The following is a 144179-nucleotide window of genomic DNA, read 5'->3' as shown; positions in this document are numbered from 1 at the left end:
TCACTCCTGGACACACTGACCCCCAGATTACTACCAAACAAACCCTCATACCTTTTTTCGTCCTAGATCTTCCTCTCCTAAAACGATTCATTATGAATCAACAAAAAGTTAGGTGGCAGAAATTTTTATAATACATTTGTCTATTACAATATTATTTTTATTCGTAACGAGTCATTTAAGACCGGTCAGTGGCTGAGTTGGCATCGCGTCTGGTTCCCATCCCGGCTTTGTGAATTCAATTCCTCGGCTGGCTAAGTCCTCCATCATGACACAAGCAACATTTTCCGCTTACTGTGATAGTAGTGGGATATATTTAAAGATTGTCAGGTTATTCGTCACCTGGGTATGTTTGCCCCACTGTTGTACAAATCGCTAGCCAAATAGCCAAGAGAGTGTGCAGAAAACTATCTTTAGAGCACAGCCGTGAAGTATGTGTGCTCTTATTGATCTACCGGTATTACAATGAAAGATGATCTGAAGAACCAGCATCATTGATCTCTTCGGTACCTTCTCGTTTCGTATCTACGACTGGTTCTTGAGTTCAACAGCTCGGCTGTGGAAAGATTTGCCGGCCTCTGTGTTTCCTCCCTCCTACAACATGGGTCTCTTCCAGTGCCTTGTTCAATCCTTCCTCTCATCCAAAAGACCCTTCACACAGTATCCCCAAAGATGTCATAAACCATGAGAGAAAACATTTTTCCTCGGGGCCTCCTATGTGATGTTAATGTTAAAAACAAGTCTGAGCGGAGCGCATCATAGTAATAAAATATGAATCATTATAGTATAGGTACCAACGTATTAAGTAAACATAATAAACTGTTAATTACACCTATTTATCAAATATTTTTTTCTTGCGCACGCCGTAATTTGAACCCGCGACCTCCGAATTCGTAGCCAAGGATCGTAATCTCAATCTCAACGGTGAAACAATGAACAACTATTTTGTAGTTATTTAAAATATTGCATTATTCACGTAACATGGCGATACTGAAAGTACCTATCTACCATTCTTGAACTTGCCGCAAATATACCATATAGGTACGAACGAATTATTTAAAACTAATAAGTATTGTGAAATTATAGAAATTTATCAAATAAAATTTACTTGCGCACGCCCTAATTTGAACCTGCGACCTCCTAATTCGTAGTCAAGGATCGTAATCTCAATCTCAACGGCGAAAAATTTAACAACTATTTTGTAGTTATTTAAAATATTGCATTTTTTACGTAACATGGCGATACTGAAAGTACCTATCTACCATTCTTGAACTTGCCGCAAATATACCATATAGGTACGAACGAATTATTTAAAACTAATAAGTATTGTGAAATTATAGAAATTTATCAAATAAAATTTACTTGCGCACGCCCTAATTTGAACCTGCGACCTCCTAATTCGTAGTCAAGGATCGTAATCTCAATCTCAACGGCGAAAAATTTAACAACTATTTTGTAGTTATTTAAAATATTGCATTTTTTACGTAACATGGCGATACTGAAAGTACCTATCTACCATTCTTGAACTTGCCGCAAATATACCATATAGGTACGAACGAATTATTTCGTATAATTTATCAAATAAAATTTACTTGCGCACGCCCTAATTTGAACCTGCGACCTCCTAATTCGTAGTCAAGGATCGTAATCTCAATCTCAACGGCGAAAAATTTAACTACTATTTTGTGGTTATTTAAAATATTGCTTTTTTACGTAACATGGCGATACTGAAAGTACCTATCTACCATTCTTGAACTTGCCGCAAATATACCATATAGGTACGAACGAATTATTTCGTATAATTTACTTATCAAATAAAATTTACTTGCGCACGCCCTAATTTGAACCTGCGACCTCCTAATTCGTAGTCAAGGATCGTAATCTCAATCTCAACGGCGAAAAATTTAATAACTATTTTGTAGTTCTTTAAAATATTGCATTATTCACGTAACATGGCGATAATGAAAGTACCTATCTACCATTCTTGAACTTGCCGCAAATATACCATATAGGTAGGAACGAATTATTTAAAACAAATAAGTATTGTGAAATTATAGAAATTTATCAAATAAAATTTACTTGCGCACGCCCTAATTTGAACCCGCGACCTCCTAATTCGTAGTCAAGGATCGTAATCTCAATCTCAACCGCGAAAAATTTAACAACTATTTTGTAGTTCTTTAAAATATTGCATTATTCACGTAACATGGCGACACTGAAAGTACCTATCTACCATTCTTGAACTTGCCGCAAATATACCATATAGGTACGAACGAATTATTTCGTATAATTTATCAAATAAAATTTACTTGCGCACGCCCTAATTTGAACCCGCGACCTCCTAATTCGTAGTCAAGGATCGTAATCTCAATCTCAACCGCGAAAAATTTAACAACTATTTTGTAGTTCTTTAAAATATTGCATTATTCACGTAACATGGCGATACTGAAAGTACCTATCTACCATTCTTGAACTTGCCGCAAATATACCATATAGGTACGAACGAATTATTTAAAACTAATAAGTATTGTGAAATTATAGAAATTTGTCAAATAAAATTTACTTGCGCACGCCCTAATTTGAACCTGCGACCTCCTAATTCGTAGTCAAGGATCGTAATCTCAATCTCAACGGCGAAAAATTTAACAACTATTTTGTAGTTATTTAAAATATTGCATTTTTTACGTAACATGGCGATACTGAAAGTACCTATCTACCATTCTTGAACTTGCCGCAAATATACCATATAGGTACGAACGATTTTAAAAATGCGACATTCTCCGACAAAAGCAAGCGAAAAAGAATACAAACATAAATTAGGTAAATAGGTACCGAGCCTTTGCTAATTCGAAAATTCTCAATAGAAAATTTCAAAAATCTGAGAACGATACGATAGTGGCATCTATGGATATTTTAGTAATGTATGGCTCAAAGCATGCCTTCTGCATAATTTTAAAATTGGCTTCAATCTATGCGTTGCGTATATAATGCAAAGTGTTAGTTTGGGGACAGATACTTTGGGCCTGTCCCCAAACTATACAAATGTCCCCGAAGTATGGGCGCGCTCGAAAAACTGTCCTCATTCTATGCTTCCCACATATATATATATATATATATATATATATATATATATATATATATATATATATATATATATATATATATATGATGTTGGTCTTATGTATATTACAAAAATAGGCGGTGTGTACATATACATTTCCTTATTCTCTTTCCAAGCTCTGTAATGTGGCTGTTCCACTTCAGGTTTTGATCAATGATCACCCCGAGATATTTAACTTCATAAGTAGAGTTGGTTACAGTACAAATAGGATCGTGTTGTTTAGAGTTTACATTTTGACATTTTTCGCCGTGGATTATAATACTAACTTTCGAACATGTAGAACAGATGAACGCAGAAAGGAGTGTAGGGAGAACATATGGCCGAAATGAATGGAAGAAGAAGTCGGAAACGCCTGAGAAAAACACGGTACGATAAAATGAAAGTCGACGGTTACGGGCGGAACATCTGCTCACAGTCGATGTTGGATTCATGAGAACGGCTCCTTTTTGCCTCGACTCGTACGTGGAACGAGCTACCGGCATATGATTTTCTCTTCAAGATCTGCCTTGATAAATCCCTCCCTACATTCATAAATCGCCCTTGTCTTACAAACGGGTGGCGATATAGTCCCCCATTCTTTATCTTTATCTGCCCACCCGTGATGGTTACTAACTTTGTTAGATTCGGTATGAATTCATTGTTTTGTTTGTGAATTTACCTATACCTTATATTTAATATACCTTATCGTCATTGGCTCGAGGAATGAGATAACCCGCTAAAAGGTCATTTAAAAATAACATCCAAGTCACAAACCACATAGTGATGATATATTGAAATATTAGGTTTGCGCCACAGACATAGGAATTAATAGACGAGAAGATAATGGCGAGGGGTAAAATCAACTGTTGAAGAACGAAGGGAGTGAAGCTGACTGTGATTCGTCAATAAATCAATCCGACAGTAAATAGGCATCTCGCATTATAATTAGTTCTTAAAAGTAAAATCTGCTTTTGGATGAATAGACATTTTTACATGGGAGCGCAAATTACTCGCCACGTTATGAACTAATTTGCGAAGTCCAAATTCGGCAAAGTAAGGCAGCTTCTATTTTCAGAGTCGTAGTTAGTTTCAGAGTATTTAGTTAAGACACTTTTACAAATGTTTCATAATTTACTTACCCCAGTAAACAACGATGAGCACACTTGAGAATCGCTACATTGTGATGTGATAGTACATGTTTCTAAAACTGATCCATATAATACGGTGTGAATAAGCTTAAAATAAAGTAAAATAATGCTTACTTATGGAATGTAATATGACAATTGGGTTTATTCTCTTTTTCACATCTATTTTTACAAGTTTTCATATGACAAGTCAACATTTTGCCGTGTTATTTCGTAAAATGAACCGATGATGCCTCGACCATAGTTCGCACAAGAATGATGACGTCACGTTTTCAAATTTCACTTGAGGCCATACGCGAGCCCAGCCGGCTCCAATGGAACCGGTATGGGGAGTGGGGATAATACGCTTTTAATCACTTAGGGCAGGTCTACTAATATTCATATGTCTATGGTTTGCGCTTATTATAGCTACCTTAGAGGGTGGGGATTAACAGGAATGGTATTCCTTATAGTATAATAGTAAATAAAACTAAATGCCTTAATGTTGCCAATAACCAAATAATTGTAAATTCAATCTACCATTTCTTTGAACCCCAAAGGAATAATTGTACCAGTCTGAAGATGGCTATAATAAGGTTAAGCCGGTAACGGTCACGGTAATCAATATAAATATTGAAATACACATATTGTCCAAAATATTACAAGGCCGTATTTAGTATGTGTTCTTTTTATGGATTTCCTCCTTGTCAGAAAAGTAATGAAAACATTGATTTAATGTAGCTTATTCTGGTGTAATTGAAGGTGTACTACATGCAGATAATGATCTACCTCTTGTTTTGAAAGTCAAGTGTACATAATTTCATCAATCTCGAAATAAAACTGTTGATTATCTACAATCTAATGAATCTACACTAGGCAAAGCGATTAGGGAAAGTTTGCAAAATGACGTGTGTCAAAACGTAACTTCTCTTTTGAAATTATGAATGTACATTACATCTTGAAAGTTCTATTTTTGAAATTACCATTCTAAATTTAAAAACATTAGACAATCATTTCAAACAGCGCAATACAAACAGTGCTTGAGACGTGTTACTTTGCAGGCTGTTGTAGTAATGAGATCCCTGAGGCGTATGTGTGCTAAACGAAGAAAGTAGTGTAAGGAGAAATGAGATCCCTGAGGCGTATGTGTGCTAAACGAAGAAAGTAGTGTAAGGAGAAATGAGATCCCTGAGGCGTATGTGTGCTAAACGAAGAAAGTAGTGTAAGGAGAAATGAGATCCCTGAGGCGTATGTGTGCTAAACGAAGAAAGTAGTGTAAGGAGAAATGAGATCCCTGAGACGTATGTGTGCTAAACGAAGAAAGAAGTGTAAGGAGAAATGAGATCCCTGAGGCGTATGTGTGCTAAACGAAGAAAGTAGTGTAAGGAGAAATGAGATCCCTGAGGCATATGTGTGCTACACGAAGATAGAAGTGTAAGGCGAAATGAGATCCCTGAGGCGTATGTGCATTCTTCCATATCATACTATTGAATTCTCCGTTATAAATGGGGTGAGGTGGTTTTCCGAAATCTCATGCAGATGCAATGTATATTTGCGGCAGATTTCAGAGTGGAAGATACTTTCAGTATCGCCCTGGTGCAAGACCACCATTCAGAAATGAAACGTTGCTTAAAATGGCTTTAGCCGTGTTTGTTGACCAGATTTGAATAGCCAGGTACTTGCCCACCTTCATCTTCCCCTCCCACTACCTTCAGAACGCCATAGTATCATAGTTGCTGACGGTTGGGAGCAGTTTGGTGACCTTCCTCCTGTTTTAAACGTTAAGTGTGCAAAATTTCATCAATTTCAGAATAAAACTGCAGATTTGTATAAATAACAAAGCCACGACGACAATATATTTACACATACCGCACAAGAGAAGAATTGCTCATGTTTTACCGGACCCAGTGGAACTATTGCATCCCTAATGGAGGTATGCTGTGCGAATGAAGAAGGGATAAAGGAGGTGAAAGATCTGGTCTTAGAACACAACTAAATCTACATATAATTATTTGAAGCAACGTCATTCTCCAGGGCGATACTGAGAGTACCTAGTACCTAGTACCAAGAGCGTGGTTAGGTACCGATGATAGCACGATGGCAAGTTCACCTTGAGGGCAGTTGCGCGCGCACTCGCCACGTTTGTCATTGACACATTATTTCCTAACTAATGGGCGCTTTACACGATGTTTTTTCAAATATGATTCCCGCATGGAAATTATCAACATGGAAATCTTATTAAAATACAATTTCCAATACCAACTGCTCACAACCGTTTGGAGCCGGTGAGACAATAGTATCCGCATTGGTTATGTTGTGAGGCCGAAGGTAGTGGCGAGTGAAAGAAGATGGGGAAGAGGGAGGTTGGATAGTACCTGGCTGTTCAGATTTGGTCACCAAACACGACTGAAGCCGTTTCAAGCAACGTTTCAATTCTGATTTCCACTCTGGAACGTGCCGCAAGTAACTATGTATTACTTTAAATGAATAAATTGTGAGATGCCGTCAACAAGTCATAAATCTATTTTAAATACGTCTACGAATGAATGAAAATCTTGCAAGTGGATTTTAACCCACTTCCCGACAACCGATCGAGCTGGATCTCGCCAGATAGACTCGTTGTCGATGACAATGCATTTTATTAACTTTGGACACCCGCGGAAATATACGCTTTACTTTGAATTTGAATGAAATAACAGCAGTTAATATTCGAAATAAATGTCGGTCATACCCAATCGGTATTTGGCTCAGTTGTTAGCGCGGTTGACTCCAGTCCCTGTGGAGGAAATTTCAATATTGTTGGATATTTTTTAATTCATCCTATTAATAAAAATACATGTATAATAAGTAAATAAAAAACGCGGAACCAATAATTGATAATATATTAATGTCATCAATAAATCCCTCCCACTGCGGCGCAAGGCGATTGGTCGAGAGAGTCCGGCTGGAGTGGCCACGCAGCAGGTGTTACTGCTAAGTCACCAAAAGTAGCGAAACACTCGGGGTGACCTATGGCAGGAGTGTTGGTAATCGGGAAGTACCTGGCTATTCAGATGTAGTCACCAAATGGTGGTGGTGTATATCTTGTTGAATCATTCTCTCTTTGCGTTAGGGAATCGATAGTATAAAATCAGTCTGTTTGTGCGCTTAGTTCTTCTCAACTACGAAACGGATTTGAAAACGAAGGGGTTTTCACTATCATTTAGAGAATTTCTTCCGGAAGGTTAACACATTCATAGAAAGTAGTGAAGAGTGTTCGACCAACGCCGGGTACACATCAGCTAGTCGTAAGTAAATTAGTGTTGTTTCAATATAAGTGTTGTATTTTTGTTTTGATAAAGTAATAGGAATATATTGAGTTTTTAAGCGCCCTTGAAATGATTTTCTTGCGAAAACGGCGCTATACAAATAATCCAATAATTATTATTATTACTAATAGCATCTGATTTTTCACCAGAGAGATTCTGAAAGTATCTTACTTACCAAAGAGCCTACTATCTTATGACTTATGTAATGCGTGACTGCATGTAAATAAAATAATTATATTTACGAGCCTTTCTTTCTGTGGATATAAAACAAATGTATCAAACTAACTAACCATCACGATGTTTCCCGCGGGGGTAGGCAGAGAACACATAGTCTCATAACACAATGAGGATTCAACACACATTTAAAAAGTCATTAACAGCGATAACCTAAGTAACCTAAGATATTTAATTTATTAACTGACACTATAAAGCAATGTAAATCTATGAATAAGGTTAAATATATGGTGAAAAATTGGCTATCGGAAAAAAAAAATTTACTTTAATATGTATGAAAAATTGTATGAAAAAATTGTTGATTCTGTTGATATAAGATGTAAATTATAACTTATAAAAATGTATATGAGACTAAACTTTAAGCACCTGTTGACAAGCCAATTCAATTGGCTTAGCAGGACTTGTTTGTTGATATGTACCTATTAACTATTTATTCAATAATAAAAATAAAATAAATAAAAAACCTAATTTTTGTTTGATCACTTGTCACGACTTTTACACTTTTTAAAGGTGAGTTGAATTGTCATTGTGTTGAGTTATCCTCGAGTATTTTGTTCACTTGATCGTACCATGTTGTCTTTCTCTGGCGTTCCCGACTTCTACCATTCGCATTAGCGTCATTTATTCTCCTTACAATCCTTTCTCGTTCATCCGCTCTACCTCCTTGTTCCACCGGTATTTCAATGGAAGATGCTTCGAAGAATAGCGTCATTGATCCCTTCGGCACCGTTGCATAGTCAGGAAACACTCCAGTAATATTTGCCACATGTGAGACCGGGTCGTTTTTACGACTTGTTCTCGAGTTCAACAGCTCGACTGTGTAACGATTTGACGGTCTTTTGTGTTTCCTCTCCACACGGGATCCCCAAAGATGTCATAGTTTTGTGTGTGAAGTGAATGCAGTATTTTATCTAGTGACTGCACGTTTCTACATTGTCAAGGGATTCGTGTCAGGGTCACCTTTATTTGATATTGAAATGCGATTGTGTATATTTATTATATCACTTTTGTTATAGTCTTTAATTAATCCGAGACGCATCACATTTCGACAGTTGTAGACTTCAAGAGGTTTATTCTCTGCCGGTGAAAAACCTTTATAAAATAGTTTCCCGGCTTAAATAGACTATGTTGCTGGAAGTTATCCTTGTGAGATAGAAATATAGCGTCAAGGACTTTTCTGTCAAAATCCATTGCGTAGTTTAGAAGAACTAAGTGCACAAACATACAGACGCGCATAGCGATTTTATTTAATAATATTTAGAGTCATATAATATTAACTAAGTTTAAAACAAAATTATGTAAAACTACAACAACATGAACTCTCTCGTGATAATATTATTAGTTCAAAAAAAATTATTTTTAATTTAGAATATTTTAACGACATTTATCATAAGAGCGTACGTTTCTGTGTGGTTTGATATAAAACTACACGAGTCGTGCAAAGACAGAGCAAGGCATGTTTTTAATATATCCAACAATACAACAATACCAAGTGTCACAGTGAACACATACTTTTTTTGCTCCACAAAATTTCACAGTAAACATTAATCTAAGGACTCTATGTAGTGATTTTTATTACAAAAACTCAACTAAAATCTAAACTTAAACTGTGAAATAATAGTTGCAGCTGCCTAACTGGTAACTCTTTATTTATAACTTAATATCTCAACTGTCACCAGAGCGCATTAGACACACACAAACAAACGCCATACAGAAGGAAGTACTACTGACATACACATTCAGGGTATCGAAGTGTGCAAGTGAATAGCCCATCTAACTTGTCACAGACAACTCAAGTGCAGGGTTGTCACCGCTATTTTATATAAAATAAAATTAAAATAATTTTATAAAATCCAACTTGCAAGATGAGTGCCACAGATGCTCTTTCTTATATCAATAAAGCGAAAGAAGAAATTAGTGCTCTATACAGTAACATAACGGATCCCGCTTTAAAACTAACTAAAGATCAGATGACCAAACTACTCAATAAACTGTCCAACCTCTCTGGCACTATGTTGGATGTAGGTGTAAAAGTTGGAATTCTCGAGGGACAGGTCAAGTCGTACGAGCACATGGTCTCTTCAAAATTGATAGATTCAAACTCATCACAAGAATCCACAAACTCATCAACTGTATCAATGTGTGAAGCTGCCGATGAGCTCGAAGAGAGGAAAAAACGGTAAAAAAACATAAATATTTTTAACTTCCCTGAAAGCTCAGCCAGTTCCCATATAGAAAAAAATACTGATGATACAACGAGAATCTTAACCACACTAACAACTCTTAACTCATCCATCACCCGAGCCAACATAACAACTTTTCGTCTGGGAATCACAAAACCTGACAAACCTCGACCTCTTAAAGTCATCCTTGACAGTTCCATCCAAGCCATAGACATACTGAAGAAAAAGAACAACATAACCGAATACCCCGGTATTAAAATTTATTCAGACCAAACCCCAGCTCAAAGAAACTATCTCACCAAGCTACGTTTAACACTAGAACAAAGAACCAAAGATGGTGAGATTGGACTCACAATAAAATACAAAAATAATAAACCTGTTATTGTAAATAGTAACCCAAAAAACTAAAACCTATCATGGCTTACTATCAGAATATCAGAGGCTGCCGCACAAAACTTAATGAGCTAAGATCATCGATTCCAATCCATCCCTTTCATATATATTTCCTGACTGAAACATGGTTGGATCCGTCCTTTAACACAGAAGAACTAGGCTTCACTTCACACAACACCTACCGCTTAGGTAGAAGTACCGCCACCAGCACCAAATCAAGAGGAGGAGGTGTATTAATATCAGTCACCAAATCTATAACTTCATCCAGGCTAAAATGCAAACACAAAAATATAGAACAAATTTTCCTACTACTCCAGACAAACCTAGGAAAAATCATTCTTGGATGTGTTTATATTCCTCCCGGATCAATTACACAAATTTACGTAAACCACATTGAAGATGTAGAGGCCCTCAAGCTCAAATATCCGGAAGCTAGAATGCTGCTAATCGGCGACTACAATACTCCCAATATAGACTGGATTACCCATAGTGATAACTCAACAACTCATTTTAATACATCTGCTAATGCTCGTGAAATTATAAATATGTCAAATTTCCTAGGTCTTAAACAAATTAATAACGTATACAACTCTAATCACCACTTACTAGATCTTGCATTTAGTAGCGATCCTTCAGTAAAATTATGTAAATCCATAGACCCCCTTCTTCCCGAAGATTCCCACCATCCTCCCTTAAACATCACCATTACTAACAACTTCCTAAACATTTACTCTAATAGTTTTCCTAAATATTCATACAATTTTGCAAGGGCAGATTATCCACTGATAACAAAATACTTAGAAAGTACAGACTGGTCCTTTTTAGACAAAAACACAAATGTTAACCAAAATCTTGAATCTTTTTACTCCATCATCAACACGGCTATTGAAAAATATGTTCCCTTAATTCAATTCAAACCATCAAAGTTCCCCAAATGGTTTAATAATGACTTAAAACACTTAATAATTAACAAAAAAATCTGGCACAAAAATTTCAAAGAGAGCAACTCTATCTCAGACTACAAAATATTTCATAAATATAGAACTGACTGTAAAAAGCTCTCCAAAAAATTATATCAAACATACATACTCAACACAGAAAAGTCTACTCCTTCAAATACCAATAACTTTTTTACACATGTAAACTCACTAAGAAAAAACAAACCTAGCCTACCAACATACATGTATTTCGAAGGGAAAAGTAGTAGTGATACTAATGACATCGTTAATTTGTTTGCCGACTTCTTCAAAAATGTTTACGATAATGATATCCCAAATGTTCAACTTCCACCCTTTCATCCAAAGGAATCGGTCCACATTCCCGCTTTACATATAAATGTTCCTGATGTTATACGCAAAATAAAAACACTCGACTTAAAGAAAAAAGCGGGTCCTGACAAACTTAGTCCTGCCTTTCTAATTAACTGTGCATCAATAATAGCCAATCCATTATGTCATATATTTAACCAATCATTAAATTCTGGCTGCTTCCCCGACCTATGGAAAAATTGCTATCTAACACCTGTATTTAAAAAAAGGCGATATTCATGATGTCACTAATTACCGACCCATCTGCATGCTCTCAACTATCCCCAAACTGTTTGAAAAACTTATCCTCGATAAAATCTCCATACATATTAACAACATCATTGTAACTAATCAACATGGATTTATGCCAGGCAGATCCACACTAACAAATCTCTCCTTATATGAAAATTTTATAGCATGTTCACTCGAAAACAAAACCCAAGTCGACTCAATATATACAGACTTTGTAAAAGCGTTTGACAAAGTTAACCATAAAATTCTTCTCAATAAACTTAGTCAAATCGGAATTGAGGGTAAACTATTGGAATGGATAAAAAGCTACTTAACAAATAGAAATCTACAAGTAAAAAATAATTCTAACCTTTCACACAAATTCATAGCTACTAACGGTGTACCCCAAGGGTCACATTTAGGCCCAATACTGTTTCTCCTTTTCATAAACGATATTGTTACTGTATTTGATAAAAATGTTGAAGTGCTACTTTTTGCCGATGACCTTAAACTATTTAAAATTATAAAAACAATAAATGACTGTATTCAAATTCAATTAAATTTAAATAAACTTCAAGATTGGTGCAAAACTAACAAACTTTATCTCAATATTAGTAAATGCCACATTATAAGATTTTTCAGAACAACACAACCCCTTAACTATCAATACAAAATTAATAATGTTTCTCTCGCCTCTGTAAGTGAAATTAACGATCTCGGCATTATTTTCGATTCAAAATTTAACTTTCTTTCACATGTAGAAACAGTCACCAACAAAGGATTAAAAATGCTCGGCTTCATTCTCCGAAATGGCAGAGATTTTAAAAATATTTCAACACTAAAAATCTTATATTCCTCACTTGTTCGAAGTCAAATCGAATATAATTCTCCTATTTGGTGTCCTTACTTTAAAATCCACACCGACTCTATTGAAAAAATTCAGCATAAATTCCTAAGATACATTAACTATAAACTCGGTCTACCTATAGAATCAATAAATTACAATCACTTGATGAAAGAATTAAACTTACTTAAACTCTCAGATAGAAGACTTATTTCCGATTTGACTTTTATTTTTAAAATTGTCAATGGTATTATAGACAGCCCTGATATATTAAGCCTAATTACCTTCCATATACCCACTAGAACCACTCGATCCAAAATTCTTTTTAATTTCAATAACAATATCAGGACTGAGTCATTTAGAAACTCGCTTATACCTAGATTGCATGCAGTTGGCAATGCTTTCTCAGAAGTAGTAGATGTGTTCAACTGCACGGAATATAGTTATAAGAAGGCTATAATAACATACCTCTGTCGTAATTATCAATGTTATTAGGCATAATACCATTCTATTCATAAGTTATCACAGAACCTAAACTATGCACTTACATCAGATATCAGACAGAAGAGTGTTATCTAATAATTTTATATACTTAATCAAAACTATAATTTTTCCCAAAATTGTTATGAGATGTCTTACTGACAGCCCTGATTCAATAGAGCTAACTCTTAGTTCTCAGCAAATTCAACCAAATTCAATATTGAAGGTAACAATAACCTCAATACTAAACTACTGTACGGATTGAAAATAAAAATGCTATTGTACCTATGTATACCAGATGTTATTCTTGTTCAATTTTCAACATAATTTCTCAGTAATTATTCTGTTTAACATAATACTGTTTCACTCCTGTGAACCACTGTAAACATAAATCATGTATATTGTAAAAGCCTTTTACGGCATCTAAATAAATAAATAAATTAATTAATAAATAATAAACTATTATCGCTATCGTCTGGACGAATTCAAAATAATAATTAATTCTGTGAAAAAGAAGAATTCTTACTTCACTCATCCTGAAAATGTACTCCTGACAATGATAACCGATGAATTGCCTACCACTAAGAACCAGTGGCGGCTCGTGACTTTTGGGTGTACTAGAGTGCTAATATTACAAAAAATAACATTATTGATTTTGTTGTAACTGAAAACGATTTTTTATTTGTTAATTTTTTCATTTTTCTAAAATCTTCATTTTTTGTATGGATTGTCAGGAAATCCGTGCGGTTCACGGCCAAACTGGAATTTCCTGAAAATCTTCATTTTTTTTATGGATTTTCAGGAAATCCGTGTGGTGCACGGCCAAACTGGAATTTCCTGAAAATCCTCATTTTTTGTATGGATTTTCAGGAAATCCGTGCGACGCACGGCCAAACTGGAATTTCCTGAAAATCTTCATTTTTTTATGGATTTTCAGGAAATCCGTGTGGTGCACGGCCAAACTGGAATTTCCTGAAAATCCTCATTTTTTGTATGGATTTTCAGGAAATCCGTGCGACGCACGGCCAAACTGGAATTTCCTGAATATCTTAATTTTTTTTATGGATTTTCAGGAAATCCGTGTGGTGCACGGCCAAACTGGAATTTCCTGAAAATCCTCATTTTTTGTATGGATTTTCAGGAAATCCGTACGACGCACGGCCAAACTGGAATTTCCTGAAAATCTTCATTAAAAAAAACTAATAATTATTATATTTCTACTTCCGATTTTATGTCCGGGTTAAATCTTCCCCATAGGAAAAACTAAACCCTTCCACTCACTTTTCCACAGATGATCATTTAGTCAATCAACACTATGCAAGTGCATTATATAAGCAAAATAAATACAAAACAATACAAGAACAAACACGTCAACTCACCAGAGATCGAATGGGAAAATAATTCACCCACTCCAGATATTTTCATATCAGTGGGTTCGGCTCGGTAAAACTCCTAACTGGACCTAAATATAAATATTTAAAAAATCTTTCGTTATCCTACGTGTATTCAATATGACCGACTTTTGCATCTTTATATATAAATTTTTTGATAGATCTAATACGCCTAAATTTTTAATGAGAGAGCTATGTATAATGCCAGTAGCCGAAATAACAAATGGTAATATTTTTATAGTCTGAGAATGCCAAATTGTTTTTATTTCATTTCCTAAATCTGTGAAATTAAAATTTAATAAATTTCTTATTTTTTCATTAGCAGATTTTTGATTTATTATTTATTAGTATTATTATTACTTATCATTTTCAGCTACAGCAACATCAGTAATGTCGAATTTTTCAAACTTAGCACTCTATCACACTGAAAAGTCACGAACCGCCACTGCGAAAAACTTGTTCCGGAGAGATGTACTCCTGACAATGGTAACCGATGAATCGCCTACTACAAGAACTTGTCCCGGAGAGATGTACTCCTGACAATGATAACCGATGAATTGCCTACTACAAGAACTTGTCCCGGAGAGATGTACTCCTGACAATGGTAACCGATGAATCGCCTACTACAAGAACTTGTCCCGGAGAGATGTACTCCTGATAATGATAACCGATGAATCGCCTACTGCAAGAACTCGTCCCGGAGAGATGTACTCCTGACAATGATAACCGATGAATCGCCTACTACAAGAACTTGTCCCGGAGAGATGTACTCCTGACAATGATAACCGATGAATCGCCTACTACAATAACTTGTCCCGGAGAGATGTACTCCTGATAATGATAACCGATGAATCGCCTACTGCAAGAACTCGTCCCGGAGAGATGTACTCCTGACAATGATAACCGATGAATCGCCTACTACAAGAACTTGTCCCGGAGAGATGTACTCCTGACAATGATAACCGATGAATCGCCTACTACAAGAACTTGTCCCGGAGAGATGTACTCCTGATAATGATAACCGATGAATCGCCTACTACAAGAACTCGTCCCGGAGAGATGTACTCCTGACAATGATAACCGATGAATCGCCTACTATAAGAACTTGTCCCGGAGAGATGTACTCCTGACAATGATAACCGATGAATCGCCTGCTACAAAAACTTGTCCCGGAGAGAGCATTTAAAAGTGATGTCATTGAATTTTGATGCAAAAACCTACATTGACATGATATCTTGGCACAAACACATATCCTCCCATTTTGAAAGATGTAAGGAAAGAAGAACTAAAGGAATGCCTAACATCAGAAGTCAGTTCCCTTTTCATCACATTTGATTGAGGTTTCACATAATCAATAAGTGAAGATTGTTACTGAAGCATCTTACAATAGCAAGTTTTGTTTTCACGGCCATCAGGTGCCACGTTGCAATTGTTTGCTTTATCAACTTATAACAGATCGAAATAATCAAAACAGATATCTTCAATAATTGCAAAATCACTTCGTGGCGTCATTTTTTTATTTAAATAAAATAAATAACTTTGTTAATAAGGACTGACATGTTTCAAAACCAAAGTTTTGTTCGTCAGGATAAACGTATAAATTATACGTTCTTATATGTTTATCCTGACGAAGAAACCATTGGCTTTGAAACATGTCGATCTTTAGTGTTTAAAGAGTGGTGTTAACAAAGTTATTTTCTAAAAACTATCACGTGCATGTCCCACTAAAGTTATAAGATACTAGATGACTGGTACAAATACATAGAAAAGGATATATAAATATAAAGGTACATCTGGAGAGTTTGAATTACGTATTGCACGTGCTGCTGTAGAAATAATAAGGAAATATATTGGATTCGTACGATCGACTTTGCCCTACCAGAACTAGGAAATCGATCTTTTCGTGGGGTTTATTTTAATTATTTCTGATTAACGTTTTACAAAAATATCATTTTTTCTCGAGGGATCCCTCGGGACGTTACTATTTCATCGTATAAAGAAATAAAATCTGTTGCTTACCGATAGAAAAACGTTTTATAAAATTTTCAATCAGTTTTACGGTAAATATTTTAATGGTAAGGTCCTGTTTTTAATAATATTAAATATAAATAATTTGCATCCATAGGGATCCCTCTTGAAACATTTGAGATTTTAGTAATGCGTTCATCAGAAAGAATCAAAATGTGAGCGTCGAGCAAACCCCCGTTATTTATTAGAGTCTTATGTCGCCTAAAGTTATTTTTTTAAATCTATTTTGAATAATTTGTAAGTTATTTTGTTCTCCGTCATTACACAAGAAACGAGTCGTGGAGCAGTAGTTACAATGTGGAGCAATAATGGAGAAGTATAATAATTGTAGTCGATCTGGAATTAATTTGACGAATTCTTTCCAAAAAAGAAATCTTCTTCCCAATTACCTATTGTGTGTTCTCAGTTTGCTTGTTAAGAGGAAGCTACAAGCCAAAAGTATGTATATTCTTGGTATACCATATGTTGTGGGTAATAGGTATTAAATCGCTTGACAAACATGGTCTAGAAACGTTCGATTTCAAGCACAAAACTAGTTTTTATGTAATTTGTGAATAATTTCATAAGAAAGCAAAAAAGTTAATCAAGCGAGACTGTCACAAATAATCTAAGCTATAATTCTGTATTTTTGAAAAGTTGTTTCCTTTACGCGTTCGTACATTTCTATGGAAAAAAATATTTATTTTAGTAGTTTACATTTATATTTTTATTGAGTATTTTTTATTTATTTGTATTCTACTCAAGCGAAACGATAGGAAAACTTTCAATTTATCTAAAGCATATTTTTTGGTATTCATAATGTACACCAATTCGTTATAAAGATTAATCAAAATAGTGATTTAGCATTAAGCTTCTGTGACAATATCATGTTAACATCTCCTCCGGCATCTAGCTCAGAATAATACTTAAATATATTGCATTTTTATATTTACCTCTTCAGTCGTATGTTCCGCCTTCTCGCCAATTCGTGTCGCTTGGGTGGGGACTAGGGAGGTGAATTTAATTAAGAACATCTAATAATTATAAGTCTCGATTTTAATAGGGTTTGTCAAGTGTTAATACTAAATCTAAATTATACTTAGATCTACTTACATCTATAACTTAACTAGTTGTCATATGGTTCGGATCACTTCTTCACTATTCGCATTGTCATTTTTCACTGTAGCTACACTGTTATCACTGAGTTGGTTCTTGTTCGATGGCCTTAGTAAGGCCGAAGCCCTAGGTGGCAGCTTCTGCAGTTCTGCAGCTCAGGCCCTCCCGGCCGCGTCTGGTCACCGCACTTTCTTCGCCTCCCGCCCAACATTACGTCGCCGGGCGGAGGATAACACTTGAAAATCACTTTCTCTAACTCCTGTAACTTCTTCATCCGCCGCCCAGCATCACGCCGCTGGGCGGGGAACGCGTACTGCACCACCACTCCTGTCTCGGTCTCCTCTCTCTCCCGCCTCGATCTTGACTCCTTCTTTCTTGAGCTCGTAGGACCTGTCGCCCTACCCCGCACTTCTCACTTCTTTCTTTACAACCCCCGTCTGTCAACACTTTCTTCGTCTTTGGGCGCACACTGCGGGACATACTTAGTTTAACGTTCAAATTTATTTGTGACGAAATTTGATTCGTCACACTTCGCCTTAAAAGTTATTTCGCATTTGGAAACGAATATAATTCCGTTATCTAAGTATTTCATGTCAGTAACATTTTCAATGATGTCACCACCAATTTTGAATTGCTCTCATCGTATGACTTCTTATGTCCAATTATCATTAAATGATTTTAATGCGTTTCCAGTTCATTATTTATAATATTTTTTAATTCTACAATAATAAATATTATTGTCTCATCGGCAAATAGACTTACCATTTTGCATGTGATATCGATGATATTTTTAAATGACCTTTCAATTGGGTTATCTGTCACTCTCGAGCGGACTCGAGCTGCTGATAATAATGTGTTTATGAAATCAATAGAATCAATACCATTTAATGTTTTAACTTTTAAAAGTTTTGGGGTGTATTTCACTATCAAGGGCAGGCTGTAATGATCTGCCCTTTCTACTTCAAACTACTTTTCCTTCTCTTCTTTCTACGATAATTTTTCTTTGAAGTCCCATAGGTAGCTTTTCCATAAGGCTTTGCATATGTGTTCGCAGGGATGGAAAATTCCTCCCCTGCCGTCTCTACAAGCCTTTGCTCCTCTCTTTATTACACACCCCTTCAAGTGTGTACATCCTAGTTTGTCCACGTGACGTACGACCTTGAACGTACTCATTTCACGTGACGGTTCAGTATAAAAAGGCTTCACCGAACGTTGTGTTGGTTTTTTTTGTTTCTCGGTTTAGAAACCTAGTTATCTATGTATGTGTGGTATCCCTTGGTTCTTTTGAGATAGAGTGAGTTGAATCCATTATCGCTGTGTTTTAAATCCATTTCATAAACCTTATTTTTCTGAAGTCGCCTGCTCTTCAAACTAGTTACGTGATTCTACCTGTCATAGGGTTATGTGAGTATAATAAAGTGTTAGATTTTATATAGGTGATATACATACAATAAATTTATGGTGTTAGTTGTCGGCGCCATCCATGTATATATTTTGGGAGGGGAAGGAGAGGAAAGGAAATGAATTTTTTTCAAGTTAAGATTGGCTCCTCCTCTTTACCAAACAAAACCGATGGATGATAATTTGAGCAAGGCGATCGATATCTGCGTGTCTGGATATCACAACCGGCCGGGTCTCCCCTTGTTCCAAATCGGCAACCGTCACGCCAGAATAAAGAAAACCAGGTCTCATCACCAATTTCAGAATTGCCCCAACCTCAAACACCTCCAGGATAATCTACTTTACTGAGTGTAGAAGGGGAAAACCATGACATCCCTTGTCACGAATCTAGTCGCGAAAATGTGACACGTAAGGTCCTAAGTTACGTGCCACCTCTAGAAAACGTTGTAACTCCCTCGTCGTCGGGGATTTACATCCCTTTCTAGGTCAATAACATAGATAACACACGACGATCTTGTCGACATTTAGCCTGCTTTTAGCGATAGGTTGTGTGCCTACCCATTCAGCCAATTATCATGTGAGATATATGTAAGGTCTAATCGAAATGCCAAATTTAGGATGAGGACTGTCTGTATCTTAATATTTGGTTCCAGTATTTATTTTATGAGGTTACTAGCATCCTCGTGTATTAGGTATGGATAACTTCTACTGAATACCTATCCTCTCGGGTAAGGTATAAACGGATAATTGGTTTGATTTTTGCATTTAATTTAAAGAGGCTGCCTACCTCTCGAAAGGTACCTGTTGAGAAAAGTTGTTCGGTTGGTAGTTTTATTTCGGAGATTACCATCTCCCTCTTTTGACTCTAGATTTGTTTTTGTGCATCCCAATTCGTAACTTAGAAAGTCAAACAATAGATGAAAAGTATTAAATTAGAAATTCAAATAACAGAAGAAAAGTTTTCATTTTGTTCCGTCTGGTTGCATCCGATCGCTTTCAATTCGGGCGGTCATACGCTAGCAAAACTTCCCCTTTGACTGACTGTACCTGCGTCTTGTCCTATATATGAAAAGGTCATTGGCCCGTCTCCCACTCACAGCTGATTTACAATTCGTCTAGCACATTCCTTTTAATGAGAACATTATTTGGGTTGCAGGCGTTGCAAACTCGGTTCTTGTACTTTGGTTGTACCCGTCTTTTAAAAGGGTCCTCTGGAATTTAATAAATAATATAAAATAACTCACCCCGTTAGTCACCTCCAAATCCTAGTGTGAAACTTACCTGGTTACACACTACATAGCTAAATCAGTTTAATTTTCGGTCCCCTCCATATCGGCTTCTTTCCTCCCTTTAGCGAAATGGTCTCCTTTTGGTCCCCTCCCTACGCTTATAAAAGGGTAATTAAATAATTCTGTAAATACAATTGTACCTCCCTAATCTCTGTTGGGATTCGAACCCGAGTTTATAATTTGTTTGATCCTCTGGTTTTCGGTCTCCGTGGATAGATCTCGCCAAATCAATTCCTCCCTAAACCGATTAAAACTTACTGCCTTTATATACGTTCACTTTGTTTTAAAACGCAATCATTATTATTATTATTTTCATGTTTTTAAGTCAAGTAATTTAGTTTGAACTACACATTTACGAAATCACGTTTAATTTAACACATTTTATATTATAATCGCGATCGCCCAACCCTTAGCGCCCCTGGGGTGATTTTTCACAAAACGGCGCTCTACAAATTATCCAATTATTATTATTGTCATTATTATTAATTGTATTCTCACTGAGTCGAACCACTTTCACTTCACACAAACACCGGTTCAATAATCTTTCACTTTAATTCAAAAACCAACAAAGCTTTCTAACACCATCTGAATTCACTAATTCACTGTAATCTCACACCACACTTCTGATTTGTATTCATTTCTCGGAGCTGTCAACGTATCCGCGTTCAAGAACTGACTGCCAGTATTTTATCCCTTTCTATGGGAATGTGTTTACTTAAGGCCTATAATCTATCCCATGTTGCTAGTCTAGACAAAAAATTTTTAGAGCACGTTCGTTTATTATTTATCGTTTATTTATGTGGATATTCAAAACATCACAAGGCCCTGAGCCTAACGACGCCGGCGCTAGTAAAAACCTCAGGGGCGCTGGGTTAGGTGCTCGGTAGTATCAACGCCTTGGTTCCTTGCCTCCTTGGCGCCTTGACAAGTCGGAATCGCGCCTGCCCAGGACCGGCTCTGTCACTATCGAAGCGTTGTTCGTAAATCCCCTTAAGGCGAAGCTTAATGCTAAATGCTTTTGATTAATCTTTATAACGAATTGGTGTACATTACGAATATAAAAAAATATGCTATGGATAAATTGAAGATTTTTCTATCGTTTCGCTTGAGTAGAATAGAAATTAAAAATAAATTACTCAATAAAAAAAAATGTAAGCTACAAAAAAAACACATTTTCAATAGAAATGTATGAACGCATAAAGGAATCAACTTTAAAAAATACAGTTTTATAGCTAAGATTATCTGTGACCGTTTCACTTTATTTACTTTTTTGCTTTCTTATAAAATTATTTATAAAATAAATAAAAACCATTTTTTTACTTAATCGAACGTTTCTATACCCCGTTTGTCAAACGATTTTAATGCCTATTACCTAGAATATAAAGTACACCAAGAGTATACACATTTTTGGCTTGAAGCTTCCTCTTAAAGTGGATATAACATTTTGTAACAAAACGCTTTGTTTTCTTGTGTATCGGGTTATACAGGGTGTGCGGGGGTAAAGTGCACTATCTTCGGTATGTGATTCTAGTGTAACTGGTTACACAGGGTGTACGGGGGTAAAGTGCACTATCTTCGGTATGTGATTCTAGTGTAACTGGTTATACAGGGTGTACGGGGGTAAAGTGCACTATCTTCGGTATGTGATTCTAGTGTTACTGGTTATACAGGGTGTACGGGGGTAAAGTGCACTATCTTCGGTATGTGATTCTAGTGTAACTGGTTATACAGGGTGTACGGGGGTAAAGTGCACTATCTTCGGTATGTGATTCTAGTGTTACTGGTTATACAGGGTGTACGGGGGTAAAGTGCACTATCTTCGGTATGTGATTCTAGTGTAACTGGTTACACAGGGTGTACGGGGGTAAAGTGCACTATCTTCGGTATGTGATTCTAGTGTAACTGGTTATACAGGGTGTACGGGGGTAAAGTGCACTATCTTCGGTATGTGATTCTAGTGTAACTGGTTATACAGGGTGTACGGGGGTAAAGTGCACTATCTTCGCGATGTGATTCCAGTGTAACGTGTTATACAGGGTGTACGGGGGTAAAGTGCACTAGCCTCGGGAGGTGATTTTAGTGTAACTGCTTATACAGGATGTACCAAATCTAAAGGATGTACCTTGTGTAATTATAAAGGTGTACCAATAATGTGCACCAGCTTTGGGAGGTGATTCTAGTGTAACTGGTTATACAGGGTGTACGGGGGCAAAATGTACTGGCTTCGGGAGGCGATTCTAGCTAAAAGTATAAAAATAAAAGATAACTAACTTTTTTCGAAATTCCAACGTTTTAAGGTAGTTTTCCAGTGAATATGATGACTTTTTTAATGCAAAAATAATAATTCTTCTACGGAAAAGAACAATGGAATCTCTACAAAAGTTATTTATCATTTTTACTTCTACTACTTGTAGAATAACCTCACGAATTTGGTGCACTTTACACCCGGACACCCTGTAGAATTTAGCTGCTTCAATTTAAAATCCATTTGAGACATAAAATACAGTTCGCACAGATGATGGCACAAAACTGATTCGAGTTGAACTGAGTATGATTAAAATGAATAAATTCCATGTGTTATTCAAAGAGCGCAATACATATAATGTATTTATATACACCACCACAAGTTGTTGGCTACGTTTGGTGACTTAGCCTGGTGCCCGGGTTCATGGGGTGAGGATTGTCTAGGTCTTGTCATCGGATGCTTCTGCCCTTCTGGAGAGACTGGTTGAGGGATACCTTTTTGCAGCAGGACTCTCTCGACCCATCGCCCATCGCCTAGCACCGCAGTGGGAGAGAAGGATACCTTTTTCCTTCCCAGATCTTCCACTCCTTCCTTTCGTTAAAATGACCCTCCACACAGCATCCCCAAATATGACATAGGCCCTTAGGAAAAATATTTTTCTCTAGGAATATGTTTAGTGTATTTCCATGATTTGAGAATCTGATTAGAGGTTTATTTGCTATTTTTACATTTATTTTTATTATCAATCATTTTTGCACCTAATTTCAAACTAGGGGGACCCTGCGTTTATAGCCCCTGATTTTTAGATTGGCAGTACCTACCTATCGAACCCCAAATCCATCAAATTTCCAAAACGTTTTGTCAGAATAATGTATTACGCGTACATTAATATTTACGAAAATTAAATTAAATACCACTATTTTTCAAAATCGTGAATGAAAATAATCGCATATTATTGTCATTAAGTTGAATGTAAAGTTTATTTTGTAAAAAAGTGCGTTAAAAACGGTAGTTGCAATTAAAAGTTTACCTATTTTAGTATACTCCGTTCAGACAGGACGATTTTAGTTGATCAACTCTCTGTTGAACGACACTTGATAGCTAATCGACAAGTGTGAAAACCCTTTCAACAGAGTTGATCAACTCTCTGTTGATGACACTTGATAGCTAATCGACAAGTGTAAACACCCTTTCAACAGAGTTGATCAACTCTCTTTTGAATGACACTTGATAGCTAATCGACAAGTGTGAACACCCTTTCAACAGAGTTGATCAACTCTTTGTTGAATGACACTTGATAGCTAATCGACAAGTGTGAACACCCTTTCAACAGAGTTGATCAACTCTCTGTTCAACGACACTTGATAGCTAATCGACAAGTGTGAACACCCTTTCAACAGAGTTGATCAACTCTCTGTTGAATGACACTTGATAGCTAATCGACAAGTGTGAACACCTTTCAACAGAGTTTTTAGTCGAGCGACGACAGTTGAAAGCCCGTCTACTTTTGTTGTTCAAGTATGAGTCATCCTTCGATTTTCTCGTGAACATGGGTTTCAAGTCTCTTGCGATTTTTAGTTCTCTGCAGTCGGACGTTAGGACCTAGTACCTACATACAACGATGGCATCTATTTCAATGAAAACATGAAGTGGTCGGATGAAATGATGTTTAGATTTGTTGATCTATACCAAAGCCATTCCTGACTTTGGAATCAGAAGCAAGAAGTTCACAAAAATACGAATGCCCGTGACACTGCAATTTATAATATTATTTTTGAAATGTTACTGTAACTTAGTAGTTATTATAATTGAAAAGCACGTCTCTAAATGTTTAAAAAATTATGATTTTTTTACCTTCATTACATATTTTAGGTCATCAACTATTGCAACAAACACTTCTTTTATAAACAATGATATCGTATGTTTTTGAACTCTGTACATATAAGCCAGACTTGAACAAGAATCCCCCGTTGCCAGGTATCAGCGTAATTTGTAACTTAGTTTATGCCAGAACTGCCGCGCGCAAACCTGAGTCCTGTTTTTGGATTATTTCTTGAATTTTAGACAACAGTACCTACATCAAATTGTTCTTCCAAAATTGGCAAATGATTGCGATAGCCTTCGGTATCTTCTAACGCTATTTTTCTCAATATAGTGTTAGAAATGTTAGAAGCATCCAATTCGTTTCTCCTATAATCCATTTTCTTGCCACGTTTACGACGTTTTTTACGCTTATTCATATTCTCAAGTACGTTCCGTAAAATGTCCGAAATTATAGAGACGCACGCAGCGATAACTTCTCTTGACGCCATCTCGATTAATACTATTGGTTTGAGTTAAACTGAAACCTCTGAACGATATCTTGTTCAATTTTTGTCGTTCAATAAAAGTCGTTCAACTAAAACCGCCTACACTATTGCCCTGTCTGAACGGGCAATAGTGTAGGCGGCTGGAAGAAGTAAATACGGGCGCCGTGACGTCACAAGCCAAAACCGCGCAAAACAAAGCACTTCGCTCGTTATTTGAAATGTGAATATTCAATACTTTGTTGACAGACTATTCCTGCAGTCAACTTTTTTTATTTTTTATTTAATATTTGTATGTTTTTTACAATAAATATACAATTATACATATTATACAGTGTTATCAAGGTAAATAATAATAGCTTTTCCTCACCATAAAGAGACGAGGCTCTTGTGTTTGGTGAGTGAATCCTAGCTCAATTATATGGAATCATGTAAGTAAGTAAATAATATATTTGCAAAACCAAAGCGATAAGTAAGAAATAGGCAAGATTTATCAATAATACAGTTTCAAGATTTGAAGGAAATAATAATAAGAGTAAGATATGGACTTTTATAGTAGTTTTAGGTAATTTTTTAATTTTATTTAAAATTCCTGAATATCTTCAATATTTTTTAGATATAATGGAAGGATGTTAAAATATGTTATACCTAGATAGAGATAGGTATTTTGTGTGTGCTTTGTATTAAGTTTTGGGATTTTGATAGTTTTTTGATATCTTGCTGATGAATTGAATTGTAAGTTATTTAACTGTATTTCTTTATAAATTTGTAGAATTGAATATTTTTTTATATATATTGTCTATTGTGGGTACATTGAATATTGAAAAGAGAATCTCAGTAGAAAATTTGGATGGTTTTTTCAATATTACTTTAATTATCAATCTTTGAACTATTTTAAGTGGATTTAATATATTGTTATAAGTTCCTCCCCAGCCAATAATACCATATTGTAATATAGATTGTACAATTGTATAGTACACTCTTTTTAGGTTTTCTTGTCTAAGAATATTTCTAAGTCTTATAAATATATAAATACATTTTCTAATTCTTTAGACAAGTTCACAAATTTGTTTTTTCCATTTAAAATTTTGATCTATATACAGGGTGTATCGGCACGTACCCGACAAACTTTAACCAGCTATTCCTTAGCATATTTGGAGTAAAAAATCTTATGTGCACTTTGCTGTCCGGTAACGTTTTTTTTTAATAAAAAATTTACTATTCATATTTTCACCACATGTCACCACTGTTTTATCCTTTGTCAAAGTTTGAATACCCATCTGGCAAATATTTTATTCGAATTCCGTTGAATAATGCACGTGTGTACGTATATTGGCGCACGTTTACAATCACAACGAAATGGCACGGCAACATTCGTCTCATTTTTAACTATTATTATTTAGTGTGTGCGAAAGAGCGAAGACGCTTTTCGACATACTTGCTTATAACAGCTGTTATACACGAAAAGCAATGCCAATGACAGTGATGTAGTGTGGAAATTTTATTTTTTTTTGTTTTTAATTGAAAAAAAAATGCTACCGGACAGCAAAGTGCCCATAACATTTTTTACTCCAAATGTGCTAAGGAATAGCTGGTTAAAGTTTGTCGGGTTAGTGCCGATACACCCTGTATATACCAAGATATTTAATTTCAGAAGTTAGACTAAGTATAGAACATTCTTGATTGCAATTAGTTCTGTTACATTTAAGTTGATGTAGGTATTATAATTTTTAATTCTGGTATTGATTTAAATTTGTTGATAGAGAATGGGATACATTTTGTTTTTTCAGTATTTAATGAGAGGAGGTTTTTATCGAACCAATTTTTCAGTATATTAATATCAGTATTTGCTAAGTAATTAATATTATTCCAATCAGTACCTTCAATTATTATGACAGTGTCATCAGCATAAGATATTATTTTTCCATTTAATCTTTGATTGAATATGTCTATATTTTTGTTTGTAAATTCCAGTGACTAATTTTTTTCTTTAATTTGTTGGTAAAAATAAATAAATTTACTATTGTACCCTATTATTATTCAAACGTGATGGCGGTTCAGACGGTTCGATTTTAGTTGAACAACTTTTATTGAACGACAAAAATTGAACAAGATTTCCTTCAGACATTTCAATTTAACTCGAACCGATATTGATAATCAAGTTGGCGTCAACTGAAATTGTCTGACATTTTGCACAACGAACTTGAGAACATGTCACTGAAAAAGCACAAAAACGTCATATTTCGGTTAGAAAATGGATTCTAGGAAGAATTGAATTAGGTGACTCTAATAATATTTAGAGAGAAATAGCATTACAATATTAGAAGATTAAAATATACAAAGTTGCCGAATTCATAATACACATTTATTTATATGTAACATTGTTTGATTTCAACTTAATTACTACTGGAAACAACTATTAGATAGAAGATAGGGGAGATAGAAATAGTGCACAAATGGGTTATTAGGTTCATTGTTGGGGTTATTCAAAGAATTTAAGCATATTTCTAACCTTCAAAATTAACTTAAAAACTTTAGTGCATCTTTACTATCTCCCCGAAACGAATAGTTGTTTCTTGTAGTAGGTAATAAATTTGAAACCAAGGTTATTTTTTTTTTAATTTTGCTGCGGATTTCGACAACTTTACCCTCGTCAAAATTTTTATTAAAAAATATATTAGAAATAACATTGAGATATCTGACACGCACAAGAGTCCCAACTGCTCCAAAAAGTCTGAAGCCAGTGAGACTATGGCATCCCTGATTGGGTATGTTGTGAGGCTGAAGGTAGGGGGGAGGTGAAGGAGAAGGATAAGAGGAAGGGGAAGAAGTACCTGGTTATTCAGATCTGGTCACCAAACACGGCCAAAGCCATTTCATGCAACGTTTCAATTCTAAATGGTGGACTTACACCAGGGCGATACTGAGAGCAGAGGCGGTTCCTTGGTACGTGCATTTGTGCATTGCACTGCTTGTCTTCAATCTCCACATAACAAATTACAACGACATCTGTGCCCCAGTGATCGATGTAAGAAATTCGTAATTCCCGTCAGGTCATTATTTGAGCTATCTTCTAGTAAAAAAATCCCGCGCAAAGCAAGCGGTCGTGCATACCCTGATATGCACAGAACCAACTTTTACCATACTACTAAAACAGCATCGGGCGGTATCGAGACAGCCCGAAGTAGCCGAAACGGTGACATGAGCGAGACAGATTACACTCTTAACGTCAAATTACGTGTTAGAGCAGTGCAGATACATAACCAATCCGTGCATTATCGAAGTGCTTTGACGGCGAGTGAATTTTGCATCACTTTGATCATGCGTAATCCAATGCGTTTGGAATGGATTCGCTTAGAAATACTAATGTTTAATGTTAACGCAACAACATAAACACATTGGAACTCGTTCGCGGTGAAATCAAACGGTTTCGCTATATTTTCAACGATGAATTGAGTGTCCTTTATTTTCAAGATCCTTTATTTTCAAGATAATTTTGTATTATTTAATCAGTTATTTTACAAATATAACTTAGAAGATAGAATGAATTGCAGTAGGTGTTCCCATTCATTAATTTGCTCAACCTAAATTACAGACTAGGTACATTTTAAAAGTGAAATGCACTGCTGGTAATTACAGTCACGGGCCGCGTCTGACTGAGAGTATCTTCAACTCTGGAAATACTATAACTAATCATTATTACTTTTGGTACATGGTTCTTATTGTTGTTAATTCATTATTCATTAATATAATATGTATTGTTTTTGATCCCAAAGACATGTACCGCTTTGGAAGAGGGCAATAAACCTGTAGATTATGTCATTCTACCAAAGATAGACAATTTTCTCGTGACGGACGATAAAACAACTTAATTTATTTAAAATTTCATCGATTGACGATTTGATGCCTTTTTCCGAAACAACTGGCCCTAAGAATATCAGATCAATGTGCCTTAAGAGGAAACCCGGGCGCTGAGAAATTTGAACAATAGGTATTTTAAAAATCACTTGCTATTTCACTCTGCTCAGCGAGCGCGCTATCGATGTGTAGGTACCTACCCAACTAAGAGTGTGTGTGTGCATGTTACGCTCGCCCTCCCGCCCCGCATCTCCCGTCTTCCGTCCTTCGTCATGTAGGTATATCTGGTGTTTGTGGTTATCTTTCGGACTTATTTCTCCTTTTGTCTCGGCATATAATGTTTTTGTTTACTGGGCACTTACTGGGTCTTACTAAAATCTCTAAATAGTATCGAACAAAGTATCAGCGTCTGTCTGTTTGTGTGCTTAGTTTTTGTTTTCTTCTAAACTACGAAATGGATTTTGATAGGATTTTCACTATCATTTAAAGATTTTCTTCCGAAAGGTTTACACACGTAATTTATAAATATGTATTATATTTATAAAAAGTAGAGGAAAGTCATTGTGTAATCAAGTGATTTAAAATATATTTTCGGGCGCTTAAATTGCTAACGCTGGCTAAACCTTGTGAGATACATCAAAATAATGTACTACTAATTAATTGTATTGCTCTTACATTATTACGCTAATTTTAATAGGATATTATTGCTGTGTCTTTTTTGTACACGGAAAAAAAATAGCACCACCAAATTTAGCCAGCCACTCCAGTAATTGCATTTTTAAGAAATGATTGTACTTAATTTTCGTCAATTTTTTTTCAGAATCCAATATTTGACTCCGATATGTCAAAGAAAGATCAACTGTATGTAATATTTAGTTCTGCGTACCGTTAGAATAACATTTAAGTTATTCAAAATTATTCACTGTCAATTTAAATTAACATCTGAAACTCAATTATTATGTAATTAGTCGCAGAACAGGGGTACACTGATATTCGGGCTGATATTATTATTATAATGTACAAAATTGTTCACTGTATTTTTATTATCTGTTTTCTTAAAGAATTATAATATATAAAATACAAACTTAGCGCCCAAGTTACACGCTACTTTTTATAAAAGCATTAAAATCATTATCAACATTTCGACTAATAAGAATTAACAAAAAAAAAGTGGTATTTCTTATTAATACTTTAAAAAAACATCAATGATGCCAAATGGTCGAACGCCGAGAGCGATGTCGCGCCAAATCATCAAAATTGGCCACTGTGAGCCGTCGGGAAAGGGTGGGTCCAATTTTAGTCTAATAACAATAACAGGAAGTCAAGGGGATAACAAAACTATCAGTATGTGTATTAGTGTTGCTCCACTTGGGAATTGTGTATGACGTTCGTCTAACATTTCATACTCTCATTGAAAAGATCTGCAAATCAGCCACAACACAACAGAGTTGGCTTTTGTCATTCACAATTCAAAGAAGTTGACCAAAGTTGCAGTCAGGTCGGCCCCGAACCAAACGGCACCTCAAGGGCGCCGTGTATCCTCGATTGTGGGATCTTATGGGTTGCTGAAGGGTCAAGGCAATTTAGTCTCCCACCAGGGCGATACTGACAGCATCTCATTCTAATGTCGTCATTAAATTGATATTATTGTTTATATTTTTTAATGTTATCACCCAAAGTGCTACGCTTTAAAATTGGTAATAAACATATTTTTTTAAATTTGTTGTTATCTTTCGGCTACAAATGTGAAGAGGAAAATATTAATAATATTTGAAAAACTAAATGATGTCATCAAAACAAATGGTAAATACGCCTTGATAACAAACATATTGCATATGTACCTATCTATACACGGGAATGATATATTCCTTCAGTTTAAATGACGCACCCAGACTTGCCCGCTCCCTCCAAAGAAAAATAAAGTTTATTTTATATACTCGTACACAGAATTTTTCCCAAGAAGATGTGCAGCATTTAATGGTTTTTAATTAACAACTAATTACTATAACTGGTCAACTGTCTTCTACTTGCTCAAGCACTGTGCAGTTGCATTATGGGAGTTATTGTGTCATTTATGAGCAATCCTTATACATATACATAGCCTTAGCGGGAAATTCAACAGTCAACTCACTTAGAATCCAACTAACCATCAGGCAGAGAGGGTGGACAACACCAACTGTCTTACATCAAACACTCTGTTTGCCTCATTCACATTCATACAACCTCTCTTACACACTCTTCCGTTATTCCAACATGTTCTTAATGTCAAACCTACAAGAGTCTCAACTGCTCCCAACGCCGGGATTTCAACTTGTTAGTCGAGAGCCTAACCCAACTACCCAACTCTAGTATTGATTCACTTGGTCGTGTCCCTACTCCTTTCTCTCTCTCCACAAGTCCAAAGTATCTAAGCGTCCCTTTCTTTATCTTACTCAGCACGTTTCAGTCCTGCATTCTTTTCAATCTCCAAATGAGTGAGCCGGTCAAAGGTGATTGTTCCATTTGTGCAGCGTTCGGTCTAATTTGATCCTTCCTCTACCAGTTCCTCTGTCAGCCTCACTGCACCTGATCAGAGTTGGTATCAGCACTCCATAATGCACTGCTAGTCTGACTTCATAGGATGGCTTCATAGGTCAATGTTATTATCAGACTTTCCGTCTATCGTCAACAATATGTATGTTATTACAGTATATACATTTAAACTAAATTAATTATCTTTCAAAGCTTCACCCGTCATTAATATTTCATACATGTTTTGAAATAAACTATAGGTGATATTTATTTTAAAACTAGTTGTACTCCACAAAGCGTTGCTGTGACTCAGTCGGTCTGTGTAGATAGAGAAACAATAATAAGACCGTAGCAATAATATTTAGGTGCTTTCGTTGCGTTTATGAACTTTGCTGCCCAGAATCGTTTAAGAACGTTTTTAAATACCTATTTAGTAATACCCAGATTACACATCTGCCCTGATGATGGACACTGTAATACTCTCCGAAACGTTGGCTAAAGATGGAGACCAACATACATCACTGTAAGTATTTTATAAGTCTAAAATGGATTTAAAATGGAAGCAGCTTGGCAAGAAAAATGAATACATAAAACGTTACAAACAGATGTTAACCAAAAGTTTTGTTACAAAAATTTTAAATATTTAATAAATATATAGGTAAACCTATATTTATACCTATACATTATAGTGACAGAGCTGGTCCTGGGCAGGCGCGATAGGAGCAATCCGCTCCAGGCGCCGACTTGTCAAGTTGATAATACCTAGCACCTAACACAGTGCCCTTGAGGTTCTTACTAGCGCTAGGCGCCGTTTGACTCAGTTTTCTCTTATTTGAGAGTGAAATACACTCTAAAATTACTAAAATTTCGATTGATTTCATAATATTGTGTACAAGTAGTTTTCGTTTTGCAAATATATTATCTCCAGCAGCTCGAGAATGAAAGATAACCCATTGAAAGGTCATTTAAAAATATCATCGATATCACATGCAAAATGCTAAGTATGACATCTGGAGACAGTGAGACTATGGCTTCCCCGATTGGTGTATATTGTGAGGCTGCAGGTAGTGGGGAAGTGGCTGACGATTCAGATCTAGTCAGTGAATGTTTGTCTTACATCAGGGCGATACTGGGATATCTTCCAGTCTGGAACGTGCCACAAATATACCTAATATATACCGTGACCTTTGGCTTACTTGTGGAGAGCTTCACCCCTCCACCACAGAGACACTAATATTAATTGGAGATAATTACATTAAACAATGTTTAAAATAACTTCCCGATAATTGGACATAAGAAGTCAGGCAGTGAGAACAACGTCTATTGGCCCGGGGAGTTGTGTTGAGGACAATCATATCTGACTACCCCCGTGGGGATATTGATAGCGTGATGGTTATTGGTTAGTCAGACAATTCAGGCAGATTAGCGACTGGTGGGGAAGTAACTAGCTATTCAACTAAGGTCACCAAACACGGCCAAAGCCATTTCAAGCAACGGTCCAATTCTGAATGGTGATCTTATACCAGAGCGATACTGTGAGTATCTTCCACTCTGGAACAGTATATACTATATATATATATATATATTTTTAAATGAGTAATTTATTTATGAAATCACACAAATTTACTTGGGCACGCCGGGACTTAAACCCGCGACGTCCAGTTTGCTAGTCGATAGCCTTTCCCCTCGACCACGGAGAAACAATTACGGACATGTTCTAGATAATGTACTTTTAATTTATTGTTGGGGTATTATGCCGTGTTTCCAGGGCCTGCCCTGTACAGGCACAATACAGTACACAGTACGGCTCGTGTTGCATGTTGCGACGTGTTTCTTTAGCCAATTCTTTGTTTCTTTAGTCAGGGCAGCTCCGTAATATGTGGCCAACACGATAATACGTCCGCAATTCTATACTTTACATTGTTGACAGATGTATATAAGCAGCCGTACTTGGCGAAACTTCAATTCATCAAAAACAAAGGTCGTATAAAAACGGTGAACATTATGAATACCATCAGATAATATGCTTTAGATAAATTGAAGTTTTTCCTATCGTTTCGCTTTAGTTGAATACAAATAAAAAAAATAATTGCTGAATAAAAAATATAAATGTAAACTACTAAAAAATTTTTTTTTTCAATAGAAATGTATGAACGCGTAATGGAAAAAAAATACAGTTTTATAGCTAAGATTATCTGCAACAGTTTCGCTTGATTAACTTTTTGCTTTCTTATAAAATTATTGACAAAATAAAGAAATGCGAGTTTTGTGAATTCTTGAAATCGAGCGTTTCCAGACAAGCGATTGTGTCAAGCGATTTTAATGCCTACAACCTACAATATGAGGTATACCAAGAATATACACACTTTTGGCTTTTAGCTTCATCTTAAGGCGAAGCTTAATGTTAAATCACTATTTTGATTAATCTTTATGACGAATTGGTGTACATTATGAATACCGAAAAATATGCTTTAGATAAATTGAAGGTTTTCCTATCGTTTCGCTTCATTAGAATACAAATCAAAAAAAATAATTACTGAACAAAAAATATAAATGTAAGCTACTAAAAAAATATTTTTTCAATAGAAATGTATGAACTCGTAATGAAAAAATAAAATTTTTATAGCTAAGATTAACTGCGACGTTTCGCTTGATTAACTTTTTGCTTTCTTATAAAATTATTGACAAAATAAATAAAATCCAGTTATGTGCTTGAAATCGAACGTTTCTAGACTCCATTTGTCAATCGATTTGAATGCCTATTACCTGCAATATAAGGTATACCAAGAATATACACATTTTTGGCTTGTAGCTTCCTCTTAATAATCTGTTGCGTGACCCTAAAAGTTAAAGTGCTGATTATAAACTAATAAAAATGGTAGCCGAGATTTTAACATCGCATTGTGTCTTCAAATCAGAACTGAATCGGTGCTTTTTGTTTAAATTCATTGTCGTGAAAAAATCATAATGCGTTATTTTCTAGAGATTGTGTTCACGTTATTAATGTTGGATTGTGTCATGGGACTACAGAAAGGTAATAATTCTATCTATTAACTCTTTTGTGCATCCCATCTGCGTTTGCAGATATTATATTAAAACTTATTTCAACTTGTCGATTACATTTTTCAAATTATAGATCAACTTTAAAAATACAATTAGGTACCATAAAATTATACATCAACTTTAAGAAATACTTTTAGGTAACATAACATTTAAAAAAATATATTTTTGAATAACTCCTAAGCATGTTATTTTAATTTTAATCAGAGATTTTCAATCTTTTAGATTTATTTTTTAAAACATTCAACAAGTCTTTTTATATTCGGGAACATTTTTGTCATATATTTTTTAATATATATTTTTTTAAATTTGGAATCCTGAGCTTCTTAATGTTTTTAAACTTTTCTAAAATTATGTAATAGTCGAAATTTTTTTTTAATTCATATTTTGTATTATAAAATGTAATAAAGAGAAAATTTTATATAAAACAATTAAAATCTTGTTGTTACATAATTACAAGTAAACATTAAATACCGAAAGAATGAAATATTATATAATATTTAATATTATATAATATTTATATAATTTTTAATATTATTTAATATTTAAATAATATTTAATATCATAAGAATTAAATATTACATAATATTTAATATTATAAGAATAAAATATTATATAAAACAATTAAAACCTTTTTGTTACATAATTACAAGTAAACATAAAATACCGAAAGAATTAAATATTATATAATATTTAATTCTTATAATATTATATAATATTTAATATTATGATAATTAAATATTATATAAAACAATTCAAATCTTTTTGTTACATAATTACAAGTAAACATAAAATACCGAAAGAATTAAATATTGAACTGCACAGGTCACGGGTTTTCAAACTTTTTAAAATATGATACTTAAAATTATTTATTATCTGAAATTAACTTTTAATAATCACATGACAATATTATAGAACCGAAATAGTTATTATTATAGAATAAATATTAAAGAACCAAAATCATTTTTGGAAAATAATATATATTTTTTGAACTCAAATTATTTTGGAACACGTCGATAATTTAAATTTTGATTACATGATAATAAAAAAGAAAATATGAGCCACCCACTAAAAGTTCTCAAACTTTTCAGAAAGGCGTATCCAATCTACATATATTATAAAATTATAAATGATTTATTTTTCTAATTATTAAATTATTTGACAAAATATTAAAATTTTCTCTCTTAGAAATATTTGAAACCCTCTAACCCAAGTTTTGTATCCCCTGAAGTGAGGTCTCACAAAAGTGGCGCTATATAAATTAGCCAAGAATAAATAAAAATACATATTTTATGTTATTTTTTTATTTAATGTATTTATAAAAAAAGTCTCCGAAAAATTAATTATTTTATTAAATATTTAATTTTTTCTCTGGCCTGTGTTCTGTAATATTTTTGTTATTTTGTACATCAAAGCATATATTTGGCAAAAAGAAAATTTTTTGTAAAAAAAATATTTCTTCCAGTAATGTTGGGCAACCGTTGGCCCATGTTTTAATGTATCTTTTCTTTTGTTAGTCTATATTTTCACGTGTTTTAAATTATATTTTCTCAAATAATAAATTTCTATAAAGTTTATAATTTTATGAACACGAAAAATTTCAATGTTTGAGAGCCCCTGAAATCTGTTTTATAATATTTTCAAATTCAGGAAATAGAAGATTAATATTGGGTAAGTCCTTAAACCTTTTATAATATTTTCAAGTCTAGAGATAGAAAAAGATAATATTTTTGCTTGAACATTTTGGGCAGAAATAGTCATACACAATATGTGTACTAAGTATTTTCGCATTATCCTGGAAAATACCCATTGAAACGTGTATAGTAATATATTCCTTGTGCGCATAAAGCAGAAAGGATATAACTATGTATCTTTTCGTAATACGTTTCTTGTATTTGGCTTTTGATATGCCACGACTTTCTTCTCTCTTGGTGTATTAAGGTTATTACACGTCATGGTCTGGTCTATTTCAGCACATCGCTCGAATCACTACCAATGGGAATGTATGTCTGATAGCGTGTCTGTATGTGTCACCTGTTATTGTGCTATGTTACAGGTGATTCTTGCACCGTGGAGAGTACCGGGCGGCCAGGCATATGCAGGCATATATCTCAGTGCCGCGTCGTCATTGATGCCTTCCAAGAAGGAATACCTCTTCAGGTGAAACCACTACTTGATTCTGTTATAGATCATCGTAACCAATCTGTACATCCACTGTACTATACATACATATCACAGATATTAAATGAGATATCTTTCATATTGCCTGCTATCAAACCCTTCTGAATTTTTTATGTTATGTGAAGTATATACATATATTTTTTTTAGTAAAAAATTTTCGAAAAATGAAATAAAATAGTATAATTTTAGAGTGTTACGGTTTTAGCATGGTCCCGGTTTGATTCTCGGTGGTAATCTTTTTACTTGCTCTTTCATATTCTAATCTCAGAAATGGGATAGGTCTATTCCTGAATAATCTAGAAGCTCTGAAATATATAAATACTACAATGGACGGTTAGATAATGCGTTTTAAATTACAATTAATATTGTTTTCAGATATGCGCTCATGAGGGCACGGTTCCGATTGTCTGCTGTCCTCAGGAGTCAGTATTAGAAGGTACAGTACTTATCCAGTAGACGATGGTCCCTCCCTATGTACCCTGGTGTATCTGTATGCTGTGTGCTTGTAGTAGGCGATGGTCTCTCCCTATGTACCCTGGTGTATCTGTGCGCTGTGTGCTTGTAGTAGGCGATGGTCTCTCCCTATGTCCCCTGGTGTATCTGTGTGCTGTGTGCTTGTAGTAGGCGATGGTCTCTCCCTATGTACCCTGGTGTATCTGTGTGCTGTGTGCTTGTAGTAGGCGATGGTCTCTCCCTATGTACCCTGGTGTATCTGTGTGCTGTGTGCTTGTAGTAGGCGATGGTCTCTCCCTATGTACCCTGGTGTATCTGTGTGCTGTGTGCTTGTAGTAGGCGATGGTCTCTCCCTATGTACCCTGGTATATCTGTGTGCTGTGTGCTTGTAGTAGGCGATGGTCTCTCCCTATGTCCCCTGGTGTATCTGTGTGCTGTGTGCTTGTAGTAGGCGATGGTCTCTCCCTATGTACCCTGGTGTATCTGTGTGCTGTGTGCTTGTAGTAGGCGATGGTCTCTCCCTATGTACCCTGGTGTATCTGTGTGCTGTGTGCTTGTAGTAGGCGATGGTCTCTCCCTATGTACCCTGGTGTATCTGTGTGCTGTGTGCTTGTAGTAGGCGATGGTCTCTCCCTATGTACCCTGGTATATCTGTGTGCTGTGTGCTTGTAGTAGGCGATGGTCTCTCCCTATGTACCCTGGTGTATCTGTGTGCTGTGTGCTTGTAGTAGGCGATGGTCTCTCCCTATGTACCCTGGTGTATCTGTGTGCTGTGTGCTTGTAGTAGGCGATGGTCTCTCCCTATGTCCCCTGGTGTATCTGTGTGCTGTGTGCTTGTAGTAGGCGATGGTCTCTCCCTATGTACCCTGGTGTATCTGTGTGCTGTGTGCTTGTAGTAGGCGATGGTCTCTCCCTATGTACCCTGGTGTATCTGTGTGCTGTGTGCTTGTAGTAGGCGATGGTCTCTCCCTATGTACCCTGGTGTATCTGTGTGCTGTGTGCTTGTAGTAGGCGATGGTCTCTCCCTATGTACCCTGGTGTATCTGTGTGCTGTGTGCTTGTAGTAGGCGATGGTCTCTCCCTATGTACCCTGGTATATCTGTGTGCTGTGTGCTTGTAGTAGGCGATGGTCTCTCCCTATGTACCCTGGTGTATCTGTGTGCTGTGTGCTTGTAGTAGGCGATGGTCTCTCCCTATGTACCCTGGTGTATCTGTGTGCTGTGTGCTTGTAGTAGGCGATGGTCTCTCCCTATGTCCCCTGGTGTATCTGTGTGCTGTGTGCTTGTAGTAGGCGATGGTCTCTCCCTATGTACCCTGGTGTATCTGTGTGCTGTGTGCTTGTAGTAGGCGATGGTCTCTCCCTATGTACCCTGGTGTATCTGTGTGCTGTGTGCTTGTAGTAGGCGATGGTCTCTCCCTATGTCCCCTGGTGTATCTGTGTGCTGTGTGCTTGTAGTAGGCGATGGTCTCTCCCTATGTACCCTGGTGTATCTGTGTGCTGTGTGCTTGTAGTAGGCGATGGTCTCTCCCTATGTACCCTGGTGTATCTGTGTGCTGTGTGCTTGTAGTAGGCGATGGTCTCTCCCTATGTACCCTGGTGTATCTGTGTGCTGTGTGCTTGTAGTAGGCGATGGTCTCTCCCTATGTACCCTGGTATATCTGTGTGCTGTGTGCTTGTAGTAGGCGATGGTCTCTCCCTATGTACCCTGGTGTATCTGTGTGCTGTGTGCTTGTAGTAGGCGATGGTCTCTCCCTATGTACCCTGGTGTATCTGTGTGCTGTGTGCTTGTAGTAGGCGATGGTCTCTCCCTATGTCCCCTGGTGTATCTGTGTGCTGTGTGCTTGTAGTAGGCGATGGTCTCTCCCTATGTACCCTGGTGTATCTGTGTGCTGTGTGCTTGTAGTAGGCGATGGTCTCTCCCTATGTACCCTGGTGTATCTGTGTGCTGTGTGCTTGTAGTAGGCGATGGTCTCTCCCTATGTCCCCTGGTGTATCTGTGTGCTGTGTGCTTGTAGTAGGCGATGGTCTCTCCCTATGTCCCCTGGTGTATCTGTGTGCTGTGTGCTTGTAGTAGGCGATGGTCTCTCCCTATGTACCCTGGTGTATCTGTGTGCTGTGTGCTTGTAGTAGGCGATGGTCTCTCCCTATGTACCCTGGTGTATCTGTGTGCTGTGTGCTTGTAGTAGGCGATGGTCTCTCCCTATGTACCCTGGTGTATCTGTGTGCTGTGTACTTGTAGTAGGCGATGGTCTCTCCCTATGTACCCTGGTGTATCTGTGTACTGTGTGCTTGTAGGTAAGACCTGCTTCGTGAAGGGGATACCGGGAGCATGCGCTCTATTCTCCAACTGCCAGGTGGCGATGCTTGCTGCCAAAAAAGCCATACTACCAGAGGTAAACAACTGAATTACATCATAAAAACTTCCCGTCAGCAAGTTATAAAAATTCATTTTCATCGCCAGCGTAAGTTAACTTTAATACAATGTTTGTTAAATGAAATTCACCATTTTATTCTAAATCGATAGATTTTCATTAAAACATGTTTATTTACTAAGTATTTTACAAAAAAAAAACAATATTACCTCTACACTCATTTTCCGCACAGATACTTATTCTGTGATATAGGCCCCGTATATCAGTATTTTTATGTAATTTGATGGTGTCACTTACCAGGACTCCTACCAGGGAGCAACTTGACAGAAGTAAATACCTCTCATAGCGGGGACAAAGACTGGCTGATATACGGGGCCATAATACACTAGCGATGGACACAATCGATGATTTACTCGATCTTTTTGACCATCGAATTATTTTTATACATTATCACGGACAAATCGATAATGTCAAAAATCATCACACTGCCAAGACAATCGTTTTAAAATGTCATTGAACAAGGAATCGATTCTGTCAAAAATCATTCGAAACCACAACCGTCACGTCATTGGTCAGAATTAATCGATTCCCAAATCAGAGATAAGTCAAATATATCTCGGATTGCTTGACAAACGAGAACAGGGAAGTATAACTCAGATATAAATTTGAAACCGAAGAAAAGACACAGAAGGAGGGCAACACGGTATCACTTCTAAACAAACAAAGACACTTTTCACCGCAATCTACTCATTCAAGTTCAGCAGCTCTCTCACCGTTAACACAGGAAGAGTGAATTTTACATCAGAGTAGGCATATGTTAAATATAACCAAAGAATAATTTGATTTTTGAGGTAATAAACTGTGTTGCGCGACGTTTCAGACAGCTTTGCAGTGTCCATCAGCAGGGCAATGATAATTGTTGCCTAGTTCACCCCATTGAATCATTGCTATTATTTGTTATTTCGAGTTATATGTTATGTATGTTGGATTTCAGAGATGTCATTCCCCGGACAATCATACAGAGGAAGACATTATTTGCTGCACAAAGCCCTGTCCGCCTTTGTCCAAGGGACTAGTCTCGCAGCAGCTTACCGGATCAAAGGCGGCTGATTGTGAGTATTAAATAAGTTTCAAAAAGATCAGTTGATTGTACAGCGAGTAACCATGTATCAGAAACGGCCATGTAATGACGTCCTACATGGTCGAGGGATCTATCACGACATGAGCAAGTTATTTAACATTTTAATTGATGTAAAATAACATGCCGTAGACTTGAGAGTGGTAGATACTAAAGATTTTAGTCTGTGTGTGCTTGAACTCAATGGCTTCTCAACGTGAGACAAGATCTGCCATATTATATGTTTATTCCATGGATGAGCAGACAGTCTTGTTGGCTCGGCGTGGCGTCACATTGCCATTGACATTTTCATTGTAAACTTTCAGACATATAATCATGTGTGTTTTGTAAATAACATCGATAGATTGGTAAATACGGGCTTAGTATATCTCAAGGCGATCAGATCAGCCAGTAGCGTAGTGATCCAAAGCGATGAGGAATCAGTTCCACAAGGCGCCACCTCCTTTGCTCTTGGGTTGATTTTCCATCTCGCCCCTCTCCTCACTTCACTCATCTCCAGGGCCCCCAAAGTTCCATGGGACTGTGGCAGAATAGTTAGAAGATACTATGAAAATGTATTTTATTAATCTTTACTTAGCTTACATCATTGTGCGTGCTAATCATTTTAGAAATACGTGTAAATAAAAAATAAATAATACGTCTTTAAATATTTAAAATTTAAACATATTAAATCATAAACAAAACATCAAAATTTGAGGAAGACACGCTTTCTTAATTTCTCTTTAAAATGAATCATTTTTCAATCTCAGTAATTTAATTGGGGATTTTGTTGTATTGGTAAAAAAACTCTTCAAATAACCTACCTAGACATGGGGCCGACTGAGCTAAATGCGAGAAAACACAAGGGCGCTGTGTTAGTGTCAGGTATTATCAGCGCCTTGGCTTCTTGCACTGTAAAAAATATCTGTTAAGTCCGATAAGATCTATAATCTGATATAATAGCTGAGGTGTGAACACTGCAACATGTCCGCTTCGCAGAGGAACTGCCCTACTAGCGCAAGTCTCCTCAGTTCTTGGAGAAGGAAGACCAGTCAGAGGTAACAGAGCAAAGGAGAACTCCCTGGCTTTCCACGTCTGCTTTATCACAAATATCTTCCACTTAGTCCCATCAATAACTGTAGGCACTTGTAACGTTTGTTTGTATTTATTTTTGTTTCTCTTGCAGACTGCTTAGAGCTGGTTGAAAACGTTATATTCCCGTGCCAACAAACAAGTATCGGCTGGTCTCGGAGAGACCTGTGCCCTCCACTCTCAACAGAACCTTATTTGGAACACACACAGACTCCCATGGCAAATAGCACCGAGGCCCCGCACTTTGTAAGTTGCACACATTGTTATTAAGTCAAATATTATCAGAGATGTGCTTTATTTCAAATAAATCCATTTCAAATGGAAATGCTGTTCTCAATGCATTTTCCATTTTAAATGCTTTTTTGCAACATTCTTCCTACTATCTCCACTCATCTTTTTTTCATAAGCGCCAAATATCAGTCGGTCCTCAACCTCGCTATGAGAGATAATTTACATTTGTCAAGTTGCTCCCTGGTAGGAGCCCTGGCAATTGAGTGATACCATTACAAAAAATACTGATTCAAATACTGAACATGGGGCCATGACGCTGTAATATTAAATGTTAGATAGCAGTTTCTACGTTTTTACGTTGGCAACATTAGCAAATATTTTGTGGTTTCATAATCTGTAGTCGTGGTGTTTTTGGATTTACCATCATGTAAGATGTTTGTTCTACATTGATGTCCATTATTAAATAGCAAAATTGTTTAAAAATTAAATTATTATTTTAATTATTTGACCTGAGAAACCATTTTGCATTTTCAATGCATTTTGAAAATAGGTATTTTTCTAAAAACCATTTTGCATTTTGCATTTTCAAATGGAAAAGTTTTGACCCATTTCCATTTTGCATTTCAAATGGTTTTGGGTACCCATTTTGCACATCTCTGAATATTATATATGTAATTGCGGTTTATAACAACAATTTCATGTTTGTATTTATATAAATAGGTAGATTAAAACCTAAAATATTAATTTATTTATTAAAATACTAACTAACCATTACGCAGTTTCTGAAGGTAGTGAAGTGGGGAACAGTTTCCATTCTGATGGCCTTTCACCGGGGCAATACTGAGATGTTTTACGATATTTTACATCAAGTGATATAACCCTACCATCTCCGGCCAGTCCAGGGCACCCGACTAGCAATCCGGAGGTCGCGGGTTCAAATCCCGGTATGTGCTGGTCACGTTGTGTTATTATGTATTCATTTAAAATAGTATGTAATATACAAGTACAGTTTAATCATAACTGGTTTGGTGACAATTTCCTTATTTTTAACACGGTCATACGTGATTATATCTGGATAGGCAGGTACTTCCCACTACCTTCAGTCTCACAACACACCGCAATTTGGGATGCCATAGTGTCACTGGTTCCAGATGGTTGGTTGGGATGCCATAGTGTCACTGGTTCCAGATGGTTGGTTGGGATGCCATAGTGTCACTGGTTCCAGATGGTTGGTTGGGATGCCATAGTGTCACTGGTTCCAGATGGTTGGTTGGGATGCCATAGTGTCACTGGTTCCAGATGGTTGGTTGGGATGCCATAGTGTCACTGGTTCCAGATGGTTGGCAGTAAAAAATGAACAAATCAAATGAAAAAAACGAAAATCAGCAAACATTTTGCGAGCAATTTAAAACAACACTTGCTTAGAGATTAATATGAAGATGTGTTGTGTTCCCAGGGACGACTTGGATCAGGTCGGAGAGAAGAGATCTCCTGGGAGGGACCTCCAGTGACATTACTGAGTGACAGGTGGGTGCTGAGCTCTGCATACCTCATTACAACGCTTGGGTGAGTTTATTGTTTCTTCATTTTTAAATTCAACTCCTCCTTGTAATAATGACTGCAACGATGAATATAGACAATCAAATTGGTTTGATATTTGAACGATCTGACCTTAAAGATTTAAGCGCATTTCAGACGATATTTCACAAACTTGTGGTGTACACGGTGTCGGGAAACTCGTGATATAAGCGGCGAACTAGTGAATTTTCCTCACATAATTGAATGAATTGAGCGTTGCGAAGTCCTGTTATAACTCGATCGTTTTGCATTTCATCGTCTGTATGTTTAGTTTTGGGTTCAGAATGGTGGCCGTTTTAATTGTTCAGTAAAGATTACTTTCTATGTAAAATTGTCGTGTTTACTTTCTTATTTGCATTTTTTCAACATTATGGCACCTACCTGCCTGAAGAATATTTGAAAACAGAAATGTCATTGTGATAGTGACCATTTTGTATAAGTCCTTATTTAAAATTTAAAAAACGGTACAAAAACCATATATTTGTTTTATAAGTAAACACGTATTAAATATCTACTAATAAATCTTATGACTTCAGAAGAAATTATGCTTACTATTAGCTTCACACAGGAGGCCCGGAGAAAAATAGTTCCCCTCAAGACCTACGTCCTCTTTGGGGATGCTGTGTGGGGCGTCTTTTTAGGAAAGGAAGGATGGGAAGTTATGGGAAGGAAAAAGGTACAAGGGGTGAATAGGAATCTGGGGGTTAGTTATGAATCCATCCCTCCCACTGCGGTGCGAGGAGTTCCGAGAGAGTCCTGCTGGAGGTGTCAAAAGGTCTTCGTCAACCAGTCTTTCCCGATCCGGCCTCAATTCACCGCTTATACGACTTCTTTTCCAATTCTAAGAGCTTCGTTAGTTCAACTCTGTTCGTTAATAAGCCAGTAATTTTGCATAACGAACGACATTATTAAAGAAGATGTGTATATTGACAGTTAAACGAAGCTTATCTGATGCTATGGAGGCCTAAAATATGTTTATCGGCCGTCGGATCATTTCTTATCAATTGTTGACCATATATGACATATGGCTTTATCGACTGACCGTGCTAGACCTCCAGCAAGTTTAAGAAATACAGATTGCTTTTGGAGTGTTTCCGTTGAATTTGGGATACAAGAATTATAAGTAAGTACCGGTATTTCAATGGAAGATGCTCCGGTTAACGAGCATCATAGATCCTTTGGCACCGGCGCATAGCCGTGAGATCCGCCAAATATTTTTACACAGTTATCACACTTTTCACTTGAGAACAGGTTGTTTCAAAGATTTGTTTTTTTTTTAATTCTACAGCTTGGCTGTGTTTGTTCCCTCCTAAGATATTGGTTTCTTCAAGACCCTCTTCAAGAAATACTTTCTTTCCTCAAAATAACCCACTACACAGCTATCCCAAAGATGGCATAGGTCCTAAGTGAAATTATTTTCCCGAGGCCTAGTTTAATAATGTCGTTTTTTTAATATTCTGATTTTGAATTAATTTGTAGAAGTTAGTGAGATGAGTCAGTAGTTGAACAGAATCAATTCCGATATCGACGTATATATATTTAGTTTTTAAAAAGTTGCTTTTAAACAGCTTCTTTGTTGTCGCTAGTATGGTACGTAGTTATTTTATTTTTCACTCCATCTTTACAAATTATACGCCATAGTGTAAAGCTACACTAAATACTGCTTTGTAATACTAGTATGTATGTACCGACTTATATGAATGCAATTTATTTTAAGACGCTTTGAAATAACAATTTTGTAATGTTTTTAAAAGAATGAAAAATTGAATTGAATTGAATCAGCGGTTTTCCTTGGAAATATAAAACCATAACAAATATATTATGCTGGTGAATCTCAGATGTCGTAGTGATTGTATTTGACAATTAGACCTACTTAAGATGCACATGGCAATGTTAATATAACCTGCACTTCTTTTGTTTCAGCTCAGAGAAGGTCAAGTTCGTCGGATTGGGGGGGAACTTTACACCTCAGTACAACCCTGACGCTATATACGATGTGATAAAAACACACGCCCACCCACTATACAACCATGCTTACTCATTCGTGTATAACGACATCACCCTTCTGCAGCTTGACAGACAGTAAGCTTTTCATAATTATACAAAACATTGGAATAATGTTAGTAAAAATCACAAAACTAATAAGTTCATGGGTGCGACTGGAATTTCAATAAAAGACTATTTGCTATTCCGGCGTTTACTCTAGCAACTGAGCTATCTGCAGAACCTTCAGAACTGCCGTATTTCTGCATTCCATTGTATAAACATTTAAGTGTGTACATACATATTATTAGGAATAGTTCCACCTCAGTGTAGGTCGACCAACAAACACTCCTATGTCCTGTCCTATCTTCCATTCTTGCTACATGCCCTGCTAGCGGAACAGGCCCACTGTTGCTTCACATGGTCTGATGCTGGTACATGGATACATGGTCCACCTGTATAGTGCCACCTCAGTGTAGGTCGACCAACAAACACTCCTATGTCCTGTCCTATCTTCCATTCTTGCTACATGCCCTGCTAGCGGAACAGGCCCACTGTTGCTTCACATGGTCTGATGCTGGTACATGGATACATGGTCCACCTGTATAGTGCCACCTCAGTGTAGGTCGACCAACAAACACTCCTATGTCCTGTCCTATCTTCCATTCTTGCTACATGCCCTGCTAGCGGAACAGGCCCACTGTTGCTTCACATGGTCTGATGCTGGTACATGGATACATGGTCCACCTGTATAGTGCCACCTCAGTGTAGGTCGACCAACAAACACTCCGGAGTCCTGTCCTATCTTCCATTCTTGCTACATGCCCTGCTAGCGGAACAGGCCCACTGTTGCTTCACATGGTCTGATGCTGGTACATGGATACATGGTCCACCTGTATAGTGCCACCTCAGTGTAGGTCGACCAACAAACACTCCGGAGTCCTGTCCTATCTTCCATTCTTGCTACATGCCCTGCTAGCGGAACAGGCCCACTGTTGCTTCACATGGTCTGATGCTGGTACATGGATACATGGTCCACCTGTATAGTGCCACCTCAGTGTAGGTCGACCAACAAACACTCCTATGTCCTGTCCTATCTTCCATTCTTGCTACATGCCCTGCTAGCGGAACAGGCCCACTGTTGCTTCACATGGTCTGATGCTGGTACATGGATACATGGTCCACCTGTATAGTGCCACCTCAGTGTAGGTCGACCAACAAACACTCCGGAGTCCTGTCCTATCTTCCATTCTTGCTACATGCCCTGCTAGCGGAACAGGCCCACTGTTGCTTCACATGGTCTGATGCTGGTACATGGATACATGGTCCACCTGTATAGTGCCACCTCAGTGTAGGTCGACCAACAAACACTCCGGAGTCCTGCGGAGTTCCATTCAATCGGTTATCTTCCATTCTTGCTACATGCCCTGCTAGCGGAACAGGCCCACTGTTGCTTCACATGGTCTGATGCTGGTACATGGATACATGGTCCACCTGTATAGTGCCACCTCAGTGTAGGTCGACCAACAAACACTCCTATGTCCTGTCCTATCTTCCATTCTTGCTACATGCCCTGCTAGCGGAACAGGCCCACTGTTGCTTCACATGGTCTGATGCTGGTACATGGATACATGGTCCACCTGTATAGTGCCACCTCAGTGTGGGTCGACCAACAAACACTCCGGAGTCCTGCGGAGTTCCATTCAATCGGTTATCTTCCATTCTTGCTACATGCCCTGCTAGCGGAACAGGCCCACTGTTGCTTCACATGGTCTGATGCTCTGTAGGGAACTCGCGCGCATACAAGGGTGGACTACAACTGTGCGCCACACTAAACAGTTTAGACTTATGTAGAAATATACCTATCGCAGACCCTTGAAAAATCACAGATAGTCTGAATTCTCAACAAATCAGTTCCCATTTTGAAAATCATGACACTTAAATTCAAAACCGAAGTTCTGGATATGATTTGAAATTTTCACAGCAAAAGTTATTAAAGGGATTTATTTTTGGGGTAATATGCCATGTTACGCTACCTCCTTCTTTAGCCAACGTTTCGGACAGCATGGTAGTGTCCATCATCAGGGCAGATGTGTAATCGAATGTGAAATTACATGTTTATTTGTAATTACTGTAATGCTGTCCGAAGTGGGCTAAAGAAGGACTTAATAAGGAGCAATATGGCATAACACCCCAAAAATAAATCAAAATTCTGGAGCTCATTGAACCAGAGTTACGAACAGAGTCACAACCGACATTAAAACCAATTTGTGATTATTATGACAATGTTACAGTCAATAATCTGTTGAAAAGTAATGTCACGATATTTATTATTTTTATGAAATTTTTATAATTTATTGTTACTTTATTACCATTATTTCCAATGTCAAATAACAGGTGACAGGGTCTCACGAGTGTCATGCGTCATGCCGGAATATCGGCATACCGCACCTGAAGGGTTAAGGAATATTATTGCATTGTACTACCACTTCACAGTTTTACAAAAATAAATTACATCAATTTCAGGGTAACCTTCACAAGCAGTATAATCCCAGTCTGTCTCCACACCGGCACAACTCTTCCTGACAGTGGCTTCATCCTCATTGGGCAGAATAAGCAATACACATCTACCCACAAGGTTAGAACACATTTCTCTGCCTTTAGAATGAACAATGACCAATGATGTGATAACGATAAGATTGACAGCTGTGGCTGGTACTAATTCTACATTTGTTTAAATAGATATCTAACCTAGGTTCTGTTAATCTGAACCTTGAGATGACCCAAGTACTTGCCGTGTCTACCTTGGGAGTCCCGGTCTTCTTCTACCATCCACTCCTTTCTCCGTACATTCGCTCTACATGTCAAACCCATCTCAGGGTCCCTTTATAAAACTTTTCCACAAAGCTTACATTATTGAATTCTTTCCCGATCTCCACATGTTTATGCTATTTCTACCGCTCTGAAGAGGAGAAATGAAATGTTGATTCAAGCACACACTTATAAGTAGCTGCTTCAAATCCTCGCGTGTAATTTCACGATAAATTATTAATTTATTAAAAGTAATTCTAACGTTCCAGAGTGGAAGATACTCTCAGTATCGCCCTGGTGAAAGATCTTCATCCGGATCGAATGTATCTTGAAATGGCTGTAATCGTGTCAGGTACTTCTTCACCTTCGCCTCCCCACTTCCTCAATTGACAATTGGTTCTATACGGTTGGGAGTAATTGAGAGACTTTTGTAGTATTTTCATTAAAAAACACATTTTTTCAAAACCTCACTTCACATTGTAATACTATACGGATTGTTCTCATTGGATAAAACAATTAGTTGGTACGTTTTTCAACATTTCAGACGACAATGCAGAGAGTATCTGAGAAGGAGTGCTCTAGAACATTCCCCGCTGGCAACCGCTATCAACCTGCCGGCGTAAAACATGATCTGGAGATTTGCAGCCGCCTAGTCAACACAGCTGGAAAATGTGAGGTATGTAACGCTGGGATGCATTGTACACCACGTTCATTATAACAAGGATGTTTTTTTATTATTTAAAATGAGTTAATAATCTGCCATGTGAATTGTGTTCACCTTATCACTTTATTTGTTCTCAGGGCTGGAACCACGGCGCCCCACTGACTATTTCCAACAGCCCCAGGGTGGCCTGTACTCACCTGCTGGTGGGGTTGGTATCCGCGCGTAACATTTCACCCTGCATATTGACCAATACGCGGATATCTACCTTCGTCCCCTGGATAGAGGGTATTGTGTGGCCTGAAAGCGGTGTTGTTGTTTAGGACCATGTTTTAAGCAATTTGTAAATTTATTTTTTTATAATTAATATTTTTTCTTTCTGCATATAATGGTATCAATAGAATTAGTTGAGGGGTGCCCCGAGGTACCCCGTGTATACATGGTGTATGAAAACTTGTAGTACAAGCGGCAAACTGGCGCATCTACGTCACATAGAAAACCCAAAAAATACTCTGGTTTTGTTCGATCAGAGCATTTCAATTCTTTTGTTACATTTTTTCTATTAAAACCTTTTGTAGCCGGGTCGACGCTTCGACACATTTTATAATACTATCAATTAAAAAAAAAATTATAAATTCCAACTTCTGACTCGATTTCCTCGAAAATGGAAACTCACATAATAAAAAAATACTTATGTGATAGTTTCATCAGTTTCCCCTTTGTACCATGAGTTTCCGGACAACATGTATTACACAAATCCCACACAGGCACGGCCAGTGGGTAGGCATACTTGGGATTAGTTAAAGGTACTTAAACATGACTTTTTGTGGAATGTAGGTACATACCTATATTATTTCTATAAAAGGGAGATTTTTATGATTTATTAATATCAAAATCAGTTGTATTTTTAAATTGTAAACACGTTTTACAGAAGAAAAACATATTTTTGTAATATTGTTTCTTATACTTAACTTAAGTACAAAAATGCTGCACTTAAATTTTTCCTATCTGAGTAATAAAAAATAAAATTAATATGTTATCGACCTTATTCCGTTACTTCAATCTGAGGTCAATCGGCCAACTGGTTATTGAAATCGTAGTTGCCGATTTGTATTTGTGCGTGTAAAATGTATGTACCATTGGGTGAGATTAAAATGAAGTAATTGATAGTTAGCAACTAATCAGCCAACCCAGGGCCAAGAACAACTTGTTCCTCTCTCTTGGAAATTGGATTATAGTCAGTTTGGCATTCTGTCCTTCAGTTCTTGTTACTTGTTGCCTTCTCACTATTTGTCAGTACTCATACTTCCCTCTATTCTATAACTTTCTAGACAACAATACCGCATTAAGTAAGGTGGGGATGATGGGTAGATACTGCGTGGAAAATGTTTTTTTATTATGTGTTTGTACTTATATATTATGTACTGTAAATTTTTGGACTTTTTTAATTTTAATAAATTATTTTTTAACTTGTGCACCTTTTGTTTTGATCCAGACTGAAACCTTTTTTTCTGTATTGTGTAAGTGTTGGTGTATTCTGTATTGTCAATAAAAGCCTTTACGCTCAACGATGGATGAAGGTAAATAAATTAACGAAAGAAATAAAACTCTGGAACAAGAGAAGCCATCTTCCATTCATCATCCAATTCTTGATCTCTGGAAGATCAAGCCAGAAACAAGAGAAAAATACACAAATGCATAAAATTCATTGATAAAATAAAAATAAAACTACCTCAAGTGGTGCAGAAACGAGGACCTAACCACCGCCTTTAAGGGCGAGGCAACGGCACATATCAAGAACCCTCTTAAGCCTTGCTAATCTAAATCTCTAAAACCTAAGAAAGAAAAGGAAGAAATTCCCTAAATGAAAGTGAAAAATTTATCAATATCCGTTGCGTAGTTTAGACGAACTAAGCGCACAAACAGACAGACGCGGATAAGACTTTATTTTATACTATCTAGAGATGACTAAATACTTACAAATAACAAGAATCGAAAGTCAGGTAATGCAAAGAAGAACTATATTATCAGGCGGAACTACTCTAGTAGGATTAATTTATAATTTCTACACTTTCTTGATAGACGGTGGCCGTACTTTGTTGTGCGGAGTTGACAGAAAATATAATAAAAAACAGCTATTTATTTTATTATAGGACCATCCCATAAAGGTCCCATGACCAGTTCAGGCACGGGGACTCCATCCAAGCCAGAGTCAAGTTACCCTCTCAGAACAGGGCCCTTAGGTAATGCAGACAGTACACAACTGCTGACCCTGTACATTCCTGTTGTGGAGCCCCAACAAACTCCCTGACTTTGTGCTGAAACTGACAGTGCGTTTGATAGATTTCCCTCTCTAAACAAATGGATTGTAATGTTTAGAGCACAGGCATCAAGTAGTGATGATCGTGTGAAAAATGGGAGATTGGAAAAGAAAGCAATAATGCGTCAATAATCAGAATTAATAATTGTCTCTCATTGTCTACATTTTTCAAAAAAGCTGTCGACCGGAAATCGAAAGGACACGGGTTCAAGTCCCGTTGGCGTCATGTATCTTTTATCAGGAGATTTTTCAATGTGGATGAGTGTTTCAGGCTAATAATTATTACTTATAAAAATAAAGAAGAAATTAATAGGATCATCTCTGAACTGAAATCCAACTCAGCACCTGGAATAGATGGAATCACTGCAAATTTCTTAAGGAAATGCAAAGAAGGTGTAATAACACCAATAACACACACTTGTAACTTGAGCATACAAACCGGAGTATTCTCAAATTGTCTCAGAAAATCTTTTATTTGTCCAATATTTAAAGGAGGAGATACCTCCCCTCCGAGTCATTACAAACCGATATCACTATTAATTATTCTTTCTAATATTTTTGAAAAGCTCATTAAAGTAAGATTAATTAATTTCTTTAATAAGCACAAACTAATCTCACCATAACAATTGGGTTTCCAACAGTGAAAATCAACCGAAAATGCGATTACTGATGACAGAATATCAGGCGATGAAATTAGATGCAGGTATGAAATGCATGGGAATCTTTCTAGATTTACATAAAGTGTTTGACACAATATCACAAAAAATCTATAGAGGAAACTAGAAATGGTGAGTGTGAGAGGTATCCCACTCGCATGGTTTGATGACTACCTCTCGGAAAGAACTCAAGTGGTAAAGAAAGATAATTAATTAAGTAACTCGAAAAAAAAAACTATTCGGAGGACCCCAGGGCAGTACGCTTGGACCAATACTTTTTCTTGTTTATATAAACTAACTATGCAAAATGGACCTTGTAAATGGAAAAAAATTATATCATTTGCCGATGATACAGTTTGACTTTTCAAAGGAGATATGAGGGAGGATATAAAATGAAAATCTGGAACAGGTCTAGTAAGAGTATCAAAGTGGCTAGAATGCAACCTCTTGATATTACATACAAATAAAAAACTTTCAATGTTTTTTTTCTATAAACAAAAGAAATAAGCCCTACAGTAACATGAAAATAAAAGTTCATGTAAATGACACTTGTTTTACCCCAGGAGCACAAATACCAAACCAATGCGCTGCCAAGACCTTGTAAAGGTAGAATTAGTCAAATATCTGGGAACTTTTATGGATGACTCTTTAACCTGGAGAGCGCACATTGAAAATACGTCCAAACAAATAAGGAAACTAAGATATATGCAACATTGTTAACAGTAAAATAATTAAAATTGTGCCATTCTATTATGAGGTATGGCATACTAAGCTGGGGTGGTGCAGCGAAAACCAAGATCTATTAGCTAAGGCGCAAAAAGCTGTAGTAAGAGTGTTGGGTAAAAAACCTTACATGTATCCATCGACAGCCTTATTCGAGGAAGCAAAATTATTGGATGTACGGCAGATCTGCATACATGCACTTATAATGTACTATACGAACAACCCCAAGCTTCAGTCTTGTAGATCATAGGTACACGACAAGATTAAGAACAGAACAAAGAGTGATAGTACCAAAAATGAATACAAGGCTTGGACAACGATATTAATGGTATATAATGGATTCAAACAACCACAGCAATATAAAACGGACCCTCTTAAAAAGCGAATTACAGTATGGCTGATAGAAAGTGGCAGAACAGAATCGGAAAACTTAAATAAAATCATGGTCTGATTGAATTGAAGACTGGACTGTTGACTGGACTGGATAGGACTGGACTCGTGGACTGGAGAAGCAGATTTAGAGTCTGTTGTTATGCAACATGACATCTCCGGATTTGACTATCAACACCGAGGCAGCCAAATCCATTATTGTTTTTTTTTTAATATATTATTTATTTATTTTTTTATATTACTATTGTTTTTATATTATTAGTTTTACTACATACATGCATATCATTGTATATGTTATATGTTCTATGCTGAATGAACCTGGAACTCTCGTAGAGCGGCGTATCCCCTGTCCTCGCTTGCGACGTACGCCCGCACTTCTTAACTAAAATTCGTTTACTGAGACACATTTTGGATGAACTTCAGACGGGAATATGTCCTAATTAAACGGAATGGTGTCCCAGAAACTGAAGCTATATAGTATTACTTTCTGTATTTGGTTTCTATTCCTTATGTTTTGATTTTAATTTAAAGTAAAATTTGTACCCTTGAGGTGATTTTTCTGAAAAGCTAAACAAATTACCATACTTTGTACTATGCCTAAAAAACTATCATGTAAGTAAATGGCACTAGTTTTTGTTTTTGTTGTTTTTGAAGATAATATCTATATATTTGTAAACTATAAAAGATTATTATATGAAATTATTAAAATGTATTTTGTTTTCATAAAATAAGTTAAAGGTGTGAAAAATCATAGTTTTTCTTTAAATGCAAATTAGGCATTTGCCGAGAGATTTTTGCTATAACCATAATAAACAGTACATGATTGACAGAGATGAAACAATATACAGGAATAAGATACTTCATGTTGTGTACCTATGATATGTTTCCTTGTAATGTCTGCTAAGTTCGGTACAATCAATGTCATTGTTTAAAATTCTGTGTATAAATATTGAGTCAGCTACTGCTCGTCTTTGGTGCAAAGTTTCAAATGTACACTCAAAGTTATTGTTGAATTTGAATTTTATAAATATGTTTTAGATACGTTCTATACTATCTATGAAAAGTTTATATTGTGGATTCCAAATAGGCGATGCATATTCCAGTGTACTTCTGACCAATGCGAAATAAAACATTACAATTGTACGCGGATTATTGAATACTTTACTTATACGAAGCACGAAACCAAGAATTTTATACGACCTATTAACGATTGAGTCAATGTGCTTATTAAATATAAGTTTGCTATCAAGGTAAACGCCGAGGTCTTTACATTCCGTTTTAGAGATGACAGGTTCATTGTTGAGTGAATAGGAGTTCTTAATTACATGTTTATTTCTAGTGAATGTCATAGTGTGACATTTAGAAACATTGATATCTAGACAGTTAACTTTGTAATACTTGCAAACCCTATCTAGGTCACTTTGTAAAGCTTCGCAGTCAGAAAGAGAACGAATAACTTTGAACATTTTGATGTCATCAGCATAAAGTTCATATTTGGAATTTTGAAAACATGATCCAATGTCATTTATATAAATGTTGAACATTAGCGGCCCTAGGTGGGACCCTTGGGGGACACCAGATATTACCTCGATAGATTTTGAGAAGACACCGTTGATTAAGATTACCTGATTACGGTTACTAATGTAAGATTTAATCCATCTAAACATGTCAGTGTGTATACCAAGTAAGACGAGCTTTTTCAAAAGAATTGAGTGTATTACGCGATCGAAAGCCTTAGAGAAGTCTGTATACATAGTATCAACCTGCTCTTTATCATCCATCTTGCTATGCAAGAAGTTAATGAAAAGGGCCAGGTTGGATGTTGAAGACTGACCTCTCATGAATCCGTGCTGATTCAGTGTAATGATTGTGGAAATAGCCGAGTATAATTCATAAAAGAAAATTTTTTCTAGAACTTTGCTTAAAATAGGAAGTTGGGAAATTGGACTATAGTTTTTAACTTCATGCTTATCACCGGTTTTATAGATGGGTGTGATAACGGCTGATTTCCACTTGAGGTGAAACGTTCCTTCTGTTGGTGATTTTTTATAGATAGCGCAAACCGGTAGACAAATATACTTACTACAGTTGCATATAAAAACTCCGGGTAGCCTATCAATTCCTGGTCCTTTTTTAATATCTATGCTTGAAAGGTATTTCAAAGTGATTTCTTCATTTATTCTAATTGAGGATTGTGTTGTTCAGAGGATCTTCCTTATTATTAACATTGAGTGTTGGAAATTCATATCTAAAGACTGTTGAGAAGTAATCAGCAAACAAGTCTGTAACTTCTTTGCTGTCGTCGAATAATAGGTCATATGTTCTGGTATAGTGGGAGATTTTCTTTACGTCTTAACATAATTCCATATTTTTTTATATTACATTATTTTGTATATCTGATTCCAATCGAGCAATGTAGACGTTATGACGAGTATGACTAGAAATTTTCTTTTGTCTTTTGCAAAGTATTGAGAAAGGTTGGTAATCTAGAGGATTCTTGTACCGTTTCCAGGAACGAAAAAACTTAAATTTTTCTTTAGTTATATTATTTAAAGTCGCCGAATACCATGTTCTGAATATGGTCGATTTGGTTACTTTCTTTGGAACCAGATATCTATCAGGGCATCAATAATACCATAAAAATAATGTACTGCAGCATCGACGTCCTGTTCATTAACGACAGAGGACCAATCACTGTTTCGGAGAGCATCATTAACTACCTCATAGTTAACTTTATTGAACATTTTGACTATCTAGGGTTTTAGGATGGTAGCAGGGAGAGGAATATTTAGTTCAACTATAATAGATTTATATTGTGCATCTTCGATTACTAGTGGCGAGTCAGCCGCGGAGACAATGACTGTAGTATTACAAAGCACGAGATCTAAAATTCGTCCATGAGTATTATAAATTTCGTTATACTGTGTTAAATTGGAGAACGAAAGGCAGCTAAGGAGGGTAGAGGCACAGAGGTCAATACTACGTGGCTGATACGTAGAGTTCCAGCTCACATTTGGCATATCGTAATCGCTTATTACTAGAAAAATGTCATTTGGAAATTCAGTAGTTAAGTCAGATATGGAAGTTGTACGACTATTGATAATAGAGAAACGCTGTGCATTAGACAACTTTATTAAATATTTTCACAATTTCCGCATAAGTATAATTGTTTTTTTTTTAATATATTAGCACGCACTCTCTGACATTCGTATTTATCTCCCTTTAAACCATCTTCTTTTTGAACGCTTACTACGTAGTCTTAACATGCAAATATGCACACAGACACAGGTAAAATAAAAGGACCAACAATATTGTTTACAAACATATATTTTATCATAATTTAAAAAATAGAATAATTACATCAACATTTAACTAATAGTGGTCTATTGAACATACAAATCTTTTTAAAACTTAAAACATACCTTCATAAGGATTACCTAAACCTTTACACATTTTTTTTTAATATTCGTATTACAATAGTTCGAAGCTGTAAATTTACCTAAAATCAACACAGGTTAAAAAAATATATAAAAATCACTTTCACATTTCAGTTATTAACAATATATATACATAAAAATTACTTAATTCCCAAGGCTAATTGGTTCGGTTTTGGGAACAAACAGGTATTTATTACCCGTAGAGTCAATTTGTTTGCTTTTTGGAACAGCTCATATTGTCTCATAGAAACCATTGTATCCCCTTACCGTTAAGAGAAAACACCATTCAAATAAATATATATTGTTATTATATCTGTGGTACTGTGGCATCACCAACATGGGGTATGTTGTGAGGTTCAAGGAACTGGGAAATAGGAGATGGGAAAGGGAAGGGTTGGAAAGTATGGATGCACATAATAATTATATTATATCGATTATTATGTCCGAGTATACATTTAGGCACAATCAAGTTTTAAAAATAATTCACCAAAATTTGGTAATTAAACATAACTTGATTGACTGCTGTAATGTAGTACAATATTATGAATACGAACCAAATTCATTTTTAGAAAACGAATTTTATAAAATATATTATGATAAAACTATACTAACAAACCGAACGATTAGTCATAATAGACCCAATATAGTTTTACATGACAAAATTAAAAAAATAACTTATATCATTGATGTCGCTATACCAAATTCCTGTAATATTCAAAAATCTGTTAGCGAAAAAATAAGAAAATACACAGATTTAGGAAATTAAATAAAAAGAATTTGGCATTCTCAGACTATAAAAATATTACCATTCGTTATTTCGGCTACTGGCATTATACCTAGCTCTCTCATTAAAAATTTAGGCGTATTAGATCTTTCAAAAAATTTATATATAAAGATGCAAAAGTCGGTCATTTTGAATACATGTAGGATTACAAAAGATTTTTTAAATGTTTATGTTGAGGGATCAGTAGGATTTATAGGCCCTGTTAGAAGTTCTACCGAGCCGAACCCTCTGATATGAAAATATCTGGAGTCGGTGAATTATTTTCCCATTTGATCTCTGGTGAGTTGACGTGTTGTTCTTGTATTGTTTTGTATTTATTTTGCTTATATAATGCACTTACATAATGTTGATTGACTAGATGATCATTTGTGGAAAAGTGAGTGGAAGGGTTAAGTTTTTCCTTTGGGAAGATTTAACCCGGACAACTAAATCGGAAGTTAAAATAAATAATTTGATAATTAATCTACCAAATAGGCAAAATAATAACATTTAGTTTGCAGTCCTAATAATACAGTTTTAATGTTGGCATTTGACAACCAAATTAAAGATTTTTACAAAACCTTCTGCACCTATTAGCCAACATTACAATTTGTGCAATTTAATTATTATCAAAGGCACTAGTTATTTTCATCACATTATCAAAATATATGTTTAACATTTATTTATTCACACTTAATTTATATTACTAATTAACAAATTACTTTATGAAATATTATTACAGATTTATTATATATGTATTTGTAAACGTATAATGTAACGGATTACATTATACGTTAGATAGGTCTTGGAATTTCTTAATTATTTATAACGGGTTATATAATATCAATCAGTTACAATAAAAATGACACTCCCTGCGAGTGTATTTTCGCTGATTTGATTATAATAAGCTAAAATAAGTTTATTCAGTCGAAATTTCCAAGTTATATTATTATCTACTTGCATAATAGAAAAAAAATTTAAACATTGAAATAAAATTATTTTATAAAATTTAAGTTTAGATATCTCAAAAGTTGTGCATGTGTGTGTGTAACTTTGGCTGAACGGCAATGATATTGTAAAGTATCTTCATTGCATTTTACCATGGTATTTTCATGAGAAAAAGAACCACAACATCTATAATAGCTAATACGAGATTACGTAGGAATTTTTAAATGTAAGCCTGTCGTTCTATTGAGTCATACAGGATAGGGAATTGATGTAAACAAAAGACCATGGGCAGAAGAGTATGGAAGTTTTGTTTTCTATACAGGGTCTTTTGTTTATGTGGATTCCTTACCCTTACCAACCCAATGCGAGACCAGAATTGCGCTGTCAACCTTATACATTCATTTTGCATTTGGATATTACTTCTACTGGGTTTGAAACACAAAATCACAATGTCACTTTATCAAGTACGGAATTGGTTTTATTTATTGAATATTCTTATCGGCTCCTGCGGGTTAGTCAAATATTTAAAATGTTCCTCAAGTTGTCACCAGAAAGTTTTTAAACCTTATGTGTATTACATATTATATTTAAATATTAGACAGGTAACATAAAAAAATAATTAAACAAAGAAATATAAATGCAAAAAGTACGCATTACAACAAACATTTATTAACCCTTACCACTCCTTTGTCGAGTGTGGCTCGACATTATATTTCTTACACCAACTCCTATGTCGAGTCATACTCGACATTATAGTAACGCAATTTCGAAAAATAATTTAAATTATCAAATGTATTTTTTTTTCTTTTAAACACTTTATATCTCATTCTGAATATTCCGAATACGCAAAATACATATATCTCGTCAAGTTTCGCCTTTTAGATAATTTTTAAAATCATATTATTTTTAACCTTGTAAATGCACTGCGCAGTTATTTGGTTGCGACGCATGTAAGTAGGTAGGTACTTGCCTGTCTACCTGCGTAACAATAGGAAGCGCTGAGGGATTTCTCCCAACACATAACAAAGGATTCTTATACCTATTCACTTGTTATCACATAATATTTTGTTCTGTTTGTGTATTTACATTTGTTTTTACTGTTTTTAGTAGCAAATATTTCGTGGCCGAGAAAGCACTGAAAAAGTTTAAGTGAATAAGGGCATATTAAGTTGTTAATTTTATATATTTCTATGTTTTTTGTACTCTATGTAAAGAAAGAGTAATAAAAATTACATACAGTGGTGCCTCACACAACGAACGCCTCGCACAGCGAATGCTGCACACAACGAACTTCCTTTTCGTTCATTTCACGATTCATACAACGAACTTCGCTTCACACAACGAACTTCGCTTCACACAACGAAGTCGCCCGATCTTCTACGATCACTGCCGATTAATTGCATCCTCCCGCGCAGGCAGTCGTTAGACTCGTTAGTCACTGCGTAGTACGCTTAACTTACGCACGTATCGCAGCAATCGTTCTTCATTACGAATTAAATCGCACACGTATCACGGCAGTCGTCCTTTTAAGATAAACTCAACATTTTTTTTATATGATGGGTTCTAAAAAAAGCAGGAAGGTGATTTCTCTTGAAATGAAACAGGAAATAATTAGAAGGAGTGAATGTGGGGTAAAACAGTGTGACCTCGTCAAAGAGTTTGGCCTCAACAAGACAATATGACTATCCGAATGTTTTGGAAGGAGAAATTTGATATCCTTTTGGCAATACGACTTATACAGAAGGCCTGGGAAGAAGTGTCACAAAGGACCCTCATTTCTGCTTGGAAGATGCTTGTGCCTTCGTGGATTCAGGAAGAAGCAGTAGTTGATGACACAGAAGTGGTGAAGGACATCATCACAGTGGCCCAAAGGTTGGAATTAGAGGTAGAGGAAGAGGATGTAGAGGAGCTTATTGAGGAACACAAAGAAGAGCTGACAACTGAAGAGCTCCAAACACTTCTGGCCCAACAACAGGACAATGCTCAAAGGGAAGCGTCATCTGATAACGAGGAGCAACAATCAAACAATCAACCAATTCCAACTGCTGACATCAAGAACATCCTGGTCAAATGGAAAGCAATTCAGGAGTTTACCAATGCCCACTATCCGGATTCCGCTGAAGCAAACAGGATCAACGACCTGTACTCCGATACTCTTGTCCGTTATTTCCGGCAGATGTTGAAGAAAAGAGAGAAACAAACGACTTTGGACAGGTTTTTCACTGCACCATCGGCGGAAAATGGATGAAGATGTGCAAGATTCGATTATTTCTTAAAATTAAAAAATGTGTGTTTTTTTCATTATGTTTTTAGATGTATCTAAATAAAAATAATAACAAAAAATTTATCTTTTTTTTATGTCATCTTACCATATTTTATGCTACAGAACGAATTATTTTTTTTAACATGTATTGTTATGGGAAAACGCGTTTCACATAACGAACTTTTCGCATAACGAACTTGCTCCTGGAACGAATTAAGTTCGTTGTGTGAGGCACCACTGTATTTTAAAAAATTTTGTTTAACTTTTTATTGAGGCCACTTTTTATCCCTTTTTTGTAAATTAATTAAGGAGTTGGTAGTAGGTAATTAAAAAAAAAATTAGGAGTGCAAAAAGTTAATAAACTCAATTACATTAAATATTAATGAGTCTGGATGTATTTGCTTAGTTATAATATCGTCTCGTCACTGTTCGTTGCAAAAGTCATCTTTAAAATACTGTTTTAAAGTTTATATAACAGAAATTTAAAAATAGACGAGTATGTATGAGACGATGTATGAATGTGAATTGAATGAAGACCGAGTTGTTTGGCAGTTCGTCCTCTCTGCCTACCCCTGTGGTGAAACGGCATTGGATTTAGATATCTCAAGAGTTGGTGACTTTTGCTCGAACGGCGACGATATATTAAATATGTGGAACATGTAAATGCATCTAGCGTACGTTAAGGGTTCTTCTATAGAAAACATAGACTAAAGACACATCAACCTACAGGTTGGTTGTGCAAGTTGGGAAATAGCGTTGCCATGTAATCGTAAAGCGAAATCCCAATGTCAAATATGGCCCCTGCATCCATCCCTTCCACGGGCTGCATCAGCTCCATCTCCACGTAATGGGGACTACGCTCAAACCGGTGATTGTCCAGGTCGAAAGAACCCCCACTGATGGCGTTCAGGGTGATAACTGCACCATCTTGATTCGTGAAGGCTTTGATATTGCGAACGCGTCGCATACTGCGGACACCCCAGTCGCATTCAAAGATGTCCGGCACTAAGGGCTTGTCGGGAATTTCATCTGTATCCATCGAAGTCAGTATAGACCTCTCTTTGTAGATTGCAACAAACGCGTGAAGCGGGCAGGTTTCCTCCACCAACTGGCGACTTTCCACGTATATTCGGATGTCGTCATTGTCGTTGTGCGCCTTGATGGTGGTGGACACCCAGCGGGTGCTGCGATATCGCAAGTTATCGAAATGACCCCTCTCATCTAGCCGCAGGAGCATTTCCCTGCCTTTCCACACCACCGACACGGTATGGTACATCCCGAACTTGAACGGCCTCTCCTCGGTTTCTCGGAATCCGTGCTCCTCGGCAAATGTGTACGCCGATTCCAGGGGATAGCGCCACGATGGGAAGAAGGAGTTCCGGATGCGAGTCTGCGACGTGTTGCTGAGGGCGAAGCACCTGTTGATGGCCCCCCGCATTTTCACTTGGCTCAAGGAGGTCAACTCTATAACCGGCGGGGACTGGGAACTTTCCGCTTTCTGCTTTTCCAGCTGTTTCAATTCAATATCTTTATCGATGGCCTCCTTCATTCGGTCAATTTTTTCCATATTTTCCTCCTCCTCCTGGATGAAGGCTTCTTCCTGGTGCCGTATGGATGTCTCCACGTCACCCAGAGTCACCGTGTCAAAGGTATTATCGATATCGCTGGGCACGTTGAACAGGTAATGTCTGCCAGTCCTGATGGTGCAGTACAAGTCACCGAAGAAGCGATTCTGGATCTCCGAGTGCTTTCCCTTCGAGGCTACATACTTTTCCAGTTGATTGGCGGTGATTTCCAAGAAGCGAGTCTTGCCTTGTGATTTCCACAAGAGGTTGGGGTGGTCCAGCAGGGCCTGAATACGGCGGTGCACGGTGCCCATGTGCTGGTAGTTATAGTCGCCGTTGTAGGCCCGGAACTGGACGCGGGTGTTACGACCGGCACTCTGCTCCAGCAGCATGAAGGTGGAGCCGCAGGCGTGATGCGCCGAGCGCATCAACAGCTTGATGCTGCGCATCCGCGAGAACATTACTTGGAGGCATCTCTCCACAGACTCAAACATCTTGGGGTCGCCCGACACCTCCAGGAACAAGGTCTCACTCTTCTTCACAAACTCCATTTTCAACTCCTTGTTGGGATCGCTCATTTCCGTGATCTGCCGGATATACTGCTCTCTAACTTGCGGATTGTCAGAAGACATACGATAATCTATCTTGAACAGTCTCCTTTTAGAAGAGAGTTCGAAGAGTTTTTCAATGCAGCCTTCGTGCACGGCGAGGATGAACAAAGCTACCTGCGCCTGCGTAGCGAGCTCGGGGATGAGCTCTTTCTGGAGTAGGGGATCCCCGCTGACGGGATCTACCTGTGCGGCTATCCACTGCACCGATGTATCGTCACCAAGGAAGTGCAAAAAGTCTAACACATGCGCTCCCCAGTGATCGGTGGACGGTAACATCAGCCACTTCGCCCAGCGGGAGATATTGTGGGGACTCGGCTTTCGCCATGGCCCAGGAGCTTCTTCCGCATGATGCTCCAGGTGGAAGATGTAGAGCCACACAAAGGCCACCAGGGGCATGAGGCCCCGGCTTCCACGCGATTTCAGGATACGCACAGCACGTGCCCATTGCGTCAGTACCCGCAGGCATATCCACATTGAAGGATGTTCGTCAAATCGGTCTGTCACTAAATTAGACTTCACTACCCCGTCTCCGAACAGGGTCGCCTCGAATGCGAACTTATCCAGGGTGAATTCCACCCGCCTGTTTGGCTTCATATGTTGGCTGGCTGCCGGATCTGCGCGCTTGATGATTCGGAGAGTGGCTTCCAAGTCATAGTCTTTGTCACCCACACACAGGTCTATGTCGGACTCGTCTTCGTTGAAACCGAAGAGCGAGGATCCGTACAGCCGGCAGTCCAGGTCTGAGAGGATTTGGCCAGCCCTGAGAGCTGCATTGCTCCTCCGAGTCAAATCATCGATCCAATCTATTTTGTTGGCTTGTACCCACATCACTAAGGACTGCGTCAGCTTCTCTTCCAAGGGAATTTGAGTGCTCTCCATGAATTCGAGGTCGCAGAAAGCCAGCCAAGAGAAGCTGAATGCCGGGGGCGACTTTTTGCTCTTTTTAGGGAAGTGGTACCAATCAGAAATGGCACGAGCCTTGCAGGAGGGATCCAGATTTACCGTCCAATCTCGGTATATGTCGGTCCACCGGTTCCAGAAGTGCTCGCCATGCTCCCGGACCACCGTGCGCAGCTGCTGCTCTTGCTTGTACTTGGACATGTAAGTCTTCCGCCATAGCGGCTCGCCCGAGAACAAGTCAGCCTCCGTGTCTAGCTGAAAACTCTGCAGAATGTGTCGGAGCTGCGTCACATACTCTGAGTAAAAGTACTCTACTTGGCCGGCGCCGGTGATGTGCCACACTCCGGGGATATCTTCCACTTCCCTCTCCATCAGGGCCTCCAGTATGGGGAAGCATTGTCGGTACATAATGCCGAGCACCGATTGTGACTTGTAAGAGACTTTGTCATCCTTGCGCATGAAGTCGGGGAATTGCTTGGGAACAAACTTTTGCGGGAGATCTGCGACAGTCAATCCTTTTCTGGGGGCATCCGTTTCGGCGGCGACGTACTGCCCGAGCTCGATGCAATCCCTGTGGATCATTCCCAACTTATCGGCCAGAACCAGGTGCGCATTGGCTATCGCCCCCAGTCGACTTTTAGCCACGTAGTCACAGAAGAAATTTACCATCGCCGGCATCTCTTCCAATTGGGTGCCGGTTGCATCCTTACAAATCTTATTGTTAATTTCATAGGGTTCAACCATCATTCCGGGACTAGGGATTGGCGGAATAAGGTTGGGATCCCAGATGACGGCGAACAAGTCTCCGTCCAGGTCACCACCCGAGCATTCAGCCGCGTGCGAACTCGGTCCCCGGCTCGGGAACACCAGGCAGTTAACATAGAGCCGGCGGATCTCCGGACACACATCCCGGACGGCACGCAGTACTCGCACGTCCGAAGGGAGCACCACGGGATTGCGGAACACCGTGACATCTCGGTCCAACTCCATGTCCAGGGAACCCTCCACAATATGGGCGTATACTTGTCCGTATTCCAGCGTACCTGTCTCGTCTAGAACTCCCATGAGGACGCGTGCCTCGGGTACATAGACCTGAGCGTGATCCACTATGGTACTTACGCGCTTCAGGGCACAGCGATAGAGGACGCGGCGGAACAGCGGGTCGGATACCATCTGAGGGGGGTATAGGCGCCAATTGATGAAGTTGTCGCTATTCAGGAGGAATTTTAAAGATTCCGAATCATTGGAGAGAAACGACAGACAGTTTTGCAAAGCCGTCTTCATCATGACCAGAAAGATTGATGTAGGAACGCCCAAAGATTGCAGGCAAAGAATGGATTGTCGGTTTAAATATAGTTTGAGCGACCTGCTATAGGCCAAAACCTCGAGGGACAGATAGTTTGTGGAAGAGAATTTCTTCATGGACTTTCTAAAGATAATATCTTCTTTCTGATTGCAGACACACACAACCCCCTTGATACCGCCCACACGGATTTGATAGGCAGATACAGGCTCGCGCAATTTCATCAAGTCTGCTATCTTCCGACGATGAGACTCGGAGATCTTTCCTATCCCCTCGCTAAAGCAAACATCCCCTCCTATCACATCCTGCTCCACATTGTCCAGAACATCCTGGGGAACGAGCACAGTCTCGGTGCTAGCGGCGAAAGCCATTGCGAGGCGAGTGAGCTTACGCTCTGGCTTCATACCCTCGAAGGAGCCTATTCTCCGATGGATGGCTTGAGCCTCTTGGCAAGAGAGCCAGCAGTGGCCTTCGGTCAGTTGGCTATTGGAGCATCCCAGGAAGCGAAACACTCGACCCGCAATGGTGACTCCGTGGTACAGAGTGTCGAAAATATGGGGTTTGGTACACTTGCTCCAAGGATTTCCATCATGTTCATCCGCAATGGTGGCGAGCAAGTAGTCATCCGGGTGACCGAAGTGCCGGAGAATGCGATTCCCCGGCACTGGTGCGGCCGGCAGAAGGATGGTGCGGTATGGCGTGATGGTCACCCGTCCCACCTCTCGGTAGTCGGGCAGGAGGGGCACAGAGGGGAAGTCGTGCCTCTCCAGGAGATCTAGCGTAGGGAGCTTCAAGGGCTGGTACCGAACCGGCACAAACAGATCCAACACGATCTTTAGTTCCCGATGATCAAACTGGTGGAGGCGATTGAGTATGGACATGGGAACGGAGTGAGGCAGAACGTGAGCGTGCTTGCTTCTCCAGGCTTGCACGAGATACTCTTTCCTAAAATCCCGCTTTGGCTCTCTCTGATTTGGGACATTTTCTTTATACTCCATCACAGGCACATCGAAGACATTGAACGAGTTGAAATTCCTCAAAGCGCATCGCAAATCCCAGCGGCTGCCATCAGGTAGATCATTTGCACGCAATGCTAGATTGAATGTCCGCGAATTGAAATCGTAAGGCATCTTCATGTGCATCTTCATGTTCCCCGTAAAGAAGGCCGGAGGTTGGCGCAGACTGAGAAACACATTAAAGCCGTGATTCTGAGAACTGTGAATGATTATTGCGTCGTTCATATCTGCGATATCCAGGCGGATGAATATGTCATCTTTGGTAAGGTGTAGCACGGATTGATTGATGTGCAGATCGTAAGCGCCCTGCCAAATGGGTTTAGCATCGAGGCCCACCGAATACTCGGAAAAATAGTGGAAAGTTGTAAGAAAGTCGAATCTCACTTTGAATGTGTGGCAAGGACTCAGAGGATGCACAATGGAAATCCAACATTTGGAATATATGATAGCCAGGAGGCGGTCAAACAATTGCTCATGTTCCGTGCAGGCGAAAGCAAACATTGTGGCCTTGGTGACGGGAGACATTTGGAATTGCAGATTTGCTTCATTAGCCGCGTCGCATACGTCTCGAGTAACCTGTTCCAGTTTGGCTCCGCTGAATTTAAGAATGAGACTTTTTTCATCGTAAACAATTTCTTGTTTGCGGCTCTCATTATCAGTGGAACTGAGTTCAGTCCCCTGGCGCAGAACCAGTTCTTCAAATATGTCCGCCCCAACAGGGCCCGGCATGCAGCCGCTCTGCCGTTGCATCACTCTGGACACGTGAGCATTCAAGTAGATCTCTTGCTCTTGGACACTCATTACACTCTTGATGTTGGAGGTGAACACCACGAAGCGGGAGTTGGAGTTTCGCGCCCGGCCGCGGGACTGAATGAGGGAAGTGAGGGAGGTTATTCCGTCAAAGCAGACTACGAGGCCGCAAGAGTCCACGTCCAGTCCCTGCTCTAGCACACTGGTGGCCACGATCAGTCGACACTTTCCATCTCGGAACTTGATGAGTGTGTCTTGTTGCTGCTCCTTGGAGTATCCGCCACTGTTACTGCTGCCCAGGATATACGACGGATGAAGTTCTTCTTGGAGGTCATCTTCGGTGCACAGCCGCTTACACAACCGTATGGCTGTCTTTCTGCGAGTGACAAACACTATTACCTTCTGTTTCTCGTGTGAAATGATGAATTCACGAAGGCACGGCAATAGGGCTTCCAGAGATGTGGAGTTCTTTTGCATAGTGGTGGACATGAAGTTGTCGATGCTACGTCCCAGGAACATTCTGAAGGAAGACAGGAGGGGTATTAGCTTTGCGTCATCACCATCGGCACGATCATAGTGGTCCTTGATGTTGAGGAGGAGGTCCTGCGGCCCGTTTATTCGCAACACCTCCAGGGCATCCATCCACTTCTCTATATACCTGGCCATTAAATAGGTTGTGTCGTCTTTCCGGTAATGCGCATTCTCCTCGATGCAGCGGATAATTCCGCTGGCCTGACCCAAGTTATCAATGCCACCGCAAGCTGACCAGGGGCCAGCGATGGGCGGATGCGCGACAGCAAGTTTAACGATGCACTCTTCGATAAATCGGTGATATCGCGCCTCGTCTGCTGACTGAGACACGTTGCATATCACCTTATCGGTGATAGAGTGGCTGTTTTGCGGCAGGTCTAATTTAGCATCTAGGAACGGCGAGTATATTTTAGCGCGAAACTTATCGACCAGGTTTTGGATGGCGATATCTCCGTCGGTGGCGGCATTGCCCACGAGGGGAGTTGCAGACAGGCCCAGGAGACGCGGTCGCAGTTTCTCAGGTGTTGCGAACACGAAGGGAAGAATCTTCTGGTAAGAGGAGTCTCCGCGGGCTTCATGGGCTTCGTCGAATACGATGATGCACGCTTGGGAAATAGACACGCTATTACTCAGTAATGCGTTGAGCAGTGTGTCAGACGTACAGACGACCACATCGCGAGGCGTCCAACTGTCTTTGCCGTGCTGGCTGCTGCGCTTGAGAGGCTGGAGGTTGGCCTCTTCGGCCAGGTATTTGGCTTGCTGGTCCACGAGCACGACTCGGGGCACGAGGAAGTAAGCGCCCTTATTGGGGTTGCGCAGGCAGAAGGCGCGGATGGCCATGCAAGCTATAAGGGTCTTGCCCATACCGGTGTGAAGGTAGAGGACTGTATCGTTGAGGCATGCGAAGAAGAATGAATGCAGCTGGTGCTCTCGGGGGATCTGATGTTGCGGGCGCCCGTATTCCAACATCTCCTTTACATTGTTTGGATCGAAGCCAAGAGTGGCGTCGCCTTTGGGAGCAATGTCGGTGTTGATTTCGGGTGTAACCTTGGGGATGTTGGGATAAAAATGGACAATATTACGCCACTTTTTGGACATGGCTCTTGGATCATTGAAAGCGTGAGGCAGCAGGGTTCGGTCGCAGCTGAAGTAGATGGCGGACTCGGGGAAGCCATCCACCTTGAGAATTCTTCCTACCTGTCCCAGGCACTTGCTGCAGACTAACTTATGCGTGCAGAATTTCTTGCTAGTGTCCGGGAGACATTTGAAGCGCTCTGACTGGTCCGCGGTGGCCGCCCCGGTGCCCAGACCCAGATGATAACCGTTGCGAACATCCACAAAGAAGGACAGATCGGCCATGACGGCGATGGTGTGGCGGCAATGCAGGCAAAGCAGCGCCATAGCTAGAATGGAAACTATACATTTAATGATTTAATAACTAAGGCATCAGAGCAAACACCGAGGATACTGATGAGTTTGGTTAACTCAATATGCCACGGATCAAAGGGTACTGAGTAGCCTACTGATATGCTACTCTTTAAAGCTACACGATGCTACCTGAATTATACTGAACTTGATCACTTGATCAAGTGTGAATGTGAATGAGGCAAGTAGTGTGTGTCAAGACCGAGTTCGTCTAGGCGGTCCGTCTTCTCTGACTACATCTGTGGGGAAATGGCGTGTTGGTTAGTTAGTAATTAAAACCTTCATTCGTGTATGACAAAGATAGACATTGCGTACTGCCAGTAGGTTATCCTTCTTATACTTATTTGTTGTTGGTGAGGGCATTTTTTTAGCACAATTCGGTACTGCGTCTTACTTGGGCAAAGTTAAAGACGGCATATAAACTGAAGCGACTAGTGACAGTTTAGTACTAAATCGAAAGTACAGCAATTACCGTATCTTTTGTCACCACCTTGAGATCCCTCCAGCGTGTCTATATGTTTTGTAATGTCATTGATGAAGACGTGATTTATTTGTATTTCGAAAAAATACGATTGTAAATAAGAATTATAAACTTTTAAAAAAATTGAGTTGTTTTTTCTTCAAACATTGACTTTTGTTTACAACAAACTGTCAAACTGAAATTTGAATGTGAAGAAAAATAATTAATTAGGGTAAATTATTTGGTTTTTTGAACAAACAGCTATTATCCGTAGAGTCAATTGGTTCGCTTTTCGGAACAGCTCAACTCACAGCTCAGCTCAGAGTCCCGCAAGGTTCACACCTGGGACCTTTATTATTTATCCTATTTATCAATGACGTTACCAGCATTTTCTACAATGTCGAAGTTTTACTTTTTGCTGACAATATGAAGTTGTTTAGGGTCATTAATGATGTGTACGACTTAATCTTGCAAGAGAACCTTAACAACTTTTTCAAATAGTGTTCTAGTAATAAACTGCAACTAAATATTAACAAATGCCAAGTTATGAGGTTCCACAAAATCAAACACCCAATAATGTATAATTATTCATTGTGTAATGTTGACTTAATCTCTGTAATCGAAATACTTGACCTAGGCATAATGTTTGATCAGAAACTCTGCTTTGTATCTCACATAACTTCTATCGCTAACAGGGCTATGAAAATGTTAGGTTGTATAGTAAGAATTTCCAAGGATTTTAAAAATATCAACACATGAAAAATTCTGTTCACATCTCTCGTTAGAAGTATTCTAGAATACAACTGTACAATTTGGTCACCTGTCTTTAATAATCACATTAATACCATTGAAAGAGTCCAACGCAAATTTTTGAGATGTATTAAATTTAGGCTTTGAATTCCTTTAGAAACAATAGATGATTTCTTATTTCATTCATTGAAATTGCTTAACTTAAGTGATAGAAGAAAAAATTTTGATCTTATATGTTGATTCAATTTCATGTACCTACCATTAGATCAAGGTCCTCCAGTATGTATTATTGTGACAGTTATACCACAGTCTCAGGATATAACTCAGTTATAAACAGATTGCACACACTTGGGAACTTTTATGCTAAAATAGCAGATACTTTTAATATTCCCCTTGTAAAGTATAAAGCTGCACTAATAACACATTTTAACGCCACTTATTTTAATGAGGTCACTACATAACAGGCTGTTGTCATTGCTTATTTCTTTACTGTTATTTTATTTGCTATGTTTTAACTAAATTTAATTCTTTAATTTTTCTCATCAAAATTTAATACTGCACTATGTATATGTAAAAAAATAAAATAAAAACTTTGTATGTAAATGGCCCTTGTGGAGTAAATTCTAAATAAATAAATAATATGATCTCATAGAAATCCTTGTGGTGTTAATTAGAAATATAAACTAAACGGTGTTTAACCACTCGGAACATTAGAACGTCAAAAGACGTAAATATGATAATAGCGGTCAAGACATTAGTACGTCTTTTCACGTAAACGCGCGAGATTTTACAAAAATCGATTTATTTCCATCACTAGTATACGGATTGCCATGATTTAAAAAACAGAGTATCGATAATGAATAACGCTACGCGTCTGCATTCAAGAATATCTATGGAATTTAGAGGTGCATTATCTGAGTCGATTGAATCTGCCATCTTGTTCGTTCGTAATTTATTGCGTTTTTAAATAATTTATTAAAAATATTTTAGTTTGGACGGTTAATATTTTGAGGTGACTAATAGTTTTTAATTATATTTCTTCAATATATAAAGTGTTATTTCTTTATGATACTCAGAAAAAAGTACATTTTTCACAGCTTTGAAATAATGGTCAGCGATTTTTACATATTTTTGACGTTTTCAGAAAATTTATATTTAGAAACGCAAATATTTACGTATAACAAAACAATACGATAGTGAATTTCATAATCTTTCCAAAACATTTTTTAGAATGAGGCTACGTTTCCCAAAACGTGAGTTATGAAGCTTTTAACAAAACTCTTGAATAACACAAAAATTTTCGCGTTTTGACAGTTCGCAAAGGAACACAAAGTAAATAAAAGTCCTTTTCTGAGAGGTTAAAAGAAAAGATACTTAGCTTTATATTCAAATATAGAAGATAAACAGAGAATAATTCAAATGTACACCTCTATGAAACCAAAGGACCGCAGTTTGAGAAAAATTTATGAAACTTTGTGAATTTTTAATTGATTATTATTGTGTGAAATGACAAAAAAGTAAGGTGGCAGTAATTTTTATAATACATTTATCTAACGGAATATATATTTTTTATATATAAATAACTTTAGTTCAGTATTTAGATGAAAAAACGTAAGGTGAGCCATTTTTAAAACTTTTTATGTTTTATTTCAAAACTTTAATATTTAAAGCAGAAATACATAACAATTATCCGACAGTCAATATGCCAGAGGCCTGAAGGGTCAAAGACAGAGTGAGTAGCTTAGACAAACCTGTAATTTTTCTGCTCGTCCTTTATTATTTGAAGTCCTCAAAGCAACTCTGTAAAAAAATAAAAAATCAAATTAACAGAGAGACCAGAATAATAAACATGTTTTTAAAAATCACTACAAATACCCCCCTACGAACATTTCAAATCATAACATTCAAAACATGGAAAAAATTAGAGTGCGGAAAGTTATCGCATTTACCTTCAAAAAATTTTGAAGAGTTATATATTTTTTTTACTTCTACCATCATCCAGAATCACCTCTCCAAGTACTCCCAGACACCCTGTATAGTTACATCTACCATCATCTAGAATCACGTCTCCGAGTACTCCCAGACACCCTGTATAGTTACATCTACCATCATCTAGAATCACGTCTCCGAGTACTCCCAAACACCCTGTATAGTTTTACTTATATTTTGGCTTGATGCCCTGGTTGAGTATTTATGTTGGTCAATGGATTATTCAGATTTTTTTAGATTTTTTTAAAAATAAAACAGTATAGTAGTACATATAGAAAACGTTTTTCATCACCTTTCAAAAACAATTTTTAGTTTTCCGATACATTCATAAATATTCCATTTATTTGCATTTTATTGCAAAGCGGAAGTACTCCGAAATTCTAATAGAATATAGCTAGAGATGGCAAAATTTCGTTTTAACTAAAAATGCGAAAAAATATTTATGTTTCGAAAATAGGGCATTTATAAGTTTTCTTTGCGTTTCAAGGCATTTGAAAGTGTTTCCAGTGATTTCTATTTCGCGAATTAACGCGAAAAATGTGATTTTGGCCGTATTTCAGCTAAATTATTCTATTTAGCGAAATAGGCGCGAATTTCCGGGGAATTTCGCGAAAATACCGGGTATTAAAATAATATGTGAGAATTTCAAAAAATCGATATTTACATTACGATTTTTTATAATTTTGTTACTATTTTATGTGTAAATATTTAATATTTTTTGTACTGTAGGCTAAAATTGCTTTTTGACATTACACAAATTGTGCGAAATAAATTACGCCTATTGATGTTAATCGCCATCTGCATTTTTTGTGTTTGTGTTCGACCCGTACTTAGAGTTTCCTTCCGTATTAATTTAATATTAAAATTAATTATTTATAATCTTTCACATGGAAATACTTGGAAATTAAGGTTTAACATATATTTTACCAAAAATACTTAAAATATGCGCTAAAAACATTCAGGAAATACATTTTTTTCTATTTTGCTACAAAACGCTAAATTATGCCTCAAAATGCTATAAAACGCTAAATTTCCAATTTTTAATGCTAAATAATCTGAAAATTAATGCTAAATTTTGCCATCTCTAAATATAGCAGATGCCTGAGGGGTTAACAAGAATTCAGGCGCCGGTTTGGAGGACTGAAGAAATAATGCATGGAATTGATTAAAATAAACATTTGAAAATAATTGTGTTACTTATAATTAGATCAATAATAAAAGGAAGCGATGGTGTACACATGAACTTTGAAAACATTTTTCACAATAACAAATTGAGATAACAGTTTGTCAAACATCTAACCCATAGATGGCACTAGATTATTTTAGTTATTTGTTTTTGGGGTGTTATGCTGTGTTGCGCTAATTCCTTCTTTAGCCAACGTTTCGGACAACGTTACAGTGTCCATCATCAGGGCAAATGTGTAATTTGATAGTGGTTAAATGTGTGCTTAAGTACGTCTGTGCGATACCGTGTTGCCAGCCCCACTACTCTACGAGCTGAATATAAAATGGTTTTTCTGCGTTTAGCTTTGGTGTAGCCGGCAATTACCGGATACCAAGAACTATTGAGCTTAGCTCCGTTGTCTCTATTAATATTAATGGGACTTTTGTGAATTTCAATAGCTTCCGTATTTAGGCGAGCTCTGTGAGTTTTGGATCTTCCCAGGACTTCAAGAAAAAATCCAAAGTAATGGCCGGTTTCAATCAAATGCTCGGCGATTGCCGATTTGTCAGGATGGCCGAGTTTACAAGCTCGAAAGTGTTCTGAAATCCTTTTGGAAATAGTCCGCTCTGTCTGGCCTACAAGGACCTTGTCACATCCGGAACAGCTGAGTTTATACACTCCATCTGTTTCCAGAGGAAACTTAGTCTTCGCAGACCTCAGTAAGTCTTGTATCTTGGTCGTGGTTCCGAAGACAGTCTTGATACTTTCCTTTCTCAATAGCCTGGCAAACGTTGGCTAAATAAGGAGTTAGCGCGACACGGCATAACACCCCAAAAACAAATAACAAAAATTTGAATACAATAAAAACTAAATATATGACATTTAGTATATCATCAAAAAGTCAGCCTTCTGACACTCATAATCTAATTATACATAATTGTCTGCTAAATTGTAATTGCCACCCCTTGGAAAGTGTAGATTGCATCATGTATCTAGGTGTAAAGATTGATAAATTTTTAAGATGGAATGATCATATCGATATGTTAACCACTCGGAACATTAGAACGTCAAAAGACGTAAATATGATAATAGCGGTCAAGACATTAGTACGTCTTTTCACGTAAGCGCGCGAGATTTTACAAAAATCGATTTATTTCCATCACTAGTATACGGATTGCCATGATTTAAAAAACAGAGTATCGATAATGAATAACGCTACGCGTCTGCATTCAAAAATATCTATGGAATCTAGAGGTGCATTTTCTGAGTCGATTGAATCTGTCAGCTTGTTCGTTCGTAATTTATTGCGTTTTTAAATAATTTATTAAAAATATTTTAGTTTGGACGGTTAATATTTTGAGGTGACCAATAGTTTTTAATTATATTTCTTCAATATATAAAGTGTTATTTCTTTATGATACTCAGAAAAAAGTACATTTTTCACAGCTTTGAAATAATGGTCAGCGATTTTTACATATTTTTGACGTTTTCAGAAAATGTATATTTAGAAACGCAAATATTTACGTATAACAAAACAATACGATAGTGAATTTCATAATCTTTCCAAAACATTTTTTAGAATGAGGCTACGTTTCCCAAAACGTGAGTTATGGAGCTTTTAACAAAACTCGTGAATAACACAAAAATTTCCGCGTTTTGACAGTTCGCAAAGGAACACAAAGTAAATAAAAGTCCTTTTCTGAGAGGTTAACAAAGAATATCAGGAGACTTACATTTATTTTTAAAGAACTTCGACACATATTGGACAAAGAGAAATTAAAAACTGTCTATTTTGCCTTAGTCCAATCTCGACTTTCTTATAACATAGTATGCTGGGGATCATGTCTAAAGTCCAATGTTGAACCACTAAATATTACTCAAAAATTGATCCTTAAAGTGATGTACAAAAAAAAATTCTGTTATCCATCCAACCTACTTTATAAGGAGTGTAATGTTATGTGCATAAAACAGCTATATATCACTCAAATACTTTGTCGATTTTTTATCAATATTAAATTTGCTGAAAGAACACAACAAATGCGTACAACTAGAATTAGCTCTACATTGAACTTTGTGGCGGTACATACTAAAACTTCTTTTGGTCAAAGAAATTATTTATATCAGGCACCACTTATGTTTAATATTCTTCCAAATCATATTAAGTCTACCAATTCCTTAGTTAAATTTAAAAAGTTACTTAAGGTTTATGTATTGACAGACGATTGTCTTAATATTTTTTCATCCTTGTCCTTTCTTAAATAATAAGATTTTATATAAGTCCCATTTACTAAAAACCGAATGTCACCCTATCTGCCTTTATTATCTACTTTGCTTCTTATTTTGAATAATGATTAGTTATGGTTCAAATATTGTTACAATATACTGTCAAATTACCCATCTGGTAACACATCTAATACTCATTTTTTCTTTAATTTTGAAATATTTTGTGTATTTATGTAAAATTACTTCATGTTTGTGATACTCTTATGTTTGCTTCACTAAAATGTAAATTGTTAACCTCGATACAGGCTTAGTCCTAGTGAGGTTGATTTTTATGTGAAAAAAAAATGTGATTAATTTTCTCCTATTCCGCTTCACTCTTAATACGCAATATTTCACTTTCAAATAAATGGATTTAGCTTTATTAATTCAAAACATGATTTATTATGTCGGGGGAGACGGAAATATACGCACTTTTAATTTTAATTTCGTTTATTAAGTCACTTACGCGATATGTCAATTAGTATGCGGCGCCGCCGAAAGCGACTATTTTCATATCAAGAGTTGGATTGTATTCATAATATCGTAATTCATACCTACAAAATATTTCATACACACTGCTGCCAACCAAAAAAAAATTAGTATTGCCATATAAAATAAATAATATTATTGTGTATAATTAATTCATATTAATATGTAAGTCAATGTATTATTTATAACAAATAATCAACATTAATTAAATAAAATAACCCGAATAACAAACAAATAGAATAAAATGTGATTAAACGTATTCCGTTAAGGTAGTTTAGGTTAGGTTAGGTTAGGTTAGAACATGGAAAATAGGTATTAGAATTAAATCACAAACCAATCTATACAAACCTAGCGTAGCCCACATACTATTTGAAAACTGGGATGTAACTCTAAAGGGGACGCGAGCAGGCGTTATTAAAGGGGCATTTTTTTGCTATAGAAAATCACAGTTAGATTAGGTTAGGTTATATATATTAATTTAATATTTTCATTATTTTATTTTCTTTAACTGAATTAGTTCGTAGGTAGGTACTGTACCTAACCCGCGCACTGGCTAGGTAAATAACTAGTTGTGGTATTTCCGGCAAATGTCACATTATTTTGTTTCTTTGAAATCTCGTGTGACATATCGCGTAAGTGACTTAATAAACGAAATTAAAATTAAAAGTGCGTATTTTTCCATCTCCCCCGACATAATAAATCATGTTTTGAATTAATAAAGCTAAATCCATTTATTTGAAAGTGAAATATTGCGTATTTACCGTGAAGCGGAATTCGTAACCTTTACCAAAATGTGTTTTATGTATAGTGAGATGCAATAAATAAAAATCCTATTTGGCACTAGATTCGGTTAGCCATAGATAGCGTTAGCTGTCGAGAATAATAGAAGAACAAATAAGGTGGCGACATCAAGGTCGAAGTCCAGGTTATTCCTACCGCCTGCTGGTTAATATATCAGAATCCATTGTCAATCTATTACAATAAAGTCCCAAGTATTTTGTTGAAGTCTGTGTTTTATGGACTATGAGAGTTTATGAGAGAACTCCAGAAATACAACAGAATGACATGACGGTGATGACAACGTAAATAGTTGTTTCTTGGGTTAATATACAGATCGTCGCTCTAGTAGAGTCGTTTAGAAAGCATTTATTTATACGATACAAGTGAAATTGTTTTTTTTTTTTTTTATGTGTTTTCAAGACGTAGTTTGTCTTAAGTCTACCAAAATTAAACAACATTCTGAGCGTGTTTATCCAATACATTCTCCTACATCCAAATTAAAAACGTGTTTTCTGCGTAATTTGAAACATCTGGAACGAAGTTTACTTAAAAATAATAATTTCAATCACTTTAAATCATTTTAGTAAGCTAAGACGGCCGCTTTAGCTTTTGACGGCCGGCATAGTCCAGTGGTAACGCATTGGACTGCCATTCCCAAGGTCGCGGGTTCGAACCCGGCGTGCGCAAATAAATTTTATTTGATTAATTTGTGTTATTTCACAATTAATTAATTAAAATAATATATAGCATATTTGCGGCACGTTCCAGAGTGGAAGATACTACCAGTATCGCCCTGGTGTAAGACCACCATTCAGAATTGAAACGTTGCTCCAAATGGCTTTAGCCGTGTTTAGTGACTAGATCTGAATAGCCAGGTACTTCCCCACCTTCCTCTTTCCCTTCCCCACTTACCTTCAGCCTCACAACATCCCCCAATTGGGGATACCATAGTCTCACTGGCTCCAGACGGGAGCAGTTGGGACTCTTGTGAGGTATTCACTATAAAAAAATTAAAAAAAAGAATGAGCTAATTTCATTGTGTATGCGTTTTTCGTACAAAAAACTTTGAAGCGCTATTTCTCCCGATTTACGTTTTGGATAAAAACGAACTAGAGCAACGAGAAAACAGGGACAACTTTAATTTGCACATTTTATTTTAAAAACGCTTTATATCAGTTAGATAATGATGAGAAGTATTTCAGTTTCCAAAAATGGAAAATAATCCATTTTAATAGTTATTTCGTTAACATTAAAAACGATTGTTACTTGGCGGCCATTGTTATTGATATCAAAGTTTTAAGGTTAGTTTTTTCTTCTCCTATTTAAAATAATGAATTCCAAAATATGAACCTATGGCCATAAAATATGTGGCCAGCGCATTGGGCCAGGATGACGCATTGGCTGCCAATGTTGGCCGGTCAACATGATTATTGTCGGTTTTCGTGCAAATGATCTTGGCGCTAATCCGCTAACAGCGTTCACACGTTGGCCTATTCTTCAATTCGCAATATGCAATAGTGTTTATTATTGCACAAGTGATTATTACGATGATTAATAATTTAACGTGCTGTACAAATAAATTGTCATAGCTGCGATAATTTCCACATTCATCTGGTCAAGGGAAAAGGCTCTCGACTTGATAATACAGGGTTTTCCAATAAGGTGTTATTTGATATTCAATCGTAAAAGATCAATGGTTTCGTTGCTTGTGTGGCACGTAGCGCCGTCTTGTTGAAAGTAAACGTTGTCCGGATCAATACCATCCAATTCCAACCATAAAAAATCATTAATCATCTCTCGATAGCGATCCATTCACCGTAACTGTTGCTCCAGCCTCATTTTCGAAAAAGTAAGGCCCAATGACTCCGCCGGACCATAAACCGCACCAAACAGTCACACGTTGAGGATAGAGAGGCTTTTCAACAATAACTCTTAGGTTTTCCGAGCCCCAGATGCGACAATTTTGCTTGTTGACGAAGCCACCGAGGTGGAAATGGGCCTCATGGGTAGTTTCTACTTGTCAAATATCAAAAAATGACAGCTTCAAAAGTAACATCTACCGAAATAGCGGGCTATTCAAAATAACACCTCTTATTGGAAAACCCTGTATATAGTATTCTTGCGGCATGTTCCAGAATGGAAGATACTCTCAATATCCCTGGTCTAAGACCACCAAGCAGAAAGGTTGATTGAAATGGCTTTAGCCATGTTTAGAGACAAGATAGCCAGGTACTCGCCAACCTTCCACTTCCCCATCTCCTTCCCCTCTCCACTACCTTCAGCCTCACAACATACCCCAATCGGGGATGCGGTAATCGCACTAGCTCCAGACGTTTGGGAGCAGTTGGGACTCTGGTGCGGTATTCACATTTAAAAAAGAAGATTAAATGGCCACCGCATAATAGGGTATTTTAAATTCTTTTTTTTTACTCTAAAAAAAAATTACGAAAATGAAGGCATATTTAGTTTTTCTTTATTATATGTTTAAATTTTCTAATGACTTGAAATGTGCTATTTTAGATTTGCCGCCTAAACGACATTACCGTTTTTAACCGGCCAACGTTGGGTTTAAAAAAACTAGCCTTAAAAAAAAACAATTTAAAATTACTATATCAAAACACGACGTGAAGAAAAGAAGTCAAATTATTTGTTTTTATACGAAATAGCTTAGCCTTTTATTGCACTTTTGTACATGCAATATATTTAAATTTTCGGAAACTGAAATACCCTATCATTCTTATCTAACTGATACACAGAAGTTTTCAATAAAAAAGTGTGTAATATAACTAATCTTATCTCACTTAATCTTTTCCTTCAAATGATTAAATATTATATTTTGTAACGATATATCAACCAAAAGTTAATAATACAACAAATTGAATAATTAGGCATAAATTGTTTTTACATAATAATAAAATATTCAATTTTTTCACACATAGCAAACACTTTGTGGATATATATAATTATAATAATTAGAATAAAACATTAATTTGTAGATAGATTATTAAATGTTACACATTCCTACATCATACTTGGCTTCACAACATTGGCGAAAAGTCACTTCGGCCTCGAAATGCAGTTGGTTTTTATAGATATTTATAGATAATTTAATCTGGACATTATAGTTACCCTGGCATCCAAGAAATCTTCATCACAAACAAAAATATAAATAAAACTTAATTTGAAGGTTATGTCCATCAATGTAATATATAATTGAAGAAGAAATAATACTAATACATTTATGAGAAACATGAAACAGAACAAGATACAGAAAAACAAAAAGATAATGGTCATAACTAGGAATCGAACCCAGGAAATAGGTCCCAATAGTCAAGTGGTTTAAGACGCCTGTCCCGCTATTACAAGAGATCCTGGGTTCGATTCCTAGTTGTGACTGTTATCTTTTTATTTGTTGTTCTGTTTCTCGTTAAGGAATTGACATAAACTGAAAACCGTACACAGAGTCAAAGTCCCACAATGGCTGACTACAAACCGTAGCGAACTTTACTTTTCAGCGCAGGATCCACAGTACTCGGTTTAGGTCGTTTCCTTTCCGGACCGTGGGACGGCGAGCTTTGATTTATTTTGATTAGCTAATCTCTATCCACGACTGTCTGTTTGTGTGCTTAGTTCTTCTAAACTACGCAACTGATTTTCATAGGGTTTTCACTATCATTTAGAGAATTTCTTCCGGAAGGTTTATATATATATATAATAAATGCATATTATATTTATAGAATGTAGAGAAAAGCCCATGTTTTGTAATCAAGTCGTAGAAAGATAATTTTCGGGCGCTTTCATTGCTAACGCTGGCTAAATCTCATGAAATACATAAAAATAATGTACTACGGGTACATCTTAAAAAGGCCCACAGATAAGTCTGCGATAGTATATGTCTACCTCCCAAGGATAACCCCCAGCAACGCCGGGTACACGTCAGCTAGTTAACTAATAAAATTGACACGAAAAATCACCTATAACTTAGTCATAATATCACAGAAACATGGAATTTAACACTAAATTTTGAGCAAATCATAATTACAATAATTATTTTGCAATAACATGAAGTAATTTCAGAGAAAATCTATCAATTATGTACCATTAGTAAAATCGACATTAAAACTTTGATATATCTATCCATTGAAAGATGAATTTACGACAACCACGGTGACTGGTTGACATGACCACGGTCAACACACTGTAAACATGTTATAATGTAATTACTAATAATCAAACAATATACTCACGATTTGTAATATTTAAACTATTATGTGTATACACAGATTGAGTGCAAACAAAACCCCATTTCAAACGTGTAATGATTTGATAACGAATAAACTAAACTTCGACTACGAACACTACTGCAAGTTGACTGAAAGTTTGATAGCAATGGATAGAAATTTTGACATTTCGAGGTTAAGGTGTAAAAAAAATAATGCCAACAAGAAAACGGGAAGTCCAATATTTCGGAAATTATGCGATTATTCTTTGAAATTATTTAGTAGGTACCTGTTCAAAATCAAATTAATATGATTTATTTTTATTTATTTATGATTTTAATTCAGCAGGCAGTAATATTACATGATTTATAAAAATTACATTGTAGAAAATTAGAACAGTAAAAAAATAAAAATAAAATGAAAAAAAAGATATAAAAGTAATCTTTTCAGAGCCGCACAAGCAAAATTTTACCTAAAATATTTTGCACCAGACGATTATCTTTTAACCTTGGCGAAAGTTTTTATCCTGTCTCTACAATATATTGCAAGCAAGCTATAATAACATACCTCCAAAATAATAACAACTAAGGTTAGCATATTTTTCTACATTACATTACATTATTATATGGGTTTCATATAATTTTAAATGCAAAACTTACTTTTTATTACTATTCCTTTGAATGATTATGTACATTTAATCACATGCGTGTAAAACCCATATGGGCGTTTAATATATAAAAAAAATTATATTAATTACACAATAATTCCGTTGTTCTGAAAATGCGTCGTTCTGTGTTGTGAAATGTTCTTGCGTAATAAACTTAAATTTGCTCTGAAAATTTCAAAATCTGAACTGATGATTGTGTGAATTCAAATATGCAATAAAGTAGGTTTAATTTAATTAACTATCTGACTTGTACCCGGCATTGCTCGAGATTGGTAATGATGATGATGAAAACCCCATCATAATCCATTGAGTAATTTATAAGAACTAAGGACACAAACAGACAGATGCGGATAGCGACTTAATTTTACACTATGTAGAGATTAGACATAATTCTTTTATATTAGAAATGTGTATTTCTTTTGTTTATATTTTTCCCAGGCGATTTTTAAAGTTTACTAACGGTGTTTATTTGAACGATGAATTTTGACGACTCTCTAATTAAAAAAAAATATATAACGAAATATTGAAAAGAAAATTGGCAATATTTGTTTTTGATTGACTATGGGGGGGGGGGGCTAAAAAAATTTCGGGTCCTCAGCGATATAACTTCTAAAACTTTAATTTTACCCGAATGAATTCAGTGTGGGAAGAACGGGTCATTTTTTAAAACTAATTTAAAGAAAAATCAGTACTCTTATGTAACCAAGACCCTTCAAATTTTATAAATAAAACTTTAAATAAATCGATACCTAATGCCACGTTCTGACGTTTCAGTTTAAACATTTTTATTGCTTTTCACTCCAAAGGAGTGTTCTACCCAATGTCAATGTGATTGTGAAGTGTTTGTAATAACGGGTTCAGACAATTTTAGTTGATGATCTTTTATCGTACGAGGCTTATAAATATTTTTAATATAACCCAAATGAAGACTAATAATGAAACATTGTCTATTTTTTATTTATTTTTAATTAAACCCAAGCTGAGACATACCCAAACTTCAAAGATAGTGAACTCCAAGGGAACTATCAATTTGTATTTAAACGAAATACCAGTTAAACGCGTTATTCCGGTGACTGAAATACTTGTTGCTCATTTATATTATGTCAACCCTTACGAAATGTTTTTTTGCTTGATGAATCATCGATTTACGTAAATTTTGTCGAGGCGAAAGTATGTAAGTAGGTACATAAATAATTGTCAAATTTGTCAGGTTATTCATTTATGATGTTTATTTAGAATTTACGGCACTATTGCCATTTACACACATAAGTTTTTTTTACACATACATAATACAGTATTCAATTTTGATAAATGAAAAATTAAAGAATTAAATTAAAACATAACAAATAAAATAACAGTAAGCAAAGAAGCAATAACATAAATCTGTTATGTAGTGACTTCATTAAAATAAGTGACGTTAAAATGTGTTATTAGTGCAGCTTTATACTTAACAAGGGGAATATAAAAATTATTTACGATTTTAGCATAAAAGTTCCCAATTGTGTGCAGTTTATTTATAACTGAGTTATATCCTGAGACTGTGGTATAATTTCACAATAATAGGTACATACTAGAGGACCTTGATCTAATGATAGGTACATGAAATTGAATCAACATGAATATATCAGGGCTATCCAACTGATAATTTATAATTTTGTGTAAAAATATAAGATATGTTGCAATCCGCTTCGGGCGCCGACTTGCCAAGGCGCTGATAAAACCTACCACGGCGCCCTTTACTAGAGCCAGGCACCATAAATAAACCACTCACCAGGCGCCGTTTGACTCAAGTCCGACCAGTCCGACCCTGGACGTTCGACTAAAATAAGCGTGCTAATTCGGCAAACGAGTAGGTAATACTAAAATACTTGCAGAACTTAAAAATGACATAATTAAATTTGATTTATATTGAATAAAAAAAATACGTTCTACGAAAACACAAAAACAATTTATTGATAAAAACCAACTGATACCAGCCCTATGATGTCTATGGTCTCCGCCAGCTGGAACCGCGATGACAGGCAATTTCATATTATTATTTACCTACCTAAACAATATTCTCTCAGCGTAGGGAGTGGTTTATTTATGGTGTAGGTATTTCTTTGCTCTGCATTTTGTTGTTATTGTGAGAATTTGACGTGTGAAGAGCTTATTACTTATGTCAATAGCAGTGCTTTAAATTAAAATACTCGTCACCACGTCACTCCACTTTAATGAGAAGTCGTAATTATTGTCTCCAATCGCTCTGCTGGACGCATCATTAACGTAAATTTAGTAAACCTTGACCCTCATTGAAGCGCTAAATAACGGGTTTCATATTGATCTCCGCAGTGACGGACTATTTCAAATATTGAATATATCAAAGATCTCAGTGAATTTCTTGTTCTGACAATTTTTTATAATGTGATATAACGTTTCCAGAATGTATTATGCCACTCTGCATGTAACTGTATGTTTTGTAAAATAAAATTTAATTAAAACGTTTTTTTTACTTGTCATATATTTATTTATTGATTGCAAGGTAAAATAACCCGTTACGTTGACCGTTTATGTCTAAATTTTAACTAATTACCTGATCATCTGCCATCCTTTTGTTTGACAAGCCCCCAAAGGGCACACAAACTCCAACGGCTCGGAGGACTTTGAAGCAGAGAATGGACTGTTATCTCGAGAGTATTTCCTCCTGGGGTAAAAATAATCTCGTCGAATTTAATGTTTCAAAGACCCAATCCTGTCTGATTACGTCTAAAAGGGATCCAAATGATAATCTAGTCTCCTTCAACGGAAGCAATCTTCCGAACAGGCCTTCCATTGATATGCTTGGAATAACTATAAGTGACCATCTCAGGTACGGGGGCTCCATCGAAACCAGAGTAAAGTTGGCCTCTCAGAAGCTGGGCGTACTGTACAGGGCCCGCAGATACTTTAATAATACACAACTGCTGACCCTGTACAAATCGCAAGTGCGCCCTACTGTCGAATTTGGCAGCCATCTCTGGTCCGGAGCCCCTAAATACCTGAAAAAAACCCTTGACTCTGTGCAAAAACGGGCGGTCCGTTTGATAGATTCCCCAATTTTAACAAACGGACTGCAATCTTTAGAGCACAGGCGTCAGGTAGGTATGCTGTCCTTGTTCTATCGGCATTACAATGGAAGATGCTCTGAGGAACTAGCGTCATTGATCCCTTCGGCACCGGTGCGTAGTCGGGATACACGCCAAACGCGCGCCCAACATTTGTACACAGTTGACATTTGTCACATGAGAACGGGTCGCTTCTACGATTCGTTCTTAAGTTCAACAGCTCGGCTGTGGAACGAACTGCCGGCCTCTGTGTTTCCTCCCTCCTACAACATGGGACTCTTCAAGACCCATGTTCACTCCTTCCTCTCCACAAAAAGACCCACCACACAGCATCCCCAAAGATGACATAGGCCCTGAGGGAAATTATTTTCTTCAGGGCCTCCTGTGTGGAGTTAATATTAAAAAAAATCCCATTTATCTATAACAAGGCGCAAACTAGGTCCAAACCACCCTCCTCACGGTTATTAATATGGTTCAGAGTTTGGAAGAACTCAAGTCTACACAACAAGTTGTTTCGTTTGGGGATAAGCTTAATAATATATTTAGACAAATCTTTATATCCTTATCCCCGTTGTTTCATTTAAAACTATTACAATTGCTCTTTGTAAAAAGTCTCACTTGTTAGCGAAAAGAGACGCCCATTTTCAACTACTGGATTATTTACAGAATCCTTTATGTGGCTAAAAACGAATTTAAGGACGAGAAGGCATGCTTTTGTTGTGCATTCCGAGCATCAAAATGGTTTCCCTTCGATGTGGCTTCCGATTATGAAATAATAATTCGAATCTTCGACTTCATCTGTTAGTGCGTGCATTCTGAGCAACAGAACGGTTTCCCTCCGATGTTCCTTCTGATTATGAGACAACAATTTGAAACATTAACTTCACGGTATATTCTAAGTACCAGCATGTGGCTTCTGATTTTGAAATAACATTTGAATCTATGATTTCATCGGTTCTTGTAAATGCACCAGAAAATTTCGTTCTCGAGTTAAAATGCACTCATGACAGCAGTGGTAAATTAATGTGAATTTGTTTTTAATATTAAAAAACCCGGACTGTAGAGATGATACCAATACTTCTTCTATACTGGAGACCCAACAACTTTCTGTCCAAATGTACTTGCAACAATAAGAGCTCATTTGCAACCCTCTTAACCAGCACTAGAAGAAAACATTCCCGTGTTCTAAATGCAACTATTTCAAATTCCCGAAATTTATGCTGGTGAACTTACATATCGAAGCACTACGAAAAAAGCAAACTCGTATTACGAATTCCATGATTTGTGACCTCAAATTTTGAATATTGACCAACAAAATGACATCCTATAAAAACGATTCCAAATGCTTTTCAACATTTTAAAATTCTCTGCCAAATCTTCAAGCTTAAATGGGTAAAAGAAATTAAGCCGCACTCGGAACACAAGAACGGTGTTCATCTGAATGGTGAGTTGAACAAGAACATCCGAATTTAAAAAAATACACTTCGAAGACGAGAATGATTTTTTGTGTTTTTGAGTTAGAATCTGGAAAATTTGACGTTCAAATTAATTAGACACAGGTATTTTATTTTAACATAATTAAGACATCAAAATTAAAATTTTAATAAATGCAAAGTAATACTATACCTACATACTAAACACCGTTACATAATTGTATCTGTATTTACAGGACTCGAATAAAATCATAATATCATGGGAAATTCAAAATGTATATACAAAAAATATATATAAAAAATGTTCTAAAATAACTTCATAATTGATTATCAAGACGAAGTATCGTTTAAGCCGTGATTTATTATTTCCGCAGATATACTTTGATTAATTCGTCCTCTTTTTATCGGAATTTGGAGGTAGCGGCCATACATCTAACATTGCAGTAAGCCTGGATTTGTCCATGCGCACCCCAGGGGATAAATCATACTTCACGAAGTATAGACATATTTATCCGAGAAAGAAATTCAAATACTAAACAGTCATAAGGGAATCATCATACCTCTATCACTGGCTTCGTATGAATGATTCTTCTTCATATTGCCCGTCAACAGGTCAATTAAATTAGACAGAGCTCGTACTAAGTTTTTTTTTTTTTAAATGAAGTAAATGTTCTGTAAGTCTTAAAAAAGAATCATAATATTTTAAGAAAAGTAATAATAAATACCCCTATGCTGTAAGTATGGTAGAAAAACGTATTTAAGTACTTTTATTATATCGTTATTTAGAAAATTTGTTTATCATGATTTAAGGGTGCTTCCGTCTATGTTTTGTGAGGTTGGCCTTAATGGTAGTTACAAAACTGCATTTTTCGCAGTTTAGGGGTATTTTTGCAGTTAAATGGTGAGTTTTAATATGATTTCTTAAGTGGACAGCTAAAAATGAAGAGTAATTGCAATCAGAACACTGGTGCGGTTTTCTTTCACCACTGTGGCTGAACATATGGTTGACCAAGGACTTTTTGAGCCCACACGTAAAGTTGCATTCAGTACATCTGTTTGGTTTGCTGTGTGTTAGCTTGTGACGCCTCAGAGTGCCCTTTTCAAAACATTTGAACGTGCACTCGACGCAAGACAGGGGCTTCTGTGCGCCGTGCGCCGCTGCCAAGTGGGTATTAAGCAAATTCTTCTGCTTGCATGTAAAATTACACTGAGCGCACGAATGCGGGTTTGAATCACTGTGACACATTAAAATGTGCTGTTTAAGACCTTGAGGTCGCGTGAAGCTGGCGCTGCACTCAGTACATTTGACGGGTTTCTCCTTGGTGTGAGTCAGGATGTGAAGTTTGAGATGTGCTTTTCGCACTGTCGTGTAAGGGCATTCAGTACAGGCGAATGGTTTCTCAGTAGCGTGAGTTTTAAAAATATGCTCTCTTAAGACCACGGGGTTTCCGCATCTATATTCGCACAACGAGCAACATATAGTATTCCTATCGCCGCTGTGAATCGTCATGTGATTTCGCAAGTTAATTTTCCTAAAACTTTTATATTCGCAGAGGTTACAGGCGAAGCGTTTCTCTTCGTCGTGAATAACCATGTGACATGTCAAATGTCCTTTACGGAAACACGTGTAAGCACATTTCGGACATGCGTAAGGTTTCTTGCCGGCGTGACGGAACATGTGGTCAATGAGGGTTTGCTTCCTTGGGCTGGTGAAAGAGCAATCGTTGCAAGAGAAGGCTCTCTCCCCCGTGTGGGAGAGCATGTGGTCCTTCAGTCTCCAGCTCCTCGCGCACGTGTATTTGCACTCGGGACACGAAAGCGGGTTTTCCCCGGTGTGTTTGTACAGGTGCTGTTTGAAGTAGAACAGTTTTGGATGGATGAATGCGCACTCGGAACACGAGAACGGGCTGTGTGTGTGAGTCAACAGGTGCAGCTTTAATACAAATGCGGTTGAACATGACTGACTGCATTTTGGGCAGACCAACGGACTTTCTTGGGATCTCAAGCTGTTTTCTGGAAAAGACACAATACATATTTATTTATATGGACAATTTTTATAGCGCCGCTTTTCTGAGATATCACTTCAGGGGCGCTTGGAGCGTACGTAAGATATTACATTAACTCAACTCAGGAAAATAATTTCCCTCAGGGCCTGAGTCATCTTTAGGAGTATTGTGTGGGGAGATTTTTTTAGGAAAGTTAAAAGGAGTGAACCTAGGCCTTGATGAGACGCATGTTGGAGGAGAAGGGAAACACAGATGCCGGCAAATCATTCCACAGCGAGTTTTTCGAAGCATGTTAAATTGAAATACCGGTAGAACAAGAACAGTATTCTCACCTGACTCCTGTGCTCTAAAGTATGCAATCCGTTAATTAAGATAGGATAATCTATCAAACGGACTGCCCATTTCTGCACATAATTGAGAGTTTTTCAGGTATTTAGGGACTCAAAAGTATTCTGAAATTCATTTCTCAGGTATTTTGAAATTCAACAGTGGGGCGCAATTGCGATTTGTAAAAGGTTAGCAGTTGTGAACTATTCAAGTGTCTGCGATCCCGTATAGTACGCCCAGCTTCTGAGGCTATCTTGACTCTGGCTCTGTTGAAGCCCCATATATGAGCTGGTCACTTGAGTTACAATAAGCATTTAAAAGGCGACTAGATTGTCTTTCCATCAATGTATACGAGTATATTATATAATGGCGCCCTATGTTTTATTTACAAGATAGCGTAATCAATGACACATAATGCATAGTTTATAAAATTATTTTAAACCGTCGAATTCCATAAATAAATAAAATCACGTTACCATATTCGAAACTATGATCTTTAGGAAATTCCTTCATATCGGGATTTATCAACATTACTTCGTTCCATTCCCCACTAAATGGAATCCCTCGCTCCAGTTTGATGGCAGAACTAGATGGTTGGGGGGGTTCTATTATTGAATTGTAATGCGGCATATCGTTGTGGGGGTTCAAATGATTATCAATGTCTTGAGCATAAACACTCTCACAAAACGCTGCAGGTTCCAATTTAATGGTAAAATCACTTCGTTCTGTCTTTATTTCATGAGGTTTTGTCAAAAGTTGCGTGTTTTCAACAGTTTCTCCCATATCAACAGCATCACTTTCTTTTTTGACAAAAATTGTATTTTCACCCGAAAGTAAAATATGATACTCTTCTGGGTAGCCAATTTCACTGTCATTTTCTGCATGATCACTTTCACTACTATCTTGTTCTTCCTTGACGATAGAAATATCCGGTAAAACAGAATTCATCTTCAATGCCAGGTCACGCATATAAACAAAAACCATGAAGGAAGATTAACATTGCATCTGGAAGAAAATAAGAGATTTAAGCAGTTATTTCTACATTTAAGAAGATGATAATACTAAAAATCTAAACAAAACATGAAAAAGAACAAGACACAGAAAATAAAAAGATAAGGTCTCTACTAAGAATCGAACCTACGATCTTAGTATTACCGAGGCAACGTCATTATCCACTCGACCATTAGGACCTAATTATTATAGGTCATATTTGTCGATAAAATTCAATCAAAAGTCAGTCAAATTTATGGTTAAAAATATATTCTTGCAACTAATTTTTCCCATATTTTACAGTGCTTTATTAGTTTTATTTTGAGTGGATAAAGACGTTGTCCCGGTAAGACAGAGATCTTGGGTTCGATTAGTTGAGACCGTTATCTTTTTATTTTCTGTGTCTTGTTCTGTTTCGTGTTTCGATTTGTTAGTATTATCTTCTTCTTCAATGATATATTACATTGATAGGTATAAAATCGAAAAGTTACAGAAAAGTTGTTTTAATAAAAATTATTTATTTCTGCATTTGAGTAGGAGAAAAAATAAACATTAAATAAACTTCGATTAGCAAAGCAGACACTTGGGTTATTGCGTCTTAGATTCAGCTCAGTTAAACACTTGGCTTTCGGAAACATCGTTATAAGAGGTAGAAATAACGTTGTATATTTTATGTATGACTGGCTAGGTAGGTATATCCGAACTTAGCAATAAAATAAAGAGATCAGATCAACTACTTTGTTTTTGGTTTTCGCAGCGGCATGGTAATACGATAAGAACGACTTACTATAAATATCCTTTTACATCTATTCCTATGCTCGCCGACACTGAAAAAGCTTTCGATAATTACAAATAAAGAAAGACGAGGTTAAACTTTAAACAGGAAGAATATTGGATCACTGGAAAATCAATGGAATCAGATTGCGTTTGAGCCAACAAAATATCAAAAAGCTGAAGCAGAAATGCGTCAAGGTTTTAGACAAGGATGCTGGATCTTTTCGCTAAATGATAAATATTCATAATAATTTGGTTTCAGGGTATTCAAAACGGATGTCAGAAGAAGTGCTTATTGAGGTAAGAAGTTCTTCTGACTGGTTACCAACTTACTTTTTTAGAAATGCTGCATGAGGTTAGGATTCATCGTGGTCATTACTTCACCGTAACCAGACATTTTCACACATGTATAGCGCAGCTGTCGCCTGCTTAGCCAAAAGACAAACAAGATATAATAACACACATAGGCGTGTCCAACGATTCTGAAATTCTATAAATGTTCCTTGATGGAACATTTATGATTCATGATTTTATAAAGAAAGATGGAGTTCTTAGCTAATAGTGGGAATCCGACGCATTTTTCACTCATCTACCAACCGGTCTTTGTTTAATTCATTTATTAAACCTTCAGTTGCAGGAGCTCTACAAAAAAATACTACACAAACTTGCTTCGATGGCCGTTTTCAGTCACTACTTTTGCGACTAATTAATTAGAATAATAAAATGGGCGAAAGCCTTTTAACGCGATGACTCCATTAATCCGGACAAATATTTTATGTTTCCAACCACACTTTATTCTATCGTTGAAGACATTATTAGCGACTCTCAAACAGAAAAATCAGATAAGATTTGGTCGCATCTAGGAAATGAATGTAGTATGATATCATACTTCTTCTGATACAGTAAATATGACCGGAGGGGATAGGGTCGAATTAGCACAATGGTAGAGCAAGGCCAAGTTGCTGGGTTCCATTCTGTTATAAATTTTAGTTTGCGGGTCGCTAATATTGTCTTCAATGATTAAATAAAATCATTTGAGGTTTTACCCATTAAGTAATTCCAAAATTATTCTCTTGCTACGTCTTCGAATGGTACGAAATACAGTACAGTACTTTAAGTTTAGACTTACGGAATTCAATACTTCGTTTGTGTGAAAGCACTTTGAAACAATACATGATTACTCATCAATTTTGTAAATACAATTTTCTATTATTTCTTGTAATTTTTGATGTATGCCCTTTTCTTCTACCCTAAAAGTGTTGGAAGCTACATCTTCCATCATAAGACAAGCAACAATCATTGATTTTACTAACGGAATTAAATAAACTGTTCAAATATTATCAGGTAATAAGTAACTCAACGCTTTTTAAATGTAATCCTAAAGCAGCGAATGAATGGTTTTTAATCTGAAAAAAAACAATTTAACGATTAAAGTTAAACATTTTAAAGCGTACCGCTACATAATATTTACAGAAGTGACAGCTCGTTAAAAACATAACCTCAACTTTCGGCGTGGCAATGATGCAGCCGACATTCATAGATAATGTTCACTGAGACGTCTGTTTGCATTCGTAAACATTTCAATGGCTTACCACGAAAAAATAACACTATCCAGCTTAATATTATGTTTGAAAATGAACGACATCGCTAAAATAGCAATCTTGGATTACATGACCCCGCACATAAATATACCACTCTCTAGATCGATATCTTCGGGCTTTTTGTATACAACAGAATTATACAGTACTTAACCACAGATATACAAGCAGTACCTACCGTGCGGAAAAGAGCAGTAGACAAGATAGAAAAAACTCAAGGTCATCTAAAAGTAAGATGCAACCATAGACAACATAATTGCTCTCGGCCTACTCCATTCATTCACTAGCCCAAAAAAAATATTTTAAAAATAAAAATGTCCTTGAAGCAGAAAAATGTCGAAATGTTTTCCAAGGGGCAAGGTTCATCTGACTAAGAAAATAAACTTTTACAGTGCATTTCCTTGAGATGAAACTTGTAAATCTGAGAAGAAGAAACCCAAAATGACAAGAAATTTGCAAAAACACTGAAGAAAATTTCCAAAACATGATTGTCCGACAGTATGACGAAGAATTCCGACATTTTTCAGCCTCATGAACTCATGGTTACATATGTTTAAAAATCTTTAATTTCACCAAAACAATAAGATAATACAGGATAACACTAATCAATAACATGAATAAGTTTATCGATATAATAAATAACATTTATACGTTGTGGAGGAAGACATAATGTCAAGTATGAAGCATTGTTCAAAAAACCGAACGAATAACCTAAAACTGTTAATTCACTTTAAACTTGAACTTACGTAGGTAGGTTGAATATAATATGTTTGTAACTCGCTAACACTACACTGGCTTATATTGTATTTTTATCACGAACAACTTTAACACGCAATATTTTCGACGGAAATGATAGTATTTCGGCAGAAAATGACAACCCGCGTGTATAAATAAACCACTGTCATTTTGTTTGAATGATTTCAAACTGTCAAACGTCAAAATTCCGTCATCTCTTTCTGTTACACGAGTCATTATGGTAGAGAGCGAGAGATCAAACCAATCCTTCTGTTCTCACCAATGAGATCTGAGCTTTTAGCCATATTATTCGTTTTCTATAAGAATTTTGAGGTGGGCGTGGCGGTTTCAAATGAGTTTCGAGGCCAAAGCTTAGTTAAATGCCCCTGACCCCGCATGACCCACATAAACCAAATCAACCAGAGATCAGCTTATAAAATAGAAGTCATAAAAATCTTTGAACCATAGACTACAAGTGATTCGATAAAGAGCAGTGTTGTTCCTCACGAATCACGATAGATCGGATTGAGAAACATTTTATCGTTTTCTATGTTATAATTAGTTTGTCTTTTGTGTCCATCACTAGCCCCGGGTGATTGTCAAAATGGATTACTTATTTTATCTATGACTTGGAACTGTCAGTGTCAATGTCCCACACTGTCCATTGAATTATAATTGTTTCGATTACTTGAAATAGCTTTTCTTTCCAGAAATTTTAATAAAATCACACAGAAACCATCGCAGAGTGTCTGCTTGATGATCATACAATATTACCATTAATCCCTCTAATCAATTTAACTATTATTGTTGTTGTTGAATCATCTGATATTGTGACATTGAATAAGATAATAATGATAGTTCAAAAAGTCTCCAATCCAAAACTTATTACTTCGAAGACTGATTTGGGAAGAGTGCACAATGAATTAACTAAGGTTCTTGTAAGAATTCAAAATCTTACCTTGGGAACTAAATTGTGCCAACGGACATAAAATGAAACTGGCAGTTTTTTCCATAAAATAAAACTGGCGCTGCTCTAGAAGATCTTGCACATTCTAGGTAGGAATTCGATGCAATACGTGGTTCGAAAATTGTAAACTTCAAAAAATAAAAATATCTACTATCAAATTCTGCACCAAAGAACACCAAGGTTGCACCAAGGAACAACTGACCACAGGCGCGGGCAGTGGTCGAACGCTACCACTGCCCCCGTGTGCTTAGGCACGACTCTCAGAATCGTGCCCGCGTGGGGCGTGATGACGGCGTACAGTCGACCGTTTGGGCAGTGGTCATCCAGCTGTGTTTGCCTGCGACATGGTGGCTGTTGTTGGAAAATGGTTATACAAATATGCATGATAACATAACGACTAACCGTCAGTAAGACCTTTTTACTGATCTGTCCGTTTGTGTGTTCTTCTAAACTACGCAACGGATTTTGGTAGAGTTTTTACTTTAAAGAATCACATAAAGAATTTCTTTCGGAAGGTGTATATATATATAATACAAGGATATTATATATAGAAAGTAGACAAAATTTGAGCAACGCCATGTACACGTCAGCTAGTTATACAATAAAAGCAAATCCAAAATAAGCTTTATAAAGAAGAGAACACACCCGAGGTCCACGCATGAAACGGTAAAAGCAATAAAAGCAAAAACGATAAAAGCAAAAATTCGTGTAGATGAATTCGACCTGCAGAATTTAATTAAAGCATTTACTTCAAGCTCATAGTCTGATTATCAGAAGATTATGTATGAGACCATAAAATTAGTGAATGAAACAAGGTGTTAAGAATTGTTTGGGCTTGATGAAGTCTTCAATTACAGACGCATGGTTTTTTTGTTCTTGTTGCACATAACTGCATTTTTACTTTATTTAATGTTACAACAAGTTAAAAATATTCCCGACCCGGGCAAAACACTTATATTAATGGTCAGTTGACCATAATGACTGTTTGTTACTATTTTATAGGAGAGAAGAAGTCAAAAATCCACTCGGCGAAGCTTTTTATAATCTAATCAAGTAACACACACTGACAAGCTAATTATCAAAACAAACACTGTCAAAGAAGCCAATTGATAAGCAAAACATCTGTTTTATCTGTTAGCCCTAGTTTTACCTCTGACCGCTAGGTACTAGGCAGGAGCCTGTAAAGTAACTGGTGGTGAACTTTGCTAATAGCTCGTACATTTTTAACACAAGGAGTGTGTGCGAGACAGTTGTGTGGCAGTCTATCCTCTCTTCCTACCCCTTCCGGAAAAGGTGTGATGGTTAGTTAGTAAGTTTATAAAAACACATAAACTCTCCTCTCGATTTTTGCTCACTGAATATTTTTTGAGAAGTTTTTATTTGTGCAAAGGAGGACGGTTCGTCTGATTAACAAATCCATTCTTAACAGACCGATTGCCATCTCTAATGCACACATACAATGCGGGCATGCAGGGTCTGTTCTACAGGTATTTTAATGGAGCCTACTCTAAGGAGCTAGCAGCATGCGCCGGTGCATATGTGTGAAACTCAACATGCACGAGCAGAACAACCGTTCACAGTTGATGTTGGCTTCATGAGAATGGGTCGCTTCTTCGACTCATTCTGTTCTGTGGAACGAGCTACCGTCATCTGTTTTTCCTCTTTCATATAATCCGGGTGTTTTCAAGACACGCATTAAGAAATCCCTTCCTATAGCCCCACCTTAACCCACCTCCAGGTGGCGAGATAGTTCCTCCGCCTTTACACTGTACAGACAGGGGCGCTCTTGTTGGTGTCATAAAAAATAAATAAAATAAATATATATATACATTAAAATAATCTTTTTATTTATTTAGGAAATATTTAAGTGCCTTTTAAAATAATCTGACCCATAAAGGGTTTAGAAATGGTTGATGTTGTAACAATGAAAAGTTTTATAATTCCCCTGTATCTCTTCTCTAATATACTAAAATAAAGTCGCTATTCGCGTCTGTCTGTGCACTTAGTTCTTCTAAACCACACAACGGATTTTGATAGGGTTTTCTCCATCATTTAGAGAATTTCTTCCGGAAGGTATATATAAATAATACACTCATATTATATTTATAAAAAGTCGAGCAACGCAGTGTACTTGTCAGCTAGTTTAGAATCAAAGGACATAAGTTTTACAGGTTATGTAAACATTTTTTGACACAATTGTTTTAAACATTGTAACACATTTTCATCCCCCCACGTATGGTAAAACATATTATCAATTTAAAACACAATTTTATTTTGTGATTGAAAACAGAAGTCATCTAAACTTTGCAACGAAAACAGCTGTTTTGCATTGAGTTAAATGTATATAAATAGAGTCTACATTCCTTGCAATATCAGTGTGAATTGTTGTTCCCGTGCGGGAAGTAGGAAGAGGGGTGTGACAACTGTCGATGTAGCCCGAATCCTGCCACGCAAATGCTTCACGAGTCTTTAACATTAACAAGTCAATTTACATGACTACTAATTATGGTAAAACCCTACTTACCGATGAAAGGTAATACCATTGCTTTCCCTATATTTTCCAGTACGCCTTGTACTATATCTAAGCGTGCATATCGGCATTTTGAAGTTATCGTCGGAGACTGCCCGGCGGACTGATGCCTGAGATATCTTACATAGGACAATGATCCAATTTGCGTGGCCCATACTTCGAATGACAAAGCTGACTATCTATATACCTCATTACAGTATTGCGAGTCTTGCGGATATCCCAGAAATCCAATGTTCAAACCAAAAACACAAACATGATCGCTGTAAAAAAATCATTGCAGTTTTTATTTATTTTCATAGATGTCAGTATTCACCAATCAAAAAAATGCCGCATTTTTCGATTCCGAACAAATACACGAGTCTCATTATCGTTTTTACTGTTTTATTGGCTGTACGATTAAAAAACCAGTTTTTATCGTAAATTTCGCAAAACCTAATGTCGATAAATTATATTACATTGATAAATAATATTACATATTGTAATATTATTATATATTTCACAGTAGGTACTAGAACATAAAAGGTGCAATATAACAAACTTGTACGTGTGTAACTGTGACGTTAACGACATAACATTGGTAAATTTTCCTCCAAAGAAAATGCGGTAAAATATCGACAGCATAAATCGAAATAAACTATTATTGATGAATCTTAATATAATTTTACTAATAATATAACGGAGTGGGGAGGTGCCTGACGTCACTGAAACCAAAACCAAACATCGCTAAAGCCATTTCTAGCAATATTTCAATTCGGAATGGTGGTCTTTCATCAGGGCAATGCTGAGGGAATCTTGTACCTTCCACTTTGGAGCGTTCCGCCAATATACTAGAGGTATAATATTTTAAATGAAATTGTGAATCATTCAAATAAATGTAATAAATACTTGCGTACTGCCGACGGAAAAATGATTTCATATATTTTTTAGTTGCTAACCCAATATTATAATGGAACTAAAATAATAATAAAATAAATAATTAAAATTTCCCGCGGTATTCATTGGTGCCGTCAAAAACGACGCAGACAAAATATTACTTTTGACGTTTCAAGATGGCGGCTGTCAACAAATACTAGCGAGACTTCTTGTCAACAGAGCTAATGTCATTTCGCCAAATGTGATTTTCCCGTTAATAATTAACCATTCATTACCACAAATAAATGATCCACTAAGTGCCTGAAGAGAATACAACGCCATAGGAATGTCTAGAAGGTCCGTATAAACCCAAACAGCCCGGTATTAACAATATATTTCGATAAACAATACCACTGTCTTTTGCGTGCCTATTTGGATATATATTTTAGTCCCACCTTTTAATCACAAAGCGATTATAGTTGATAATACTTTAACAGCAGAAATAAAACAGTATTGTTGATTAATATTAGTCTGACCGCTTATTATTATTTGTTTATTTTGTTATGCAATTCGTCAACAAGATCATATGGTATTTATCGTTCATTTGAAATAATTTGCACTAATGACATTCTGCTATTTATTGGAAGTGAAAACGGGTAAAATTCGGATTATGGGAGTCACTCGAATAACCGAAATTGAACTTGATTTAGACTAATTTAGGGCTGGGGAATCCGAATCTGTAAGAATTAGGTGGGGGTCGGCACTATTAACTGAGTTATAGGGTTTTGAAATTTCGTACGCGGTACATAGAAACCATGTTTTTATTATCAACTATGACTTAAGAAAATCAAATTAAAGACTTTTTAATACTTTGACATTTCAGAAGTGCAAACCAAGTGTTGCCATATACTAATAATATTATTTTTACAAAATAAGTAAGGTTTTTAGTTTGGGTTAGAGTAGGCAGAAGAACATGGGAAAAAGGTATTAGAATTAAATCACAAACCAGTCTATACAAACCGAGCGTAGCCCACAAACTATTTGAAAACTGGGATATAACTCTAAAGGGGACGCGAGCAGGCGTTATTAAAGGGGCAATTTTTTGTAACAGGAAATAACATGGAAAAAAGGTATTAGAATTAAATCACAAACCAGTCTATACAAACCTAGCGTAGCCCACAAACTATTTGAAAACTGGGATATAACTCTAAAGGGGACGCGAGCAGGCGTTATTAAAGGGGCAATTTTTTGTAACAGGAAATAACATGGAAAAAAGGTATTAGAATTAAATCACAAACCAGTCTATACAAACCTAGCGTAGCCCACAAACTATTTGAAAACTGGGATGTAACTCTAAAGGGGACGCGAGCAGGCGTTATTAAAGGGGCAATTTTTTGTAACAGGAAATAACATGGAAAAAAGGTATTAGAATTAAATCACAAACCAGTCTATACAAACCTAGCGTAGCCCACAAATTATTTGAAAACTGGGATGTAACTCTAAAGGGGACGCGAGTGGGCGTTATTAAAGGGTCATTTTTTTGTTATAGAAAATCACAGTTAGGTTAGATTATAAATATATATAAATTTAATATTTACAAGATTTTAAATAATAAACTACAAATCTGGCAAATGATATTTAATTTTCTGAATTTTCCTAGCATTGATATTATTATTATATGGCAACACTTTGGTTGGCACTTCAGAAATGTCAAAGTATTAAAAAGTCTTTAATTTGATTTTCTTAAGTCATAGTTGATAATAAAAACATGGTTTCTATGTACCGCGTACGAAATTTCAAAACCCTATAACTCAGTTAATAGTGCCGACCCCCACCTAATTCTTACAGATTCGGATTCCCCAGCCCTAAATTAGTCTAAATCAAGTTCAATTTCGGTTATTCGAGTGACTCCCATAAACCGAATTTATTCCGTGAAAACTTTATCAACTAATCTCAATTTAATTGCTTTCAAGCAAATAATTCAACGTTGAGCACAACGACGTATTCTTGTTTTGATTTTTTTGTTGTCATTAAGAGTAATAACATTTATTATTACCTTTTCTGATAAGAGAATCGTGAACAGTTTTAAATTCTATAAAAGTGTAGGTGTTGTAATACAGTCTTCTTAGTGTAATAGTGTCCGTATTTGACTTGATTAGAGTCGTAGTGGCAGATACTCTTAGTATTGCCCTGGTGAAAGAATTTCAGAATTGAAACATTGTTTGAAATGGCTAAATAAATATACATAAAAAATTACAAACTCTGATCACCGGGATTCATGTAGACCAATTTTTAAAAATCTCAATCTTCTGACAGTGACGGACATATATATATAATGGAGTTATGCCTGTTAGTTCGATCATCTCCAGAAAAGTTCCCACAAAAAAAATCAACACAAGCAAACAAAACTATATTTCAAAAAGGACCACACTACATGGCCATTAAAGTATATAACAAGCTTCCACGTAGCATCAAACAAATAACAGACATACTTAAATTTAAATCATCACTAAAAATATTTCTTTTAAATAAATGTCACTACACCAACGTCCTGAATGTCTTGTCAAGGAAGACCTGATCGTGGCAGGACTATCCGCTTCCTGATTGTTCTTCACATAGTCACAAAGTACGGCGATCGTTTTATTTCCAGTTTTTCTCGACAGAATGAATACCTGACACAAATTAAATACCCCTGTTTTTTATTTACATATTTTTTATTTTTTTTTATTGCACAACAGATAGATTATCCAATTACTGTACAATTCTCAATTTGACAATCTTAACACCTATGAAGATAATTATTATACAAAAAAACTTTAGGCTATTTAAAGAAGAATTATATATATCTAGTGCTTCTGAGATTTCATTCAATAGCACCATTCCTCTTGTCATGCTATGTTGTGCTAGAATATCTTTTATCTTTTCTTATTATTTGTTAACATGTAATTGTTGGGTTATGTAATATAATTTGTATTTGTCAGGTTAGCTGGAAGAAATAGGATTTAACCTATAAGCTATACCCTTTGTACTCTGTATTTTTGTGCAATAAATATTTTTTTGAATTTTTAAAATTGGGACACGCTGAATGTGCAGATTTTATTTTAAAAACAATTTACATCAGTTAGATAATAATGAGAAGTAAGTATTTCAGTTTCCGGAAATGGAAAATAATGCATTTTAGTAGCTATTTCGTTGAAAAAGGATAGTTTGACATATTTTCTTCATGCCATGTTTGCATCGTTAGTAGAGATGTAGAGCACAAATAACCAGGAAATCGTAAAGGACCAAATTTTTTAGGGATTTCACTTAGAGAATTTCTTCCGGAAGGTTTATATATATATATAATATTGTGAGCGACCCAGGTTGTGTAAAATTATCTGTATTTTTACGATTTGATTGTAAAACATCAGGCTGACATAATAATATTAAAATTGTTTTGGCAATTATTTACCTAACTGCCGCACTTTTAGGCACAGATTATAGAAATTATACCTTGTTTCAACAATTACTACCAGCGCTCTTGGGGTGATTTTGCACAAAAACCGTGCTATACAAATTATCCAAATATTATTATTATTTTTTTATTTTTTTTTAAAGAAAGACAAACATTCCCAAGTTACAAATATTTGAAAATCTCCTACTACCACCACAGAAAGCGGAAAATGTTGCTTGTGTTGTGATGGAGGACGTAGCCAGCCGAGGAATTGATAGACTAGGCCTGGGTGGGACCCAAACGCAATGTCAACTCTGCCACTGACCGGTCATTTATTATTAGAAAACAACCATTTACGTGCACGTAATAGGTTATTAGGTTCTTAGTTTCTGTTAATTAAGTAATTTATGCGTATTTAGATTGAAACGTAACTTTCACTCCACACAAAAAAGTCCAAAATGTCGGCAAAGGTATCATTTTATAAAGTAAATTTTTTGCATCTTTTTTATCCCGATATAAAACATTATTTCTTGTAGTAATTAAGTTGAAACGAAGTGTAATTTCTATTATCTGTGCCTATTAACCTTTCCCTTACTGTGCTAAAAAAATACACGCGTTACGGTGCTGTGTAGTCAATACACATCTCAAAATAAGCAATTTAATATCGGAAAAATATGAATATTCATAGCTAATCGATTATGTTTAATATATTTTATATCAAAAGTGATAATAATTGTAATATAATTACTGAAAACATGAAAAAACCATCGGCAGATGCTAAAGAAACGTGCGAGAGGTCCACATCTAACAACGGTTCGTGGCCAACTGCCTAGCGGCGCGGCTGGCGGCTGGCACAGACACAGCTGTGCGGTCGTAGGTATCGATAGCCTAAATCAAAACTACAACTGCAGAAGTGTGGATGTCTCATGTTCCCGCATAGCGAATTAAAGCGGGACATCAATAGCGTGTCATTTCCTCTCACACTCTTCGCGTATTTAGTATCGCACGGTTGATTGTATTGGTGTATTTGTTCCCGATTTTTAACAAAAAACTCTGATTTTAAATTGAATTTGAAAAATATGTAATATATTATTTTTTAATTCAGTGCATAAATGTATAACGGAGGAATACCTAAAATCCGAACCCAGAATTTATTATATTTATAGAGTTATTAAAGTTATTAGAAGCAATGTGTAATAAATACACACCACAGATGAGGAAAGGTTAAAAGTGTGACAGTTAGAATAGTTTTTTTATTTATTTCTTAACCAGCTGTACCCCGCGACGCGTTGCTGCGGCTCAGTCTGTATGTGCAGATAGAGCAACAATAGCGCGTGTTGCTTTTATGTAGAAAAAAATAGCAGGTTTTTTTTACCTGTCGCAGCTGATATCTACATAATATAGGTATATAAAAACACATGCGTAATTGAATGCAACGTTTTGTCAAAATTTCAAAGCAATCGGTGAAGAACTTTCGGAGATTTAAAATTTTTAACAAACGAACACTTAAATTTTTAACAAATTATTATAATCAATAATTAGTCACCTGAAATATCCATACAAATTGAAAATATCTCCCGAGACGGGAATTGAACCCGCACCTTCTGATGTCCGGTCAGGTGCTCCGAGACCACTGAGCTATGTCGGCTTATTTCCAACACGCCAAATAATTCAATGTGTACTAGTTCTTCAATCAACAATTACTGCTTATTATATTTTTTTTCACCTGTAAACAACCAACTTTATATTTGTAGAAAAGGCTTTGTTAGTGCTAAATTACAATTATAAATAACTAAATAGTTATGTTTTTTAATATGTAATATTGATGTGGTGTTCTAGGGTGGACAAGAAGCCAGAGGGCCCCCCGGAGGAGAGCCCCGTGACCACGTGCCCCCGCCAGCCGGAGGGGGGGCAGGTGGAGAGGGGGGTGGAGGCAGCCGAGGGGGCGCCAGGGGTGCAGGGGGGCGGCTGGTGGGGCTCCTGGATATCGGCCGCTAAAGATAAGGTTTGTGTGTGCCTTATTTACTAACCACTTCATCAGGTATTGTATAAAGGTGTAAAATGCAAATATATGTCTATAGATTCTCACTTATCTGACACTATATAAAACCCTATGAAGCCAGATTACCAGAATTGCCCATTTATTGGATTGTTCTATGACCTGTCAATTAGTTGACAAATTAACTGTTTATTATATCAACGATCATTCATTTTTTCATTTATTGATATGTATCAATTAATCAGTTTCAGTTTTAATGTTTTTTGTTTTTAAATGTTACAAAAACCAAAGAATTCAAACCAATGCCTTTCGTTTATAATTTTGATTATCGCAAATCCTACCGTATTAACCTTTCCCTTACTGTGCTAAAAAAATCCACGCGTTCCGGTGCTGTGTAGTCAATACACATCTCTAAATAAGCGATTTAATATCGGAAAAATATGAATATTCATAGCTAATCGCTTATGTTTACTATATTTTATATCAAAAGTGATAATAATTGTAATTTAATTGCTGAAGACATGAAAAAACCATCGGCAAATGCTAAAAAAACGTGCGAGGGGTCCACATTTAACGACGGCCCGCGACCGACTAACGGCCGGCTGGCGCAACAGGCGCTGGACTGCACACACACAGCTATGTGGTCGTAGGTATCGATGGTCTAAATCAAAATACAACTGCGGACGTGTGGATTTCTCATGTTCCCGCATAGCGAACTAAAGCAGGACATCAATAGCGTGTCATTTCCTCGCACACTCTTCGCGAAGCAATGTCACACAGTTGATTGTATTGGTGTATTTGTTCCCGATTTTTAACAAAAATCTCTGATTTTTAATTGAATTTGAAAACTATGTAAAATATTGTTTCATAATTCAGTGCATTAATGTTTAACGGAGGAATACCTAAAATCTGAACCCAGAATTTATTATATTTATAGAGTTATTAAAGTTATTAGAAGCAATGTGTAGTAAATACACACCACAGATGAGGAAAGGTTAACCTATATTATACCTTTCATAATCATATTCTACTTGATTTTTATACAAGTCTGCAGCTTTCTTCCGAGATTGACCTTCAAAACGAGAGAAAGGTCACTGTCTATGGTGACCGGATAACTCATCAAAATGAGAATCCAACACTTTTAAAAAGTGATAAGTCATGAAGAGTATTGAAACAAAAACTGGGTTAAATATGTTACATAGGTAACTATTTAACCTAGTTTTGTTTCCTCACTTTTAATGACTTTATATCAGTTTTTGAAGGTGTGTTGAGTTATCATGGAACCGCCAACTCAGCCAATGACCCTTAAGGGTCCTTTACGTTGTTTGAATTCTATTTTTTATACACTGTTCATATTTTTTTTAGCCCGTCCATGCTTTTATGAGTGGAAGGGGGTGCATGGACCAGATCTTCTCATTGCGTATGCTCACTGAGAAGTTTCTGGCAAAAAACCAGAAACTTTTCTGTCCCTTTGTAGATCTACAAAAAGCATACGACCGAGTCGACAGGAAACAGCTATGGAAAGTGTTGTCCAAGTATGGAGTGAATACAAATCTGACTCAGGCAATTGCGTCTCTGTATGAGGGAAGCGTTGCATGTGTTAGGGTGAACGGTGGTTTTATGGGGTGGTTTAATATCACAAAAGGTGTTAAACAAGGCTGCGTAATGTCACCGTGGTTATTCAATCTATACCTGGATAATTGTATGCAAGAATTGAAAGAGGTGGGATTGGGTGCGAATTTGAATAATTTGAAAGTATGTTGACTGTTGTATGCTGATGATGCGGTGCTGATTGCTAATAGTATAGAAGATCTACAGTCTCTCGTGTCTAGGATGAACGAAGTATGTATGAAGAATGAGTTAATGATGAATGTAAGTAAATCTAAAGTAATGGTGTTTGAAAGAGAGAGTACGAAAACAGTCTGCAATATAATTGTGAATGAGGAATACTTGGAGCAGGTGGATGAGTTTGTGTATTTAGGAAGTATGTTTACGAGAGATGGGAAGGCTGATAGAGATATTGAAAGAAGGGTAAATGCAGGTAATTCCGTTAATGGAGGACTGAAAGCCGTTGGCGCTAACAAAAAATTGTCCAAAGAAGCGAAGTTAGCAGTCCACAATGGAGTGCTGGTACCTACCCTGATGTATGGAAGTGAGGCATGAAACTGGCAAAGAAAGGATGAAAGTAGATTAAATGCTGTTGATATGAGATCCCTGAGGCGTATGTGTGGTAAAACCATGTTTGATCGTGTGAGGAATGTGGAGATCCGCAAAGAGTGCAAGGCTGATGTAAGCGTAATGAGTAAGATTAAGAAAGGGACGCTTAGATGGTTTGGGCATGTAGAGCGAATGAGCAAAGATAGGAGTGTAAGGAGGATATATGATGCAAATGCGAATGGTAGCAGAAGTCGGGGACGCCCGAGGAAGACATGGCCCGATCAAGTGAATCAGATACTCGAGTCGGGCCATGTCAAGAGTCAGAATAATAGAAGAGTATGTATGAGATGATGTATGAATGTGAATGAGGCAAGAAGTGTGTGGTGTGACCGAGTTGTTTGGCGGTCCGTCCTCTCTGCCTACCCCTGCGGGGAAACGGCGTGATGGTTTGTTAGTTAGTTGAGAATAATCACAAAATCTGATGGTGTCAGATACATACTTCTTATCCGAGATTGTAGATGGTTCATTCCGAGTATACACAAGGGAAAGTCTTAGATTGATTGATTGTAATATTTCCTGTGTGCAGACGGACTTATGCCGTAGTCTGACCGATCATGTTTGATGTTTGCAGTCGGCGGAGGTACTGGGCATGGTGAAGAAGGATCTGGATGAACTCAGCACGGCAGTGAAGAGCGAGGCTTCGCATGTCATCAACACTACCTCTTCTGCCATCGGCAAGACTCTGAGGGTATGGATATATTTTATATTAACCAGTGTTTTTTGTGCATGTGTGCGCGCTCTAATAACATCCATGCAGAATTTTTTTCAGATGCGATTTTAACCTTTATGATTTGAAAATTGTACAGGGGACAAAATCAGTGTAGATTTTGATTTTAATTTCATGAATGTAGCATCTATGACGGCTTACAAAATAATTTGTCTGTGAATGTCATCATTTTTTGGTGTCAATAATGCAAATATTTGAGTTTTTAAAATAGTAAGTGGTAATTATTTGTTTGAAAACACCTTTTGATTGTTGTATTTGGTGTAGAGTGTAGAGTGTGGAGTGTAGGGGATGTATTCAGGTATATGTAGAAATAATAAAACCACTTTACATATTCTTATATATTTCTTTTTTTGATTGTTGTCTCCAAAAGTTTGTTATTTTTTAGTTATTGTACAAGACAGTTATAAGTCTGTACAGATACTGTATACGATAGGGGGCTGGACACAACTTGTCACGAAATCATCCTCGGGGAGCGTTGTTAAAAACGGAGTGAAGTATTCAATAAAACACTTGAACAGGTTACTCGGAGACTTGGTTTTTCAGATGAGCTGTCTCTTCTTTAGAGGTAGTTGTTGAACTGACTTGACATCGAATCTGGCCCTATAATTATAGGGCAAACCCGAGTCAGGTCTTCACTGACGGGAACCTCCCGTTTTATGGGAAGTGAATTAGTTAGATATTTTTCCTCTCAACTTTTGGACGGCCGTGGAGGATGCAACGTAATGGGGCAATACCTCTAACTAGGTCAGTTCAACTCACCTAAACCATCACCCTAAATCTCGTTTATTTATTTCACAATAAAATATACAGTTTTACATATTGGCATATATTATGCTTGACATTTTTGGATTGAACAATTTTTCAAAGTGCAAAAAATACAGTTAGTGGTAAGTTTTCAGGTTATTATTTTAGCTTATAGTCATTTATCGATGTTGATATTTATTTCCCGGTCATAATTACGATTATCTATCAAGGTCAAAGGTTTTTTAAGTATTTTGGGCCTCTAGAACAGAGGACAGACAGTCCACATGCAATTTGTACAGACGGCACAGTCGTGTACTATTAAAGTGTGTGCGGGCCCTGTACAGTACACCCAGCTTTGTACAGACGGCACAGTCGTGTACTATTAAAGTGTGTGCGGGCCCTGTACAGTACACCCAGCTTTGTACAGACGGCACAGTCGTGTACTATTAAAGTGTGTGCAGGCCCTGTACAGTACACCCAGCTTTGTACAGACGGCACAGTCGTGTACTATTAAAGTGTGTGCGGGCCCTGTACAGTACACCCAGCTTTGTACAGACGACACAGTCGTGTACTATTAAAGTGTGTGCGGGCCCTGTACAGTACACCCAGCTTTGTACAGACGACACAGTCGTGTACTATTAAAGTGTGTGCGGGCCCTGTACAGTACACCCAGCTTTGTACAGACGACACAGTCGTGTACTATTAAAGTGTGTGCGGGCCCTGTACAGTACACCCAGCTTTGTACAGACGACACAGTCGTGTACTATTAAAGTGTGTGCGGGCCCTGTACAGTACACCCAGCTTTGTACAGACGACACAGTCGTGTACTATTAAAGTGTGTGCGGGCCCTGTACAGTACACCCAGCTTTGTACAGACGACACAGTCGTGTACTATTAAAGTGTGTGCGGGCCCTGTACAGTACACCCAGCTTTGTACAGACGACACAGTCGTGTACTATTAAAGTGTGTGCGGGCCCTGTACAGTACACCCAGCTTTGTACAGACGACACAGTCGTGTACTATTAAAGTGTGTGCGGGCCCTGTACAGTACACCCAGCTTTGTACAGACGACACAGTCGTGTACTATTAAAGTGTGTGCGGGCCCTGTACAGTACACCCAGCTTTGTACAGACGACACAGTCGTGTACTATTAAAGTGTGTGCGGGCCCTGTACAGTACACCCAGCTTTGTACAGACGACACAGTCGTGTACTATTAAAGTGTGTGCGGGCCCTGTACAGTACACCCAGCTTTGTACAGACGACACAGTCGTGTACTATTAAAGTGTGTGCGGGCCCTGTACAGTACACCCAGCTTTGTACAGACGACACAGTCGTGTACTATTAAAATGTGTGCGGGCCTTGTACAGTACACCCAGCTTCTGGGAGGTTAACTTGCATATATATTTTGACCGCCTCTATGAACTGCATTCTCCTAATGAATAAGCGAGGTTACAGCATTATCCATGTTGATAATGCCACAGCCCACTGGCTCAAGCAGTTGGAAATCTGGCTTTGTATAAATTGTTTTGTTTACAAGATTTTGAATTTGTTTGTTAACAGCTGGATGAGCCAGAGTCCACGGCCAACACTATGAAGAAAAGTTTCAGCACATTTATCGGTGAGTCCATCAGCTCCATTTTTGGCATTGGATATTGTTTCTCTATCTGCACAGACATACTGAGCCACAGCGACGCGTGGCGGGGTACAGCTAGTCTGTAACATATTTCTAAAATGCTCTGTCTTATTATGAACTATAGATTAGACAAACTATTATCAACTTATGGCTAACAGATTGCATCTACCGGTTCGTCCATCACTAAAACAAAACTGTATATACAATGCATTTGACCAATGAATCTGATGCTGCATCAGAATGTACGTATGTTACTACATATATATTTATATTCCGTCAGGCAGATATAATATGTAGGACGATATTTTCCTGGAGGTCACTATACTGTTCGCACGCAGAGGACATAATTGTAACACAAGTAATTGGAAATGCCATTAGTAATTCTGGTATTTATTTTGATAATATATATTTATGTTCTTTAATGAGCGAGTTTAGGAAAGGAAAAGCAAGGATTTATTTTATTTATTTATTTATTAACGCCCTTTTTCGGGGCTTTTACATGAGAATATTAAGAAATATACATTATTTATTGTACATAACTGAATTGCTTCATTAACAACATTTTATATTTGTTTAAACATAAATTGAAGATGTCCACTGACTTGGCATAATTGTTTCCCTCCATTAGTATTCTGGGCAAAGAGGAATACATATGGTAGTTAGTCCCAGAATTTCTGCACTGAAATAAATCCTGACTTCTAGTATTACATTCTGGAATCCGATAGATTATCAATTCTAGAAATACCGGACTATCAACTAAATCATTTAGAATTTTATATAGAAATACCAAGTCAGTGAAAATTCTTCTGTCTGACAATTTGAGCATATTCATATAATTTAACAGAGTATTGTAGTTCAACATAATTGCTGGAATACCCATTTTAAAATTTATAAAACGTAAGAATTTGTTTTTTATTCTTTCAACAGCTTGTACATGTATATTATAATGTGGGTTCCAGACATGAGAATTGTACTCAAGTTGACTTCTTACATAGGAAAAATATACCAATTTAATGCACTTTATATTGTTAAAATTTCTGGTAAGCCTAGGTATAAATCCCAACATTTTGAATCCCTTATTAGAGATTTCTGTTATGTGGTTAACAAAAGAAAGATTTGATTGAAAAACGATGCCTAAGTCTTTGGTTTGTGTTAATAATAATAATAATAATAATAATAATATTTTTATTCCAGGATGTGGGGAGGTTAGTGCAATCCCACACGTCCCATATAAATATACATATAGATTTACATTGTATAATACATATAATAAATTTACTAATAAGGACAACTATGCAGGGTGTGGTCTTGAGTGCGCTTGGGCCCAGCGCTCACTCAGGAGTGGCGCTTGGTGCTGGTAGGCTGCGGTCACCAACTTGTTGGCGGAGGCCATTAGCCGCATCCTGGCTCCAGTGACCCGGTGTCTCATCAGGCCGGCAAATCCATGCAGTCCTAGTTCCGTGAACATCGTCGATGCGCTGCTGTATCGTCGGTATCCAAATATTATCCTACAGGCGTCATTGTATTGAATTCGGAGTCGTTCCATCGAGCAAGTTCGGTAGTGACACCATATCTCACACGTATACAGGCCAGTACAGAATGCGTTGAATAGTATTTTTTTAACGGTATTGCTGCATTTGCAAAATCTGCGGGCAATCATATTGGACACTATGCTTAGGCTTCTCCTTTGTCGTTCGATATCGCCTTCGTCCGATAGGTCTTCATTAATAATGTGCCCCAAGTATTTCACGTTCGAACATGTTTTTATTTTTGCCTCGTTAAGGTATACGGGGAGCATCTTACTTGTATCTTGTCTTTTTTCTTGTTTTTTTATGTCTCAAGCGCATTGTTATCAATATTTTAATCAAAAATCACAGGATTTTTTATTCGAAAAAATGTAACTATTTTACATTTTCAGATATTTAAGTACACCAAATTAATAATTTGTTGATATTGTCTTGAAGAATGTTGCAATGGTAAATATTTTGAATATTTCTATAAATTTTGAGGTCATCAGCAAAAAGTAAGATAGATACATCATGACATATTTTTGTAAGATCATTTAAAAACAAGATAAATAATAAATTTGAGAATTTATCTTCAATTTTTTTTATTTGAACTTCTTTTCTAATAACTTTTTAAGGTTATACCCATCAATGCAATATATCATTGAATAAGAAGGTAATACTAATAAATCTAAACGATACATGAAACAGAACAAGACACAGAAAAATAAAAAGATAACGGTCTCAACTGAGAATCGAACCTGATATTTTTTTTTTAAATAAAGACAACGTTCGCGGGTTACGAATAACCTGACAATATTTTAAAATCTCACAGTAGGCGGAAAATGTTGCTTGTGTTGTGATGGAGGACTTAGCCAGCGAGGAATTCTGGGACCCAAACGTGATGCCAACTTAGCCAGTTATGTTATGGGTTCATATTATTAGTTTCACATCTACCTCTGTAGGCCTTGACAAATTATGATTATAGTTCTTATGTTTATAACTGGGGAATATGCAGATGTTACATAAGTGCATATGCGATGAAAATGCATATTTCAACCACATTAGCAAACATCTTAGTAAGTTTGTGTATTTTAATGGTTACGATGCTGAAATTAATAAGTGCTTTGTCACACATGACCAATTGCACTGGAAATCACTATTATATTATGTAAGTCTTGCAAAAAACAAACAATAATAACATATTTCATTAGTATTCAATTAGTGATAGCAGTTTTAAGTACAGTAAACATAAAAGAAATTTAAAAAATAATGCTATTTTTCCGAACATAAATATTTTTTCGTTTCACTAACAATAATTTTCATAAAATTGAAATATTTAAAATTTCAAAAAGGATAATAAATTATTATAAGCATTAGTTACTCGCCTGAAATATCCGTACAAATTGAAAATATCTCCCGAGTAAAAATAAATGCCGGCGATGGGAATTGAACCCTTCAGATTAATGCTTATAATAATTTATTTATTATACGCCCATAAGAGCTTTTAAAAAAATTTGATAATATGAACATAATATGACGGCCGGCATAGTCCAGTGGTAACGCATTGGACTGCCATTCCGAAGGTCGCGGGTTCGAACCCGGCGTGCGCAATAAATTTGATTGATTTGTGTTATTTCACAATTAATTAATTAAAATAATATATAGTATATTTGCGGCACGTTCCAGAGTGGAAGATACTACCAGTATCGCCCTGGTGTAAGACCACCATTCAGAATTGAAACGTTGCTCCAAATGGCTTTAGCCGTGTTTAGTGACTAGATCTGAATAGCCAGGTACTTCCTCACCTTCCTCTTTCCCTTCCCCACTTACCTTCAGCCTCACAACATCCCCCAATTGGGGATGCCATAGTCTCACTGGCTCCAGACGGGAGCAGTTGGGACTCTTGTGAGGTATTCACTATAAAAAATAAAAAAAATAATAACAATTCAGTGAAACAGTAATCAATATTAAAATTATACAGAACCCATACAGAAGAATGGTATTAACTAACTAACTAACTAAACATTACGCCGTTTCCCCGCAGGGGTAGGCGGAGAGGACGGACCGCCTTGGCACACACTTCTTGCCTCATTCACATTCATACATCGTCTCATACATACTCTTCTATTGTTCTGACTCTTTACATGGCCCAACTCAAGTATCTGATTCACTTGGTCGTGCCATGTCTTCCTTGGGCATCCCCGACTTCTGCTACCATTCACATTTGCATCGTATATTCTCCTTACACTCCTTTCTTCGCTCATTCGCTCTACATGCCCAAACCATCTAAGCATCCGTTTCTTGATCTTACTCATTACGCCTACACCAACCTTGCACTCTTTGTGGATCTCCACATTCCTCACACGATCATACATGGTTTTACCACACATACGCCTCAGGGATCTCATTTCAACAGCATTCAATCTACTTTCATCCTTTCTTTGCCAGTTCCATGCCTCACTTCCATACATCAGGGTAGGTACCAGCACTCCATTGTGGACTGCTAACTTCGCTTCTTTGGACAATTTTTTGTTAGCGCCACCTGCGTTCAGTCCTCCATTAATGGAGTTATGTGCATTTACTCTTCTTTCAATATCTCTGTCAGCCTTCCCATCTCTCGTAAACATGCTTCCTAAATACACAAACTCATCCACCTGCTCCAAGTATTATGCTAAACTTAATTTTTATTATTACTGAGGTATGTTATTATAGCCTTCTTGTAATAATAATTTGTAATAACAACGAATATGCAAAGCTCCAGTTGCACAAACTGTCAGCTTCATTTAAGTAATAAATCTTCCTTTCTTTTTTAAATTTAATAAATTAATATATTATCCTTCACTACTATCAAAAAAATACTACAGCAAACATACATTTATGTAAAAAGAATTATTTAAGTACTAACTAACAACAACATTTATGTACACTCCCCTTCCATACACAAGCAAATGCTTTCAATGGAAGAGTAGTAAAAAAATACAAGATGTAAAAAATTATGTACCATGTAAACATATTATTAAAAATAAAAAATAATTACAAAAAAAAAAAAAAAAAAAAAATGGTCCACTTGACTTGAGAGCGCGTTACCGGCCGTCACCTTAGGCCTTATGCTGTCATCTGCGGTTAAGATTTTAAAATGATTTTTGCTGTGCAAGTTAATGAACACATGGAGCGTAATTTAAATGGATTATTTCAATAAGGGTACAATTGATTTATTGGTAGTTTTACGCGATGGAATTGACTTGGGTTGGGATGTTTTAAACTCTATTACATTTGATGATCTCAAATTGACGATCAGCGGCATTTTAACTTTTGACATTTGATCGGTTCATGTTAAACGCCGTTTCTTGGCCTGTTTTGGCTTTTGATCAAATTTTGATCATTCGATAAGCATCAAATGATTGACATATCAAAAATTCAAGATTGCCTTGATCGTTTGCAATACCCAAACCTAAATGAAGTTGTATTATTTGTCAACAATAAGCATTACATTTTGCTATGTATTCCATTCCAGACCAAGTGAACACAGTATTAAATCCTTCACCTGACGATGAGGATACGGAGGTATATATCATCACTGACGGAGAACCCGTCCCCCTAACCACCCTCCAGGTAAGTTTTTTCGCTATAATAATTTTTTTCAGCCGCTAGCTAAAAAGCAAGACAGGGGTTAAAAAGCTTTTGGAGCCGGGTGTCTACGTTTCAAAACATTTTTACTTTTTGGGTGCCGCCGTTGCCAATAGGCACAATAAAAAAGTTTCTATTCTGAGAAAAATACTTTTGTTAGATAATATACCACAGGGTTTTCCAATAAGAGGTGTTATTTTGATATTCAATCGTAAAAGATCAATGGTTTCGTTGCTTGTGTGGCACGTAGCGCCGTCTTGTTGAAAGTAAACGTTGTCCAGATCAATACCATCCAATTCCGGCCATAAAAAATCATTAACCATCTCTTGATAGTGCAATCCATTCACCGTAACTGTTGCTCCAGTCTCATTTTCGAAAAAGTAAGGTCCGATGACTCCGCCGGACTATAAACCGCACCAAACAGTCACACGTTGAGGATAGAGAGGCTTTTCAACAATAACTCTTGGGTTTTCCGAGCCCCAGATGTGACAATTTTGCTTGTTGACGAAGCCACCAAGGTGGAAATGGGCCTCATCACTCAAGATGATTTGCATTTGATTCACTCAAGTGAATTTTAATAATTTCAAGGCGTTGTTGAAGCGTGTATCGTTCCATTTTTATTAATGCCGTTTCTAGTTTCTACTTGTCAAATGACAAAAAATGACAGCTTCAAAAGTAACATCTACCGAAATAGCGGACTATTCAAAATAACACCTCTTATTGGAGAACCCTGTATTTTTATATATACAGGGTGTCCGGAAACTCGTAGTACAAGCGGGAAACTGGTGAATCTACATCACATTTGGAGTCGATTTTGTAGTATATTTTTTTTTTATTTGAGCTTTCGTTATCGAGTAAATCGAGTTAGAAGTTGATTTTTTATTTATTTTATTTTTTATTTTTTTTAATCAAATTCTTATAAATTATTACTAAAGATCAAAGTACCCAACTAATTAAAACTATTTGAAAGTAAAACAAATGAAGAAACTCGGATTTGAAGCATTATTTTGAAATCACCCTTCATTTAACCCGGTGTAATCATAAAATATTTCTGCTCTGCAGGGTTAAAACATCTGTTGTTCAACCCTAAACACCAGAAAAAACTTTAACCCTAAAATAGCCGAAAAATATTTTTTTTTGGTTTTTTTTTTTTTTTTTCTGAAAATGCTCAAAAAAAAAAATTTTATGTTTTTTTGGGTTCCCCATGTGGTGTAGATTCTCCAGTTTCCCGCTTGTACTACGAGTTTCCGGACACCGTGTATATAAACACATTATCTGGTGGTACAATTTACAAAAACATAATTTTGCAAAAAAACAAGCTATTGCGAAAATAGAATCAGCCGGTGGACGGCAAAATTTTTGCGTCGGCACACCAGGAGTTATAAGATATTAAACAACTCAAATTGGTGACTGTTTTTTTTTAAATTTGACCGCTCACGACGAAAGCTCAAACCAATTGAATCAAAATGTGATATAACTTACGTATATCATCGACGATCGTCCTCTTCCTTCTCATATGTCTTGTACAAAAAACGAAATACAGAAGATACTAGAACGATGAAGCCGCGTACAACCTCTCGTTGATACTAGTATAGTCATCTGTTTCCCGCTTGTACTATGTGTTTCCGTAGATGACATTCTGAGTACATTTTGCTGGATTTGAATTTGTTGCATTATTTTTCAGAAGGAAGTGCTGGCCCTCCAGCGACTGGACGCCACGTTCCTGGTGCCCCCGGGCGATGAGGCGGGGGGCCGCCTGCAGGCCTGGCGGGGTGTCCAGAGGGCCCCATCCCCCGCCGCCCGTCAGCGCATGCTGGAGGCCTCCCCCCTGCTACGGGAGAAGATTCACCGGCTGGTTCCCGCCGCACTCTCGGAGGACGACTTCTGGGAGAGGTAGATACTGTTAAATAAATTAAATATCTTTTCTCGATAGACATTCAAATTGATAATCCGGCCCATCGGGGAAAGAGGTACAAACCAAGTTGTGTGAAGCCAGGAGGTGGCGTGACCGTGTCCCTTTCTGTGATTTGTCAATAAATCTGACAGTATACAGGCAACTTGCATTGTAATATTGTAACAAATTATAAAATCAAGTACGGCAAAACAAACCACGTAGGGCACCATTGTAACGTAATAATATTGCGTCACCACGTTGAGGGCCAATGTAACAGAGTGAGATAGGTAGTATTGAAATAACTTAAGAATGTCACAAGATATCATTTATTGGCAAAGAACCATAGACATATGAATATTAGTAGACCTGCCCTAAGTGATTAAAAGCGTATTATTCCCCACTCCCCATACCGGTTCCATTGGAGCCGGCTGTGCTCGAGTATGGCCTCAAGTGAATTTAGAAAACGTGACGTCATCATTCTTGTGCGAACTATGGTCGAGGCATCATCGGTTCATTTTACGAAATAACACGGCAAAATGGTGGCTTGTGGTATGAAAACTTGTAAAAATAGATGTGAAAAAGAGAATAAACCCAATTGTCGTATTACATTAATTTCTGCTGACAAACTGCTTGAGCAGTTTAGCGGGTATAAATAATAATAAAAAAAAATAAAATTAAATTAAAAAAAACATTCCATATATAAGCATTATTTTACTTTATTTTTAGCATATTCACATTGTATAATATGGATCAGTTGTAGAAACATATACTGTCACAGATATAGATACGTCTGGACGCGAAACACAAAGCTGGTTGGTTGCTGGGAAGTAAATTATGAACATTTATAAAAGTGTCTTAACTAAATACGTAAACGAAATATTCGACTCTGAAAATAGAAAAAATTTATTTTGCCGAATTTGTTCATAACGTGGCGAGTAATTTGCGCTCCCATGTAAAAATGTCTATTCATTCAAAAGCAGATTTTACTTTTAAGAACTAAATGGTGATATTATAATGCGAGATGCCTATATACTGTCAGATTGATTTATTGACGAATCACAGTCAGCTTTACCCCCTTCGTTCTTCAACAGTTGATTTTACCCCTCATCTTTAATTTCTAGTCTATATATTCATATGTCTGTGCAAAGAACGAAACATCGATTATTTAAGTTATTAACTACAATTAAATTTAACCAGAACATGAGATGTAACAGAGTGAGATAGGTATTATTGAAATAACTTAAGTATGTCACAAGATATCATTTATTGGCAAAGAACGAAACATCGATTATTTAAGTTATTATCTACGATTAAATTTAAAACATGAGACTCATAATTTAGGATTGATAACGATATTTCAGGGGGTGTGCAGTGATCGAAGATTCACTTGCACAGTTGGAATTAGAATGGAAGCACTTTTATAAGTAAATTAATGACTAAAAGGAATACAACGATTATAACCTGACCTGTTTCATAGAAGGGCGCCATGCAAATCAACGATTGTAACTGCAAAATTTATAATAGATAACGTGATGTCCAGCGATAACAACAACTAGCTAAACAGGAACAATATGTCCGCAAGATTCCTCCCATAATGTCGCCTGGGGAAATCGCTCCAATCCTTCCAGATGAATCTGTTTCCTTTTCCGTTGTCCGTTTGGTACTGAATTACTTGGTGACCGTCAGCGGCGCTGCTGGCTCCGATCAACCATAGACGGCAATCCCATAGACAGGTGGCGATCCGAAGATAGAGTTATGGATAAATTAACCATAAATGTAGCGGGGCGACAGTGAACTGCTACAATATCACCATTCGGTCCTCGAAAATAAAATCTGCTTTTGAATTATTAGTCCTTTTTTCAATGATGCCCAAATTGCTGGCTGTGTAAAGACTTAACTACAAATCCCGAATCGGGTAGACAAAAGTTCGGGCTTGTTTTCAAAATCTAATACATTTGTTTGTTTTATACACTATTTATTTAAGACACTTTTGCAAATGCGTTATAATTTACTCATCTCACTCATTTTTGCATCGCTACGCAATCAGATTCCGAATCTAATTGAAAAATAAACATTAAGACCCTGCGCAGAATAGCCCCACAATGGAGTGCGCTGCAAACCGTTTATTCAAAGCATTCTTGAACACTTCTGGTGCCAAAAGTATGTTCAAGTGGTTTGCCTCCAGCTCTTCGAAATGATTTGTCAGTCAATTTGATGTTATCATCCGATTGCCTAATATTGCACCCGAATCTTCTACTAAACATATTACAATTTATGCCCAGTGCTCGCCTCTGCCTGTCACTGTAATTATCATCCGTTGACTTGTTAGCGATGGTGTGTCCTAAATATTTTCGCACACACTCCTTACCTCATTCACATTGTCTCATACATACTTTTCTGTTATTCCGACTCTTGACATGGCTCAACTCAAGTATTTGGTTCACTCGATCGTGCCATGTCTTCTCCGGGTGTCCCCGACTTCTGCTACCGTTCATATTAGTTTCATATATTCTCCGTACACACCTTTCTTTATTCATTTGCTATATATGCCCAAACCATCTAAGCGTCCCTTACACAATACTTTTTTAATACCGATTTGAATTGTAGCAGAGTCTCTTGTTCTATTTGATTTGAATAAATGTAATTAATCATCGTCTTTCTTTTTATTCAATATCAAAGCAATCCTTTCTGTCGCTAAACCTCTTAGCGTTACAATGGCGCCCTAGCGTGGTTTGATTTGAATATAAGTTTACCTGATTGTGTTACAATTGGCGCCAACGTGGTAGTTGGACATTTGTAAAATAATTCATGTTTCAATGGCTCCATGGATCTTAGGATCTCATCTAGGGGATCTCATTTCTACATTTCTAACATGATCATACAATATGGTTTTACCACACGGATCTCAGGATCTCATCTAGGGGATCTCATTTCTACATTTCTAACATGATCATACAATATGGTTTTACCACACGGATCTCAGGATCTCATCTCGGGGATCTCATTTCTACATTTCTAACATGATCATACAATATGGTTTTACCACACGGATCTCAGGATCTCATCTAGGGGATCTCATTTCTACATTTCTAACATGATCATACAATATGGTTTTACCACACGGATCTCAGGATCTCATCTCGGGGATCTCATTTCTACATTTCTAACATGATCATACAAAATGGTTTTACCACACGGATCTCAGGATCTCATCTAGGGGATCTCATTTCTAACATGATCATACAATATGGTTTTACCACACGGATCTCAGGATCTCATCTCGGGGATCTCATTTCTACATTTCTAACATGATCATACAATATGGTTTTACCACACGGATCTCAGGATCTCATCTAGGGGATCTCATTTCTAACATGATCATACAATATGGTTTTACCACACGGATCTCAGGATCTCATCTCGGGGATCTCATTTCTACATTTCTAACATGATCATACAATATGGTTTTACCACACGGATCTCAGGATCTCATCTAGGGGATCTCATTTCTAACATGATCATACAATATGGTTTTACCACACGGATCTCAGGATCTCATCTCGGGGATCTCATTTCTACATTTCTAACATGATCATACAATATGGTTTTACCACACGGATCTCAGGATCTCATCTAGGGGATCTCATTTCTACATTTCTAACATGATCATACAATATGGTTTTACCACACGGATCTCAGGATCTCATCTAGGGGATCTCATTTCTAACATGATCATACAATATGGTTTTACCACACGGATCTCAGGATCTCATCTCGGGGATCTCATTTGTACATTTCTAACATGATCATACAATATGGTTTTACCACACGGATCTCAGGATCTCATCTAGGGGATCTCATTTCTACATTTCTAACATGATCATACAATATGGTTTTACCACACGGATCTCAGGATCTCATCTAGGGGATCTCATTTCTACATTTCTAACATGATCATACAATATGGTTTTACCACACGGATCTCAGGATCTCATCTAGGGGATCTCATTTCTAACATGATCATACAATATGGTTTTACCACACGGATCTCAGGATCTCATCTAGGGGATCTCATTTCTACATTTCTAACATGATCATACAATATGGTTTTACCACACGGATCTCAGGATCTCATCTAGGGGATCTCATTTCTAACATGATCATACAATATGGTTTTACCACACGGATCTCAGGATCTCATCTCGGGGATCTCATTTCTACATTTCTAACATGATCATACAATATGGTTTTACCACACGGATCTCAGGATCTCATCTAGGGGATCTCATTTCTAACATGATCATACAATATGGTTTTACCACACGGATCTCAGGATCTCATCTCGGGGATCTCATTTCTACATTTCTAACATGATCATACAATATGGTTTTACCACACGGATCTCAGGATCTCATCTAGGGGATCTCATTTCTACATTTCTAACATGATCATACAATATGGTTTTACCACACGGATCTCAGGATCTCATCTAGGGGATCTCATTTCTAACATGATCATACAATATGGTTTTACCACACGGATCTCAGGATCTCATCTCGGGGATCTCATTTCTACATTTCTAACATGATCATACAATATGGTTTTACCACACGGATCTCAGGTTCTCATCTCGGGGATCTCATTTCTACATTTCTAACATGATCATACAATATGGTTTTACCACACGGATCTCAGGATCTCATCTCGGGGATCTCATTTCTACATTTCTAACATGATCATACAATATGGTTTTACCACACGGATCTCAGGATCTCATCTAGGGGATCTCATTTCTACATTTCTAACATGATCATACAATATGGTTTTACCACACGGATCTCAGGATCTCATCTCGGGGATCTCATTTCTACGTTTCTAACATGATCATACAATATGGTTTTACCACACGGATCTCAGGATCTCATCTCGGGGATCTCATTTCTACATTTCTAACATGATCATACAATATGGTTTTACCACACGGATCTCAGGATCTCATCTAGGGGATCTCATTTCTACATTTCTAACATGATCATACAATATGGTTTTACCACACGGATCTCAGGATCTCATCTCGGGGATCTCATTTCTACATTTCTAACATGATCATACAATATGGTTTTACCACACGGATCTCAGGATCTCATCTCGGGGATCTCATTTCTACATTTCTAACATGATCATACAATATGGTTTTACCACACGGATCTCAGGATCTCATCTCGGGGATCTCATTTCTAACATGATCATACAATATGGTTTTACCACACGGATCTCAGGATCTCATCTAGGGGATCTCATTTCTACATTTCTAACATGATCATACAATATGGTTTTACCACACGGATCTCAGGATCTCATCTAGGGGATCTCATTTCTAACATGATCATACAATATGGTTTTACCACACGGATCTCAGGATCTCATCTCGGGGATCTCATTTCTACATTTCTAACATGATCATACAATATGGTTTTACCACACGGATCTCAGGATCTCATCTAGGGGATCTCATTTCTAACATGATCATACAATATGGTTTTACCACACGGATCTCAGGATCTCATCTAGGGGATCTCATTTCTACATTTCTAACATGATCATACAATATGGTTTTACCACACGGATCTCAGGATCTCATCTAGGGGATCTCATTTCTATATTTCTAACATGATCATACAATATGGTTTTACCACACGGATCTCAGGATCTCATCTCGGGGATCTCATTTCTACAGCATTCAGTCTACTTTTGTCCTCCCTCTGCCAGTTCCATGTCTCACTGCCTATAGCATGGTAGGTACCAGAACTCCATTGTAGACTGCTAGCTTTGGACAGTTTTTTGTTAGCGCCAACTGCGTTTGGTCCTCCAATAGTTTCCTGCATTCACCTTTCTTCCAATATTTTTATCAAACTTTCCATCTCTCGTAAACATGACCAAAAAGTTACATCTTCATGTAATAGTTGCGCAGTTGGCAATCTAATTAATTTTTATTTTGTTCTAGATACCTCTTCCGAAAGGCTCTACTGGAAGACCGGCTGTGCAACCTCAACAATCCGATGTCATACCAGCCCTCGGACGCGGTGGTGTCCAGTCTCCTGGAGCAGCCCGGTCTGCAGCCCTCGCAGCAGGCGGTACAGCTCAGTACATCACAGCAGCAACAGCCGTCCCAGCAGCACGGATCCGCCTCCCCCGAGGATAAGGGTAGCGGCGGGGGATCCGATTGCCCGTCTGACTCCGTCAGGTCCAACTGCGGATCCTCGCCCATTCTGACCGACAGGGATGATTGCCAGTGGGATAATGGTAGGGTTTATTTTTAAATCAATTTGTTGCTCTGAAAGATGTGTCTGTATTATATTTATACGTTAACTGCATGTCCCATACATGGTTTATTGCAAATGTATGATCTGTGAGACTTCAAAATATCTTCTTCGTAGGTAATTTCATTTGGCTTTTTGCCCAGCAAGGCTTTTATTTGTATTAGAATATACCCAGTGAGCTATCGAAAACTATACACAAAGTTTTTAAAGCATAATGTTAAACCGATGAACTAAATATGAAACATATAACAGTAACATAAAATAATACAGAAACTAGAACAATACTACATACAGTGGACCCTTTCATAACAAGCATAATTCGTTGCAGAATCTTGCTTGTTATGTGAAACACTCGTTAAATGAAACAATTTAACCCATAATAAATCAACGTAAAATACGATAATGCATTCCATGCCAAAAAATACTCAATTTTATTTTTATTTTTAACATTTATTCAAATAAAATTACAAAATCATAAAAGGAGCGTAACAACCTGGAATGCGATTTAGATTTGCCAAAAACAATAAAAAAATCGAAATAACTAGTTTATTTTTTATGAATTTTTGACAAATAATAAAAAAAAAAAATACTAGAAAGCTGCCTAGAGACATTTTTTTTATTGCCGATTCTTCAAAATTTGGTGAAAATGTGACACATCATTATCATTGAATAAATTTGCAATTATTAGGGTGATGCTTCTCAATGTACGATGCAACAGTTTTCCATTTCTCTTATTGCGCCAGCAAATAGTTGCTCTGCTACTTCCTCCTCCTCCACTAACAAACTTTCCTCCATAACTTCTTGCTGTTAAACACAATGCAACTCTTTAAGCTCTTTGGTGGTCAGCTCTTGACTGTGCTCTTACACAAGCTCATCAATATGGTTATACACCTCCAGTCCAATGGTATTGGACAAAGACACAATCTCGTTGACTGTAGACTAGCGATGGGCACAATCGATGAATCATCAATGATTTACTCGCTCTTTTTGATCATCGAATATTTCGATTCATTATCATGGACAAGCCGATTCTGTCAAAAATCATCACACAATCCGAGACAATAGTTTTGAAACGTCATCGAACAAGAAATCGATTCTGTCAAAAATTGTCATCAGCCTTGTCAATCATCTTTAGGCAAGCAACGATGTGAAAGTGATCTTTCCAAAACTTTCCGAGACTTGTCCCTTCAGTCACCTCAAAACAACGCTCGAAGAATGTTAGGTTAGAGTATCTTAAAGTTAGAAATAACCTGCTGGTCCATGGGCTGGAGTAACGGAGTTGTGTTGCATCTATCATAGCGTATATCTTCTAAATTTTGTCCTTGTTCTTGAGGATAGTGCAAATCGTTGATGTAGACCGATTGAATGTGCTCGCTAGATCAGCCACGCTCACACCTCGTTCTCGCTTTTTAATGATTATACGTTTTATTTCTACACTTACTTTGATTCTCTTATTTTTTTGGCATTTTATTCAGGGACTTGCAGGGGTTATTAAACTTTGCACAAAAAAAAATGCAAATAATGTCTGAACACAAGTTTGGAAAAATGTGTGATCACATGCTAGACTAACGTGCTAGCAGAACGAGTGCTAACCATAGATGACGCACTGGCACGGAAGTCCTGGCTCACAAGTGAGTGACGTGAAGATGTGACTTACCCTTTCTGCGTCACTCGTTATGGTTAAGGGAGCATTTTTTTTGCAATCTGTTTTGCTCATTATGCGAATTACTCGGTATGAAAAGTGCACATTATGAGAGGTTCCACTGTATAAGACAAATCACTAAAACTACATTATCAACGCTACGATAATTTATAGGATTCAACAAAGTGCTGGTATAAATTGCTCTTAATTTTATTAATGGAGTCAGTAAATATATCAGTAGTACATCCAAACTTGGAGCCCAGATCATGCATCCTATTGGTTAGTGAGTGTGTCTGAGTTGGTTGTGTATGTATTGCAGAAGAATGTTACATTTTGTCTTGTGTTCCTAGTCGGTACATGTAATTTAATAGTGGCGAATAATATAAATATAGGGAGATATGGCATTAAAGCATGCTGACTGTCACCGAGATATGATCAAACCTCAAAGCGGTGAATCCAATGAAAGTTATGCTTTGGTCTGTGGGTAGAAACTAGGGTGGAGTGCCACTGTGCGTCAAGACGAATTGCACAATATCATGGCCCATCTCCCCTGTTTATATTATCTATGGTCATGTTATTGATATCCTCAAGATTACCAATATATGAAGTACACAGCGGAGTTTGTTCGAAATGTAATATTGACCTACAATTTCCAGGTTGTTGTGTTTCATGAAGAGGTTGTAATGTTTTCCCCTTTAATATCTAAAAGCTACCCTCATGATCGGTGCAACTTGAAGCTTATTTCTAACTCAATTTTACTGACAAATTTTACAAACTATTTATTTCCAATGTTTTTCGTTGATTAACTAACCCCACACTTTGTTTCAGAAGACTTCGCCATGGACGTGGAACTATCGGAGGAGCAGCAGATCAAACTTCTGGAAGAGTACGAGGAAGAGATCCGTTCGGCCAAATCAATCCCCCCCGCCAAGAACCTCGTAAAGCCGTCCCCGACCAAATCTGTCTCCAGCCCCCAACTCAACCAGGTCAAATCCCCGACTAAAAAAACCCCGACTGTGGGCAAGATCAAAGAAGTAACCCCGTTAAAGAAAGCCGCGTCAAAAAGTTCCGAAACGGTCGCAAACGTACAGAAATCCATCACAAAGAAACTGACGCAAAAAGATGTTAAAAAACCGGTGAAGAAATCAGACTTACAAAGCAAGCTGGTCGAAGATCATTTCGTAGATGATACCGTTAAAGGCCAGAAAGTTAGCGCCGGTAAGTCTTTATCGGACGAACTGACTGCCAACAAGATAGTGGACAATGCCAGCAGTAATTCTGACGAGAGTTGGGAGAAGGAGTTTGAATTTGATGATGGTAACGTGCCCGTGTGATGATTCGGCAATCTGTTGATGATTTTATAAATATTTATTCCTTGTTTCTTCTTAGTCAATGAGAGTGTGTTTAGTAATGTAAAATTTAAAGGGTTTTATTTTTTATTTTATTGAAAATCAACTACTGTACAACTTGTATGTTGTGATCTTGGATACTGTGTATCTTGGCTGCTGTGACACTCGGCTAAATAAATGGTGTCGTACTGATACTCGGCTATAGCGACACACTGTTATTATAGTGACTATTAGTCACAGTGACTCTCAGCTACTTGGCTTCAGTGACACTTGGTCATAATGACACTCGGCTACAGTGACACATAGTTACTTGGCTTGAGTGACACTTGGTCATAGTGAAACTCAGTTATTATAGTGACACTCAGTTATTATAGTTACTATCATCCACAATGACATTCAGCTACTTGGCTACAGTGACACTTGATCATAATGACACTCAACTATAGTGGCACTCAGTTATTATAGTGACCATTAGCCACAATGACATTCAGCTACTTGGCTACGGTGACACTTGGTCATAGTGAAACTCAGTTATTATAGTGACACTCAGTTATTATATTGACTATTAGCCACAAAAACATTCAGCTTTTTGGCTACAGTGACACTTGGTCATAGTGACACTTGGTCATAGTGACACTTAATCATAGTGACACTTAATCATAGTGACACTTGGTCATAGTGACACTTGGTCATAGTGACACTTGGTCATAGTGACAGTTGGTCATAGTGACACTTGGTCATAGTGACACTTGGTCATAGTGACACCTGGTCATAGTGACACTTGGCCATAGTGACACTCGGTTATTATATTCACACTTGGATATGGAGTCGGTTGACTATAATTTGGTCACTGTGACAGAATAATCAAATTGTCCTGATCCTTTCAAAGTCACAACAACTAAGTTGTATTGTAATATTATTTGTAGCCCATAAAAAAGATCTCTTATTAGGGCATGGGAATATGTACTGAGGTTGGTTTATTTCGAACACTCGTCACATTTGTTCAAACACTGAAATCGACCGAGAATCGGTGTTTAAATGATGCTGATGTTTGTTTTGACTGTCAAGCAACAAGAGAACAACTCAACCCATGCACGATGTAATTGAAAATTAACATCAATTTTTTAAATTATAAGTTATGGCGTCTTGAAATTTGTCTACTGTGTAATACACCTTCTGTTAGAAAGCTCGATATTTAAGCTGATTTATATAAAAAAAATATTTATCATGGATGTATGTACTGCGCACAACGACATTGTTATTACAGGCATTTCAACCATAGTTGAGTTACACACTGTACTCACGCAGATGCTTTCCTAGCGTACAGCATGTTTCAAAATTGTTAAAAAAGTTTTTAAAATAATAATAACAATAAGTTTGTGTAAGGCTGTTTTATCGGTGAAGTTTGGCAAAAATGTCGCTGTTGGAATTGTGTACATTTGCATCGATACACGTTCGCGTTTAACTGCGATTGCCTGACCTATACAACCGCTTGAGTCGTGGATCGTGCATTCGGCAGTAAGCGACCGATTGGTTTTCTACATCACTGGGCAGTCATCGTTAGCGATACTGTGCATCCTCTGTTGAACAAAAGTCTCCCCAAATTTTAGTGGGATGAAATGGTGTAAAATTCTAAATTGATTGTATTATATATATGTACTCCTGTAGTACATAAAAGTGTAGCTCTGCAGGCTATTGGAATTTGATGCGAAACATTATACGATGTAAAAAATGAAATAAAGTTCACGTAAACAAAATCGAAGTTATTCTCAATACTTCCAATGTTCGACGATACAGGCGACTTGGCGACTACGATCATAATCAGCTCGTTACGTTGTCGACATTTTGTAAATTCGTCGGCGACGCCAGTCTCCCACCACCAGCCGTGCAAGTTTGTTCCTGTATACGTCGTCGAGATTTTAAACATTGCGTCACACGTGTCAGACATTTTGTAACAATATGTGTGCTTGAGATCAGTGCTAAAAACAAAACAGTCAATAAATGACGCTATATTTTTTATTTTCAATATTTCGTTTAATAAATCATTATATTACGAAAAGAAACATCTCAACCACAGGTAGTGGTGATACCTGGAACTCCACTTAACCCCTCAGGCCTCTGGCATATTCTGTCAGACAGATAAAATCCAAATGCATGAAATATTTCTGAACTTATCTGAAAAGTTAAAATTGTTTTTGGAAGGTTATTAGATTCGCTTTAAAATTTTATTATTACAAATAAACTAATAATTTTTGAAATGTTAACATTTTGAATGCATACACAAAACGCTTTAAAAATGGTTCACCTAACATTTTTGGTAACTAAAATTACTGATAATGAAAAAAAATAACACATATTTATTAAACAAATGATTTTGTAGTTTTATACAAAAATAATTAATAAAAGCGTTTCATAAATTTTTTTCAAATTTTGATTTGAATATAAAGCATGATGTTTCCTTTTTTTAACGCCGTTTAAATCGTATTTCTCACCACAACGATTTCTACGAGTCCTATATGAACTGTTCCTAAAAGGGAAAAAAATTAGTCAAGCCTACTTTATTATGTCTTTCAATATTTCTCATCAAATACCAATCGACCTGTACGGAAAAAAAAACTGCAATTATTTTGTAATATTAAAAAAAAATCTATATTAATTTGAGTGGGCATAATCGCTTTTTTGGTAAAATGACTATTCAATATTATTATTTGTTTACTTAGATATAAGAATCTAAAATTCTAGTTTTTTGAATATGTATTACGTGAAAGAAAAATTGATTTTACTAATTTTTATTTTGTAAACAAAATTTTAGTATATTATATATTTATTTTTATTTAAATTAATAAAGTTTTCATAAATAAATGTTGCCATTTATTATTTGAAACATGTAATATTTTAAATATTAAAATTTAATCTTAATTTTTGGATGCTTGGAATTAATTTTTGAAAACACTGCATTTAAATAATCGTATTCTGAGGTTTCTTCTTCGAACTATCGTCTCTACATATTCTTCTTATTAATACTAATTGCTTTTGCTCTTCTTAATACATAATACATTGGATAATCAACTTGGCTGTATGTAGTTCTTGAGAGAACAACCGCTTTACGTTAGTTAAAGATGCGCGCCAAAGTACAGGGTTTTCCAATAAGAGGTGTTATTTTGATATTCAAAGAAACTTTTCCCGTAAAAGATCAATGGTTTCGTTGCTTGTGTGGTACGTAGCGCCGTCTTGTTGAAAGTAAACGTTGTCCAGATCAATACCATCCAATTACGGCCATAAAAAATCATTGATCATCTCTCGATAGCGCAATCCGTTCACCGTAATTGTTGCTCCAGCCTCATTTTCGAAAAAGTAAGGTCCAATGACTCCGCCGGACCATACACCGCACCAAACAGTCTAACGTTGAGGATAGAGAGGCTTTTCAACAATAACTCTTGGGTTTTCCGAGCCCCAGATGCGACAATTTTGCTTGTTGACGAAGCCACCGAGGTGGAAATGGGCCTCATCACTCAAGATGATTTGCATTTGATTCACTCAAGTGAATTTTAATTATTTCAATGCGTTGTTGAAGCGTGTATTGTTCCATTTTTATTAATGGCGTAGTTTCTACTTGTCAAATGTCAAAAATGACAGCTTCAAAAGTAACATCTACCGAAATAGCGGGCTATTCAAAATAACACCTCTTATTGGAAAACCCAGTAGAAGGTACTTTCAGTATTGCCATTGAGAATAAAAACATTCTGTGTGATTTAAAAAAGCTGGTTCCTTTAATAACCATGAAGGGTTTTTATTGGCTTATGAAAGCCATTTAAATTTGGTGGTCCATTTTAATTCATAATAATACATACACAGCGTGTAATTTATTATAATGCATTTTTTACTGAATGTCTTTTGTTAAATAATTTTTATTAAATTTTCTTATGATGCAACAATTCTTATTTTATTGACTCATAATGGTAGATTATAACTATGTGTTTGGTTTTGAAAAATAAATTATTAAATTAACTGCATAAATTAATTGAAATTGACCATGGACATCCAATTTAATAGATGAAGCCAACTTGCGCGGAGCTTAGGAGGTGTCGAAACCGTCTTACTATCGGTGATTTGTCAATAAATGAATCTGACAGCATACAGGCAACTCGCATTGAAATATCACCATTTAGTTCTTGAAAATAAAATCTGCTTATTACTAGTCTTTTTATAATGGTATTCAATTGGCTGGCTGCATAAAAACTTTTCTACATATCCCAAATTGGGTAAATAAATGTTTGGGTAGCTATGCCAGGCGATTCGTTTAAGAAAGGGCATTCTTTTAAAGGAAAAGTCCCGCAGTGGACATCACTTTCTCGTTGATTGAACAATTGTACTCATGCAATTATTGATTTAACAATTGTAATCTTATAATTATTTATTGATGCAATCTTAATAACTGTACGAATATTGATTGTACAATTGTAGTTATAACGCTATTACTGATTGAACAATGGTAATTGTAGGATTATTGATTGATCAATTATTATTTGTCACAATTGGACGATTATGGATTGAACAATTGTTGTAATCAATTGCAATCTATAGCCAACATTGATTATCGATGAAATTATAATTACTGATTGAACAATATTGTAATCTTCTGATTATTGATTGAATAATTTACTGTAAACGTTCGCTTGTTGACTCCATGTGCAATTGTATGATTATTGATTGAACAATTACTGTAGACTTTTGATTATTGATTGAACAATTGTAATATGTAGTACTATTTTTGATTTAAAATTTGTAATCATCAAAATAAGAGTCGTTGCATCCTACTTTTGAGGGGAAAATCTTTTCATACAAATGCAATTAACGTCAAACGTAATAATATGTATGATCTTTTGAGGGTTATTTACCAATAATTAGCTAAATTTCATACAAATGGATGTATCTAATGTTCCCTGTTTTGAAATTTAAATGCTCAAAGTGCTTATTCATACATAGATAATTAGGGTTTAATTTAGAAAAAAAAAACCACCATATGAATATTGCTATATCCATTTGTTTATTGGAATAATCATTTGTATAGAGAAGTGACCCCTTTATAATAATGTTCTATTTTATAATAATAATATGTATTATTTTTTTCGGCATTCATTTTTATGAACAAGAATCTATTGTTATAAATAAATATTTTTACGGTTTTAAAATTATTACTCTCTAGTAATAAAAAATAAACTTTCCAAATATTTTATTATTGTATATTATTTTACACTTAAACCTTTGATATTGTGTGTAGCGGTAGCTACTAGAATAATTCATCGAACGATCGAGACCTTCCAGCGTGGCGCGCAGTACATATAGTAACTCACGACTGCCGGAATGTTCTCTAACGAGTGTTTCATATTTAAGCGCGCCTGCATCGCGATACGTCAGTCTTTACCACTCATCCTTCTTTTTTTTTATTTATATTAACTCCACACAGGAGGCCCTGAAGAAAATAATTTCCCTCAGGGCCTATGTCATCTTTGGGGATGCTGTGTGGAGGGTCTTTTTGTGGAGAGGAAGGAGTGAACATGGGTCTTGAAGAGTCCCATGTTGTAGGAGGGAGGAAACACAGAGGCCGGCAGTTCGTTCCACAGCCGAGCTGTTGAACTTAAGAACGAATCGTAGAAGCGACCCGTTCTCATGTAACAAGTGTCAACTGTGTACAAATGTTGGGCGCGCGTTTGGCGTGTATCCCGACTACGCACCGGTGCCGAAGGGATCAATGACGCTAGTTCCTCAGAGCATCTTCCATTGTAATGCCGATAGAACAAGGACAACATACCTACCTGACGCCTGTGCTCTAAAGATTGCAGTCCGTTTGTTAAGATTGGAGAATCTATCAAACGGACCGCCCGTTTTTGCACAGAGTCAAGGGTTTTTTTCAGGTATTTAGGGGCTCCGGACCAGAGATGGCTGCCAAATTCGACAGTAGGGCGCACTTGCGATTTGTACAGGGTCAGCAGTTGTGTATTATTAAAGTATCTGCGGGCCCTGTACAGTACGCCCAGCTTCTGAGAGGCCTACTTTACTCTGGCTTCGATGGTGCCCCCATACCTGAGCTGGTCACTTATAGTTATACCAAGCATTCGCCGCCCCTGCGCCCGCACACTGCACCGCTCCGCGCCCCACAACTAGCTCCGGCATCGAGCTGCAGGTACATATGAGCGTATCCGGCTGTGCTCGCGGTCGAGATCACCATCATCAGCCGATCAGATCCATCTTACCTTCGGCTTTCTTACTTCACACCTGAAGTACCTGAGTACCTGGTAGACCTATGCCCCTGCTGAACATCACCTACAAGCAGTGGCGGCTCTTCTAAGAAGGTCATTCGGGCAATGACCTCCCAAAAATATGCCGCAATAGTATGTATTAATATTAAAAAAAAGGCCTTAGGTTGGATAACTTAGAGGCGCTGGAGTTAAGGAAAGCCAAAAACGTCAATAGCAAAGTCATCAACAACCAAATAAACCTAAATAAAAGCCCTATACTCAGATTGTTCCCTATTGACAAAGAGCACTCGCATCTCAATCTCCCACCTATCCCTACCTCTTCCACTGTAGCTCAGACCGTCTACTTACCGTGATATCAACACATGTTAATTTATATTTTAGATGTTTAGGTTTAGTATTATACTGTCCTGATGAAGCTACGGTTGTAGCGAAACCCGGTCGACATTAAGTATTTACCTATAAGTGATGTTTACAAAGTTATTGTTTAATTTTAAATTATAATGTCACATCACAAAGTAACCGCTTCATATGAAGAAATAAAAAAAAAAGATTCAACAAACTACCCGATTATTAATTTAGTTTTTATTTGTGCAGATTTGTATATTTTTTCGATACATTCCAGTGCCATCTAGCGTCCAAATGAGAAGCTATTGCAGGTCCAAGCTTCGGTCACTTTAAATTTTGTCCCAAACCAATCTCCTTTCTTTCTCTTTGCTATAGAGTCAAAGGAGATAAACACTTTCATGTCAGAAGTATGCTTAGTATCATGCAAAAGTTATTTTTAAGGTGTTTTCGGACTTGACCACGGTGAAATACAGATATCTACGACCTAAGATTATTAAGGTATTAAAGGGAGATGTGAAGAAATGTCAGTCGAAAGTTTTTTGTGTAATAAACTGTAGCCATCTTGAACTTGAATATTAGTTAAATTATGTTTATCATTGTTGACGTAATTTGCGAATAATTTAAAACATCAAATTCTGTGGATATCGTATTGAAAGAAATCGCAAACAATTCATTGAAGCATGACAAACGTATTTAAATAAAGTAACAATTAGTTTATGTTACAAGAGAGAAAAATCTTTCTTCTTCTTCTTCCTAGCACTATCCCAACTCATTGCCTAGGTAGGCTGTTGGGGTCGGCTCTTCTCGTTCTTAGGTTATAGCTTCTTCGGTTCTGAGTGTCGCTTTCATCTAGGCCGTTTCTTTGTAGGATTTTGGAGCATTGGGTCATCCAGGAGTTCTTTGGTCTACCTCTGGATGACTGTCTTTGAAGCTCTATAGACATTGCCTGCTTCACTGTGTGGTCTGGTGGTCTCCGTCTTATGTGCCCATACCATCTTAACTGTCGTTCCTCTAGCTTACTGTTTATGTCAGTGACACCCAGGCTACCACGAATGCGTGAGCTTTTAATTTTATCTTTTAATGATACTCCTGCCGTCCATCTAAGCATTCGCATTTCTGCTGATTCAAGTTGCCTAGAGTAGGAGTTGTACATAGTCCAGCTTTCAGAGCCTTACATTATCGCGGGTCTAACAATAGTCTGGTATGTCTTTCCTTTAACAAGAGAGAAAAATAAAGAGGTTAAAAACGATATTTTAAAATGAAAAGTTATAATTTTTGTCAGTGGTTTTGCGAGTGCAATAATATGAATATATAGGTACTTTTGTTTTTATTGTTTACATTTTAAATCTACTTATAAACTATGGACTGAGGTTGGAGTTAGTGATTTTAAAACCTTTAGGAGGAAAAGATCTAAAAAAAAAACACCAATTAGTTATATGTGTAAATAATTAGATAAATAATCTTAAATTAAACAATTTTGTACTACCGGCTACAGAATATGTGAATTGTGAGTACCAATAAATTAATTACATAGATACATTGGCGTTGTTGTAATTTTCAATACGCATTAGGAATATGTATTAACCCATAACTTTTATTTGTTACATCTGTTCATACTTCAGACGGATTCTTACTGTGCATTGATTACTGATTCTTAATGCATTCCTTTTGATTCTTATTGCATTCTTATTGATTCTTATTGAACCTCAAACGAAACACTTTTCGCACTTTTATATAGATTTCATAAAAATTGTGAGGTTAGTTTTGCAAATGCAGCTGCCCAATCTTGGCGGCTGGTATGCCGATGGGTTAACATTTCACATTATTTTTTTTCGATTAACCTTCTACTTCTGGACTCCTAGAGCCGCCTCTGCCTACAAGTCCGGTCTCCGCCAACGCGGTGTAGAGCCACCAACCTCATCGCCTCGACCTCTCCACCACCTTTCACCTCCGCTTCATATGGTGTTGACTATCGACCTGGAGGATTCGCAGTCGATTACATCCACTGATGCGGTGTCTATCTTCTGCCTGAGGAATTCGCCACCGATCATTAATAAATGCTGTGATTCTACACAACATCTTTCATTCGTCTCACCTTACCATGCCCAAATGAATGGTTATGCAAATCGATGGTCAATGCAGAATCGTGCAGCGAGTTGCTATGTTGATAGGTGCGTTCTGATAGGCGGAAGTCCTCGCTTTTGGAGCATAGAGAAGAGCATAGGATCTTCCACGAGTATACTTGTTAGGCAGATGTATGTTAACCTTTTTCAACAAAGGTCTTCTATTCCTTTTTACAATGAAGCGTAAATTGCTGGCTGCGCAAAAAACTTAACTACACATCCCAAATCGGGTAAACAAAAGTTTGGACTTGTTTCCAAAATTGAATATTTTGTTACACTAATTATGTAGTAAGACACTCACAAATGTGTTATAATTTACCCACCTCACTCATTTTTACCATCATTTCGCAACCCGACTTGAAGGCAGTTCGTATTCGATCGTACGCAGAAAATTCCGACAATGGACTGCTTAGCAAACCGTTGCCTGACTTTAATGAACTTTACTTTTCTGTGCAGGTTCTGGTTATTTCATTGTGTGCTCTTCGGTGGTCGTGGTCAATTGAAGCATTCCCTCCGTTCGCCGAGTTTGCCAAGGCGCCAAGACGCTGATGACACCTAGCAGTCCTAATACTTCGGCTTTGAGATTAATTTTCATGTAAACGGCACTACACAAAAATACAAATCATTCAAATATTATTGATTACGGTGATCACCTACCTAGACGTCTTCTGGTTTTGATAAGGGGCGTCAAAACTTTATTCGCGCCAGGTATTCGTTTGGCTCAGGGCCGGCCCTGCTCCTGGTGCCAAAGATATGGTCACGTGGTTTACCTCCAGCCTTTGAAAGCGATTCCTAGATTTCATGTTAGGGCAGATGTATGGATTCATTCAATTTCAACCCAAACTTACATAATTTAAAAATATTTTGGAGTTCTACCTTAATAATGAAGGAAACTGCTATATAACTTACAATAAAAACCGCTAGATGTCTCTGTCAGTACTGTTTCAAGCTAAAAACGAAATAATAGTACATAATATATTATTTTTTCGAACAATTACTTTTATTCTATATTTGAAAGGTAAAACTCTGGAACTTAAACTTAGCATTGAATTTATTAATAGCTTGTGTACTATTAATACATTTTGTTTGGCTTTATATTAGCTTGTGGGGAAAAATCATCATTCTTACAGCCATAAATACAAGCATTGGTTCGAAATTTATATTTTTCTCTAGCTCTATGGCGCCGAACGGATTGAAGTTGTGGAATCGTGTTAAAAAAATATAGTCTATTGTGGAATTAATACCAAAATCCGCATAAAGTAGCATTTGTGGAAAAATCATCATTCTGTTTTAATTCTTAATGCAAGGCTTTGGTTCGAAATTTGGAAACCATTTTCTCAGGTTCCATAGCGCCGAGCAGACTCAAATTTTAAAATTTACTGGCATGAATGCAAGGCTTGGGATCAAACATTGAAAGCCATTTTCTCAGGTTTTATTGCGCCAAACGGACTGAAGTTTTTGTGTCGTATTAAGAATTATGATTAAGAGTAGAATAAATATTAAAATCTGCCAAAATTAGCACAGACAAATGATTGATTGCACATGAAACGGGAAAACCGTTTTCTCAGGCTCTTTGGCGCCGAACGGACTGAAGTTTTCGAATCGTACTAAGAATCAATGTCTCAAGTTGAATCAATAACACAATCTGCATAAAGTATCCAGGGATAGCCAATTGGAGCAGGCGCTGATAATTCCTAACATCGGCCTTAATTTTTTTTCAGAAAAATCACGCCTATTCTACTACTGGTTTTGACAGGGAGCGCCAAAATCATGGTTCCAGGCGCGCGCCGTTTGGATTAGAGCCGGCCCTATTTCCGCCATCCCAATATCGCAATGAAACTTTTATGTAAAGGGCTATTTTACAAAAGACAAACAATTTAAGGCGATGCACTACGTAGTAATGCAAAATCATGTGTGTTTTAGTTTGAAAATTTGGTCGCCTAGAAATGTTTCAGATGCTTTAATTAAATACTGCGCATAGAATACATCCTGGCCTTTGAAATAATCGAGTATTTTTTAGATAAGCCTTTTTATAAGCCCGGAAAAAAATAATGTATAAGGCCTATGATAACTACTTTAAAGTTAAAATTCTCCTACTTACGAACCCATTTTCGGTTATTTTTTTATTGTATAATGTGGCAAATTAAGTTATTTATAAAATGATCGAAAAAAAATTAAATATTTGTGACTGAATATCCACAAAATAAAATAAAAGGCACTTTTTGGCCATGTTTTTTTCTCGCATAAATCAAAAACAGGTGGATGGTGTTAAGCGGGAATTTAAGCCTTATCGCCATCTACGTAAGGTGTGTTATTGATAGCGGCTCGAATCAAAATATTACACGACGTAGTGCATCGCCTTAAAGACCCTTATTCAATTCTAACCCGTGTCTTTGATTAATTAGAAGTAAACTTGTAAATGGAAGCACTATTTGGAACCCACATTACTATAATCTTTCAAATGTGGTCTACATGATTTTATACCACAAAGCACTCTTTTCAGGGTGAAATGCCTAAAACCAAAAAAAAAAAAAGATTTTATATCACACGACGTACGTCTTGAATAATTCAAAATTAATGTACAGGATTTTCCAATAAGAGGTGTTATTTTGAATAGCCCGCTATTTCGGTAGATGTTACTTTTGAAGCCTTCATTTTTTTACATTTAGTAAGTAAAAACTACGCCATTAATAAAAATGGAATAATACACGCTTCAACAACGCATAGAAATTATTAAAATTCACTTGAGTGAATCAAATGCAAATCATTTTGAGTGATGAGGCCCATTTCCACCTCGGTGGCTTCGTCAACAAGCAAAATTGTCGCATCTGGGGCTCGGAAAACCCAAGAGTTATTATTGAAAAGCCTCTCTATCCTCAACGTGTGACTGCTTGGTGCAGTTTATGGTCCGGTGGAGTCATTGGACCTTACTTTTTTTGAAAATGAGGCTGGAGCAACAGTTACGGTGATAAATGATTTTTTATGGCCGGAATTGGATTATATTGATCTGGACAGCGTTTACTTTCAACAAGACGGTGCTACGTGCCAAACAAGCAAGGAAACCATTGATCTTTTACGATTGAATATCAAAATAACACCTTCTTATTGGAAAACCCGTACTTATGTCTTAGCAATATATGTTTTAATATAAATGTTCCCAATTCCCACTGTGACGCCATAACATGTTTTACCTGAATGCATTTAAAAATAATATCGCCTATATTAGCACTCTGACCCAAATGTGTCGACTATATAATAAGATGGAGTGTGCTGAAGTAGACATTTTCGTCGATAATTTATACGGATTCAGAAAAAAAATCTGCTGTTGCAAAAAAATTGTTGCACTAATATTATGTATTACTTGTGTCTCTTATTATGTCTCTTGTGTCTCTATTTGTGTTTCTTAATTCTCTATTTGTGTCTCTTATGTCTCTATGTGTGTCTCTATTTGTCTTTCTTTTGTCTCTTGCCTCTCTTTGTACTATTTGACAATTGAGTAATCTTTTATACGGCTGGCCGCATACATACGTTTTCCGTATTCGATTTCCGAATTCGTTTTCCGTATTCGGAATTCCGTGAGACTAGCGCAAACGTTCGTTTTTCTTCATTCGGAATGTATAAACGTCAGTACCAGTGTTGCCAACAAGGGCGATATATCGCCATAGAGCGAGAATCGGCGCCGAAAAAATCTAAAAGGCGACTGGTCGCCAATTAAGCTACTTCAAAAACATCAATTTTAAACATGTCCCGAAATTCTCTAGCCACCCCCCCTCCCCATGAAATTAATTTTTCTTGTGACAAATTTTATATTTTCTTGAAATTCTCTAGCCACCCCCCCGCCCCCACGAAATTTTTATTTTCACGTAAAAACATCAATTTTAAACATGTCCCACCTAACAGCAAATTCGGCTACTTTACGCTACCTTATGTATGAGAAACGGCGATATTAGGTCAAGATCCGTTGGCAACACTGAATTACGAACGGAAATTTCCGTACGTTTGCGTCGGCACAAACAAACTGTATGCAATAGCTGCGTTCCACATGACGTCATTAGGTTTTTTCCATTCGGTTTCTCCGAACGCGCCGGCTCGCATTCGGAACGTGCGTAAGGAATTTGTTCCGTTCGGAACTAAAACGAACGTGTGCGGCAGTTAATGTATTTTCTACTGATTCCGTGCATTCGGATGTCCGAATACGGAAAACGAATTCGGAAATCGAATACGAAAAACGTATGTATGCGGCCAGCCGTACAGTTTAATGATGTTTTTTTGGATATTTATATATATTTTTATTTTTACTTATTAATTTTGTTTTAGTACACCGATGTTTACAAATATTTGATTTGTTATTAATTACATACATAAATTATTACATTTTTATTATGTATTGAATCAATTGGTGCAGAGTTTATGGTTTCCGGCATCGCATTATAATATTACATTCCTTTGTACAGTACTATTTTGTGTGTTTTGTCCTTTTTTGGTAGCCTAATTTGATTGCATGTTCTTGTCTGTGAATGTCCTTGTTGTTTGTAATTTTCATTAAAAATTATTTTGGTAACATTATTTTATGTATATTTACCGTCGTGTTCTGTTCACTGTTAGCCAATTTAGTTCCTCTAACATTTTAGTTATCTTGGAAAAGATATTTCGCCTAAGTATCGCCAATATCTTATGTTCTCTATAAGAAAAGGCGAACAGCAGTTAAAATGTGGAGCAATAATGATTAAATAAAAGTTGTAAATGGTGATTGTAGTTTTATTGGATTTTTGTACGAATTCTTCCAAAAAAAGAAATCTTCTTTCCAATTTTCATTTGTGCATAAAATAAGCATGTTTGTTAAAGGTTGGTGCATACAATCAGCATGTTGTTTGTTAAAGGTGAGTGCATACAATCAGCATGCTTGTTAAATGTTAGTGAATACAATCAGCATGCTTGTTAAAGGTTAGTGCATACAATCAGCATGTTGTTTGTTAAAGGCGAGTGCATACAATCAGCATGCTTGTTAAATGTTAGTGAATACAATCAGCATGCTTGTTAAAGGTTAGTGCATACAATCAGCATGCTTGTTAAATGTTAGTGAATACAATCAGCATGCTTGTCAAAGGTTAGTGCATACAATCAGCATGCTTGTTAAAGGTTAGTGCAGACACTCAGCATGTCTGTTAAAGGTTAGTGCATACAATCAACATGCTTGTTAAAGGTTAGTGCAGACACTTAGCATGTCTGTTAAAGGTTAGTGCATACAATCAGCATGCTTGTTAAAGGTTAGTGCAGACACTCAGCATGTCTGTTAAAGGTTAGTGCATACAATCAGCATGCTTGTTAAAGGTTAGTGCAGATACTCAGCATGTCTGTTAAAGGTTAGTGCATACAATCAGCATGCTTGTTAAAGGTTAGTGCAGACACTCAGCATGTCTGTTAAAGGTTAGTGCATATATCACCATGCTTGTCAAAGGTTACTTTGGAATTTAATATAACTCCTAGGTATTTCATATCAGTAACATTTTCAATTATATAACCGTCAATTTAAATTTTGCTTTCAGCATGTCTTCTTATGTCCAATTATCATATAACAAATCTAAATTAATCTTTCCTATATCTGAGTAGATTTGTGTATACATGTTGTGTATTAAATTTTAAATTTCAGATTTTATGTCCGGGTTAAATCTTCCCCATAGGAAAAACTGAACCCTTCCACACACTTTTCCACAAATAATCATCTGGTCAATCAAAATTATACAAGTGCATTATATAAGCAAAATAAATACAAAACAATACAAAAACAACACGTCAACTCACCAGAGATCAAATGGGAAAATAATTCACCGACTCCAGATATTTTCATATCAGAGGGTTCGGCTCGGTAGAACTCCTAACAGGGCCTATAAATCCTACTGATCCCTCAACATAAATATTTAAAAAAATCTTTCGTAATCCTACATGTATTCAAAATGACCGACTTTTGCATCTTTATATATAAATTTTTTGATAGATCTAATACGCCTAAATTTTTAATGAGAGAGCTAGGTATAATGTTTTTTTTTTTTTTTTTTGTATTAGGCAATTCACCCTAAAGAGAGTGCTTTGTGCCGATTGGGTTAAGATATATGGTTAAACTGATGTGAATTATCTATAAGGGGACTGGACATATCATATATTAAAGTCATTCAAATCTATAAACTTATGAAGAATAGAATATACGCGAGAGTTGTTGAGAGACAGCAAATATGGAATACTAAGGGGAGACTGGTGGGTGATTTTAATAAGCAATCGATACATGCCCTTGAAAGAAGAATGGTTTTTACAATTGAAGAAGACATGGTCAAGAGTCTCATCCTCCACACCACACTGGCATAATGAACTTTCGAGTACCCGAATTTTAAACAAATGAGTTGCTATAGAGCAGTGGCCAATTCTCATTCTCGAGATACAGGAAATAAATCTTTTGGACTTTTTTATTCCGTGGAACCAGGGTTTACTTGGAATATGATTTTGTATTCCAGCATAGAAAGATCCAGTTTGAGTTTTCGTGATTGTCCAATTTTCTTCCCAGGAACGAGACATGTTGGATTTAAGAATAGAGAAGACGTCAGAGACAGGAATTTTAAAATCTAAAGGAATAGAACCAGATACAGTTCCAAGTTTAGCGAGAGAATCAGCTTGCTCGTTACCCTCAATTCCTAGATGGCCAGGCACCCAAACCAGTATTGTTTCAAACATAGATTCGTTTAAAGAATCGAGGATGTTTTTAATATTACAAATAACATAGTCTTCTGGACATCGAACGATATTAGAGGAAATGTTTAATACTGCACTTAGAGAGTCAGTACACAGTAAGGCTCGACGAATATTGAGGAGTTGGATTTGAATTAAAGCTTGTTCAATTGCGAAGCATTCTGCAGTAAATATGGAAATTTCTTTAGGCAATTTATAAGACAGATTAACATTGAATTCAGGAATATATACCGATGCGCCACATTCTTTGTGGTCGGATTTGGAACCATCTGTGTATATGAGGGAAAATCCAGGAAACTTTGAAAATATAAAGTTTTTAAAATGTTCTTCAACATTTTGAAAGTTATTAGCTGATGATAAAATGTTCGTCCGGAAGTCAGAAATTATTACGTTTGGGATAAAATTAATAGCATTAAACGGGGTACTGTAAATAGGAAGGATTGGATCATCTTGTAGATTTTGAAGGTTAGAAGACAGAGATCTAAATGATAGAAAACTTTTTAATAAGAGAGGGAACCGATCTCTATCTATTACCCTCCTTCTGTTATTCAAAATACTGAACAAACGATCGAGACTCTGTTCCAATGAGTGACGCGATAAAGATAACGCTTTGAAGATATATCTATCCGCGAGGTATTGTCTTCTCAAAAATAAGGGAGGATCTACACATTCTATCTGAAGAGCATTAATTGGAGAAGATTTCATTGCCCCAATAATCATTCTGAGCCCTTTTGATTGGATTCTTTCAAGTTTTTTATCCAGATATTTAGGAAGTGGGTCGAAAAGAAATGTGCCATAATCCAAGTGACTTCGAACGAGGGAATTATACATTAGTTTAAGAGTAGTAGGATGGGATCCCCACCATACTCTGGAAACAGCTCGCATCATATTAAGCCCCTTTTCACACTTAGCAGAAACGTTCTGAATATGCGGGAGCCAGGAAAGCTTATGGTCCAAAAGCAGGCCAAGAAATTTTATTTGCTTAACGATTTGAAGGGGGAAATTATCAAAAGAGACTGTAAAGTGAGGCAGTTTTCTTTTGCGAGTAAAAGCCACTACCTTGGTTTAAGAGGTAGCTAAATTCATTCCATTTGTCAACATCCAAACTTTAATATTATGTAAGGCCAAATTTAATTCCTTCGCAGCATGTGATAAATTTTTGTGAGATAAATATATGAGAAAATCGTCCGCAAAATAAAGTCGCTTAATAGACGAAGGGATTACAATGTCTAAATCACTAATATAAATATTAAATCATAATGGACTGATTACAGACCCCTGGGGTAGCCCTTTCCAAAGTTTGCGCTTCAATATGTTTGAGGAAGAGTGGATAATAATGGATCTGTCTGTTAGCAAGTTGATAATAAATTGAACTAATTTTATAGGGATTTTTATTTTCATTAATTTTTCCTTCAAAACATCAATTAATACATCGTCGTAAGCTGAAGAAAGATCTAGAAATGTGGCCAATGTACAAGAGTTAAGGGATTGAGAAATACGGATATCTGTTGTTAACAAACTTAAATTATCCATAGTAGATTTCTTTTTCCGAAAACCGTATTGATTAGGAGGGATAATACTGTGATTTTCAACAAACCATTATAATCTGTTCTTTATCAAATGTTCCACTACTTTAATTAAACACGACGAAAGAGCAATAGGACGATAGGATGAGACTTCGGACGGATTTTTCCCTGGTTTTAAAACCGGGAGGATTTTTTGAACTTTCCAGACATCCGGAATAAATCCTGTTTCAAACATGTTATTAATTAAGGATAAAAAATATTCCACCGACATGTCGGAGAATGCTTTAAAGAAGCTATATAATATTCCATCAGGACCCGGAGAAGAGTCAGAAAGAGATTTAATTACTCGTTTTAGTTCACTAACTAAGAAAGGAGAGTCTAGCCAGTTAGAGTGAGATGGATATGAAATAAAAGAGGGCATTTCTTCACATCTGGCAACTGAAGGAGGGGCAATCTTATCAGCAAAACCTATAATAATTTCCTCCGGAATATGTTTGGTACGCTCCGGAGCATATGACGAACCGAATTTTTTTAAATTAGTCCAAACAGATGACTGGGGAGTTTCAGGAGACAAGTTTTCACAAAATTTTCGCCATCCAGACCGCTTTTTATTTTTCAAAATACGTTTAGTTTCTGATTGGACGCGTTTCACTGATAAGAAATTTTCAAAAGACATGCATTTGCGGTAAATGGAAACTGCTTCTTTTCTAGAGTTAACAGCACGAGTGCATTCTTCGTCCCTCCACGGAGTCGAATGTTTAGTTTTAATGTTAACTTTACGCTTTGGAATGGATTTTTCTGCTGCTTTTATAACTATACTAGGAAATAATTCACATTGTGTTCTGATGTTCCCAAGAGAAGATTTTACAGAGTGAACAAGAGAGTCTAATACAGAAGAAAAAAATCTCCAGTTCGCATCTTTCGTTTTAAATTTAAAATTATTGTTAATTGTAAAGGAATGCGAGGTGGTTAGATAGTGAAAGAGGATTATAATAGGGAAATGATCACTGGAAAGGGGGTCTTTAAGTATGTTCCAAGAACATTTACGTATCACCGAAGATGAACAGAGAGATAAATCAACAACACTTTTCCTTTGTTGAGGGGGGGTGAATCGGGTTGGAGATCCGTCGTTTAAAATACATAAATTATGGGAATCAATAAAATCTAAAAGATTACGGCCAGAACGATTCGTTAATTCACTACCCCAAGAGGTTGAATGAGCGTTAAAGTCGCCCAGTAACATATACGGGGGACGGATCTGAGACATAAATGATGACCATTCGTTTTCATCAAAAATAGTGGAGGGAGGGACATATATTGATAGTATTGTAATATCACATACAACAGCTGCTACTATCTGAAAATTGTTAGAGAGAGTATGAAACATGATTGGTTTGAAAGGGATAGAGTCATGGATGATTAAGGCAGCGCCACCTTTACCATCCAGTCTATCATGTCTAAGACAATTATATCCCGAAATCTTAAATAGATACGAGGGTTTAAACCACGTGCCAGAAATAGCGGCAACTGAAATTTCATGTTCATCGAGTAATTTTACAAGTTCAAATTTATTACAGATTAGACTTCTGATATTCCACTGAAGAATTCTGTTCAGTTTCGGAGACATTAGGAAGACAGGATAATAAAGATTTAATGCAATCGGCAGCGTTGGACGGTATATTATTGTTGTTTGAAAGAATAGAAATTAAGAGGGTAATTAAAGTCTGAATGAAAGCAGAATTTTCATTCACCACTTTCCCTAAATTAGGGGAAGATTGGGAACTATTTAAAGCACTTCCATTGAGTGTCTGAGATTTATAATTCCCATTTGGGTTAAACAAAATATCATTATGTTGATTTTTATCAATAGAAGCAATAAATTTTGGTTTTGGTTTTAGTGGTATAAAAATTGTTTCCCTGTGAGAAGATGATGGAGGAGATTTAGAGTAAGATAGATTGCAAGGAATTGAGGTAGATGTTACCTCTGCAAACGATTTTATTGCAGGTGGGAATAATTTTGATGCCTGGAAATAGGAAATGTTGTCTGAAGCCATTGATTGTTTAATATTCCTTTGTCTGGTCAATTCTGGACAGGCCACACTAACCGCTGTATGATTTCCCTTGCAGTTAATGCAACGTGGATCATTCGATGATTTTTGGCAAAGATCAAAGGGGTGGTCCTCCCCGCAATGAAAACAACGTGGAGGGGAACGACATATGGGTTTAGAGTGTCCGAAACGGCAGCAGTTAAAACACTGTATCGTCGGGAATTTATATACTTCCACAGGGAGTGCGTTGTAATAAATAAATACCCGAGATGGCAAAGTTTGGCCTTCAAAAGTAATAACAACCGATTGTGAGGGTTTCCATGTAGTGGTTCCATTAGATGTATCTTTGTAATTTAATCTACGTGCTTTTAAAACCTTGGGGGTCACTTGAGAATCATTAAGTGCATCAACAATTTCAGATTCTGAGAGATCGGTTGGTATACCTCTCACTCGGCCCATTATAGTAAGGTTGTAAGTTGGAATATAAGCTTTAAATTTGTAGTGTGAAAGCGTATCAATTTTTTGGACAAATTCATTTGCAAAGTTTGCGGATTTAAATTCTAGGGATAACTTATAGCGGCCTTCCGGCTTAATAGATCCGTTAACTATACCAAGGTTATTGTTTTTTGAACTAAAAATGAATTTCCCGAAATCCAGAGGATGAATAATTTTTCCTTGTTCAGTACTTTGGACATTGACAATGAATGGAGCCGAGGAGAATGGGGAATAACTTAGTTCAGTATTTTTAGATTCTGATAATATGGTATCCTTACGAATTTCCTTAGGGTTTGAGGTTTCATCGGATTGCGAAGGTTTAATTTTGGGTGGTACATTAAGACAGAGCGATGGTCTTCGTTTTCTGGAAGGGAGTAATATAGAAACATCCGATTCATACCCATCTCCAATATTAAATATGGACTCGGGGTCAGGAGGTCGATCTTCATCTTCCTCCATATTTACAAATTAATTAACAAAAAAAAAACAATAATACAGTCTATTTGATTGACTGTACACACGAATTTATCAAAACCTAAATATAACAAACAAATAATAGAAAACAAAAATCTAACAATAATTTCTTATCTGTACGAAGTCCGCGACAGCAGGTAGGCAATTCGTCAAACACAGAGCACGACTATCCACTACCGTAGTTCGATGACTAATCGAGGTATAATGTTAGTGGCCGAAATAACGAATGGTAATATTTTTATAGTCTGAGAATGCCAAATTCTTTTTATCTCATTTCCTAAATCTGTGTATTTTCTTATTTTTTCATTAACAGATTTTTGAATATTACAGGAATTTGGAATAGCTACATCAATGATATAAGTTATTTTTTTAATTTTGTCATGTAAAACTATATCGGGTCTATTATGACTAATCGTTCGGTCTGTTAGTATAATTTTATCATAATATATTTTATAAAATTCGTTTTCTAAAAATGAATTTGGATCGTATTCATAATATGGTATTATATTACGGCAGTCAATCAAGTTATGTTT

At 36.7% G+C, this 144179-nt stretch overlaps 4 protein-coding genes across 5 annotated transcripts; 2 read left to right on the top strand and 2 right to left on the bottom strand.

The window, feature by feature from the left end:
• The first annotated feature begins 34206 nt into the window (after positions 1 to 34206).
• LOC149410377 (serine protease snk-like) lies at positions 34207 to 50340 on the top strand. The gene is made up of 11 exons (XM_089648804.1): positions 34207 to 34359; positions 36442 to 36545; positions 36942 to 37002; positions 39316 to 39413; positions 40387 to 40504; positions 41696 to 41847; positions 43289 to 43398; positions 45334 to 45492; positions 47920 to 48031; positions 48749 to 48880; positions 49006 to 50340. Exons 1-11 carry the CDS (start codon positions 34293 to 34295, stop codon positions 49186 to 49188), a joined length of 1296 nt encoding a protein of 431 aa, XP_089504930.1. The 5' UTR covers positions 34207 to 34292; the 3' UTR covers positions 49189 to 50340.
• A 10290-nt stretch (positions 50341 to 60630) lies between these two features.
• On the bottom strand, positions 60631 to 80746 carry LOC149410376 (uncharacterized). Its single transcript, XM_089648540.1, has 3 exons — positions 80609 to 80746; positions 71428 to 71476; positions 60631 to 68444 (listed from the first exon to the last, which is right to left on the bottom strand). The coding sequence occupies exon 3, from the start codon at positions 68440 to 68442 to the stop codon at positions 61084 to 61086; it is 7359 nt and encodes a 2452-aa protein (XP_089504666.1). The 5' UTR covers positions 68443 to 68444; positions 71428 to 71476; positions 80609 to 80746; the 3' UTR covers positions 60631 to 61083.
• A 5259-nt stretch (positions 80747 to 86005) lies between these two features.
• On the bottom strand, positions 86006 to 90541 carry LOC149410375 (uncharacterized). The gene is made up of 3 exons (XM_089648612.1): positions 90195 to 90541; positions 88574 to 89102; positions 86006 to 87777 (listed from the first exon to the last, which is right to left on the bottom strand). Exons 2-3 carry the CDS (start codon positions 89079 to 89081, stop codon positions 86570 to 86572), a joined length of 1716 nt encoding a protein of 571 aa, XP_089504738.1. The 5' UTR covers positions 89082 to 89102; positions 90195 to 90541; the 3' UTR covers positions 86006 to 86569.
• Positions 90542 to 96755: 6214 nt separating this feature from the next.
• On the top strand, positions 96756 to 123959 carry LOC149410374 (uncharacterized). 2 transcript variants are annotated; one of them, XM_089648576.1, is made up of 8 exons: positions 96756 to 96900; positions 101816 to 101981; positions 104764 to 104880; positions 107225 to 107282; positions 112320 to 112417; positions 114117 to 114325; positions 120331 to 120629; positions 123120 to 123959. In XM_089648576.1, exons 1-8 carry the CDS (start codon positions 96890 to 96892, stop codon positions 123620 to 123622), a joined length of 1461 nt encoding a protein of 486 aa, XP_089504702.1. In that variant the 5' UTR covers positions 96756 to 96889; the 3' UTR covers positions 123623 to 123959. The 2 variants fall into 2 exon arrangements, with proteins under 2 accessions (XP_089504702.1, XP_089504701.1); XM_089648575.1 differs by having other exon boundaries at positions 123117 to 123959.
• Positions 123960 to 144179: the final 20220 nt, after the last annotated feature.

Source organism: Hesperophylax consimilis, chromosome 28 (genome assembly GCF_061612785.1).
Source record: "Hesperophylax consimilis isolate HC1 chromosome 28, BYU_Hcon_1.0, whole genome shotgun sequence".
In the NCBI taxonomy this organism is placed as follows: Eukaryota; Metazoa; Arthropoda; class Insecta; order Trichoptera; family Limnephilidae; genus Hesperophylax; species Hesperophylax consimilis.
This window is presented reverse-complemented; position numbering and strand designations above follow the sequence as displayed.

Bases quoted from the DNA above. Each gene is read 5' to 3' on its own strand.
- LOC149410377 (XM_089648804.1), top strand. From the start codon at position 34,293: ATGCGTTATTTTCTAGAGATTGTGTTCACGTTATTAATGTTGGATTGT. The intron at 45,493-47,919 runs GTAAGCTTTTCA...CATCAATTTCAG, and splicing joins CTTCTGCAGCTTGACAGACA to GGTAACCTTCACAAGCAGTA. The intron at 48,032-48,748 runs GTTAGAACACAT...TCAACATTTCAG, and splicing joins AATACACATCTACCCACAAG to ACGACAATGCAGAGAGTATC.
- LOC149410376 (XM_089648540.1), bottom strand. From the start codon at position 68,442: ATGGCGCTGCTTTGCCTGCATTGCCGCCACACCATCGCCGTCATGGCC.
- LOC149410375 (XM_089648612.1), bottom strand. From the start codon at position 89,081: ATGGTTTTTGTTTATATGCGTGACCTGGCATTGAAGATGAATTCTGTT. The intron at 87,778-88,573 runs GTAACGTGATTT...TGTCTTTTCCAG, and splicing joins AGATCATAGTTTCGAATATG to AAAACAGCTTGAGATCCCAA.
- LOC149410374 (XM_089648575.1), top strand. The intron at 104,881-107,224 runs GTATGGATATAT...GTTTGTTAACAG, and splicing joins CCATCGGCAAGACTCTGAGG to CTGGATGAGCCAGAGTCCAC. The intron at 120,630-123,116 runs GTAGGGTTTATT...ACTTTGTTTCAG, and splicing joins TGATTGCCAGTGGGATAATG to AAGACTTCGCCATGGACGTG.